General features: G+C 46.2%; 4 protein-coding genes and 1 long non-coding RNA gene across 8 annotated transcripts in view; 1 reads left to right on the top strand and 4 right to left on the bottom strand.

Moving 5' to 3' along the window:
* Window positions 1-19,455, bottom strand: part of LOC110515631 (multidrug resistance-associated protein 1) — a 66,345-nt gene extending 46,890 nt beyond the window's left edge. Inside the window, exons 1-12 of one of the 2 annotated variants that reach the window (XM_036942066.1) lie at window positions 19,282-19,455; window positions 14,471-14,647; window positions 12,333-12,476; window positions 10,705-10,842; window positions 8,272-8,397; window positions 5,487-5,548; window positions 4,935-5,066; window positions 4,516-4,743; window positions 1,694-1,871; window positions 1,268-1,483; window positions 842-913; window positions 187-348 (exon numbers count right to left, since the gene is read on the bottom strand). In XM_036942066.1, the coding sequence (XP_036797961.1) occupies window positions 187-348; window positions 842-913; window positions 1,268-1,483; window positions 1,694-1,871; window positions 4,516-4,743; window positions 4,935-5,066; window positions 5,487-5,548; window positions 8,272-8,397; window positions 10,705-10,842; window positions 12,333-12,476; window positions 14,471-14,647; window positions 19,282-19,329 (1,683 nt within the window). In that variant the 5' untranslated portion in view covers window positions 19,330-19,455. The remainder of the gene's footprint in view (window positions 1-186; window positions 349-841; window positions 914-1,267; window positions 1,484-1,693; window positions 1,872-4,515; window positions 4,744-4,934; window positions 5,067-5,486; window positions 5,549-8,271; window positions 8,398-10,704; window positions 10,843-12,332; window positions 12,477-14,470; window positions 14,648-19,281) is intronic. The other variant, XM_036942067.1, reaches the window with a different exon arrangement.
* An 8,007-nt stretch (window positions 19,456-27,462) lies between these two features.
* LOC110539049 (myosin-11-like) lies at window positions 27,463-103,920 on the top strand. The gene is made up of 45 exons (XM_036942064.1): window positions 27,463-27,590; window positions 30,131-30,374; window positions 30,675-30,845; window positions 31,795-31,951; window positions 39,962-39,989; window positions 42,164-42,266; window positions 42,769-42,789; window positions 45,397-45,489; window positions 48,377-48,440; window positions 48,731-48,829; window positions 50,051-50,194; window positions 51,162-51,257; window positions 56,414-56,532; window positions 59,483-59,635; window positions 62,130-62,303; window positions 63,050-63,223; window positions 64,595-64,709; window positions 66,498-66,691; window positions 66,827-66,948; window positions 67,083-67,152; window positions 69,137-69,297; window positions 69,623-69,731; window positions 70,788-70,919; window positions 71,192-71,398; window positions 73,616-73,753; window positions 74,104-74,227; window positions 74,465-74,636; window positions 74,838-74,905; window positions 76,489-76,633; window positions 78,875-79,019; window positions 79,524-79,730; window positions 82,059-82,163; window positions 84,350-84,502; window positions 84,705-84,808; window positions 85,601-85,745; window positions 87,477-87,689; window positions 87,974-88,186; window positions 89,988-90,149; window positions 93,587-93,715; window positions 94,018-94,103; window positions 97,605-97,728; window positions 98,810-99,018; window positions 100,917-101,025; window positions 101,250-101,422; window positions 102,825-103,920. The coding sequence occupies exons 2-45, from the start codon at window positions 30,207-30,209 to the stop codon at window positions 103,045-103,047; spliced, it is 6,021 nt and encodes a 2,006-aa protein (XP_036797959.1). The 5' UTR covers window positions 27,463-27,590; window positions 30,131-30,206; the 3' UTR covers window positions 103,048-103,920.
* A 349-nt stretch (window positions 103,921-104,269) lies between these two features.
* Window positions 104,270-109,467, bottom strand: LOC118938368. Of its 2 annotated transcripts, none has more exons than XR_005035670.1 (2): window positions 105,100-109,467; window positions 104,270-105,059 (listed from the first exon to the last, which is right to left on the bottom strand). It is a non-coding gene; the product is annotated as an uncharacterized LOC118938368 (long non-coding RNA). The 2 variants fall into 2 exon arrangements; XR_005035671.1 differs by having other exon boundaries at window positions 104,270-105,019.
* A 126-nt stretch (window positions 109,468-109,593) lies between these two features.
* On the bottom strand, window positions 109,594-129,212 carry LOC110539051 (nuclear distribution protein nudE homolog 1). 2 transcript variants are annotated; one of them, XM_036942063.1, is made up of 9 exons: window positions 128,971-129,212; window positions 127,699-127,839; window positions 127,439-127,592; window positions 117,229-117,377; window positions 116,823-116,959; window positions 115,544-115,795; window positions 115,357-115,442; window positions 112,675-112,826; window positions 109,594-111,159 (listed from the first exon to the last, which is right to left on the bottom strand). In XM_036942063.1, exons 2-9 carry the CDS (start codon window positions 127,782-127,784, stop codon window positions 111,111-111,113), a joined length of 1,065 nt encoding a protein of 354 aa, XP_036797958.1. In that variant the 5' UTR covers window positions 127,785-127,839; window positions 128,971-129,212; the 3' UTR covers window positions 109,594-111,110. The 2 variants fall into 2 exon arrangements, with proteins under 2 accessions (XP_036797958.1, XP_036797957.1); XM_036942062.1 differs by having other exon boundaries at window positions 128,975-129,212.
* Window positions 129,213-142,962: 13,750 nt separating this feature from the next.
* Window positions 142,963-144,179, bottom strand: part of LOC110538798 — an 11,938-nt gene continuing 10,721 nt past the window's right edge. Inside the window, exons 4-5 of the mRNA XM_021625773.2 lie at window positions 143,929-144,081; window positions 142,963-143,828 (exon numbers count right to left, since the gene is read on the bottom strand). Coding sequence (XP_021481448.2) covers window positions 143,196-143,828; window positions 143,929-144,081 — 786 coding nt within the window. The 3' untranslated portion in view covers window positions 142,963-143,195. The remainder of the gene's footprint in view (window positions 143,829-143,928; window positions 144,082-144,179) is intronic.

The raw sequence follows: 144,179 nt of genomic DNA, 5'->3' as shown, positions 1-144,179 counted from the left end.
CAGGAATTACAGGGCCCGTATGACCTCTTGGTTTATTTAAAAGATCTTTGGTGCGTACCTGCCACAGGAATTACAGGGCCCGTATGACCTCTTGGTTTATTTAAAAGATCTTTGGTGCGTACCTGCCACAGGAATTACAGGGCCCGTATGACCTCTTGGTTTATTTAAAAGATCTTTGGTGCGTACCTGCCACAGGAAGTACAGGGCCAGTATGACCTGTAGAGGAGCAGACCAGATCATGTTGATGTAGGTGATGAGGTCCATGAAGCGCTGGGCGTCGACCGACATCAGGTTGACGATCTCTCCCACTGTAGACGTACGCCGCGCCGCGTTACTGATCACCAGAGCCTGGGAGAGGTTAGAGGTTAAAGGTCAGACAGGGGGTAAGGGTCTATGAAGGGTCTACAAAAGTCAGATCAATCAATCATCGGCAAAATATTGATTGATTGATTAGTACACCTACGATCAGTAGACAGCCCCTACTATTGCGGTGTGGAGCATCATGCCAAATTAACTCTCAATCAATCACTAATCAAATCAATCAGTCACTAATCAAATCAATCAGTCACTAATCAAATCAATCAATCACTAATCAAAACAATCAGTCACTAATCAAATCAATCAGTCACTAATCAAATCAATCAGTCACTAATCAAATCAATCAGTCACTAATCAAATTAGTCGCTGATCAAATCAATCAGTCACTAATCAAATCAATCAGTCACTAATCAAATCAATCAGTCACTAATCAAATCAATCAATTGATCAGCAGAATATTATTTAAACAAAACCTTTATTTAAATTGTACCTTCATTTAACAAGGCAAGTCGATAGTGATTACCTTCCTGTAGACAGCTCCTACTATAGCAGTGCGTAGCCTCATCCCCGTGACGAAGCACACAATAGTGATTACCTTCCTGTAGACAGCTCCTACTATAATGATTACCTTCCTGTAGACAGCTCCTACTATAGTGATTACCTTCCTGTAGACAGCTCCTACTATAGCAGTGCGTAGCCTCATCCCCGTGACGAAGCACACAATAATGATTACCTTCCTGTAGACAGCTCCTACTATAGCAGTGCGTAGCCTCATCCCCGTGACGAAGCACACAATAGTGATTACCTTCCTGTAGACAGCTCCTAGTATAGCAGTGCGTAGCCTCATTCCCGTGACGAAGCACACAATAATGATTACCTTCCTGTAGACAGCTCCTACTATAGCAGTGCGTAGCCTCATTCCCGTGACGAAGCACACATTAGTGATTACCTTCCTGTAGACAGCTCCTACTATAGCAGTGCGTAGCCTCATTCCCGTGACGAAGCACACGATAGTGATTACCTTCCTGTAGACAGCTCCTACTATAGCCGTGCGTAGCCTCATCCCCGTGACGAAGCACACATTAGTGATTACCTTCCTGTAGACAGCTCCTACTATAGCAGTGCGTAGCCTCATCCCCGTGACGAAGCACACATTAGTGATTACCTTCCTGTAGACAGCTCCTACTATAATGATTACCTTCCTGTAGACAGCTCCTACTATAGTGATTACCTTCCTGTAGACAGCTCCTACTATAGCAGTGCGTAGCCTCATCCCCGTGACGAAGCACACATTAGTGATTACCTTCCTGTAGACAGCTCCCACTATAGCAGTGCGTAGCCTCATCCCAGTGACGAAGCACACATTAGTGATTACCTTCCTGTAGACAGCTCCTACTATAGCAGTGCGTAGCCTCATCCCCGTGACGAAGCACACATGGAAGTACTTCTGCAGGATGAGGGTCTGGAAGCAGGTACAAACGAAGAGCAGCGCGGTGTAGAAGTAGCCCTGCCACGAGGGGGCGCTAGAGTCGTTCACAAACTGGATCAGCAACCTGAAGGGGTTGGAGATCAAGGGGGGTTAGCAGGTCAGGGGGTAAAAAAAGGCAATGACACAGGCTGAGAGACGGTGATTAAAAAGAGGTCAAATGTCAGCGGGTAGGGACGGCAAGAGAGATGGACACAAAAGGCCGCATTCAAGGGTTCTTCTGACGGTCTGGAACAACAGGTCCGTTTGGCGACGTCAGAAAAAAAAAACTCTTGATTTCTAATAATTCCAAGTGCACATGAACACAGCAAGACAGGTCAAACATCTATACAGGCTGAAATGACAAGAGGACATGAACACAGCAACACAGGTCAAACAGGCTGAAATGACAAGAGGACATGGACACAGCAAGACAGGTCAAACATCTATACAGGCTGAAATGACAAGAGGACATGAACACAGCAACACAGGTCAAACATCTATACAGGCTGAAATTACAAGAGGACATGAACACAGCAACACAGGTCAAACATCTATACAGGCTGAAATGACAAGAGGACATGAACACAGCAAGACAGGTCAAACATCTATACAGGCTGAAATGACAAGAGGACATGAACACAGCAAGACAGGTCAAACAGGCTGAAATGACAAGAGGACATGAACACAGCAAGACAGGTCAAACATCTATACAGGCTGAAATGACAAGAGGACATGAACACAGCAACACAGGTCAAACATCCATACAGGCTGAAATGACAAGAGGACATGAACACAGCAAGACAGGTCAAACATCTATACAGGCTGAAATGACAAGAGGACATGAACACAGCAAGACAGGTCAAACATCTATACAGGCTGAAATGACAAGAGGACATGAACACAGCAAGACAGGTCAAACATCTATACAGGCTGAAATGACAAGAGGACATGAACACAGCAAGACAGGTCAAACAGGCTGAAATGACAAGAGGACATGAACACAGCAAGACAGGTCAAACAGGCTGAAATGACAAGAGGACATGAACACAGCAAGACAGGTCAAACAGGCTGAAATGACATGAGGACATGAACACAGCAAGACAGGTCAAACAGGCTGAAATGACAAGAGCACATGAACACAGCAAGACAGGTCAAACATCTATACAGGCTGAGCGAGAGAAAGAGAGGTCTAGTGTTGCACGTTGTACCCAAACTACAGTACTTTTTTGATATTTTATCTTGGAAAAACCGTCCTGTATTAGAATGACTTACTTTCGGTTCTTCTATCAAATATGTTTGGACGTTTGGAAATTAACTAAATGTTTTGAACTTATTAGAAAAAAAGTTTTTTGTAAGACATGAACAGAATGCATCAGTGGTTCGTATTCCCTGAAACTTCCTGCGGAGGCAACGGCACGGGAATGACCGTCTGTGTGTGTGTGTGTGTGTGTGTGTGTCTGTGTGTGTGTGTGTGTGTGTGTGTGTGTGTGTCTGTGTGTGTGTCTGTGTGTGTGTGTGTTCCGCGTATTGTCCACCACTTTGTGTAGCCGTTAGCGATGCTAACGATAACCGTCTTTAGGTAAACGGAAAGGCTTTACCAAAAAAAACCTCTCTCAATTAAAAAGTTAAGTACCGGGCAGAATCATGACGATTTGCATCAATCTATCGGGCATTTGTTTTGCAAACTCCATCACGTGTGCAACAGAAACAACGCTAACCTCACAACACCAGGTGCCTGAGCACCTCGTCCCCAGGCTTGGATTGCTGGCCTGTAGAGCCTGGTAACACCGTGCCACAAAGTGGAACTTGAAAAGGGTTCCGGAACATTTTTGAAAATCGCCAAACAAAATATATGTATATATCACATTGAACATATTAGTGGAAGCCCACTTGATTCTGAGTTCAGGGGGGGAAAGGGGGGAGGGGGGGGGGGATACAGTTTGAAAACTATTTCTAAGATGACTACATTTTCTTAGTTCACTTTTGAATTTTCTGACGCTCAACCAGTTAGCAAGTCGTAAATGTCAGAGTTTCCCAGTTCCGACTGGCAAGTGAACACAGCACCAATCACTTGAGCTGCTCGCGCTCTGAAGTCCACAATGTAGCGGGCGGATCTAAGGGCTCAGGATAGATGGTGATGGACAGAGATAGATGGTGATGGACAGAGATAGATGGTGATGGACAGAGATAGATGGTGATGGACAGAGATAGATGGTGATGGACAGCCAATTAAAACTACCCCCCCCCCCCCCACACTAGAACAGAAACACCTACAACTACCCCCCCCCCACTAGAACAGAAACACCTACAACTACCCCCCCCCACTAGAACAGAAACACCTACAACTACCCCCCCCCCACTAGAACAGAAACACCTACAACTACCTCCCCCCACTAGAAGAGAAACACCTACAACTACCCCCCCCCCCACTAGAACAGAAACACCTACAACTACCCCCCCCCCCACTAGAACAGAAACACCTACAACTACCCCTCCCCACACTAGAACAGAAACACCTACAACTACCCCTCCCCACACTAGAACAGAAACACCTACAACTACCCCCCCCCCCCCCCCCCACTAGAACAGAAACACCTGCAACTACCACACCCCCCCACTAGAACAGAAACACCTACAACTACCCCCCCCCCCCCTCACTAGAAGAGAAACACCTACAACGACCCCCCCCCCCACTAGAAGAGAAGACCAGACGAGAGTATCTCACCTACCTGAGTATATTCGGCCCCACGAACATGAGAATGTCCTGGATGATCTTGTAGAGAGAAGAGATGAGGAAGTAGGGTCCGAAGGTGAGACAGAGGGCCCAGAACAGAGAGGGTTCTCTCGTCTTCTGGGGTGTCTTCATAATCAGGATCTCTGACTCCTCTACGGGGACACCCTCCTTCCTCTCTCCCCGAGGAGCCTTCTTAGGAGAGTACAGAGTCTTCTCCTCCGGTCTGGGAGAAAGGGAGGGAGGGAGGGAGGGAGGGGGAGAGAAGGAGTTATTTAGCTTGTTTTCCTTCTTTGAACGTTTTGCTACGATGTGCCCTGATGAACATGACCTTTTGACCTTGCCTGAGTGCAAACGCGCCATGATGTGCAAGTACGCGTGTGTGGAGGTGTGTGGTTCCTGGTGGGTTCTGCTGACCTTTTGACCTTCAGGCACTCGTTGTTCCAGCGTCGTACGAGCTGAGGGACGACCCTCTGGGAGCGGTCCTCTGAGTTCAGACACCACAGATCCTTCTGTTCTAACGGACGCTTATAACCTGTTACTATCAGACTGGAGGAGAGGGGGAGATAGAAAAATGAGCGAGAGGGAGAGAGAGAAACACAGAGAGACACACACAGAGAGAGAGACAGAGAGAGAGAGACACAGAGAGAAAAAGAGAGAGAAACACACAGTGAAACACACACAGAGAGAAACACACAGAGAAACAGAAGGAAGGAAGAAAGGAAGGAAACAGTCAGCACTAACACTTCCTGTAGAAACAGAAACTCATGCCTGCTGTTTCCAGAGGGGTATCCTACAACCCAGGATCAATGAGTTCGCCAGCTAACTTCCATAAACAACCAGAAATTACTATTGATTTTCTCCGGTTCATTAAGAAAGCTAAACTTAGATGTCTTTTTGGTTGTTGAGTCAATTAGACCATGCCAAAGGTTATTTTAAAATATATATTTTTATTTTCTAACAGCTCACCCAGTGATCCACCAGAAGCTGATTCTGGACAGAAAGGAAGCTCCGATCTCAGGACAGGGATTCTGTAACCGGCAGGAGATGGAACACACAGTTAGAAAACACACACACACACGCACGAACGGACACACACACACACACGCAAGAACGGACGGACACACACACACACACACACGCAAGAACAGACACACACATGGGCGCACACCCACAACATGCACCCTTTCTAACTTTCTCTTAATTAGATACTTATTTTCCACCATAATTTGCAAATTAATTCATTAAAAATCCTACAATGTGATTTTCTGGATTTTTTTTCCTCATTTTGTCTGTCATAGTTGAAGTGTACCTATGATGAAAATTACAGGCCTCTCTCATCTTTTTAAGTGGGAGAACTTGCACAATTGGTGGCTGACTAAATACTTTTTTTGCCCCACTGTACTTGTTAGCATTGCTAACCTTTCAGATTACAGAGGATCACTGGGGGGATTTAACATGTACTTGTTAGCATTGCTAACCTTTCAGATTACAGAGGCTCAGTGGGGTTTAAAAAAATAGCGCCTCGTGTTCAGTGCCGGTATTACCGAATATCCCGGTGATGGCACACAGTCGGTATTAAAGACAATCTGGATACCGCACAAGTCTAATCAACCATCGAAATCAATTCATTAAAAAAATGTATCCTCTTTTGGCTTGATAGCACACAAATTATCCCAATTGATAATCCTTAATTACCGCAGCCATTTGCCAATGCATTGATCATGAAATTGAAAGCCTGTCTTTATATAATGCCTTATGATAATGTTTAATGATAATGTACAAACTATATGAATAGGCATTAAACAACATTAAAGAGAAGACAAGGCAATTTGATTAATCATTTCTTGATCATGGTTCATTTGGGACGGGGAGGGGGACGGGGGGGATGGGGACGGGGAAAGGAATGGGGGGAGGACGGGGACGGGGGACGGGGAAAGGAATGGGGGGAGGACGGGGACGGGGACGGTGGGACGGGGGGAGTAATTTCAGAGGGTCTGCTGTCTGAACAACTTTTATTTGTATTTCTTTTAAGTCTTTTTAATGAATTTATCTTATTAACACTTTGTTCTAGCTAGTTGTGTAGGTAGCCGTCAAGTAAACACAATGTGTTCCCTCCGGCTGAGAAAGACGCACTAACGAAAAACAAAGGTAGGAATAGATTGTTTTCTGTTAGTAAAACTCCCTTTAGTCTATACTGATGTGTCAGGCCTATTAAAAGGGATGTTATCTTGCACAGCTTAACATATAAACTAAACCTCTGTACAGATTTCTTGTTCGTTCAAAACATCTTTCTCTCCAGCTGCCAGTGCGACCACGGCATAGAGATGGCTAGCTAGACGGTGAAGCCCTCTATGGGGCTGTTCTATCACAGAAGCGATCAATAGCAGAGATCAGAGGTGAGCACTCTGTCCATTTCTATGGCCAGCTGTCTGGACTTTCTCCACTCGCTCAAGGATCATTGAGGCAACCGCCAGTGTGTCTCTAGAAAAAAGTAACGAACAATATTCCAATATTTGAATACAGCAACTCGTAATATTATTTAGTTACTCGTGAAAGTAATTAGACTGAAACACGTTACCCTCAACACACACGCACACACACACACACACGCACACACACACACACACACACACACACACACACACACACAATGCACACACACACACACACACTTTCCATTTTGTTACTGATCTCTGGAAGGTCTGACTGTTCCTTTGTGAGACTGTTAACAGGGAGACCTGTATCCATGTCGTTATTGATCTCTGGACTGTCTCTGTTGTGGGAGTGGAACAATAACACAAGAGAACCAATCCTGGGAACTGGTTAACCTGTTGCTACCACAATAACACAAGAGAACCAATCCTGGGAACTGGTTAACCTGTTGCTAGCACAATAACACAAGAGAACCAATCCTGGGAACTGGTTAACCTGTTGCTAGCACAATAACACAAGAGAACCAATCCTGGGAACTGGTAAACCTGTTGCTTCCACAATAACACAAGATAACCAATCCTGGGAACTGGTTAACCTGTTGCTACCACAATAACACAAGAGAACCAATCCTGGGAACTGGTTAACCTGTTGCTACCACAATAACACAAGAGAACCAATCCTGGGAACTGGTTAACCTGTTGCTACCCCAATAACACAAGAGAACCAATCCTGGGCACTGGTAAACCTGTTGCTAACACAATAACACACACAGCTGGCATTCACTTAACACACACAGCAATATCCACACACACTTCTCACAGTCACACAACATTTACTGTTTGACACAGCAAGCACTCATACAAGCACACACACAGCTAAACACACACACACAGCATGCACAAATTTATACAAACACAATGTGCCGACACGCAGAGACATAACAAAAACACCCAGAGAGACAGAGGGCAGTGTGTGTGTGTGTGTGTGTGTGTCTCTGTGTGTGTGTGTCTCTGTGTGTGTGTGTGTCTCTGTGTGTGTGTCTCTGTTTGTGTGTGTGTGTGTCTCTGTGTGTGTGTGTGTGTGTGTGTGTCTCTGTGTGTGTGTGTGTGTGTGTGTGTGTGTCTCTGTGTGTGTGTGTGTGTGTGTCTCTGTGTGTGTGTGTGTGTGTGTGTGTGTCTCTGTGTGTGTGTCTCTGTGTGTGTGTCTCTGTGTGTGTGTCTCTGTGTGTGTGTCTCTGTGTGTGTGTCTCTGTGTGTGTGTCTGTGTGTGTGTGTCTGTGTGTGTCTGTGTGTGTGTGTCTGTGTGTGTGTGTACTCACAGCGTCTTTGGATGCCTCTGAGAAGAGAGGAGGCTGGTCTGAGAGGGCTGACAGGAGCAGAGAGATGAGCAGCAGTGTGTAGTAGATGTAGAAGGTTGTGTATCTGAACACACACACAGTCAACGGCTGGGAGGAAACATGGAAACACTGTTAAAAAAAGACCTTTCTTTCATAGACCTCCAAGTCTGAGACAGTTTACTGGCAATAAAATAAGACTGGACTCTTCTTGTTACACATCGGCTGAACCACACACACACACACACACACGCACACACAGACACACACACAACTAGAACTGGGTGATGTGGACAGAAATCCATATTGCGATAAACGTAAACATTTTTAGCAATAATGATAAATCAGTGATCAATTACATTAAACCATTCATGGGGGAGGTGCTCGAGCTGGGCGATATGTAACAAAAAGTAACATCGCGAAAAAAATGTAATTATTTTTCTCAATAACAACAAAGTCCTCAACAACATTTGTTTTTTGTTTTCATGGACAGTTACAGTTACTCTAACTGTAAATATGATATTGTCGCTAGATAGCCATGGAGGCTAATCTAACTGTAAATATGATATTGTCGCTAGATAGCCATGTAGGCTAATCTAACTGTAAATATGATATTGTCGCTAGATAGCCATGTAGGCTAATCTAACTGTAAATATGATATTGTCGCTAGATAGCCATGTAGGCTAATCTAACTGTAAATATGATATTGTCGCTAGATAGCCATGTAGGCTAATCTAACTGTAAATATGATATTGTCGCTAGATAGCCATGTAGGCTAATCTAACTGTAAATATGATATTGTCGCTAGATAGCCATGTAGGCTAATCTAACTGTAAATATGATATTGTCGCTAGATAGCCATGTAGGCTAATCTAACTGTAAATATGTTGTTGCTAGATAGCCATGTAGGCTAATCTAACTGTAAATATGATATTGTTGCTAGATTGATTAATCAATTAGCCTACAAGGCTATCTAGCAACAAGATCATATTTACAGTTAGTAATCTAGCTAAGTGTACATAGCTATCTAGCAACAACATCATATTTACAGATAGATTAGCCTAATGTCCTACAGGAACTTCCCAGCTCTAGGCCTGACTTCCCAGCTCTAGGCCTGACTTCCCAGCTCTAGGCCTAACTTCCCAGCTCTAGGCCTAACTTCCCAGCTCTAGGCCTAACTTCCCAGCTCCAGGCCTGACTTCCCAGCTCCAGGCCTAACTTCCCAGCTCCAGGCCTAACTTCCCAGCTCCAGGCCTAACTTCCCAGCTCTAGGCCTGACTTCCCAGCTCCAGGCCTAACTTCCCAGCTCCAGGCCTAACTTCCCAGCTCCAGGCCTAACTTCCCAGCTCTAGGCCTAACTTCCCAGCTCCAGGCCTAACTTCCCAGCTCTAGGCCTAACTTCCCAGCTCCAGGCCTGACTTCCCAGCTCTAGGCCTAACTTCCCAGCTCTAGGCCTGGCGCTCTCCGCTCGGCTCCGCGGGTTCATCAGAACCATACTACCTGCAGCCTAGTCCGGTTGTAAAGTGGTGCCATGAACACAATACTAAGAGGTGAGAAATACTTGGAAAACTCCCAGAAAGCTGTGACTCTCTGTAACTACAACAACAGTAGTTGTTTTGAGAACAGTATTTTTCCCCCACAGTAGCATCTTGAGCAACGGTCATATGATTATGCTTCTCAGAATGCATCTCTACCTCCTCCGTGTCACAGCGGAGAGAAGAAGTGAGTCAGCAGCCGACAGCCAAACAAACAGAGACAGGCAGAGAGTTCCATAGCAGGAATCAACATAATGCATAGGCTATTACTGTTGACCACATTATGATTCTAGAACAATCCACAGGGACGTTGTGTAACAAAATCACACCAAATAATAGTTCTAGAACAATCCACAGGAACGTTGTGTAACAAAATCACCCCAAATAATGGTTCTAGAACAATCCACAGGAACATTGTGTAACAAAATCACATCAAATAATGGTTCTAGAACAATCCACAGGAACATTGTGTAACAAAATCACCCCAAATAATGGTTCTAGAACAATCCACAGGAACATTGTGCAGCAAAATCACTCCAAATTATAGTTCTAGAACAATCCACAGTAAGAGGTAGCCTATGTCTGTACCTGTACATGACCATCTGATCATTTATCACTCCAGTGTTAATCTGCAAAATTGTAATTATTCACCTACCTCCTCATGCCTTTTGCACACAATGTAATAGACTCCCCTTTTTTTTTCTACTGTGTTATTGACTTAATTGTTTACTCCATGTGTAACTCTGTGTTGTCTGTTCACACTGCTATGCTTTATCTTGGCCAGGTCGCAGTTGTAAATGAGACCTTGTTCTCAACTAGCCTACCTGGTTAAATAAAGGTGTTCTCAACTAGCCTACCTGGTTAAATAAAGGTGTTCTCTCACCTCGTTGATGGCTTGTATGATCTTGGATCTGAATGTGACGGTAGCACAGAGGACGGCCACCAGCCAGAAGTTGAGCATCACCCCTGAAGACTGGACTCCTTTTAACCTCTCATACTGAGTCAGGAGGGTGGCTAGCAGCTGGGGAGAGAACACACACACACATTAGAACAACACACACACACACACACATTAGAACAACATATACACACACACACACACATTAGAACAACATATACACACACACACACACTAGAACAACATACACACATACACACACACTAGAACAACATACACACACACACATTAGAACAACATATACACATTAGAACATATATACACACACACACATTAGAACAACATATACACACACACACACACACTAGAACAACATACACACATACACACACACTAGAACAACATACACACACACACACACACACACACACACACACACACACACACACACACACACACATCCCATTCAGATCTGACACCACTTGTGAGTACACACACGTTTAATATTATGCATTTGATCCTCGCGGGAATTGAACCCGCAACCTTGCCGTTGCAAGCGCCATGCTCTTACCAACATGTATTAATTATGCCCAGATGTTAATAACACTATAAAAACCACTCCTCCTACGGACCACATTCATACAGTATTTATACTGAATCACTACATACTGGGACTATGACAAGGCAGCAGAGTACTGGGTACTGGTAGACAGTATTATACTAAATCACTAGATACTGGTAGACAGTATTATACTGAATCACTAGATACTGGGTACTGGTAGACAGAGTATTATATTGAATCACTAGATACTGGGTACTGGTAGACAGAGTATTATATTGAATCACTAGATACTGGGTACTGGTAGACACAGTATTATATTGAATCACTAGATACTGGGTACTGGTAGACACAGTATTATATTGAATCACTAGATACTGGGTACTGGTAGACACAGTATTATATTGAATCACTAGATACTGGGTACTGGTAGACAGAGTATTATATTGAATCACTAGATACTGGGTACTGGTAGACACAGTATTATACTGAATCACTAGATACTGGGTACTGGTAGACAGAGTATTATATTGAATCACTAGATACTGGGTACTGGTAGACACAGTATTATACTGAATCACTAGATACTGGTAGACACAGTATTATATTGAATCACTAGATACTGGGTACTGGTAGGCAGTATTATACTGAATCACTAGATACTGGGTACTGGTAGACACAGTATAATATTGAATCACTAGATACTGGGTACTGGTAGACACAGTATTATATTGAATCACTAGATACTGGGTACTGGTAGATCCTTACAGGCCGACCACTCCCTCCCCAGCTAGGACCCTTACAGGCCGACCACTCCCCCCCAGCTAAGACCCTTACAGGCCGACCACTCCCCCCCAGCTAAGACCCTTACAGGCCGACCACCCCCCCCCCCCCCCCCCCCCCCAGCTAAGACCCTTTTGATCCAGCCCACAGTGTTGGTTTTTACTATAGTGATGCCGAGCATGGTGGGGCTAACCAGATAAACAGTGTTGGTTTTTACCATAGTGATGCCGAGCATGGTGGGGCTAACCAGATAAACAGTGTTGGTTGTTACCATAGTGATGCCGAGCATGGTGGGGCTAACCAGATTAACAGGTGCCTGGGTGGAGGAGGAGGCACCGCTGTCATGTTGGCTTCTTTCCCAGAAAGAGTAAAACACATCTGCCCAGCAGACGATCCACAGGAGAAAACCTACTGCCTGGAGGAGAGGATGAGAGGAGAGCAGGAAGAAGACTTTATTGTGCATTTTCAGATAATGGAAATTCATATTTTGCTTTAAACCCTATTCCCGGAGAAACACATGCACCCAAACACACACACACACGCAACCTCGCCGGCCGGCCGCAGGGCAGTGACCCTGGAGCAGCTGAGGGGTCAAGTTTAAGTGGCACAACAGCAGGAGGCATCTAGGATGTTATTGCTACTCTAGGATACTCATTCCTCACTACTTTTGCCCAGAGCCTTTCTGGCCAGGGCCCTAGGGGTAGTGCGTGAAAAGTAGTGCGTGAAATAGGGAACCATTTGGGATGCAGATGAAGGAGGAGGAAATGAGATATTTTAATGAGGTGTGTGTCAGGATATTGTCTTGTCAGACACTCTACCACACAGAGAAGCCTGTGTTCTGAAATGACTCTCCTGGTTGTTCAGAGAGACTGTTCTGAAATGACTCTCCTGGTTGTTCAGAGAAAGAGTGTTAGCTTGATATATATGTTTCTCTGGTTGTTCAGAGAGAGAGAGAGAGTGTTAGCTTGCTATATATGTTTATCTGGTTGTTCAGAGAGAGAGAGAGAGTGTTAGCTTGCTATATATGTTTCTCTGGTTGTTCAGAGAGAGAGAGAGAGTGTTAGCTTGCTATATATGTTTCTCTGGTTGTTCAGAGAGAGAGAGAGAGTGTTAGCTTGCTATATATGTTTATCTGGTTGTTCAGAGAGAGAGAGAGAGTGTTAGCTTGCTATATATGTTTCTCTGGTTGCTCAGAGAGAGAGAGAGAGAGAGAGTGTTAGCTTGCTATATATGTTTCTCTGGTTGTTCAGAGAGAGAGAGAGAGTGTTAGCTTGCTATATATGTTTCTCTGGTTGTTCAGAGAAAAAAGGTCTTGCTATATACACTACCGTTCAAAAGTTTGGGGTCACTTAAATATGTCCTTGTTTTTGAAAGAAAAAGCAAATTTTTTTGTCCGTTAAAACAACATCAAATTGATCAGAAATACAGTGTAGACATTGTTAATGTTGTAAATGACTATTGTAGCTGGAAACTGATGACTTTTTATGGAATACCTACCTATGTGTACAGAGACCCATTATCTGCAACCATCACTCCTGTGTTCCAATGGCACGTTGGGTTCGCTAATCCAAGATTATCATTTTAAAAGACTAACTGATCAATAGAAAACCCTTTTGCAATTATGTTAGCACATCTGAAAACTGTCGTCCTGATTAAAGAAGCAATAAAACTGGCCTTCTTTAGACTAGTTGAATATCTGGAGCATCAGCATTTGAGGGTTCGATTACAGGCTCAAAATGGCCAGAAACCAAGACCTTTCTTCTGAAACTTGTCAGTCTATTCTTGTTCTGAGAAATTAAGGCTATTTCCATGCGAGAAATTGCCAAGAAACTGAGGATCTCATACAACGCTGTGTACTACTCCCTTCGCAGAACAGCGCAAACTGGCCCTAACCAGAATAGAAAGAGGAGTGGGAGGCCCCGGTGCACAACTGAGTAAGAGGACAAGTACATTAGAGTGTCTAGTTTGAGAAACAGACGCCTCACTAGTCCTCAACTGGCAGCTTCAGTAAATAGTACCCGCAAAACACCCGTCTCAACGTCAACAGTGAAGAGGTGACTCCGGGATGCTGGTCTTATCTCATTGTAAGAACCGTGGAGACAGGTAGACACAGATAACACAGAAAACACAGATAACACAGAAAACACAGATCACACAGACACATGCAGAAAAACCTGGACACGTACACACACCACCACCCCAGACTCTCCCTATAAACACACACACACCACCACCCCAGACTCTCCCTATAAACACACACACACACACACACACACACACACACGTACACACACCACCACCCCAGACTCTCCCTATAAACACACACACACACACACACACACACACACACGTACACACACCACCACCCCAGACTCTCCCTATAAACACATCCCCCCCCCCCGGACTCACGGTTTTGGCTCTGTTGAGGTGGGTCATGCATATGTAGCCCCGGTCGTGGCTTTTGAGGTACAGGAAATAGATCGGGGCACAGACCCAGAGGTAGAGACAGGGGACCCATACCAGCACTGTGTTCTGAAAGCACTGGGTCAGATCTGGGTTACCCACGTGCCACGTACGGTTCCAATCCTGAGGGGGGGGGGGGATTAAATGACAGATGACTGAGAGACACAGCAGCTCATTCAACATAGTGTTGATAAGGACATGGTGACCTAAGAAGAGAGAGACTGGCAACCAGACAGGGCAGGCTAATAAATGACACCCTATAGGACCTGGGCAAATGTAGTGCACTATACAGGGAATAGGAAAGCATTTGGGGTCAAAAGTAGTGCACTATACAGGGAACAGGATGCCATTTGGGGTCAAAAGTAGTGCACTATATAGGGAATAGTGTGCCCTATGGGACAAAGCCTCAGACTGCTGTGTTCAGACTGTGAATTATGACAAGGCCTAATGTTAGTAGAGCTACAGAGACAAATACATTCATACACCAGGCTACATAACTACACTTTGTGTGGAAACAGACACTTTTAGTCACACTGTGTGTGTGTGTGTGGTGTGGTGTGGTGTGGTGTGGTGTGTGTGTGTTGTGTGTGTGTGTGTGTGGACGACCACAGCGTCTGTTCTTCATCTCAACTTCTAATAAAACCCACATAAACATTCCTGCCTTGGCACAAAGGAGGGAACCGGAGGCAGGGTGCCAGGCCACACAGACACACCTTCCTCTCTCGTTCCTTTCCTAAAGCCTATCGCTTTTGGCTGTATTGTTTGATAACACTTTACTAAAATCCTGAGTTCATAAGGCATTTATAACACTGATATAACACCGAGACAACACGAACACGATCACGAGACAACACTGAGACAATACAATCACGAGACAACACTGAGACAACACTGACACAACACGAACACGAGACAACACTGACACAACACGAACACGAGACAACACTGAGACAACACTGACACAACACAATCACGAGACAACACTGAGACAATACAGTCACGAGACAACACTGAGACAACACGATCACGAGACAACACTGAGACAATACAGTCACGTGACAACACTGTCACAATACAACACTGAGACAACACTGACATGAAACAACACTGACAACACGAGACAACACTGAGACAACACTGAGACAACACTGTCACAATACAACACTGAGACAACACTGACATGAAACAACACTGACAACACGAGACAACACGAGACAACACTGAGACAACACTGTCACAATACAACACTGAGACAACACTGACATGAAACAACACTGACAACACGAGACAACACTGAGACAACACTGTCACAATACAACACTGACACAACACAACACTGACACAACACAACACTGAGACAACACAAGACAACACTGTCACAATACAACACTGAGACAACACAACACTGAGACAACACGATCGCGAGACAACACTGAGACAACACTGCCACGTGACAACACAACACCGAGACAACACTAACATGAAACAACACTGTCACAACACTGACATGAAACAACACTGTCACAATACAACACTGAGACAACACTGACACGAGACAACACTAAGACAACACTGACACGAGACAACACTGAGAGAACACAACAATGAGACAACACGATCACGAGACAACACTGACACAACACTGTCACAACACTGAGACAACACTGAGACAACACAACACTGAGACAACACTGTCACAACACTGAGACAACACTGTCACAACACTGAGACAACACGAGACAACACAACACTGAGACAACAACACTGAGACAACACAACACTGAGACAACACTGACAGAACACTGAGACAACACTGACAGAACACTGAGACAACACTGACAGAACACTGAGACATGTTATGACAGCTGTTTTTTTTACCTGAATCCTGAGTCGTACTGTGTATGTATGTTGAATAACCCTACTGTTTAATCAGTCTGACCAGGGCTGCTAAAGAACAAGCAACTCCAAGGTACTCATGACCAGTGACCAGTTCAGTGATTTTGGAAAGCACTTGTCTCAATACCCTTCGGCTTCAAGACAAGCCCTCCTTACCCCTGTGGAATTTGTTTGGTTCAATAACTGAGCCAGTGAGTAGACAACAAAGCCCTGTAGAATATACAAGTGTACAATCACACTACCAGGTCTCTCATAACAGGTTCCAAAGGGCTGTGGGACTGGGTGATGAGATTGCATGTTATCATAACTCAGGAAGCCATAGACCTTATTGACAAAATGCGTGTTACTAGGCCTAACAGTGTCTGAAATCCCAAACCTAGAACAGCAGCTGGAACATTGTGGAAGGCGAGACTAGGCCTAACAGTGTCTGAAATCCCAAACCTAGAACAGCAGCTGGAACATTGTGGAAGGCGAGACTAGGCCTAACAGTGTCTGAAATCCCAAACCTAGAACAGCAGCTGGAACATTGTGGAAGGCGAGACTAGGCCTAACAGTGTCTGAAATCCCAAACCTAGAACAGCAGCTGGAACATTGTGGAAGGCGAGACTAGGCCTAACAGTGTCTGAAATCCCAAACCTAGAACAGCAGCTGGAACATTGTGGAAGGCGAGACTAGGCCTAACAGTGTCTGAAATCCCAAACCTAGAACAGCAGCTGGAACATTGTGGAAGGCAGGGCAACCCGTCTGCTTAGGGAGACTAGGCCTAACAGTGTCTGAAATCCCAAACCTAGAACAGCAGCTGGAACATTGTGGAAGGCAGGGCAACCCGTCTGCTTAGGGAGACTAGGCCTAACAGTCTCTGAAATCCCATACCTAGAACAGCAGCTGGAACATTGTGGAAGGCAGGGCAACCCGTCTGCTTAGCGAGACTAGGCCTAACAGTGTCTGAAATCCCAAACCTAGAACAGCAGCTGGAACATTGTGGAAGGCAGGGCAACCCGTCTGCTTAGGGAGACTAGGCCTAACAGTGTCTGAAATCCCAAACCTAGAACAGCAGCTGGAACATTGTGGAAGGCAGGGCAACCCGTCTGCTTAGCGAGACTAGGCCTAACAGTCTCTGAAATCCCAAACCTAGAACAGCAGCTGGAACATTGTGGAAGGCAGGGCAACCCGTCTGCTTAGCGAGACTAGGCCTAACAGTGTCTGAAATCCCAAACCTAGAACAGCAGCTGGAACATTGTGGAAGGCAGGGCAACCCGTCTGCTTAGCGAGACTAGGCCTAACAGTGTCTGAAATCCCAAACCTAGAACAGCAGCTGGAACATTGTGGAAGGCAGGGCAACCCGTCTGCTTAGCGAGACTAGGCCTAACAGTGTCTGAAATCCCAAACCTAGAACAGCAGCTGGAACATTGTGGAAGGCAGGGCAACCCGTCTGCTTAGCGAGACTAGGCCTAACAGTCTCTGAAATCCCAAACCTAGAACAGCAGCTGGAACATTGTGGAAGGCAGGGCAACCCATCTGCTTAGCGAGACTAGGCCTAACAGTCTCTGAAATCCCAAACCTAGAACAGCAGCTGGAACATTGTGGAAGGCAAGGCAACCCGTCTGCTTAGGGAGACTAGGCCTAACACTAATTGACCTACACCCTGTTATTAACATTTGGGCAAATGGACCTCTAACACTTGTAGCTAAATTCCTTAGGCCATGATGAGCAAAAGCCCTATCTGGCCAGGCCAGCTGACAGTTGACTTATGAGGCAATATCCTGCATGTTATGACCGCACATAGATAGATTCTATCTACATGACAGTATGTGTCACTTCAAACATGTGTAACTCTTTTGGGCTCCCGAGTGGGGCAGCGATCTAAGGCACTTCATCTCAGTGCTAGAGGCGTCACTACAGACCCTGGTTTGATCCCGGGTTGTATCATAACCCGGCCGTGATTGGGAGTCCCATAGGGAGGCGCACAATTGGTCCAGCATCCTTAGGGTTTGGCCCCGGGGGGGAGGCCGTCATCGTAAATAAGAGTTTGTTCTTTAACTGACTGGCCCAGTTAATCTTCTAGTTCAGTGCCATAACAAGTTTGGTTGGATTCCACAGGTTTAGGTTTCTAGTTCGTTTTTGGGGGGGTTCTATCTAGCTAATGTAATAATAATGTCCTCCCTATGTTGCTGCTACTCGCAGTGGATGGTGTGTACAGGTTTAAACAAACAATGTCATCTTGCAACAGCTGATAGACTTGCTGTACGTGTTCTTGTGTTGTGGACCTTGCTATCAAGACGGGCTTGCCATCATACCTGGGTGTTATGTCAGGAAAGTTACCTAGCGAACATTTCATCGAAACACTTTGCTCTATCATCAACAGAGCAGAGGTAGTGTGAGTCTCGAATTAAAGTTGTTAGACTAGAGTGAGTTTTAGCTAGCAGGTTAGCTAACATAATAGGAATCAATGGTGTTTTAAAAATCACTGAAAGCTGTTAAGCTAGCAAAGACACAACTTCACACTAAAAACGATTGTCGACTTTTATTGATAGCGATATACCTTTTTAAAAATGCGCTACCACGTTATTTCAACCTCTCTATTTCACACATTCTTAATGAAACGAAGCTTAGCTAGTTAGCTCAAGTCAACCGGCATAATGAACGACGGCCTTGCTAGCCTAGCTAGCTACTGTTAGCTAACACCAGTGTTACCAAAGACAGGACAGTAACGTTGTGTGATATTACCATGCTTAGTTCAGGCAGACACCGTCATTACAAGCAAAGCCGCTAACAACAAGCTGGGGAAACAACTGTAAGGCGTCAACATTGTAAAGACAGCAGGAGAGTTGACTAGCTTCGGTGGCAACAGTGGAACTTACCCAAAACGGGTCGGAACCGTCCGCACTGCAGAACTTGTCCAAACCCATTCGCGGTTGATCAAGTTCTCCTCTGATAATTTGGGGTTAACGGCGCTACCGCTTTGCTTTGGTTTCATAAGCGCACTTCTGTTGGCGCTCCTGTAAACAAGATAGAAGGTTACCGCTAGGGGGCGCTCTAACTACATCGGTAACAGTGCGTTTAGCTGGTGTGTGTGGGTGTGTGTGTGTGTGTGTGTGTCACATGTTATTTTACTCTGTGGGGGGCCACCGCTGGCGTGCATGAATAACACAACCTCTAGAATGACGTGCAAATAGCACACTTTTCCCTATGGGTCCTGGTCAAAAGTAGTGCACTATATAGGGAATGAGGTGTGTGTGTAACAACAGTGTAACAACAGGGGGCCTCAGAAAGTAGTCACACCCCTTGACTTGATCCATATTATTGTGTGTTACAGCCTGAATTCAAAATGGATTGTGTCACTGATCTACACTCAGTATCCCATAATGGAATTATGAATGAAGACATTTTTACAAAAAATAATAAAAAAATGAAAAGCTGAAATGTCTTGAATCAATAAGTATTCAACTCCTTTGTTATGGCGAGGAGCCAAAATAAGTTCAGGAGTAACAATGTCCTTAACAAGTCACATATTAAGTTGCATGGACTCACTCTGACTGCAATAATAGTGTTTAAGATCATTTTGAAATGACTACCCCACCTCTTTACTCTACACATATAATTAATTATCTGTAAGGTCCCTCAGTCGAGCAGTGAATTTCAAGCACAGATTCAACCACAAATAAGAGGGAGGTTTTCCAATGCCCCGCAAAGAACGGCAACTATTGGTAGATGGGAATGAAAAAAATTATATTCCTTTTCAGCATGGTGCAGTTATTACTTCCACTTTGGATGGTGTATCAATACACACAGTCACTACAAAGATACAGGCGCCCTTCCTAACTCAGTTGCCAGAGAGGAAGGAAACCGCTCAGAGAGGAAACCGCTCATGAGGCTAAAGGTAACTTAAAACAGTTACAGAGTTTAATGGCTGTGATCGGAGAAAACTGAGGATGGACAAACAATATTGTAGTTACTCCACAATACTAACATAAATGAGTGAAAAGGAAGGAATACAAATATTCCAAAATGTACATCCTGTTTGCAATAAGGCACTAAAGTAATTCTGCAAAAGATGTGGCAAAGAAAGGAACTGTTGGTCCTAAATACAAAGTGTTATGTTTGGGGCAAATCCAACACACATCACTGAGTACCACGCTTCATATTTTCAAGCATGGTGGTGGCTGCATCATGTTATGGGTCTGCTTGTCATCGGCAAGGACTCGTTTTTTTAGGATAAAAAGTAACAGAATAGAGCTAAACACAGGCAAAATCCTAGAGGAAAACCTGGTTCAATCTGCTTTCCACCAGACAGTCAGAGACAAATTCACCTTTCAGCAGGACAAATACCTTAAACACAAGGCCAAATATACAAGTCAACATTGAATGTTCCTTTGTGGCCTAGTTAGAGTTTTGACTTAAATCGTCTTGAAAATCTATGACAAGACTAGAAAATGGCTGTCTAGCAACGATCAACAACCAACTTGACAGAGCTTGAAGAATTGTAGAAAGAATAATGTGCAAATATTGTACAATCCAGGTGTGTAAAGCTCTGAGAGACTCACCCAGAAAGACTCACAGCTGTAATCGCTGCCAAAGGTGATTCTAACATGTATTGACTCAGGAGGTTGAATACTTATCTAATTAGGATATATTACCGTTTTATTTTCCATTAATAAAATACAAAAATATAAAAAATGTTCTTCCACTTTGAAATGACAGATTATTTTGGGTAAATCGTTGACAAACAAAAAGACAATTTAACCCATTTTAATATGACTTTATAACACAACAAATTGTGAAAAAAATCAAGGTGAGGGAATACTTTCTGAAGGCACTGTTGTTCACCCCCACATCCTGGCTGCTGTCTCATCCATACAAGGCCCAAATGTCCCAAATGGCACCCTATTCCTTACATAGTGCACTACTTTTGACCAGAGTAGTGCACTATGTAGGGAATAGAGTGCCATTTGGGATGCAGACATACCCACAGCTGTCTCATCCTTATATGGTCCTGTTCCCTTGGGTCAGTTTGATCATTTGAATAACCATACAGAGAGATAGCGTGTGGCACTAGGCCTGGAGAGCTACAGAGAGATACCATGTTGATATAGCTTAGTCCTTGGCCTGGAGAGCTACAGAGAGACACCATGTTGATATAGCTTAGTCCTTGGCCTGGAGAGCTACAGCGAGATACCATGTTGATGTAGCTTAGTCCTAAGCCTGGAGAGCTACAGAGACATACCATGTTGATATAGCTTAGTCCTAGGCCTGGAGAGCTACAGAGCGACACCATGTTGATATAGCTTAGTCCTAGGCCTGGAGAGCTACAGAGACATACAATGTTGATATAGCTTAGTCCTAGGCCTGGAGAGCTACAGAGAGACACCATGTTGATATAGCTTAGTCCTTGGCCTGGAGAGCTACAGAGACATACCATGTTGATATAGCTTAGTCCCAGGCCTGGAGAGCTACAGAGAGATACCATGTTGATATAGCTTAGTCCTAGGCCTGGAGAGCTACAGAGACATACCATGTTGATATAGCTTAGTCCTAGGCCTGGAGAGCTACAGAGAGACACCATGTTGATATAGCTTAGTCCTTGGCCTGGAGAGCTACAGAGAGATACCATGTTGATATAGCTTAGTCCCAGGCCTGGAGAGCTACAGAGAGATACCATGTTGATATAGCTTAGTCCCAGGCCTGGAGAGGTATAGAGACATACCATGTTGATATAGCTTAGTCCTAGGCCTGGAGAGGTATAGAGACATACCATGTTGATATAGCTTAGTCCTAGGCCTGGAGAGCTAGCCACAAGTGGTGATGGAAATAAATGGTGCTCCCCGCTGTCTCCTAGTGGGGGTATATGGTAATGATACCTCTCTCCTAGTGGGGGGTATAGGGTAATGATACCTGTCTCCTAGTGGGGGGTATAGGGTAATGATACCTCTCTCCTAGTGGGGGTATAAGGTAATGAATGATACCTGTCTCCTATTGGGGGTATATGGTAATGATACCTGTCTCATAGTGGGATTATAAGGTAATGATACCTGTCTCACTCTCTCATTATACTGTCTGTCACACAACCAGTTGAAGTCGGAAGTTTACATACACCTTAGCCAAATACATTTAAACTCAGTTTCTCACAGTTCCTGACATTTAATCCTAGTAACAATTCCCTATCTTAGGTCAGTTAGGATCACCACTTTATTTTAAGAATGTGAAATGTCAGAATAATAGTAGAGAGAATGATTTATTTCAGCTTTTATTTCTTTCATCTCATTCTCAGTGGTTCAGAAGTTTACATACACTCAATGAGTATTTGGTAGCATTGCCTTTAAATTGTTTAACTTTGGTCAAAAGTTTTGGGTAGCCTTCCCACAAGCCTCCCACAATAAATTGGGTGAATTTTGTCCCATTCCTCCTGACAGAGCCGGTGTAACTGAGTCAGGTTGGTAGGTGTCCTTACTCGCAAACACTTTTTCAGTTCTGCCCATAGATTTTCTATAGGATTGAGGTCAGGGCTTTGTGATGACAACTCCAATACCTGGACTTCGTTGTCCTTAAGCCGTTTTGCCACAACTTTGGAAGCATGCTTGGGGTCATTGTCCATTTGGAAGACCCATTTTCGATCAAGCTTCAACTTCCTGACTGATGTCTTGAGATGTTGCTTTAATATATCCACATAATTTCCATCTTCATAATGCCATATATTTAGTGAAGTGCACCAGTCCTTCCTGCAGCAATGCACCCCCACAACATGATGCTGCCACCCCCGTGCTTCACGGTTGGGATGGTGTTCTTCTTCCACAACATGATGCTGCCACCCCCGTGCTTCACGGTTGGGATGGTGTTCTTCTTCCACAACATGATGCTGCCACCCCCGTGCTTCACGGTTGGGATGGTGTTCTTCTTCCACAACATGATGCTGCCACCCCCGTGCTTCACGGTTGGGATGGTGTTCTTCTTCCACAACATGATGCTGCCACCCCCATGCTTCACGGTTGGGATGGTGTTCTTCGGCTTGCAAGTCTCTCTTTTTTCCTCCGAACATAACGATGGTCATTATGGCCAAACAGTTCTATTTATGTTTTATCAGACCAGAGGACATTTCTCCAAAAAGTACGATCTTTGTCCCAATGTGCAGTTGCAAACTGTATTCTGTCTTTTTTATGGCGGTTTTGAAGCAGTGGCTTCGTCCTTGCTGAGCGGCCTTTCAGGTTATGTCGATATATGACTCGTTTTACTGTGGATATAGATACTTTTGTACCTGTTTCCTCCAGCATCTTCACAAGGTCCTTTGCTGTTGTTCTGGGATTGATTTGTACTTTTCTCACCAAAGTACGTTCATCTCTAGGAGACAGAATGCGTCTCCTTCCTGAGTGGTATGACGGCTGCGTGGTCCCATGGTGTTAATACTTGTGTACTATTGTTTTTACAGATGAGCGTGGTACCTTCAGGTGTTTGGAAATTGCTGCCAAGGATGAATCAGACTTGTGAAGGTCTACAATTTTCTTTCTGAGGTCTTGGCTGATTTATTTTGATTTCCCCATGATGTCAAGCAAAGAGGCACTGAGTTTGAAGGTAGGCCTTGAAATACATCCACAGGTACACCTCCAATTGACTCAAATGATGTCAGTTAGCCTATCAGAAGCTTCTAAAGCCATGACATAAGTTTCTGGAATTTTCCAAGCTGTTTAAAGGCACAGTCAACTTAGTGTATGTAAACTTCTGACCCACTGGAATTGTGATACAGTGAATTATAAGTGAAATAATCTGTCTGTAAACAATTGTTGGAAAAATTACTTGTGTCATGCACAAAGTAGATGTCCTAACCGACTTGCCAAAACTATAGTTTGTTAACAGGAAATGTGTGGAGTGGTTGAAAAACGAGTTTTAATGACTCCAACCTAAGTGTATGTAAACTTCCGACATCAACTGTACCCTAACCACACATACATCAGTATCTCTCTCTTTATCTATCTTGCACTCACTCTCTGTCACGGTCTCTCTCTGCATGTGTAATAGTTTAACTTTCATCCGTCCCCTCGCCCCAACCCGGGCTCGAACCAGGGACCCTCTGCGCATATAGACAACTGACACCCTCAAAGCATCGTTACCCATCGCTCCACAAAAGCTGCGGCCCTTGCAGAGCGAAGGGAACAACTACTTCAAAGTCTCAGAGCGAGTGACGTCACCCGATTGAAACGCTATTAGCGCGCACCACCGCTAACTAGCTAGCCATTTCACATCGGTTACACATGCCTCTCCCCCTCTTTCTCTCTACCTTCTCTCTCTTTATCTCTCTCTCCCCTCTCTATCCCCCCTCTAACTCTCTCCCCCTCTTTCTCTCTACATCTCTCTCTCCCCTCTCTACCACCCCTCTAACTCTCTCTCTCTCTCTCTTTCTCTCTACCCGTCTCGCTCTTTCTCTCTCTCCCCCCTCTCTGCCCCCCCCCCTCTTTCTCTCTCCCCCTTCTTCTCTCTATACATGTGACTATATGGTAACACACAGCAGAGTTCCAGATCATAAGGCATTATGACACAGACGAGGTTCAGTCCACAGTTAGTGGTAACACACAGCTGAGTTCCAGATCACAAGGCATTATGACACAGACAAGGTTCAGTCCACAGTTAGTGGTAACACACAGCAGAGTTCCAGATCATAAGGCATTATGACACAGACAAGGTTCAGTCCACAGTTAGTGGTAACACACAGCAGAGTTCCAGATCACAAGGTATTATGACACAGACAAGGTTCAGTCCACAGTTAGTGGTAACACACAGCAGAGTTCCAGATCATAAGGCATTATGACACAGACAAGGTTCAGTCCACAGTTAGTGGTAACACACAGCTGAGTTCCAGATCACAAGGCATTATGACACAGACAAGGTTCAGTCCACAGTTAGTGGTAACACACAGCAGAGTTCCAGATCATAAGGCATTATGACACAGACAAGGTTCAGTCCACAGTTAGTGGTAACACACAGCAGAGTTCCAGATCACAAGGTATTATGACACAGACAAGGTTCAGTCCACAGTTAGTGGTAACACACAGCAGAGTTCCAGATCACAGGGCATTATGACACAGACAAGGTTCAGTCCACAGTTAGTGGTAACACACAGCAGAGTTCTAGATCATAAGGCATTATGACACAGACAAGGTTCAGTCCACAGTTAGTGGTAACACACAGCAGAGTTCCAGATCACAAGGCATTATGACACAGACAAGGTTCAGTCCACAGTTAGTGGTAACACACAGCAGAGTTCCAGATCATAAGGCATTATGACACAGACGAGGTTCAGTCCACAGTTAGTGGTAACACACAGCAGAGTTCCAGATCATAAGGCATTATGACACAGACAAGGTTCAGTCCACAGTTAGTTTCCACAATGTCCTTACATGCACTTGAGCCAAGTAGGCCATTGACTCTGAGTAAATAGAATGCAAAATATCTTCAAGATAGCATTGAAAGCATTAAAACACATAAGCTATGTCCCAAATTACACCGTATTCCCTATATATGGGCCCTGGCCATCCTGGTCGAAAGCAGTGCACTATATAGGGAATAGGGTGCCATTTGGGACTCAAAAGCTGGTTCATTTCCATGCATTTCCATGGGCTGTAATTTCTAATTATGCCACATATCTTGATCCTTTCTCATTGAGCACACAAACTCTGTCCAGAGAGAGAGAGACGGAGAGAGAGAGAGAGAGAGAGAGAGAGAGAGACAAGGAAGAAAGGAAGGAAGGAAGGAAGGAAGGAAGGAAGGAAGGAAGGAAGGAAAGAAGGAAGGAAGGAAGGAAGGAAGGAAGGAAGGAAGGAAGGAAGGAAGGAAGGAAGGAAGGAAGGAAGGAAGGAAGGAAGGAAGGAAGGAAGGAAGGAAGGAAGGAAGGAAGGAAGGAAGGAAGGAAGGAAGGAAGGAAAGAAAAAGAGAAAGAGAAAGACTAAGACTAAGACTAAGAGTAAGAGAGAGCACAATATTTAAGCTACAGATAAACACAAAAATTAGGTGAACAAATAAAACACATCCTTAGGCTCTATTGTAATCATTCTCCTTTCAAAATGTGTCATTTAGATAAAAGGTGAATGGGCCTGTACATGTTTAATTTGTTGTAACCATGGTTTGCTATTCCATAAAATACATCCACGTTTGATTTCATTCATTCCAAAGAAGTGCTCTGGCAGTAGGATTGAATCGGTCTGAGTCACCATCTGTGGAAGGCCAGCGTCCTAGCTAACCTTGTCATGCCAAGGAGTGGAATGACAGCTCAAACAAACTGGTACCAGGGTAATGACAGCACAAACAAACTGGTACCAAGGTAATGATAGCACAAACAAACTGGTACCAGGGTAATGATATCACAAACAAACTGGTACCGGGGTAATGATATCACAAACAAACTGGTACCGGGGTAATGATAGCACAAACAAACTGGTACCAGGGTAATGATAGCACAAACAAACTGGTACCAGGGTAATGATAGCACAAACAAACTGGTACCAGGGTAATGATAGCACAAACAAACTGGTACCAGGGTAATGATAGCACAAACAAACTGGTACCAGGGTAATGATATCACAAACAAACTGGTACCAGGGTAATGATAGCACAAACAAACTGGTACCAGGGTAATGATAGCACAAACAAACTGGTACCGGGGTAATGATATCACAAACAAACTGGTACCAGGGTAATGATATCACAAACAAACTGGTACCGGGGTAATGATATCACAAACAAACTGGTACCAGGGTAATGATAGCACAAACAAACTGGTACCAGGGTAATGATATCACAAACAAACTGGTACCGGGGTAATGATATCACAAACAAACTGGTACCAGGGTAATGATATCACAAACAAACTGGTACCGGGGTAATGATATCACAAACAAACTGGTACCAGGGTAATGATAGCACAAACAAACTGGTACCTCAAATCGTTGGCTGCTGTCAAATTTTGGTCACCATAGAGACGAGGAGGAACCGCGCGCGCTGCTCTCCTCCCACGGGCGGAGCGGGCCGGTTTAAATACCTTGGTAGGATGCTTCATCCGGTGGAAGGATAGTTCAACCCTCATCAGTTTACCTGTCCCGTCCCGCTATCTCGTGGAGTAACGTATACCCAGACAACTTTGTAGAATAGACTACATCCCGAGTCCATCATCTACCGGAGAAAGACTAAAGTGAGTATTGATTCTGCTTATTTTTAAATAAATGTGGCCGTATGCGAATAGTCTACCTGTAACAGCCTGCCGTTCTGTATAGACAGGTGCATATAGAGAGGTCTGTTACTGCGTGCAGGACAGCGTTGTTTGAACACGGAAATATATATATATATCTATTGTCAGTTCTGTTAGAAGAAAGACCGTTGGAAAATGAAATACGCTACAAGGTTTTAGGCGGGCTGCACCTGTCCAGGTGCTACGTGTTGCTTTGCAATGTGTCAATCAACAATGTGCACTTTATTGGACTTTCAGATAAGTTGTTGTCGCTAAATGTAGATGACGTTTCGACTTATCCATGTAGGACCCGATCCCCTGGGTCTCAGCTTGTGTTTTAGTGTTGTGGTGATATAAGGGTATAGTTGGGTTGGGTTTGAACAGGCAATAAGCACGACACTACCTACCTACTGTGCCATAAAGGTTTAGTTAGACCTCTTGACAGAGGCTGTGTTTACATACAGGCTAGGATAATAGAGTGATGTTTATGTCAGATGATAGACTTTTTCCAACTGCCATTTCATTTATTAGCATGTCACCTTGTGCAACAATTCATAGACCTAAAAAATACAACCATCATCACCAGACGTTGGTTTGACACCCGAGTTGGGATCAATCCCATTTCAACTCCCATCTATTCCAAATACAACGGCACCATTCAATAACGTGAATGTGAATTTCAATTCATCTCCTGCATTGAAATGGAATTGACCCAACCCCTGGTATCCCCGCTGGCCCAGCCGCCACACAGCCCAGCGTCTGGTAACCCGTCCTTAATGTGCAGCCAGAACACCATCAGCTAATGTCAATGTATCCTTTTACTGGGCACTTTCACCTCTTCATTCAAAGACTCCATCATGGACACTCTTACTGACGGTTGTGGCTGCTTTGTGTGATGTATTGTTGTCTCTACCTTCTTAGCCTTTGTTCTGTTGTCTGTGCCCAATAATGTTTGTGTTGCCACCATGCTGTGCTGCTACCATGTTGTGTTGCTGCCATGTTGTGCTGCTGCCATGTTGTGTTGCTACCATGTTGTGCTGCTACCATGCTGTGTTGTCATGTGTTGCTGCCTTGCTATGTTGTTGTCTCAGGTCTCTCTTTATGAAGTGTTGTGTTGTCTCTCGTCATGATGTGTGTTTTGTCCTATATTTTTTATTTAATTTATTTTTAATCTCAGGCCCCTGTCCTCGCAGGAGGCCTTTTGCCTTTTGGTAGACCGTCATTGTAAATAAGACTTTGTTCTTAACTGACTTGCCTCGTTAAATAAGTGTTTAATGAAAAAATAAATAGATGTCAATGCTGAGACCAGAGACTAAGCAGCCTAGTGACTGACTGATTGACAGGTCATCATGTTGGTGTCAACAGTAACGCTAGGCTGGAGCTGGCCACGGGAGAGGAGACACTGACTGGACACACAGTTCCCTTATAAGGAATGGAAGTGGTTAAGTCCCTGGCTGTGCCCTTAATCCTATGGGCCCTGGTCAAAAGTAGTGCACTACGTAGGGACTAGGAAGCCATTTGGGACTCAAACCCCTAGCATCTCTCTGTATAGGGCCAATCAGAGGCAGTGGGCTTTGAGGAGAGGCTTCAACCAAACATGGTCACCGTTATCGTCCTCCCAGCATGGCTTATCAACCGCTGTTTCAAGGTTTTATAGCTGCAGTTATCCTGCTGATATTTTACATATTCTATGGCGTCGTGGTCATGGGCAGGCGGAGCTGGGCTGCTGCAAAGCCTTGTGGGTCCTGTGACCCGCAGCAGGGAGAGAAGAAGAGCTGTCAGTGAGTAATGATGACGTGGACCATGCACCTATATTCACTATATGAAGAGGGGGTTACCTGAGAGGCAGATTGATAAGTGAGGCTGTACTGTACTGTTTATCTTTATTTATTTATGTGGTTGTAAGAGATTGGGAATGAGACCCTGAATAAATCAAAAATTAATCGAGATTGAAACTGAAGCTGTAGACCGATATAACGAGGCATTGGAGGATGAATTTAAAATGTGCTGTTAAACCACAGAGTGATACAGTTAGAGAGAGAGAGAGAGAGAGAGGGGGAAGAGAGAGGGGAAGAGAGAGACTGGACACAGACAGACAGACAGACAGACAGACAGACAGACAGACAGACAGACAGACTGCACAGACCGTTGGAATGTTTCTGAGGTCTAAAGTAGCATTTCCTATTAATCACTGGAATTGTTGTGATTGTTGTTGTTTGAGTTGATGTTTTGTGAATTCCCCATCATCATCAGAGGGATAGTTATAACATCATACTCTCTCCCTCTCTTCCTATATCTCTCCTTCTCCTCCTCTCTTCCTATATCTCTCCTTCTCCTCCTCTCTTCATCTCTCCCTCTCTTCCTATATCTCTCTTTCTCCTCCTCTCTTCCTATATCTCTCCTCCTCTCTTCATCTCTCCCTCTCTTCCTATATCTCTCTTTCTCCTCCTCATCTCTTTCTCCATCTCTCCCTTTTCCTCTCTCTTTCTCTCCCTCTCCCTCAGCTTTGAGACCGACTCTCCAATCACTGACCTTCCAATCACAGACGACCTTCCTGTCACCGACGACGACCTTCCCAAGATGGCTGCCGACTCCGCCTCTGACGACAGCAAGTTCCTGCGGCAGGACGACGACTTCAGGAACAGTGGTGTGGGACAGGCTGATTGGTCGGCCAAGAAGATGGTGTGGATCCCGTCAGAGAAGGAGGGGTTTGAGGCCGCCAGCATCAAGGAGGAGAAGGGAGACGATGTAAGGATGTTACACCCCAAATGGCACCCTATTCCCTATATAGTACACTACTTTTCACCAGGACCCTAGTAAATCTTCATCCTCCTCTTCCTCCTTCTCCTCATCTTCCTCCTCATCCTCTTCCTCCTTTTCCTCCTGCTCCTGATCTTCCTCCTCCTCATCTTCATCATCTTCCTCATCCTCTTCCTCCTCTTTTTCCTCCTCCTCCTGCTCCTCTTCCTGTTCTTCCTCCTCCTCCTCTTCCTCCTCTTCCTCCTTCTCCTTCTCCTGTTCTTCCTCCTCCTCTCTCCTCCTCTCCAGGTGCTGGTAGAGTTGGCTAACGGTAGGAAAGCGACAGTCAACAAGGATGACATCCAGAAGATGAACCCTCCTAAGTTCAGTAAGGTGGAGGACATGGCAGCTCTAACCTGTCTCAACGAGGCCTCTGTCCTCCACAACCTCAAAGAGAGGTACTTCTCCAGCCTCATCTACGTGAGTACACTCTTACAACACATGGGTTCCTAAAGGGTTCTTCAGTCCCCATAGGAGAAGCCTTTTGGGTTCCATGTAGAAACCTCTGTGGAAAGGGTCCTATATGGAACCCAAAAGGATTCTCCCTGGAACCCAAAAGGGTTCTACCTGGAACCCAAAAGGGTTCTACCTGGAACCCAAAAGGGTTCTCCCTGGAACCAAAAGGGTTCTCCCTGGAACCAAAAGGGTTCTACCTGGAACCCAAAAAGTGTTATTCAAAGGGTTCTCCTATGGGGACAGCCGAAGATCCATTTTAGGTTCTAGATAGCACTTATTTTTTCACCTTTTACTGCAGTGGGCTAAATCAGCGTCGCACAGAGTGTTTCTGGGTAGTCTTAAACAAATCTACTTTGAAACAAAAGTATACACCTCACACACATAGTTATGGGTTTAAACAAAAGAAGACTAATAATATAAATTATAAGATTAATAATATAAATAACATTCCACCCATGAGGCCACTGGAGGATTTGATCATTTGACTGCAGGAAACGCATACAAGTGTATAGACAATATCCGTATAGACACACACACACACACACACAATACACACACAAACATGATGTCAATGAGCAATTTGTGCTGAAGTTTTTATCATGTGTACAGAACAAAAATGATGATTTTGTTTTAACTGTATGTTGATCCTAACCTTTCCTCCTCCTCTTCATCATCTTCCTCTTCTTCCTCTTCCTCCTTTTTCTCCCCTGCTCTCTTCCTCCTCTTGCCCCTCTCCTCCCCTCTTTCTCCTCTCACCTCCTCCTCCTCTCTTCCTCCTCCCCTCCTCCTCTCCTCTTCCTCCATCCTCCCTCCTCCTCCTCTCCTCTTCCTCCATCCTCTTCCTTCACCTCCACTCCCCTCCTCTCCCCCTCCCCCTCCTCTCTTCTTCCCCTCTTCCCCCTCCCTTCTCCAGACGTATTCAGGTCTGTTCTGTGTGGTGGTGAACCCCTATAAGATGCTTCCTATCTACTCAGAGAAGATCATTCAGATTTATAAGGGGAAGAAACGCCACGAGGTTCCTCCTCATATCTACTCCATCACTGATAACGCTTACAGGAACATGATGCAAGGTAAAAGAAAGAAAGAGAGAGAGAGAGAGAGAGAGAGAGAGAGAGAGAGAGAGAGAGAGAGAGAGAGAGAGAGAGAGAGAGAGAGAGAGAGAGAGAGAGAGAGAGAGAGAGAGAGAGAGAGAGAGAGAGAGAGAGAGAGAGAGAGAGAGAGAGAGAGAGAGAGAGAGAGAGAGAGAGAGAGAGAGAGAGAGAGAGAGAGAGAGAGAGAGAGAGAGAGAGAGAGAGAGAGAGAGAGAGAGAGAGAGAGAGAGAGAGAGAGAGAGAGAGAGAGAGAGAGAGAGAGAGAGAGAGAGAGAGAGAGAGCGCGCGCGGGGGGAGAAAGAGAGAGAGAGAGAGAGAGAGAGAGAGAGAGAGAGAGAGAGTGATGTGTGTCATTTAATGAATGTTCTAGAAATGGGACAATGCAGTTTAATTGAGGACAGGCGATACAGCATTGAATGTCTAGAGATATCTGTCTGGTCTAGCAGTGTATTTAACCTTAAACTTGCCTTCCAAATGCCTTCCTTGCCTTCCTGGTATTCCCTGTTTAGTTCACTACTTTTCACCAGGGCCCTACTCCCTATATACAGTGCCTTGCGAAAGTATTCGGCCCCCTTGAACTTTGCGACCTTTTGCCACATTGCAGGCTTCAAACATAAAGATATAAAACTGTATTTTTTTGTGAAGAATCAACAACTAGTGGGACACAATCATGAAGTGGAACGACATTTATTGGATATTTCAAACTTTTTTAACAAATCAAAAACTGAAAAATTGGGCGTGCAAAAATATTCAGCCCCTTTACTTTCAGTGCAGCAAACTCTCTCCAGAAGTTCAGTGAGGATCTCTGAATGATCCAATGTTGACCTAAATGACTAATGATGATAAATACAATCCACCTGTGTGTAATCAAGTCTCCGTATAAATGCACCTGCACTGTGATAGTCTCAGAGGTCCGTTAAAAGCGCAGAGTGTTACGGTGAGTGAATGAGGACCCAAAAGCGAACTAACTTAAACAGAGCTTCTTTAATAACCAAACTGTGGTAGGCTCAGATAGACCGGCAGATTCCGACAGGACAGGACAAGGTTACAGCAAACATGACGATAGTCTGGCTCAGGCATGAAACACAACAAACAAGAATCCGACAAGGACAGGAACAAAAACAGAGAGAGATATAGGGGACTAATCAGAGGGAAAAGGGGAACAGGTGGGAGAAGGGGTGACGAGGTAGTCAAGAGGAGACAAGGAACAGCTGGGGGAAAGCGGGGGAGAAAAGGTAACCTAATACGACCAGCAGAGGGAGACAGGGTGAAAGGAAAGGACAGAAAGACACAACATGACAATACATGACAGTACCCCCCCACTCACCGAGCGCCTCCTGGCGCACTCGAGGAGGAAACCTGGCGGCAACGGAGGAAATCCTCGATCAGCGCACGGTCCAGCACGTCCCGAGAGGGAACCCAACTCCTCTCCTCAGGACCGTACCCCTCCCAATCAACGAGGTACTGGTGACCACGGCCCCGAGGACGCATGTCCAAAATCCTGCGGACCCTGTAGATGGGTGCGCCCTCGACAAGGATGGGGGGGGGGGGGGGGGAGACGAGCGGGGGCGCGAAGAACGGGCTTAATACAGGAGACATGGAAGACCGGGTGGACGCGACGAAGGTATCGCGGAAGAAGAAGTCGAACTGCGACAGGATTAATGACCCGAGAAATACGGAACGGACCAATGAACCGCGGGGTCAACTTGCGAGAAGCCGTCTTAAGGGGAAGGTTCTGAGTGGAGAGCCAAACTCTCTGACCGCGACAATATCTAGGACTCTTAGTTCTACGCTTATTAGCAGCCCTCACAGTCTGCGTCCTATAACGGCAAAGTGCAGACCTGACCCTCTTCCAGGTGCGCTCGCAACGTTGGACAAAAGCCTGAGCGGAGGGGACGCTGGACTCGGCGAACTGAGATGAGAACAGCGGAGGCTGGTACCCGAGGCTACTCTGAAAAGGAGATAGCCCGGTCGCAGACGAAGGAAGCGAGTTGTGGGCGTATTCTGCCCAGGGGAGCTGTTCTGACCAAGACGCAGGGTTGCGAAAAGAAAGACTGCGTAAGATGCGACCAATAGTCTGATTGGCCCGTTCTGCTTGACCGTTAGACTGGGGGTGAAAGCCGGAAGAGAGACTGACGGAAGCCCCAATCAAACGGCAAAACTCCCTCCAAAATTGAGACGTGAATTGCGGACCTCTGTCCGAAACGACGTCTGACGGAAGGCCATGAATTCTGAAAACATTCTCGATGATGATTTGTGCCGTCTCTTTAGCAGAAGGAAGCTTAGCAAGGGGAATGAAATGAGCCGCCTTAGAGAACCTATCGACAACCGTAAGAATAACAGTCTTCCCCGCTGACGAAGGCAGTCCGGTGACAAAATCTAAGGCGATGTGAGACCACGGTCGAGAGGGAATGGGAAGCGGCCTGAGACGGCCGGCAGGAGGGGAGTTACCGGACTTAGTCTGCGCGCAGACCGAACAAGCAGCCACGAAACGACGCGTGTCATGCTCCCGGGTGGGCCACCAAAAACGCTGGCGAATGGAAGCAAGCGTACCCCGAACGCCAGGGTGGCCGGCTAACTTGGCAGAGTGAGCCCACTGAAGAACGGCCAGACGAGTAGGAACGGGAACGAAAAGAAGGTTCCTAGGACAAGCGCGCGGCGACGGAGTGTGAGTGAGCGCTTGCTTTACCTGCCTCTCAATTCCCCAGACAGTCAACCCGACAACACGCCCCTCAGGGAGAATCCCCTCGGGGTCAGTGGAGACTACTGAAGAACTGAAGAGACGAGATAAAGCATCAGGCTTGGTGTTCTTAGAGCCCGGACGATAAGAAATCACGAACTCGAAACGAGCGAAAAACAGCGCCCAACGCGCATTAAGTCGTTTGGCAGAACGGATGTACTCAAGGTTCCTATGGTCAGTCCAAACGACAAAAGGAACGGTCGCCCCCTCCAACCACTGTCGCCATTCGCCTAGGGCTAACCGGATGGCGAGCAGTTCGCGGTTTCCCACATCATAGTTACGTTCCGACGGCGACAGGCGATGAGAAAAATACGCGCATGGGTGGACCTTGTCGTCAGAGAGGGAGCGCTGAGAAAGAATGGCTCCCACGCCCACCTCTGACGCGTCAACCTCGACAACGAACTGTCTAGAGACGTCAGGTGTAACAAGGATAGGAGCGGATGTAAAACGATTCTTGAGGAGATCAAAAGCTCCCTGGGCGGAAACGGACCACTTAAAGCACGTCTTGACAGAAGTAAGGGCTGTGAGAGGAGCTGCCACCTGACCGAAATTACGGATGAAACGACGATAGAAGTTCGCGAAGCCGAGAAAGCGCTGCAGCTCGACGCGTGACTTAGGGGCGGGCCAATCAATGACAGCTTGGACCTTAGCGGGATCCATCTTAATGCCTTCAGCGGAAATAACAGAACCGAGAAATGTGACGGAGGAGGCATGAAAAGTGCACTTCTCAGCCTTCACAAAAAGACAATTCTCTAAAAGGCGCTGGAGGACACGTCGAACGTGCTGAAGATGAATCTGGAGTGACGGTGAAAAAATCAGGATATCGTCAAGGTAAACGAAAACAAAGATGTTCAGCATGTCTCTCAGGACATCATTGACTAATGCCTGAAAGACCGCTGGAGCGTTAGCGAGGCCGAAAGGAAGAACCCGGTATTCAAAGTGCCCTAACGGAGTGTTAAACGCCGTCTTCCACTCGTCCCCCTCCCTGATGCGCACGAGATGGTAAGCGTTACGAAGGTCCAACTTAGTGAAAAACCTGGCTCCCTGCAGGATCTCGAAGGCTGAAGACATAAGAGGAAGCGGATAACGATTCTTAACTGTTATGTCATTCAGCCCTCGATAATCTATGCAGGGGCGCAGAGACCCGTCCTTCTTCTTGACAAAAAAAACCCCCGCTCCGGCGGGAGAGGAGGAGGGGACTATGGTACCGGCGTCAAGAGCTACAGACAAATAATCCTCGAGAGCCTTACGTTCGGGAGCCGACAGAGAGTATAGTCTACCCCGGGGGGGAGTGGTTCCCGGAAGGAGATCAATACTACAATCATACGACCGGTGTGGAGGAAGAGAGGTGGCCCTGGACCGACTGAACACCGTGCGCAGATCGTGATATTCCTCCGGCACCCCTGTCAAATCACCAGGCTCCTCCTGTGAAGAAGAGACAGAGGAAACAGGAGGGATAGCAGACATTAAACATTTCACATGACAAGAGACGTTCCAGGAGAGGATAGAATTACTAGACCAATTAATGGAAGGATTATGACAAACTAGCCAGGGATGGCCCAAAACAACAGGTGTAAAAGGTGAACGAAAAATCAAAAAAGAAATGGTTTCGCTATGATTACCAGAAACAGTGAGGGTTAAAGGTAGCGTCTCACGCTGAATCCTGGGGAGAGGACTACCATCCAGGGCGAACAAGGCCGTGGACTCCCTTAACTGTCTGAGAGGAATGTCATGTTCCCGAGCCCAGGTCTCGTCCATAAAACAGCCCTCCGCCCCAGAGTCTATTAAGGCACTGCAGGAAGCTGACGAACCGGTCCAGCGTAGATGGACCGACAAGGTAGTGCAGGATCTTGAAGGAGAGACAGGAGTAGTAGCGCTCACCAGTAGCCCTCCGCTTACTGATGAGCTCTGGCTTTTACTGGACATGAAGTGACAAAATGACCAGCAGAACCGCAATAGAGACAGAGGCGGTTGGTGATTCTCCGTTCCCTCTCCTTAGTCGAGATGCGGATACCTCCCAGCTGCATAGGCTCAGCTCCCGAGCCGGCAGAGGAAGATGGTAGTGATGCGGAGAGGGGGGCAACGGAGAACGCGAGCTCCTTTCCACGAGCTCGGTTACGAAGATCAACCCGTCGCTCAATGCGAATAGCGAGTTCAATCAGGGAATCCACGCTGGAAGGGACCTCCCGGGAGAGAATCTCATCCTTTACCTCTGCGCGGAGACCCTCCAGAAAACGAGCGAGCAAAGCCGGCTCGTTCCAGCCACTGGAGGCAGCAAGAGTGCGAAACTCAATAGAGTAGTCTGTTATGGATCGATTACCTTGACATAGGGAAGACAGGGCCCTGGAAGCCTCCTCCCCAAAAACAGATCGATCAAAAACCCGTATCATCTCCTCCTTAAAGTCCTGATACTGGTTAGTACACTCAGCCCTTGCCTCCCAGATTGCCGTGCCCCACTCACGAGCCCGTCCAATAAGGAGAGATATGACGTAGGCGACACGAGCAGTGCTCCTGGAGTAAGTGTTGGGCTGGAGAGAAAACACAATATCACACTGGGTGAGGAACGAGCGGCATTCAGTGGGCTCCCCAGAGTAACACGGCGGGTTATTGATTCTGGGCTCCGGAGATTCGAAAGCCCTGGAAGTGGCCGGTGGATCGAGGCGGAGATGGTGAACCTGTTCTGTGAGGTTGGAGACTTGGGTGGCCAGGGTCTCAACGGCATGTCGAGCAGCAGACAATTCCTGCTCGTGTCTGCCTAGCATCGCTCCCTGGATCTCGACGGCTGAGTGGAGAGGATCCGAAGTCGCTGGGTCCATTCTTGGTCGGATTCTTCTGTTACGGTGAGTGAATGAGGACCCAAAAGCGAACTAACTTAAACAGAGCTTCTTTAATAACCAAACTGTGGTAGGCTCAGATAGACCGGCAGATTCCGACAGGACAGGACAAGGTTACAGCAAACATGACGATAGTCTGGCTCAGGCATGAAACACAACAAACAAGAATCCGACAAGGACAGGAACAAAAACAGAGAGAGATATAGGGGACTAATCAGAGGGAAAAGGGGAACAGGTGGGAGAAGGGGTGACGAGGTAGTCAAGAGGAGACAAGGAACAGCTGGGGGAAAGCGGGGGAGAAAAGGTAACCTAATACGACCAGCAGAGGGAGACAGGGTGAAAGGAAAGGACAGAAAGACACAACATGACAATACATGACACAGAGAGCATCATGAAGAACAAGGAACACACCAGGCAGGTCCGAGATACTGTTGTGAAGAAGTTTAAAGCCGGATTTGGATACAAAAAGATTTCCCAAGCTTTAAACATCCCAAGGAGCACTGTGCAAGCGATAATATTGAAATGGAAGGAGTATCAGACCACTGCAAATCTACCAAGACCTGGCCGTCCCTCTAAACTTTCAGCTCATACAAGGAGAAGACTGATCAGAGATGCAGCCAAGAGGCCCATGATCACTCTGGATGAACTGCAGAGATCTACAGCTGAGGTGGGAGACTCTGTCCATAGGACAACAATCAGTCGTATATTGCACAAATCTGGCCTTTATGGAAGAGTGGCAAGAAGAAAGCCATTTCTTAAAGATATCCATAAAAAGTGTCGTTTAAAGTTTGCCACAAGCCACCTGGAGACACACCAAAAATGTGGAAGAAGGTGCTCTGGTCAGATGAAACCAAAATTGAACTTTTTGGCAACAATGCAAAACGTTATGTTTGGCGTAAAAGCAACACAGCTGAACACACCATCCCCACTGTCAAACATGGTGGTGGCAGCATCATGGTTTGGGCCTGCTTTCCTTCAGCAGGGACAGGGAAGATGGTTAAAATTGATGGGAAGATGGATGGAGCCAAATACAGGACCATTCTGGAAGAAAACCTGATGGAGTCTGCAAAAGACCTGAGACTGGGACGGAGATTTGTCTTCCAACAAGACAATGATCCAAAACTTAAAGCAAAATCTACAATGGAATGGTTCAAAAATAAACATATCCAGGTGTTAGAATGGTCAAGTCAAAGTCCAGACCTGAATCCAATCGAGAATCTGTGGAAAGAACTGAAAACTGCTGTTCACAAATGCTCTCCATCCAACCTCACTGAGCTCGAGCTGTTTTGCAAGGAGGAATGGGAAAAAATTTCAGTCTCTCGATGTGCAAAACTTATAGAGACATACCCCAAGCGACTTACAGCTGTAATCTCAGCAAAAGGTGGCGCTACAAAGTATTAACTTAAGGGGGCTGAATAATTTTGCACGCCCAATTTTTCAGTTTTTGATTTGTTAAAAAAGTTTGAAATATCCAATAAATGTCGTTCCACTTCATGATTGTGTCCCACTTGTTGTTGATTCTTCACAAAAAATACAGTTTTATATCTTTATGTTTGAAGCCTGAAATGTGGCAAAAGGTCGCAAAGTTCAAGGGGGCCGAATACTTTCGCAAGGCACTGTAAATGTTTTTGGCTAAGGTGTATGTAAACTTCCGACTTCAACTGTAGATCTGTACATATAGGTAGTGGTAAAGTGACTAGGAAACAGGATAGCGATTAAACAGAGTGTTTCCACAGAGTGTACTACATGGAACCCAAAAGTAGTGCATTATTTAGGGAATAGGATACAATTCCAGACAGAACCCAAATCCTACTGGTCCAGTTTCCTGCCATCAGAAGGGGGGTGATCTCCAAAATATCCAGACATGGAGTCTGTCTGTGTGTGTTAAGTTGTGTGTGTGTGATAAGGTGTGTGTATGTGTATGTGTGTGTGTGTGTGTTTCAAAATACCCATACATGGAGCAGGTTACCAAGGTTACCTTCCTCCGGTAGCCCTCTCCACCCCCCTGCTATTTTTAGCCAATATTGAGTGACAGCGAAGTTAATCTGGTGCAGAAATAGATTTAGGAAGATTTAGGAAGCTGTTCCTGGCCTCTAGTCTTTCCTCTGTGTGTGAGTGAACAGAGCACCTTGAGTTCATGTTTGGTGTGTTCAGCTTGGCTTCAACTGTCCTGCCTTAACCCATCTCTCTCCCTCTGTTTCCCTTCTCTGCTTCTATCTCTCTCCCCCTCCCTCCCTCTCTCTCCCCCTCCCTCCCTCTCTCCCCCTCCCTCCCTCCTCTCCCCTCTCTCCCTTTCTCCTCCCTCCTCTCCCTTTCTCCCTCCCTCCTCTCCTTTCTCTCCCTTTCTCCCTCCCTCCTCTCCCCTCTCTCCCTTTCTCCCTCCATACCTCCCTTTCTCTCTGTCTTTCTCCACAGAGCGTGAGGACCAGTCAATTCTGTGCACGTGAGTCCAAACCTCAAACACAAACATGTTTTTTCCAACACATGACCTTGTTGCCCCTTGTACCAGGGATGCGTCCCAAATGTCACCTTATCCCGTGACCTTGGGTCTATCAGGTTCAACCTGAGCTAAGCAATGTTCTGAGATTTGGAGCATCAACGTTTTCACATCTCAGAATTATTTTGTTCACTCTTAGAATAAAGGGTTCCAAAAGGGTTCTTCCCCTGTCTCCATATGAGAGCACTTTTTGGTTCCAGGTAGAACCCTTTTTGGTTCCAGGTAGAACCCTTTTGAGTTTCATTTAGAACCCTCTGTGGAAAGGGTTTCACATGGAACCCAAAAGGGTTCTATCTGGAACCAAAAAGGGTTCTTCAAAGAGTTCTCCTATTGGGGACAGCAGAATAACCCTTTTAGGTTCTAGATAGCACCTGTTTTCTAAGAGCGTAGTGAATTCTTCTTTCATAACGAATTAAGGTCGTCACCTTAAAGGTACCTAAAGTGCACAGTATCAAAATCTTGAGACATTTGTAAATAGTTCTTGTTTTTGGGGGGGGGGGGGTGCATCTGCAGATAGAACCCTATGGTTCTGAAATGTCAATCTGGGTTCAGCCATAAGTTTCTATCTGACACTTCTGAATTAGACAGAGGTGAGTCTGGACCCCTGTCCCTCTCCTCCCTAACACCCTATCCCTCTCTCTCTAACCCCCTGTCTCTCTCCTCTCTATCCCACCAGAGGTGAGTCTGGACCCCTATCCCTCTCTCTCTAACCCCCTGTCTCTCTCCTCTCTACCCCACCAGAGGTGAGTCTGGACCCCTATCCCTCTCTCTCTAACCCCCTGTCCCTCTCCTCTCTAACCCCCTGTCTCTCTCCTCTCTTTCCCACCAGAGGTGAGTCTGGACCCCTATCCCTTTCTCTCTAACCCCCTGTCTCTCTCCTCTCTACCCCACCAGAGGTGAGTCTGGACCCCTGTCCCTCTCTCTCTAACCCCCTGTCTCTCTCCTCTCTATCCCACCAGAGGTGAGTCTGGACCCCTGTACCTCTCTCTCTAACCCCCTGTCTCTCTCCTCTCTATCCCACCAGAGGTGAGTCTGGACCCCTATCCCTCTCTCTCTAACCCCCTGTCTCTCTCCTCTCTACCCCACCAGAGGTGAGTCTGGACCCCTATCCCTCTCTCTCTAACCCCCTGTCTCTCTCCTCTCTACCCCACCAGAGGTGAGTCTGGACCCCTATCCCTCTCCTCCCTAACACCCTATCCCTCTCTCTCTAACCCCCTTTCTCTCTCCTCTCTACCCCACCAGATGTGAGTCTGGACCCCTGTCCCTCTCTCTCTCTAACCCCCTGTCTCTCTCCTCTCTATCCCACCAGAGGTGAGTCTGTACCCCTATCCCTCTCCTCCCTAACACCCTATCCCTCTCTCTCTAACCCCCTGTCTCTCTCCTCTCTACCCCACCAGAGGTGAGTCTGGACCCCTATCCCTCTCTCTCTAACCCCCTGTCCCTCTCCTCTCTAACCCCCTGTCTCTCTCCTCTCTTTCCCACCAGAGGTGAGTCTGGACCCCTATCCCTTTCTCTCTAACCCCCTGTCTCTCTCCTCTCTACCCCACCAGAGGTGAGTCTGGACCCCTGTCCCTCTCTCTCTAACCCCCTGTCTCTCTCCTCTCTATCCCACCAGAGGTGAGTCTGGACCCCTGTACCTCTCTCTCTAACCCCCTGTCTCTCTCCTCTCTATCCCACCAGAGGTGAGTCTGGACCCCTATCCCTCTCTCTCTAACCCCCTGTCTCTCTCCTCTCTACCCCACCAGAGGTGAGTCTGGACCCCTATCCCTCTCTCTCTAACCCCCTGTCTCTCTCCTCTCTACCCCACCAGAGGTGAGTCTGGACCCCTATCCCTCTCCTCCCTAACACCCTATCCCTCTCTCTCTAACCCCCTTTCTCTCTCCTCTCTACCCCACCAGATGTGAGTCTGGACCCCTGTCCCTCTCTCTCTCTAACCCCCTGTCTCTCTCCTCTCTATCCCACCAGAGGTGAGTCTGTACCCCTATCCCTCTCCTCCCTAACACCCTATCCCTCTCTCTCTAACCCCCTGTCTCTCTCCTCTCTACCCCACCAGAGGTGAGTCTGGACCCCTGTCCCTCTCTCTCTCTAACCCCCTGTCTCTCTCCTCTCTACCCCACCAGAGGTGAGTCTGGAGCGGGGAAGACAGAGAACACGAAGAAGGTGATCCAGTATCTGGCGGTGGTGGCTTCCTCTCACAAGGGCAGCAAGAAGGACACTGGAGCTGTGAGTGTTCACTCTAGTGTACAATACAATTTGATACACTACAATACACTGGAGCTGTGTTACCTCTAGTGTACAATACAATATGATACACTACAATACACTGGAGCTGTGTTACCTCTAGGGTTGCAAAACCTTCCCAAATGTTCCAGAAATCCTGGATGGAAGTTTCCTGGAATCCTGGATGGAATAAGCAGGACATCTGGGAATCATCCAACTGGGATTTCTGGAAAACCTGGGAATTTTGGGAAGTTACAGGGAATTTTTACGACCCCTACCTGTACTGTACTCTGCTAAACACATTCACTGCGATGTGACCTGTTTAGACCCTCAGAGGATAGCTGCAGATATTGAGTTGAAGGAAATGGAACAGAAATGTCTAAACTGTGTAAACCCCTTTTTGTTTTTAAATTGAGAGAGAGTACTCGTAAGAGACTGTACTTTTATCCATGTTGATAACAAAGCATTTCTTTTAACCATGAAAGACATTTCTGTTGTGTGACAGGATGCACAGACGCTAGTCAAGGTATGACAACTCTTTCTGTGACGTGGGCGATGCAGACTACTGTAACCTTAACTGACTGTGTGGTAGAAACTACGGCTGCTCCGATTGGTGGACTGCTTCCTCTTCAGTTTGTGGTGTGCTGCTCTGATTGGTGGACTGCTTCCTCTACAGTTTGTGCTGCTTTGTGCCGCTGGTGGTTTAGGCTTTCTGTCTTCTGCTGAAGAGGCAAAATCTCTCACAACCAATACTGATAGACAATGAGCTGCTATGGACCCGCCCCCCTAGTTCTATATTCAATACTGATAGCCAATGAGCTGCTATGGACCCGCCCCCCTAGTTCTACATTCAATACTGATAACCAATGAGCTGCTATGGACCCGCCCCCCTAGTTCTACATTCAATACTGATAACCAATGAGCTGCTATGGACCCGCCCCCCTACTTCTATATTCAATACTGATAACCAATGAGCTGCTATGGACCCGCCCCCCCTAGTTCTACATTCAATACTGATAACCAATGAGCTGCTATGGACCCGCCCCCCTACTTCTATATTCAATACTGATAACCAATGAGCTGCTATGGACCCACCCCCCCTAGTTCTACATTCAATACTGATAACCAATGAGCTGCTATGGACCCGCCCCCCTACTTCTATATTCAATACTGATAGACAATGAGCCGTACTCTAAGTCCTGCTATGGACCCACCCCCCCTAGTTCTATATTCAATACTGATAGCCAATGAGCTGCTATGGACCCGCCCCCCTAGTTCTATATTCAATACTGATAGCCAATGAGCTGCTATGGACCCACCCCCCTAGTTCTATATTAAATACTGATAGCCTAGTTCTATATTCAATACTGATAGCCAATGAGCTGTTATGGACCCGCCCCCCTAGTTCTATATTCATATTCTATATATTCTATATTACCCTTACCCGGGGCGGCAGGGTAGCTTAGTAGTTAGAGCGTTGGACTAGTAACCAGAAGGTTGCAAGTTCAACCCCCGCGCTGACAAGGTACAAATCTGTCGTTCTGCCCCTGAACAGGCAGTTAATAATTTAATTTAAAAAAATAGCTAGTGACAGTGATGAAGAAGGAGAATAGAACAATACTTTATTGTGTATCATAAATAATATATTATGCCAGGTTATAGTACGTTATGCCAGGTTATAATGCATTATAATATATTATGCCAGGTTATAGTACGTTATGCCAGGTTATAATGCATTATAATATATTATGCCAGGTTATAATACGTTATGCCAGGTTATAATGCATTATAATATATTATGCCAGGTTATAATACGTTATGCCAGGTTATAATACGTTATGCCAGGTTATAATACGTTATGCCAGGTTATAATACGTTATGCCAGGTTATAATACGTTATGCCAGGTTATAATGCGTTATGCCAGGTTATGATATGTTATGCCAGGTTATGATACGTTATGCCAGGTTATAATACGTTATGCCAGGTTATAATACGTTATGCCAGGTTATGATACGTTATGCCAGGTTATAATACGTTATGCCAGGTTATAATACGTTATGCCATACATTATGCCAGGTTATGATACGTTATGCCAGGTTATAATACGTTATGCCAGGTTATAATATGTTATGCCAGGTTATGATATGTTATGCCAGGTTATGATACGTTATGCCAGGTTATAATACGTTATGCCAGGTTATAATACGTTATGCCAGGTTATAATACATTATGCCAGGTTATAATGCATTATAATACGTTATGCCAGGTTATAATGCATTATAATACGTTATGCCAGGTTATGCCAGGTTATAATACGTTATGCCAGGTTATAATACGTTATGCCAGGTTATAATACGTTATGCCAGGTTATAATACGTTATGCCAGGTAATAATACATTATGCCAGGTTATAATGCATTATAATACGTTATGCCAGGTTGTAATGCATTATAATACGTTATGCCAGGTTATAATAAATTATAACAGGTTATAATGATCACATCATCCTCTGCCTCCTCTGTAGGAGAAGCCAGAGAAGCCTGGGTCTCTGGCCTATGTGAGTATGAGAGTAGCACCCTATTCCCTATTTAGTGCACTACTTTTGACCACCGCCAATAGAGGTCTGGTAAAAGAAGTGCACTGCATATGTAATAGGGTGCCATTTGGGAGTTCATACCTGCATGCTAGCTAGCGTGTCACACCAACATTTGATTAACCAATATGATCAATCTCTCCTGTCCTATAGCATGTAAACACTATTAACTGTTGATGGACCTGTCTGTGTGTTAGAAAGTAGTGGCCTGTATGACATTTAAAAATAGTGTGTGAAACATCAAAGTCACCCCATAATAATCTTTTCACAAATCTCTCTGAGTGGTTGCTATGCTACATCTCACTGACTGTGTTTTGCTCTGTGTCTGTTGCACTGCTTGTTAGTGTGCTAAAAAAAAGTGTGTGTCTCTGTTGTCCATTTCTTTGTTGTTGTACAGTGGGACATAACTTGTGTTGTTCTGTCGTGTGACATCATTTTCTGGTAATATTCATGAAGTGACATCACAATATAATTGTGACATCACAGATATGTTGGACATATGTGATTGGTTTTCCTGCGTCCCCCCGTTTTGCCCTACAGGGGGAGCTAGAGAAGCAGCTGCTGCAGGCTAACCCCATACTGGAAGCCTTTGGGAACGCCAAGACCATCAAGAACGACAACTCCTCACGATTCGTAATTAACTCACAGTTTACACACGCTCAGACACTATTACACACTCTTTTCAAACAAAACGATATATATTTTTTTTTAAATGTCAAATTAAATTAATTCATTCATTCCATCGCGCTCTCTTACTACTAACTTAATTAAAGCTTTTAACTAGGACCCAGAGTCTTTCCCGGTTTGATTAAGTAGTCAGGAAAATCTCCTGGCACCAGTCCCTTGTAATTATAATACAGACTGTTAGTCCTTGTTATTATAATACAGACTGTTAGTCCTTGTTATTATAATACAGACTGTTAGTCCTTGTTATTATAATACAGACTGTTAGTCCATGTTATTATAATACAGACTGTTAGTCCTCGTCATGACATTTATCAAGAGCTCAGTGCTCATATATACAGTATCCTACATCTCTCTCCTCATATACAGTATCCTACATCTCTCTGCTCATATATACTGTATCCTACATCTCTCTCCTCATATACAGTATCCTACATCTCTATTCATATACAGTGCCTTGCGAAAGTATTCGGCCCCCTTGAACTTTGCGACCTTTTGCCACATTTCAGGCTTCAAACATAAAGATATAAAACTGTATTTTTTTGTGAAGAATCAACAACAAGTGGGACACAATCATGAAGTGGAACGACATTTATTGGCTATTTCAAACTTTTTTAACAAATCAAAAACTGAAAAATTGGGCGTGCAAAATTATTCAGCCCCTTTACTTTCAGTGCAGCAAACTCTCTCCAGAAGTTCAGTGAGGATCTCTGAATGATCCAATGTTGACCTAAATGACTAATGATGATAAATACAATCCACCTGTGTGTAATCAAGTCTCCGTATAAATGCACCTGCACTGTGATAGTCTCAGAGGTCCGTTAAAAGCGCAGAGAGCATCATGAAGAACAAGGAACACACCAGGCAGGTCCGAGATACTGTTGTGAAGAAGTTTAAAGCCGGATTTGGATACAAAAAGATTTCCCAAGCTTTAAACATCCCAAGGAGCACTGTGCAAGCGATAATATTGAAATGGAAGGAGTATCAGACCACTGCAAATCTACCAAGACCTGGCCGTCCCTCTAAACTTTCAGCTCATACAAGGAGAAGACTGATCAGAGATGCAGCCAAGAGGCCCATGATCACTCTGGATGAACTGCAGAGATCTACAGCTGAAGTGGGAGACTCTGTCCATAGGACAACAATCAGTCGTATATTGCACAAATCTGGCCTTTATGGAAGAGTGGCAAGAAGAAAGCAATTTCTTAAAGATATCCATAAAAAGTGTTGTTTAAAGTTTGCCACAAGCCACCTGGGAGACACACCAAACATGTGGAAGAAGGTGCTCTGGTCAGATGAAACCAAAATTGAACTTTTTGGCAACAATGCAAAACGTTATGTTTGGCGTAAAAGCAACACAGCTGAACACACCATCCCCACTGTCAAACATGGTGGTGGCAGCATCATGGTTTGGGCCTGCTTTTCTTCAGCAGGGACAGGGAAGATGGTTAAAATTGATGGGAAGATGGATGGAGCCAAATACAGGACCATTCTGGAAGAACCTGATGGAGTCTGCAAAAGACCTGAGACTGGGACGGAGATTTGTCTTCCAACAAGACAATGATCCAAAACATAAAGCAAAATCTACAATGGAATGGTTCAAAAATAAACATATCCAGGTGTTAGAATGGCCAAGTCAAAGTCCAGACCTGAATCCAATCGAGAATCTGTGGAAAGAACTGAAAACTGCTGTTCACAAATGCTCTCCATCCAACCTCACTGAGCTCGAGCTGTTTTGCAAGGAGGAATGGGAAAACATTTCAGTCTCTCGATGTGCAAAACTGATAGAGACATACCCCAAGCGACTTACAGCTGTAATCGCAGCAAAAGGTGGCGCTACAAAGTATTAACTTAAGGGGGCTGAATAATTTTGCACGCCCAATTTTTCAGTTTTTGATTTGTTAAAAAAGTTTGAAATATCCAATAAATGTCGTTCCACTTCATGATTGTGTCCCACTTGTTGTTGATTCTTCACAAAAAAATACAGTTTTATATCTTTATGTTTGAAGCCTGAAATGTGGCAAAAGGTCGCAAAGTTCAAGGGGGCCGAATACTTTCGCAAGGCACTGTATACAGTATCCTACATCTCTCTCCTCACATATACAGTATCCTACATCTCTCTTCATATATACAGTATCCTACATCTCTCTCCTCATATACAGTATCCTACATCTCTCTCCTCACATATACAGTATCCTACATCTCTCCTCACATATACAGTATCCTACATCTCTCTCCTCATATACAGTATCCTACATATCTCTCCTCATATACAGTATCCTACATATCTCTCCTCATATACAGTATCCTACATCTCTCTCCTCATATACAGTATCCTACATCTCTCTCCTCATATATACAGTATCCTACATCTCTCTCCTCATATACAGTATCCTACATCTCTCTCCCCATATGCAGTATCCTACATCTCTCCTCATATATACAGTATCCTACATCTCTCCTCATATATACAGTATCCTACATCTCTCTCCCCATATACAGTATCCTACATCTCTCCTCATATATACAGTATCCTACATCTCTCCTCATATATACAGTATCCTACATCTCTCCTCATATACAGTATCCTACATCTCTCTCCTCATATACAGTATCCTACATCTCTCTCCTCACATATACAGTATCCTACATCTCTCTCCTCATATACAGTGTCCTACATCTCTCTCCTCATATACAGTATCCCACATCTCTCTCCTCACATATACAGTATCCTACATCTCTCTCCTCACATATACAGTATCCTACATCTCTCTCCTCATATACAGTATCCTACATCTCTCCTCATATACAGTATCCTACATCTCTCTCCTCTCAGGGCAAGTTTATTAAGCTCAACTTTGACGTGACCGGATTCCTGGTTGGAGCCAACATCGATACCTGTATCCTAATGAAATATACAGACTCTAAATATACAGACTTTGGGCTCCTCATAGAGATGTATTATAGGTGTTTAATTCATTCTTTTAGAGATTCGGGAGATATTAAACACACAAAAGGGACAGTTTCCCGGACACAGGTTAAACCCTAGTTAAACCCTAAAAAAACATGTTCAATTAAGACTTCATATTTATATTTCATGTGTGTCGGGGGAAACTGTCCCGACGTGAAATGCAGTGACCTGTTCCTGCACCACAGAGGGTGTTGTCTTTGACCCTCCCCTGTCCACCAGACCTGCTGGAGAAGTCTCGCTGTATTCGCCAAGCCAAGATAGAGAGAGCCTTCCATATCTTTTACTACATGGTGGCCGGAGCGAAGGACCAACTAAAGGGTGAGGAGAGAGATAGATAGATAGATAGAGAGAGCCTTCCATATCTTTTACTACATGGTGGCCGGAGCGAAGGACCAACTAAAGGGTGAGAGATAGATAGAATGAGATAGATAGATAGAGAGAACCTTCCATATATTTTACTACATGGTGGCCGGAGCGAAGGACCAACTAAAGGGTGAGGAGAGAGATAGATAGATAGATAGATAGATAGAATGAGATAGATAGATAGATAGATAGATAGATAGATAGATAGATAGAATGAGATAGATAGATAGATAGATAGATAGATAGATAGATAGATAGATAGATAGATAGATAGATAGATAGATAGATAGATAGATAGATAGATAGATAGATAGAGAGAGCCTTCCATATCTTTTACTACATGGTGGCCGGAGCGAAGGACCAACTAAAGGGTGAGGAGAGAGATAGATAGATAGATAGAGAGAGCCTTCCATATCTTTTACTACATGGTGGCCGGAGCGAAGGACCAACTAAAGGGTGAGGAGAGAGATAGATAGATAGATAGAGAGAGCCTTCCATATCTTTTACTACATGGTGGCCGGAGCGAAGGACCAACTAAAGGGTGAGGAGAGAGATGGATAGATAGAATGAGAAGAGTCCCCTAAGCAAGCTGGTCCTGGGGCTCTGTTCACAAACACAAACACACACCACAGAGCCCCAGGACAGCAGCACAATTAGACCCAACCAAATCATGAGAAAACAAAAAGATAATTACTTGACACATTGGAAAGAATTAACAAAAAAACTGAGCAAACTAGAATGCTATTTGGCCCTAAACAGAGAGTACACAGTGGCAGAATACCTGACCACTGTGACTGACCCAAAATTAAGGAAAGCTTTGACTATGTACAGACTCAGTGAGCATAGCCTTGCTATTGAGAAAGGCTGCCGTAGGCAGACATGGCTCTCAAGAGAAGACATAGATATATAGAATGAGATAGATAGAATGAGATAGAATTAGATAGATAGATAGATATAATGAGAGATAGATAGATAGATAGATATAATTAGATAGATAGAATTAGATAGATAGATATAATGAGAGATAGATAGAATTAGATAGATAGATAGATAGATAGATAGATTGATTGATTGATTGATAGATAGATAGATAGATAGATAGACAGGCCTCAGGCCTTATTTAATTATATAGTGTGTAACCGTACAGCTCCTCCTCTCCTGTCTGTTCCTGTATAGAGGAGCTGTTACTGGAGGATTTCGGGGCCTACCGGTTCCTGGTGGCAGGTCATGTGGAGGTGCCTGGTCAGGAAGATGATCAGATGTTCATAGAAACACTGGAGGCCATGGAGATCATGGGTTTCTCTGAGGACGAGAGGACAGGTACTGGAGGGAGGGGAGATCATGGGTTTCTCTGAGGATCAGAGGACAGGTACTGGAGGGAGGGGAGATCATGGGTTTCTCTGAGGATGAGAGGACAGGTACTGGAGGGAGGGGAGATCATGGGTTTCTCTGAGGACCAGAGGACAGGTACTGGAGGGAGGGGAGATCATGGGTTTCTCTGAGGATGAGAGGACAGGTACTGGAGGGAGGGGAGATCATGGGTTTCTCTGAGGACCAGAGGACAGGTACTGGAGGGAGGGGAGATCATGGGTTTCTCTGAGGATGAGAGGACAGGTACTGGAGGGAGGGGAGATCATGGGTTTCTCTGAGGACCAGAGGACAGGTACTGGAGGGAGGGGAGATCATGGGTTTCTCTGAGGATGAGAGGACAGGTACTGGAGGGAAGGGGAGGGCTGTCTCTGAGGACGAGAGGACAGATACTGGAGGGAGGGGAGGGCTGTCTCTGAGGACGAGAGGACAGATACTGGAGGGAAGGGGAGGGCTGTCTCTGAGGACGAGAGGACAGGTACTGGAGGGAAGGGGAGGGCTGTCTCTGAGGACGAGAGGACAGGTACTGGAGGGAGGGGAGGGCTGTCTCTGAGGACGAGAGGACAGGTACTGGAGGGAAGGGGAGGGCTGTCTCTGAGGACGAGAGGACAGGTACTGGAGGGAGGGGAGGGCTGTCTCTGAGGACGAGAGGACAGGTACTGGAGGGAGGGGAGGGCTGTCTCTGAGGACGAGAGGACAGGTACTGGAGGGAAGGAAAGGGCTGTCTGGCTTTTAGTCTATCATTCTCTTTCTCCACCTCACTTTGTCTTTCTCTGTCCGTCCGTCGTTCTCTCGCTCTATCTCTCTTGAGGACGTGGGGATAGGTAGGGGTAGGGCTCTCTCTCTTTCTGTTGTCTCTCTCAGTGATGTCTGTCTCTCCTCCCACTCTCCTCATCCCTCGCTCTTCTCCTCTCTCTAGGCATGATGAAGGTGGTCTCCACTGTGCTCCAGCTGGGGAACATTAAGTTCAACAAGGAGAGGAACAATGAGCAGGCCACCATGCCTGACAACACAGGTGATACATGACATCACACAGGTAGTAACCCAGGTGAAACATGACATCACACAGGTAGTAACCCAGGTGAAACATGACATCACACAGGTAGTAACCCAGGTGAAACATGACATCACACAGGTAGTAACCCAGGTGAAACATGACATCACACAGGTAGTAACCCAGGTGAAACATGACATCACACAGGTAGTAACCCAGGTGAAACATGACATCACACAGGTAGTAACCCAGGTGATACATGACATCACACAGGTAGTAACCCAGGTGATACATAACATCACACAGCTAGTAACCCAGGTGAAACATGACATCACACAGGTAGTAACCCAGGTGAAACATGACATCACACAGGTAGTAACCCAGGTGAAACATGACATCACACAGGTAGTAACCCAGGTGAAACATGACATCACACAGGTAGTAACCCAGGTGAAACATGACATCACACAGGTAGTAACCCAGGTGATACATGACATCACACAGGTAGTAACCCAGGTGATACATAACATCACACAGGTAGTAACCCAGGTGAAACATGACATCACACAGATAGTATCCCAGGTGATACATGACATCACACAGGTAGTAACCCAGGTGAAACATGACATCACACAGGTAGTAACCCAGGTGAAACATGACATCACACAGGTAGTAACCCAGGTGATACATGACATCACACAGGTAGTAACCCAGGTGAAACACGACATCACACAGGTAGTAACCCAGGTGATACATGACATCACACAGGTAGTAACCCAGGTGATACATAACATCACACAGGTAGTAACCCAGGTGAAACATGACATCACACAGATAGTATCCCAGGTGATACATGACATCACACAGGTAGTAACCCAGGTGAAACATGACATCACACAGGTAGTAACCCAGGTGAAACATGACATCACACAGGTAGTAACCCAGGTGAAACATGACATCACACAGGTAGTAACCCAGGTGATACATGACATCACACAGGTAGTAACCCAGGTGATACATAACATCACACAGGTAGTAACCCAGGTGAAACATGACATCACACAGATAGTAACCCAGGTGAAACATGACATCACACAGGTAGTAACCCAGGTGAAACATGACATCACACAGGTAGTAACCCAGGTGAAACATGACATCACACAGGTAGTAACCCAGGTGATACATGACATCACACAGGTAGTAACCCAGGTGAAACATGACATCACACAGGTAGTAACCCAGGTGATACATGACATCACACAGGTAGTAACCCAGGTGATACATAACATCACACAGGTAGTAACCCAGGTGAAACATGACATCACACAGGTAGTAACCCAGGTGATACATAACATCACACAGGTAGTAACCCAGGTGAAACATGACATCACACAGGTAGTAGCAGCACAGGTGAGACATGACATCACACAGGTGAGACATGACATCACACAGGTAGTAGCAGCAAAGGTGAGACATGACATCACACAGGTAGTAGCAGCACATGTGAGACATGACATCACACAGGTAGTAGCAGCACATGTGAGACATGACATCATAGTAGCAACACAGGTGAGACATGACATCACACAGGTAGTAACCCAGGTGAAACATGACATCACACAGGTAGTAGCAGCACATGTGAGACATGACATCACACAGGTAGGAGCAACACAGGTGAAACATGACATCACACAGTTAGTAGCAGCACATGTGAGACATGACATCACACAGGTAGTAACCCAGGTGAAACATGACATCACACAGGTAGTAGCAGCACATGTGAGACATGACATCACACAGGTAGTAGCAGCACATGTGAGACATGACATCACACAGGTAGTAGCAGCACATGTGAGACATGACATCACACAGGTAGGAGCAACACAGGTGAAACATGACATCACACAGTTAGTAGCAGCACATGTGAGACATGACATCACACAGGTAGTAACCCAGGTGAAACATGACATCACACAGGTAGTAGCAGCACATGTGAGACATGACATCACACAGGTAGTAGCAGCACATGTGAGACATGACATCACACAGGTAGTAGCAGCACATGTGAGACATGACATCACACAGGTAGTAGCAGCACAGGTGAGACATGACATCACACAGGTAGGAGCAACACAGGTTAGACATTACAACATAAAGGTAGGGGCAACACAGGTGAGACATTACATCACACAGGTAGGGGCAACACAGGTTAGACATTACAACATAAAGGTAGGAGCAACACAGGTTAGACATTACAACATAAAGGTAGGGGCAACACAGGTTAGACATTACAACATAAAGGTAGGGGCAACACAGGTTAGACATTACAACATAAAGGTAGGAGCAACACAGGTTTGACATTACAACATAAAGGTAGGGGCAACACAGGTGAGACATTACAACATAAAGGTAGGGGCAACACAGGTTAGACATTACAACATAAAGGTAGGAGCAACACAGGTGAGACATTACAACATAAAGGTAGGAGCAACACAGGTGAGACATTACAACATAAAGGTAGGAGCAACACAGGTTAGACATTACAACATAAAGGTAGGGGCAACACAGGTTAGACATTACAACATAAAGGTAGGGGCAACACAGGTTAGACATTACAACTTAAAGGTAGGAGCAACACAGGTTTGACATTACAACATAAAGGTAGGAGCAACACAGGTTAGACATTACAACATAAAGGTAGGAGCAACACAGGTTAGACATTACAACATAAAGGTAGGAGCAACACAGGTTAGACATTACAACATAAAGGTAGGGGCAACACAGGTTAGACATTACAACATAAAGGTAGGGGCAACACAGGTGAGACATTACACCATAAAGGTAGGAGCAACACAGGTGAGACATGACATCACACAGGTAGGGGCAACACAGGTGAGACATTACAACATAAAGGTAGGAGCAACACAGGTTAGACATTACAACATAAAGGTAGGAGCAACACAGGTTAGACATTACAACATAAAGGTAGGGGCAACACAGGTTAGACATTACAACATAAAGGTAGGGGCAACACAGGTGAGACATGACATCACACAGGTAGGAGAAACACAGGTTAGACATTACAACATAAAGGTAGGGGCAACACAGGTTAGACATTACAACATAAAGGTAGGGGCAACACAGGTTAGACATTACAACATAAAGGTAGGGGCAACACAGGTTAGACATTACAACATAAAGGTAGGGGCAACACAGGTGAGACATGACATCACACAGGTAGGAGCAACACAGTTTAGACATTACAACATAAAGGTAGGAGCACCACAGGTTAGCCATTACAACATAAAGGTAGGAGCAACACAGGTTAGACATTACAACACACAGGTAGGAGCTACACAGGTGAGACATGACATCACACAGGTAGGAGCAACACAGGTTAGACATTACAACATAAAGGTAGGAGCAACACAGGTTAGACATTACAACATAAAGGTAGGAGCAACACAGGTTAGACATTACAACATAAAGGTAGGAGCAACACAGGTTAGACATTACAACATAAAGGTAGGAGCTACACAAGTGAGACATGACATCACACAGGTAGGAGCTACACAGGTGAGACATGACATCACACAGGTAGGAGAAACAAAGGTTAGACATTACAACATAAAAGTAGGGGCAACACAAGTTAGACATGCCATCACACAGGTAGGAGCTACACAGATAGCAACATAGTTTGTTCACAGATAACACAGAGAGGAAATCACAGGTAAGAAAGATAACAGGTAACATACCACTAACACAGGTAAGAAAGATAACAGGTAACATACCACTAACACAGGTAAGAAAGACAACAGGTAACATACCACTAACACAGGTAAGATAGACAACAGGTAACATACCACTAACACAGGTAAGAAATATAACAGGTAACATACCACTAACACAGGTAAGAAAGATAACAGGTAACATACCACTAACACCGGTAAGAAAGATAACAGGTAACATACCACTAACACAGGTAAGAAAGATAACAGGTAACATACCACTAACACAGGTAAGAAAGATAACAGGTAACATACCACTAACACAGGTAAGAAAGACAACAGGTAACATACCACTAACACAGGTAAGAAAGACAACAGGTAACATACCACTGACACAGGTAAGAAAGACAACAGGTAACATACCACTAACACAGGTAAGAAAGACAACAGGTAACATACCACTAACACAGGTAAGAAAGATAACAGGTAACATACCACTAACACAGGTAAGAAAGATAACCGGTAACATACCACTAACACAGGTAAGAAAGATAACAGGTAACATACCACTAACACAGGTAAGAAAGACAACAGGTAACATACCACTAACACAGGTAAGAAAGATAACAGGTAACATACCACTAACACAGGTAAGAAAGATAACAGGTAACATACCACTAACACAGGTAAGAAAGATAACAGGTAACATACCACTAACACAGGTAAGAAAGATAACAGGTAACATACCACTAACACAGGTAAGAAAGATAACAGGTAACATACCACTAACACAGGTAAGAAAGATAACCGGTAACATACCACTAACACAGGTAAGAAAGATAACAGGTAACATACCACTAACACAGGTAAGAAAGACAACAGGTAACATACCACTAACACAGGTAAGAAAGATAACAGGTAACATACCACTAACACAGGTAAGAAAGATAACAGGTAACATACCACTAACACAGGTAAGAAAGATAACAGGTAACATACCACTAACACAGGTAAGAAAGATAACAGGTAACATACCACTAACACAGGTAAGAAAGATAACAGGTAACATACCACTAACACAGGTAAGAAAGATAACGGGTAACATACCACTAACACAGGTAAGATAGACAACAGGTAACATACCACTAACACAGGTAAGAAAGATAACCGGTAACATACCACTAACACAGGTAAGAAAGATAACAGGTAACATACCACTAACACAGGTAAGAAAGATAACCGGTAACATACCACTAACACAGGTAAGAAAGATAACAGGTAACATACAGTACGACTAATCTTTCTCTCTCTCTCTCTTTCTCCCCCCTCCCCCTCTCTCTCTCTTGCCTCCCTTCCTCCCCCTCTCTTCTCTCTCTCTCTCTTTCTCCCCCCTCCCCCTCTCTCTCTCTTGCCTCCCTTCCTCCCCCTCTCTTCTCTTTCTCTCTTCAGCGGCTCAGAAAGTGTGCCACCTGCAGGGTATCAACGTGACAGACTTCACCCGTTCCGTCCTCACCCCCCGTATCAAGGTGGGCAGAGAGGTGGTGCAGAAGGCTCAGACCAAGGAGCAGGTACTCTTCTATTCTACTCTACTCTATTCTGTTCTTCAGTATTATATTATACGCCATTCTACTCTATTATATTCTACTCAATTCTACTCTACTCTATTCCACTCTACTTTATTCTAATCTATTCTATTATACTCTATTCTACTCTATTATGTTCTATTCTACTCTATTCTACTCTATTATGTTTTATTCTATTCTACTCTATTCTATTTGACTCAATTATATTCTGCTCTATTCTATTCTATTCTATTCTATTATCTTCTATTCTACTATTTGATATTATACTATCTTCTATTCTACTATCTTCTATTCTATTATCTTCTATTCTACTATCTTCTATTCTACTATCTTCTATTCTATTATCTTCTATTCTACTATCTTCTATTCTATTATCTTCTATTCTACTATCTTCTATTCTATTATCTTCTATTCTACTATCTTCTATTCTATTATCTTCTATTCTACTATCTTCTATTCTATTATCTTCTATTCTATTATCTTCTATTCTACTATCTTCTATTCTACTATCTTCTATTCTACTATCTTCTATTCTATTATCTTCTATTCTACTATCTTCTATTCTATTATCTTCTATTCTACTATCTTCTATTCTATTATCTTCTATTCTACTATCTTCTATTCTATTATCTTCTATTCTATTATCTTCTATTCTACTATCTTCTATTCTATTATCTTCTATTCTACTATCTTCTATTCTACTATCTTCTATTCTACTATCTTCTATTCTACTATCTTCTATTCTACTATCTTCTATTCTATTATCTTCTATTCTACTATTTTCTATTCTACTATCTTCTATTCTATTATATTCAATTCTACTTTATTCTATTCTACTCGGTTCTACTTTGTTATATTTTACTCTATTCTATTCAACTCTACTCTATTCTACTCTACTCGGTTGTACTCTAATCTATTCAACTCTACTCTATTCAATTCTATTCTGCTCTATTCTACTGTTTTCTACTGTATTCTACTCTATTCTATGCTACTATATTCTGTTACTTTATTCAATTCATCTCTACTCTATTATATTATATTCTACTCTGCTCTACTCTATTATATTAAATTCTACTTTATTCTATTCATCTCTACTCTATTATATTAAATTCTACTTTATTCTATTCATCTCTACTCTATTATATTAAATTCTACTTTATTCAATTCATCTCTACTCTATTATATTCTATTCTACTCTGCTCTACTCTATTATATTAAATTCTACTTTAGTCTATTCTACTCGGTTCTACTTTGTTATATTTTGCTCTATGTTAAACTCTACTCTATTCAACTCTACTCTGTTCTACTCTATTCTATTCTATTCAACTCTACTCTGTTCTACTCTATTCTATTCAACTTGACTCTATTCAACTCTACTCTATTCAACTCTACTCAATTTACTATATTCTATTCTGCTCTATTCTACTGTTTTCAACTCTACTCTGTATGTTACTCTATTCTATTCTACTATATTCTATTCGACTCTATTCTTTTCTGTTCTACTTTATTATGTTGTATTATGCTCTGTTCTATTCAACTATAGTATATTCTGCTCTATTCTATTCTCCTTTATTCTACTCTATCATATTCAACTCTAAACTACTGTAATCTACCCAATTATATTCAACTCTACTCTATTCTATTCAACTCTACTCAACTCAACTCTGTTTTACTCCATTCTATTATGTTCTCCTCTATTCTATTGAACTCTATTCTACTCTACTTTATTCTGTTATATTCTATTCTACTCTTTTCTGTTTCATTCAAATATACACTACTCTAATCTACTCTATTCTATTAAACTCCCTTCTTCTCTTTATTCTTCAACTCTATTATGTTCTACTCTAGTCTTCACTACTCTATTCTACTCTGTTCTACTCTATGTTCTACTACTCTATGTTCTATTATGTTCTACCCTATTCTACTCTGTTCTATTCAACTCTACACTATTCTAATCTACTCTATTCTAATCTACTCTATTTAACTCTAGTCTATTATATTATATTCTACTCTATTCTAATATATTATATTCTACCCTATTCTAATCTACTCTATTCTAATATACTCTATTATAATCTACTCTATTCTACTCTAATCTATTATATTCTACCCTATTCTAATCTACTCTATTCTAATATACTCTATTATAATCTACTCTATTCTACTCTAATCTATTATATTCTACTATATTATATTCTACCCTATTCTAATCTACTCTATTCTAATATACTCTATTATAATCTACTCTATTCTACTCTAATCTATTATATTCTACTATATTATATTCTACCCTATTCTAATCTACTCTATTCTAATATACTCTATTATAATCTACTCTATTCTACTCTAATCTATTATATTCTACTCTATTCTAATCTATTATATTCTACTGTATTCTAATCTATTATATTCTACTATATTATATTCTAATCTGTTATATTCTACTCTATTCTACCCTACTCTAGTCTAATCTACTCTATTTAACTCTACACTACTCAACTCAACTCTAATCTATTATATTCTACTCTATTATATTATTATCTAGTCTATTGTATTCTACTCTATTCTATTCTAGATTCAACTTAATTGTACAATACCTTCCTCTCACATGTTCAGTTAAAAGTTTAATCTTATTTTCAACGAAGACCTGGCAACATATAATGTATCTGAAGCCATAAGTAGTTATAGTACATAGCCCTTCTCTAGGAGAAGCTTTAGTCAGAGACAGGGCTGTACATGGAGGCAGACAAGATGACGGTTCACACACTCACTGTCTCTCTCTCTCTTTCTCCCCCTCCCTATCTCCTTTTCCCCCTCCCTCTCTCCTTCTCCCCCTCCCTCTCTCCTTCTCCCTCTCCCTCTCTCCCTCTCTCCTTCTCCCCCTCCCTCTCTCCTTCTCCCCCTCACTCTCTCCCTCCCTCTCCCTCTCCCACAGGCTGACTTTGCCATCGAGGCCCTAGCGAAGGCCATGTATGAGCGGTTGTTCAGGTGGATCCTGGCCAGGGTGAATAAGACTCTGGATAAGGCCAAACGTAAAGGAGCATCATTCCTGGGGATCCTAGACATCGCTGGCTTCGAAATCTTTGAGGTGAGATTGAGGAGCATCATTCCTGGGGATCCTAGACATCGCTGGCTTTGAAATCTTTGAGGTGAGATTGAGGAGCATCCTCTTTAAATTGACAGAGAAAGGAATTCCTGCAGGGGTCCCGTGAGGCGAGTTGGTAGCTCATGGAGCATCGCAACGCCAAGGTTGTGGGTTCGATTCCCATGGAGGACCGGTAAAATAAAATTATGCACCCCCAACTGTAATTCACTCGGGATTCGAGCATCTGCTATATTACTGAAATTTAAACCATTTAAAATGGGTAAACTTAGCGATTTGGGAGCCCCATCTACCTCCCAAAAGGGACATTTTCCCCAGAACATTTCCTACTATGATTATTATTATCCCACAATTAAAAACACCCCCTACGGAACCTAGTCAAAGTAGTGCACTAAATAGGGAATAGGATGTCATGTGGGATTCAGGCCTGATGTGCAGGACTATGAGGTGAGCAGTACCTCTCTGTTCACATCCATCTCTCCCATCTCCTTCTCCTCAGGAACTACCAGGGTACTGTAGCTCTGTGTCAACCACTATGTTCCTTCCCCTTCTCCTCAGGAACTACCACGGTACTGTAGCTCTGTGTAAACCACTATGTACCTTCTCCTCAGGGACTACCACGGTACTGTAGCTCTGTGTAAACCACTATGTACCTTCTCCTCAGGGACTACCACGGTACTGTAGCTCTGTGTAAACCACTATGTTCCTTCTCCTCAGGAACTACCAGGGTATTGTAGCTCTGTGTAAACCACTATGTTCCTTCTCCTCAGGAACTACCATGGTACTGTAGCTCTGTGTAAACCACTATGTACCTTCTCCTCAGGAACTACCAGGGTACTGTAGCTCTGTGTAAACCACTATGTTCCTTCTCCTCAGGAACTACCATGGTACTGTAGCTCTGTGTAAACCACTATGTACCTTCTCCTTCTCCTCAGGAACTACCAGGGTACTGTAGCTCTGTGTAAACCACTATGTACCTTCTCCTTCTCCTCAGGAACTACCACGGTACTGTAGCTCTGTGTAAACCACTATGTTCCTTCTCCTTCTCCTCAGGGACTACCACGGTACTGTAGCTCTGTGTAAACCACTATGTACCTTCTCCTTCTCCTCAGGAACTACCAGGGTACTGTAGCTCTGTGTAAACCACTATGTACCTTCTCCTCAGGAACTACCATGGTACTGTAGCTCTGTGTAAACCACTATGTTCCTTCTCCTTCTCCTCAGGAACTACCACGGTATTGTAGCTCTGTGTAAACCACTATGTTCCTTCTCCTTCTCCTCAGGGACTACCACGGTACTGTAGCTCTGTGTCAACCACTATGTACCTTCTCCTCAGGAACTACCAGGGTACTGTAGCTCTGTGTAAACCACTATATACCTTCTCCTCAGGAACTACCAGGGTACTGTAGCTCTGTGTAAACCACTATATACCTTCTCCTTCTCCTCAGGAACTACCACGGTACTGTAGCTCTGTGTAAACCACTATGTACCTTCTCCTCAGGAACTACCATGGTACTGTAGCTCTGTGTAAACCACTATGTTCATTCTCCTTCTCCTCAGGAACTACCAGGGTACTGTAGCTCTGTGTAAACCACTATGTACCTTCTCCTCAGGGACTACCACGGTACTGTAGCTCTGTGTAAACCACTATGTACCTTCTCCTCAGGAACTACCACGGTATTGTAGCTCTGTGTAAACCACTATGTACCTTCTCCTTCTCCTCAGGAACTACCAGGGTACTGTAGCTCTGTGTAAACCACTATGTACCTTCTCCTCAGGAACTACCACGGTATTGTAGCTCTGTGTAAACCACTATGTACCTTCTCCTCAGGAACTACCACGGTATTGTAGCTCTGTGTAAACCACTATGTACCTTCTCCTCAGGAACTACCAGGGTACTGTAGCTCTGTGTAAACCACTGTGTACCTTCTCCTCAGGAACTACCACGGTATTGTAGCTCTGTGTAAACCACTATGTACCTTCTCCTCAGGAACTACCAGGGTACTGTAGCTCTGTGTAAACCACTATGTACCTTCTCCTCAGGGACTACCACGGTACTGTAGCTCTGTGTAAACCACTGTGTACCTTCTCCTCAGGAACTACCACGGTATTGTAGCTCTGTGTAAACCACTATGTACCTTCTCCTCAGGAACTACCAGGGTACTGTAGCTCTGTGTAAACCACTATGTACCTTCTCCTCAGGAACTACCACGGTACTGTAGCTCTGTGTAAACCACTATGTACCTTCTCCTCAGGAACTACCAGGGTACTGTAGCTCTGTGTAAACCACTATGTTCCTTCTCCTTCTCCTCAGGGACTACCACGGTACTGTAGCTCTGTGTAAACCACTATGTACCTTCTCCTTCTCCTCAGGAACTACCAGGGTACTGTAGCTCTGTGTAAACCACTATGTACCTTCTCCTCAGGAACTACCACAGTACTGTAGCTCTGTGTAAACCACTATGTACCTTCTCCTCAGGACAACTCGTTTGAGCAGCTGTGCATCAACTACACCAACGAGCGTCTGCAGCAGCTGTTCAACCACACCATGTTCATCCTGGAGCAGGAGGAGTACAAGAGAGAGGGGATCGACTGGGCCTTCATAGACTTCGGCCTGGACCTGCAGCCCTGCATCGAGCTCATCGAGAGACCGGTAACACACACACACACACAGAGACACACACATACTGTACACATTGGACCTACAGCAATGCACACACGGATGGGTGCTGGTTCCCTAAAGCTGACCCTCCCCCCACCCTTCTAGAACAATCCTCCAGGTATCTTGGCTCTGTTGGATGAGGAGTGCTGGTTCCCTAAAGCTGACCCTCTCCCCACCCTTCTAGAACAATCCTCCAGGTATCTTGGCTCTGTTGGATGAGGAGTGCTGGTTCCCTAAAGCTGACCCTCCCCCCACCCTTCTAGAACAATCCTCCAGGTATCTTGGCTCTGTTGGATGAGGAGTGCTGGTTCCCTAAAGCTGACCCTCCCCCCACCCTTCTAGAACAATCCTCCAGGTATCTTGGCTCTGTTGGATGAGGAGTGCTGGTTCCCTAAAGCTAACCCTCCTCCCACCCTTCTAGAACAATCCTCCAGGTATCTTGGCTCTGTTGGATGAGGAGTGCTGGTTCCCTAAAGCTAACCCTCCCCCCACCCTTCTAGAACAATCCTCCAGGTATCTTGGCTCTGTTGGATGAGGAGTGCTGGTTCCCTAAAGCTGACCCTCCCCCCACCCTTCTAGAACAATCCTCCAGGTATCTTGGCTCTGTTGGATGAGGAGTGCTGGTTCCCTAAAGCTGACCCTCCCCCCACCCTTCTAGAACAATCCTCCAGGTATCTTGGCTCTGTTGGATGAGGAGTGCTGGTTCCCTAAAGCTAACCCTACCCCCACCCTTCTAGAACAATCCTCCAGGTATCTTGGCTCTGTTGGATGAGGAGTGCTGGTTCCCTAAAGCCACAGACTTGTCCTTCGTTGAGAAGCTGATGAACACACACACGTCCCACTGCAAGTTCTCCAAACCCAAATCACTCAAAGACAAGACTGCCTTCTCTGTTCTTCACTACGCTGGCAAGGTGAGATTATATATTTCTGTCTGAAGAGGTCTTCACTAGGCCGGCATGGTGAGATGAGATTATATATTTCTGTCTGAAGAGGTCTTCACTAGGCCGGCATGGTGAGATGAGATTATATATTTCTGTCTGAAGAGTTCTCCACTAAACCGGCAGGGTGAGATGAGATGATATATTTCTGTCTGAAGAGGTCTTCACTAGGCCGGCATGGTTGTGTTGTGGTTGTGGTTATGTTGTGTTGTGGTTGTGTTGTGGTTGTGGTTATATTATGTTGTGTTGTGTTGTGGTAATGTTGTGGTTGTGTTGTGGTTATGTTGTGTTGTGGTGTGGTAATGTTGTGGTTGTGTTGTGGTTATGTTGTGTTGTGGTTGTGTTATACAGTAGGTGGTCTACAACAGTGCCAGCTGGCTGACGGGAGAACATGGTTGTGTTGTGGTTATGTTGTGTTGTGGTTATGTTGTGTTGTGGTTGTGTGTATGTTGTGTTGTGGTTGTGTGTATGTTGTGTTGTGGTTGTGTTATACAGTAGGTGGTCTACAACAGTGCCAGCTGGCTGACGGAGAACATGGTTGTGTTGTGGTTATGTTGTGTTGTGGTTATGTTGTGTTGTGGTTATGTTGTGTTGTGGTTGTGTGTATGTTGTGTTGTGGTTGTGTGTATGTTGTGTTGTGGTTGTGTTATACAGTAGGTGGTCTACAACAGTGCCAGCTGGCTGACGGGAGAACATGGTTGTGTTGTGGTTGTGGTTATATTGTGTTATGATTGTGGTTGTGTTATGGTTGTATTGTGGTTGTGTTATGGTTGTATTGTGGTTGTGGTTGTGGTTGTGTTGTGGTTGTGTTGTGGTTATGTTGTGGTTGTGTTATGGTTGTATTGTGGTTGTGTTATGGTTGTATTGTGGTTGTGTTATGGTTGTATTGTGGTTGTGGTTGTGGTTGTGTTGTGGTTGTGTTGTGGTTATGTTGTGGTTGTGTTATGGTTGTATTGTGGTTGTGTTATGGTTGTATTGTGGTTGTGTTATGGTTGTGTTGTGGTTGTGTTGTGGTTATGTTGTGGTTGTGTTATGGTTGTATTGTGGTTGTGTTGTGGTTGTATTGTGGTTGTGTTATGGTTGTATTGTGGTTGTGTTGTGGTTATGTTGTGGTTGTGTTATGGTTGTATTGTGGTTGTGTTGTGGTTGTAGTGTGGTTGTGTTGTGGTTATGTTGTGGTTGTGTTGTGGTTGTGTTGTGGTTGTGTTGTGGTTGTATTGTGGTTGTGTTGTGGTTGTGTTGTGGTTGTGTTGTGGTTGTATTGTGGTTGTGTTGTGGTTGTGTTATGGTTGTATTGTGGTTGTGTTGTGGTTGTGTTATGGTTGTATTGTGGTTGTGTTATAGGTGGACTACAACGGGGCCAACTGGCTGACTAAGAACATGGACCCTCTGAATGACAACGTGACGGCTCTCCTCAACAACTCATCCAACCCCTTCATACAGGACCTCTGGAAGGATGGTGAGCCACAGGAAGCGTCCCAAAATGGCACCCTGTTCCCTATGTGGTGCACTACGTTAGACCAGGCCCCATAGCACTCTGGTCAAAAGTAGTGCACTGTATATAAGGAATGGGGTCCTATTTAGGATGCAAGCACAGTTGGTCTACTACCTATTCACGTTACTGTACTCCTATCAGTAGACATGTGTTGTTACTGTACTCCTATCAGTAGACATGTGTTGTTACTGTACTCCTATCAGTAGACATGTGTTGTTACTGTACTCCTATCAGTAGACATGTGTTGTTACTGTATTCCTATCAGTAGACATGTGTTGTTACTGTATTCCTATCAGTAGACATGTGTTGTTACTGTATTCCTATCAGTAGACATGTGTTGTTACTGTACTCCTATCAGTAGACATGTGTTGTTACTGTATTCCTATCAGTAGACATGTGTTGTTACTGTATTCCTATCAGTAGACATGTGTTGTTACTGTACTCCTATCAGTAGACATGTGTTGTTACTGTACTCCTATCAGTAGACATGTGTTGTTACTGTATTCCTATCAGTAGACATGTGTTGTTACTGTATTCCTATCAGTAGACATGTGTTGTTACTGTACTCCTATCAGTAGACATGTGTTGTTACTGTACTCCTATCAGTAGACATGTGTTGTTACTGTACTCCTATCAGTAGACATGTGTTGTTACTGTACTCCTATCAGTAGACATGTGTTGTTACTGTACTCCTATCAGTAAACATGTGTTGTTACTGTACTCCTATCAGTATTCATCAGTATTCTACTTCAGTATTCAGTCTCTCCTTCTTGTCTGTCACCTGTTCTTCTCCCTCCCTCTCTCTTTCATCTCCTCCTCTTTCTCCCTCCCTCTCTCTCTCTTTCATCTCCTCCTCTCCCTCCCTCCCTCTCTCTTTCATATCCTCCTCTTTCTCCCTCCCTCTCTCTTTCATCTCCTCCTCTTTCTCCCTCCCTCCCTCTCTCTTTCATCTCCTCCTCTTTCTCCCTCCCTCTCTCTTTCATCTCCTCCTCTTTCTCCCTCCCTCTCTCTTTCATCTCCTCCTCTTTCTCCCTTCCGCTCTCTTTCATCTCCTCCTCTTTCTCCCTTCCTCTCTCTTTCATCTCCTCCTCTTTCTCCCTCCCTCTCTCTTTCATCTCCTCCTCTTTCTCCCTCCCTCTCTCTTTCATCTCCTCCTCTTTCTCCCTTCCTCTCTCTTTCATCTCCTCCTCTTTCTCCCTTCCTCTCTCTTTCATCTCCTCCTCTTTCTCCCTTCCTCTCTCTTTCATCTCCTCCTCTTTCTCTCTTCCTCTCTCTTTCATCTCCTCCTCTTTCTCCCTTCCTCTCTCTTTCATCTCCTCCTCTTTCTCCCTCCCTCCCTCTCTCTTTCATCTCCTCCTCTTTCTCCCTTCCTCTCTCTTTCATCTCCTCCTCTTTCTCCCTCCCTCTCTCTTTCATCTCCTCCTCTTTCTCCCTTCCTCTCTCTTTCATCTCCTCCTCTTTCTCCCTCCCTCTCTCTTTCATCTCCTCCTCTTTCTCCCTCCCTCTCTCTTTCATCTCCTCCTCTTTCTCCCCCCCTCTCTCTTTCATCTCCTCCTCTTTCTCCCTGCCTCTCTCTTTCATCTCCTCCTCTTTCTCCCTCCCTCTCTCTTTCATCTCCTCCTCTTTCTCCCTTCCTCTCTCTTTCATCTCCTCCTCTTTCTCCCTGCCTCTCTCTTTCATCTCCTCCTCTCACCTTTTCCCCCCCTAGCCTTTCTTCTCAGAGATCATGAATAATCCCTGTTCTGTTTCCAGTGGACCATGTGGTGGGTCTGGAGACCATTACCAAGATGTCAGAGAGCTCGGCCCCCAGCGCCACCAAGTCTAAGAAGGGCATGTTCAGGACAGTGGGCCAGCTCTACAAGGAATCCCTGGGCAAACTGATGACCACGTTGAACAACACACAGCCCAACTTCATACGCTGTATCATCCCCAACCACGAGAAGAGGGTAGGACACTATCCCCCTTACCCAAAACACTTACAGCTATTTCTATACGTTTCGTCAATTCATCTCCTCTCTCTCTCTCTCGAGTCACCTCTGATCTCTCTCTCTCTCCCTCATTCTTCCTGTGTGTGTGTGTAGGCAGGGAAGCTGGATGCTAACCTGGTTCTGGAACAGTTGAGGTGTAACGGGGTTCTGGAAGGGATCCGTATCTGCAGACAGGGCTTCCCCAACCGCATCGTGTTCCAAGAGTTCCGACAACGGTGAGGAACGTTCTAACACCAACGTTAAGGAACCACGATCGTGTCTGTGTAGTTAACACATAACAACGTGTTCTCTTCCTTCTGTCTTCCTCTCTTTCTTCCTCTTCTTCCTCTTCCTGTTCCTCTTCTTGTAGCTATGAGATCCTAGCAGCCAACTGCATCCCAAAGGGTTTCATGGACGGGAAGCAGGCTTGTCAACTAATGGTGATTTCATCTAACTGAAACTGAGTGGATCTAACTGAAAACGTCTGAGTTGATCTAACTGAAAACGTCTGAGTGGATCTAACTGAAAACGTCTGAGTGGATCTAACTGAAACGTCTGAGTTGATCTAACTAAAACGTCTGAGTGGATCTAACTGAAAACGTCTGAGTGGATCTAACTGAAAACGTCTGAGTTGATCTAACTGAAAGGTCTGAGTGGATCTAACTGAAACGTCTGAGTGGATCTAACTGAAACGTCTGAGTGGATCTAACTGAAACGTCTGAGTGGATCTAACTGAAAACGTCTGAGTGGATCTAACTGAAACGTCTGAGTGGATCTAACTGAAACGTCTGAGTTGATCTAACTGAAAGGTCTGAGTGGATCTAACTGAAACGTCTGAGTGGATCTAACTGAAACGTCTGAGTGGATCTAACTGAAACGTCTGAGTGGATCTAACTGAAAACGTCTGAGTGGATCTAACTGAAAACGTCTGAGTTGATCTAACTGAAACGTCTGAGTGGATCTAACTGAAACGTCTGAGTTGATCTAACTGATACGTCTGAGTTGATCTAACTGATACGTCTGAGTGGATCTAACTGATACGTCTGAGTTGATCTAACTGATACGTCTGAGTTGATCAAACTGAAACGTCTGAGTTGATCTAACTGAAACGTCTGAGTTGATCTAACTGAAACGTCTGAGTTGATCAAACTGAAACGTCTGAGTTGATCTAACTGAAACGTCTGAGTTGATCTAACTGAAAGGTCTGAGTTGATCTAACTGAAAACGTCTGAGTTGATCTAACTGAAACGTCTGAGTTGATCTAACTGAAAACGTCTGAGTTGATCTAACTGAAACGTCTGAGTGGATCTAACTGAAACGTCTGAGTGGATCTAACTGAAACGTCTGAGTGGATCTAACTGAAACGTCTGAGTTGATCTAACTGAAAACGTCTGAGTGGATCTAACTGAAACGTCTGAGTGGATCTAACTGAAACGTCTGAGTTGATCTAACTGAAACGTCTGAGTTGATCTAACTGAAACGTCTGAGTTGATCTAACTGAAACGTCTGAGTTGATCTAACTGAAAACGTCTGAGTTGATCTAACTGAAACGTCTGAGTGGATCTAACTGAAACGTCTGAGTGGATCTAACTGAAACGTCTGAGTGGATCTAACTGAAAACGTCTGAGTTGATCTAACTGAAACGTCTGAGTTGATCTAACTGAAACGTCTGAGTTGATCTAACTGAAAACATCTGAGTTGATCTAACTGAAAACGTCTGAGTTGATCTAACTGAAACGTCTGAGTTGATCTAACTGAAAGGTCTGAGTGGATCTAACTGAAAGGTCTGAGTTGATCTAACTGATACAGTCACTGAGCCTAGAAACCTTTTGGCACATTTGAACCTGCACTTTTTAGAAAACCTAAAGTTGAGCAATGAACTAAATAGGACAAATGTTTCTACCTTAGTTCTGGATAAGTAAAGAGTTATTCTAAAGGGACCTTTGTGTTGAAAGGTGTCACGATAAAGGTGTCATGATAACGGTGTCATGATAACGGTGTCATGATAACGGTGTCACGATAAAGGTGTTATGATAAAGGTGTCATGATAACGGTGTCATGATAACGGTGTCATGATAACGGTGTCATGATAACGGTGTCACGATAAAGGTGTTATGATAAAGGTGTCACGATAAAGGTGTTATGATAAAGGTGTCACGATAAAGGTGTCACGATAAAGGTGTCACGATAAAGGTGTTATGATAAAGGTGTCACGATAAAGGTGTCACGATAAAGGTGTTATGATAAAGGTGTCACGATAAAGGTGTTATGATAAAGGTGTCACGATAAAGGTGTTATGATAAAGGTGTCACGATAAAGGTGTTATGATAAAAGTGCCATGATAAAGGTGCCATGATAAAGGTGTCATGATAACGGTGTCATGATAAAGGTGTCACGATAAAGGTGTTATGACTTCCTCTCCAGATGAAGCACCTGGACCTGGACCCTAATCTGTTCCGTATTGGTCAGAGTAAGATGTTCTTCAGAACAGGAGTGTTAGCCCAACTGGAGGAGGAGAGGGACCTTAAACTGACCGTGGTCATCATCGCCTTCCAGGCCCACGCTAGGAGCTTCCTGTCGCGCCGGTTAGTGTAACAGTGTTGTTTCCAGCCTGGGCTCCCCACACCGGGACCCTCACATTGACACATTACACCCGTGAGGTAGCGTTGCCAGTAGGTTAGTGTAACAGTGTTGTTTCCAGCCTGGGCTCCCCACACCGGGACCCTCACATCGACAAATTACACCCGTGAGGTAGCGTTGCCAGTAGGTTAGTGTAACAGTGTTGTTTCCAGCCTGGGCTCCCCACACTGGGACCCTCACATCGACACATTACACCCGTGAGGTAGCGTTGCCAGTCGCGCCCACAGCAGCATGATAGCAGACACACTCTGATGTGACTTCTGTCCACAGAGCGTTTAGTAAGCGTCAGGCCCAGCTGACTGCTATGAAGGTGATTCAGAGGAACTGTGCCGTCTACCTGGTCCTGAAGAACTGGCAGTGGTGGAGGCTGTTCACCAAGGTACACACACACACACACACACATCTATATATACACACACACACATCACACACACACACACATCACACACATCACACACACACACACATCACACACATATACACACACACACACATCTATATACACACATCACACACACACACACACACACACACTCACACACATACATCACACAACACACACACTCACACACATACATCACACAACACACACACACACACACATACACATCACACAACACACATACACATCACACATCACACTACACATCACACTACACATACACACACACACATCACACAACACACACACACATACACACATCACACTACACACACACACACACACACACACACATCACACTACACACATCACACTACACACACACACATCACATACACACACATACACACACATCACACATCACACTACACACACACCACACTACACATACACACACAGATCACACAACACACACACACACACAACACACATCACATACACACACACACACACACACTCACACACATACATCACACAACACACATACACACACATCACACACACACACATCACACACATCACACATCATACAACACACACACACATACACACATCACACTACACATCACACTACACACACACACACATCACATACACACACACACACATCACACATCACACTACACACACACACACACACATCACACATCAAACTACACATACACACACACACACATCACACAACACACACATACACACACATCACACTACACACACACACACATCACACTACACACACACACACACACATCACACATCACACTACACATACACACACACATCACATATACACACACACACACACACACACACACACACACACACACACACACACACACACACACAGGTGTTTGATTTCGGACTCGTTATCTGTCCTATCCAGTGTTGTTGATGTTCTGTCACATCCGTTACTTGTTGAGTATATCTTCGTTTTGATTGGTTGATTTGTTTTGATGGCAGCTCTTATGTAAACATTGATTGGTCGTCCCGCAGGTGAAGCCCCTCCTCCAGGTGACGCGACAGGAAGAAGAAATGGGTCAGAAGGAGGAGGAGCTGAAGTCTGCCAAGGATCTGGCTCAGAAGAGCCAGGTGGAACTGAAGGAGATCTCCCAGAAACACACACAGGTGAAGTGGAGACACACACACACACACACACACACACACACACACACACACACACACACACACACACGAAGTGGAGACACACACACACACACACAGGTGAAGTGGAGACACACACGCACACAGGTAAGGCAGAGACACACACACACACACACACACACACACACACACACAAGTGCGGTAGAGACACACACACACACATACAGGTGAGGTGGAAACACACACACACAGGTGAGGTGGAGACACACACACACACTCTCTCTCTCTCTCTCAAGGTATTAGAGGAGCGAGCTAAACTGGAGCAGAAGCTTCAGGCGGAGACAGAGTTGTATGCTGAGGCAGAGGAGATGAGGGTTCGTCTGGAGGTCAAGAAGCAGGAGCTGGAGGAGGTGCTCCATGAGATGGAGTCGCGGCTGGAGGAGGAGGAGGAGAGAGCCACACAGCTGCAGCAGGAGAGGAAGGACATGCAGCAGCAACTACAGGTGGGCAGATCCAAAATGGCTACCGAGCGATGACCTTTTCAACTCTGGTATATCAGTGATGAGTCAAAATGGACAAAATCAGAAACTTTGGCATGAAATGCTAATATGGATATTACCGGGTTCATTGACTTCCTTTGGTTTCTGGTTGGGAAATGCTGAAGTTAGGGGATGGTGGATTTACTGCACTCTGTCCTTATCCATAGACTGGTATAGATGTAAGGTCCTGTTGTGTATCATGTGACCCTGTTGTGGATCATGTGACCCTGTTGTGGATCATGTGGAGGTCTTGTTGTGGGTCAGGTGGAGGCCCTGTTGTGGGTCAGGTGGAGGCCCTGTTGTGGGTCAGGTTAAGGAGGCCCTGTTGTGGGTCAGGTTAAGGAGGCCCTGTTGTGGGTCAGGTTAAGGAGGCCCTGTTGTGGGTCAGGTGAAGGCCCTGTTGTGGGTCAGGTGGAGGTCTTGTTGTGGGTCAGGTTAAGGAGGCCCTGTTGTGGGTCAGATTAAGGAGGCCCTGTTGTGGGTCAGGTGGAGGTCTTGTTGTGGGTCAGGTTAAGGAGGCCCTGTTGTGGGTCAGGTTAAGGAGGCCCTGTTGTGGGTCAGGTGAAGGCCCTGTTGTGGGTCAGGTGAAGGCCCTGTTGTGGGTCAGGTGGAGGTCTTGTTGTGGGTCAGGTTAAGGAGGCCCTGTTGTGGGTCAGGTGGAGGCTCTGTTGTGGGTCAGGTGGAGGTCATGTTGTGGGTCAGGTGGAGGCCCTGTTGTGGGTCAGGTAGAGGTCTTGTTGTGGGTCAGGTGAAGGAGGCCCTGTTGTGGGTCAGGTGGAGGCCCTGTTGTGGGTCAGGTGAAGTAGGTCTTGTTGTGGGTCAGGTTAAGGAGGCCCTGTTGTGGGTCAGGTTAAGGAGGCCCTGTTGTGGGTCAGGTGAAGGCCCTGTTGTGGGTCAGGTGAAGGCCCTGTTGTGGGTCAGGTGGAGGTCTTGTTGTGGGTCAGGTTAAGGAGGCCCTGTTGTGGGTCAGGTGGAGGCTCTGTTGTGGGTCAGGTGGAGGTCATGTTGTGGGTCAGGTGGAGGCCCTGTTGTGGGTCAGGTAGAGGTCTTGTTGTGTGTCAGGTGAAGGAGGCCCTGTTGTGGGTCAGGTGGAGGCCCTGTTGTGGGTCAGGTGAAGTAGGCCCAGTTGTGCGTCAGGTGGAGGTCCTGTTGTGGGTCATATGGCCCTGTTGTGGGTCAGGTGGAGGTCCGGTTGTGGGTCAGGTGGAGGTCTTGTTGTGGGTCAGTTTAAGGAGGCCCTGTTGTGGGTCAGGTGGAGGCCCTGTTGTGGGTCAGGTGGAGGCTCTGTTGTGGGTCAGGTGGAGGTCATGTTGTGGGTCAGGTGAAGTAGGCCCAGTTGTGGGTCAGGTGGAGGTCTTGTTGTGGGTCAGGTTAAGGAGGCCCTGTTGTGGGTCAGGTGGAGGCCCTGTTGTGGGTCAGGTGAAGTAGGCCCAGTTGTGGGTCAGGTGGAGGTCTTGTTGTGGGTCAGGTTAAGGAGGCCCTGTTGTGGGTCAGGTTAAGGAGGCCCTGTTGTGGGTCAGGTGAAGGCCCTGTTGTGGGTCAGGTGAAGGCCCTGTTGTGGGTCAGGTGGAGGTCTTGTTGTGGGTCAGGTTAAGGAGGCCCTGTTGTGGGTCAGGTGGAGGCTCTGTTGTGGGTCAGGTGGAGGTCATGTTGTGGGTCAGGTGGAGGCCCTGTTGTGGGTCAGGTAGAGGTATTGTTGTGGGTCAGGTGGAGGCCCTGTTGTGGGTCAGGTGAAGTAGGCCCAGTTGTGCGTCAGGTGGAGGTCCTGTTGTGGGTCATATGGCCCTGTTGTGGGTCAGGTGGAGGTCCTGTTGTGGGTCAGGTGGAGGTCTTGTTGTGGGTCAGTTTAAGGAGGCCCTGTTGTGGGTCAGGTGGAGGCCCTGTTGTGGGTCAGGTGGAGGCTCTGTTGTGGGTCAGGTGGAGGTCATGTTGTGGGTCAGGTGGAGGCCCTGTTGTGGGTCAGGTGGAGGTCATGTTGTAGGTCAAGTGAAGGCCCTGTTGTGGGTCAGGTGGAGTGACAAAGACCATGTGGGTTGAAACACTGTGATTGTATCACCTAACCTTTATTAAAACATTATATTTGGGAACAGAAAACACACAAACTCTTATCCTATATATTATCGCCCCTCCCTGTCCCTCTCTCTCTCTCCTCTTCATCCCTTTCTCCTCTCTTTGTTTTAGGCCATGGAGGCCCACCTGTCAGAGGAGGAGGACTCTCGTCAGAAGCTGCAGCTGGAGAAGGTGACTGTTGAGGGGAAGGTCAAGAAACTGGAGGAAGACGTTGTCATCATGGAGGACCAGAATAACAAACTACTCAAGGTGTGTTGTTCTCCACCCCTGTCTCAATAAACACCATTCTCCCACCCACCAATCTTCCTCCCTGTTCTCCTGTTCCTCAGCAACTTGAGCTGTTGAAGGAACATGTAGCACTCAGTCCCTGACCCCTCACCTCTGACCTCTGATTAACCTTTCTCCCTGCTGTGTGTTGTTCTTCAGGAGCCTAAGCTGTTGGAGGAGAGAGTAGTACAGTCCCTGACCCCTCACCTCTGAACCCTGACCTTCCTCTCTTTTATCTGTAGAGCGTAAACTGTTGGAGGAGAGAATAGCACAGTCCCTGACCCCTCACCTCTGAACCCTGACCTTTCTCTCTTTTATCCGTTGTTCTTCAGGAGCGTAAACTGTTGGAGGAGAGAATAGCAGACTCCAGCTCTAACCTGGCTGAGGAAGAGGAGAAGTCTAAGAACCTGACCAAGCTGAAGAACAAACATGAGTCTATGATCTCAGACATGGAGGGTGAGTTACTCACCTCTGACCTCTAACCCCTGACCTCTCACCCCTGGCATCAATCAGTCAGTCAGTAATCAGCCAATTATTGTCTTTCATTTAGACCTTAATTGGTTGAATCTGGTGTGTTAGGACTGGGATAAAGCTGAACAAAGCTTACACACTCTCCAAGATTGCATCAGTCTACCTCTGCTATAGATGGTGATGATGACGATTCCTTTCCCTCTTCCTCCTCCTCTTCCTCAGTGCGTATGAAGAAGGAGGAGAAGGGCAGGCAGGATGTGGAAAAGGCCAAGAGGAAGCTGGAGACGGAGCTGGCTGATCTCCAGGAGCAGCTGGCCGACCTGCAGGCCCAGATAGCCGAGCTCAGAGCACAGCTCGCCGCCAAGGAGGAGGAGCTACTGGCCACACAGGCCAGGTAATCAATCCCAGATCATCAGTGATTAACTATCTTCAATCAGTAGCTTTATTATCCAGGAACATATAAACACACTTGACAAAGAGTTAAAGAGTTGAGAGAGACTGTACGTTGACAATCCTAACCGTTATTAGGCATATCTACACACATAAAATAACTATTATTTCTCATGCCCTAAATCTCTCTCTCTCTCTCTGTCAGGTTGGAAGAGGAGTCTGCTGGATGTGTTGCTGCAGTGCGTCGTGTCAGGGAGCTGGAGGGGCTGCTAGGTGAGATCCATGTCAAGGGAGGGTGTCCCAAAAGACACCCGCAAGGGTCAAAGGTAGCAGGTTGGCGTTGATTGGGACGAGTCTCGTCGTTGAGGTAGAACTGAGCGTTTCTGGGGATGAGTCTCGTCCTTGAGGTAGAACTGAGCGTTGATTGGGATGAGTCTCGTCCTTGAGGTAGAACTGAGCATTGATTGGGATGAGTCCTGTCCTTGAGGTAGAACTGAGCGTTGATTGGGACGAGTCTCGCCCTTGAGGTAGAACTGAGTGTTGATTGGGATGAGTCTCGTCCTTGAGGTAGAACTGAGCGTTGATTGGGATGAGTCCTGTCCTTGAGGTAGAACTGAGCGTTGATTGGGACGAGTCTCGTCCTTGAGGTAGAACTGAGCGTTGATTGGGATGAGTCTCGTCATTGAGGTAGAACTGAGCGTTGATTGGGATGAGTCTCGTCCTTGAGGTAGAACTGAGCGTTGATTGGGATGAGTCTCGTCCTTGAGGTAGAACTGAGCGTTGATTGGGATGAGTCTCGTCCTTGAGGTAGAACTGAGTGCTGATTGGGACGAGTCTCGTCCTTGAGGTAGAACTGAGCATTGATTGAGACGAGTCTCGTCCTTGAGGTAGAACTGAGCGTTGATTGGGATGAGTGTCGTCCTTGAGGTAGAACTGAGCGTTGATTGGGACGAGCCTCGTCCTTGAGGTAGAACTGAGCGTTTCTGGGGATGAGTCTCGTCCTTGAAGTAGAACTGAGCGTTGATTGGGACGAGTCTCGTCCTTGAGGTAGAACTGAGCGTTGATTGGGATGAGTCTCGTCATTGAGGTATAACTGAGCGTTGATTGGGACAAGTCTCGTCCTTGAGGTAGAACTGAGCGTTGATTGGGATGAGTCTCGTCCTTGAGGTAGAACTGAGCGTTGATTGGGATGAGTCTCGTCCTTGAGGTAGAACTGAGCGTTGATTGGGACGAGTCTCGTCCTTGAGGTAGAACTGAGCGTTGATTGGGATGAGTCTCGTCCTTGAGGTAGAACTGAGCGTTGATTGGGATGAGTCTCGTCCTTGAGGCAGAACTGAGCGTTGATTGGGACGAGTCTCGTCCTTGAGGTAGAACTGAGCGTTGATTGGGATGAGTCTCGTCCTTGAGGCAGAACTGAACGATTTCTATTAGATGGGCAAGCTGAAAAGTCTAAATGGTCTTTATTGTAAAAAATCTTGAAAACAAATGTAGCTTTTTGGTCTTAATTTAAGGTTATGCATTAAGGTTAGCAGTGTGGTTAAGGTTAGGGTTAGCAGTGTGGTTAAGGTTATGTTTAGCAGTGTGGCTAAGGTTGGGGTTAGCAGTGTGGTTAAGGTTAGGGTTAGCAGTGTGGTTAAGGTTAGGGTTAGCAGTGTGGTTAAGGTTAGGGTTTAAAGTCAGACGTTATGACTTTGTGGCTGTGCCAGCTAGTGACCACTCTGCAGAGCTGCTCCAGAACAACATCCATGATGGAAACCGCTAACCTGCTCAAAGGCAATGCCCTACATGAGGAATAGGGTCCCGTCTGGGTGTGTGTGTTCTCTGGTCATATGTGTGTGTGTGTGTGTGATCACTAGGTGAGATCCAGGAGGACCTGGAGTCAGAGGGGGCTGCCAGGAGGAGGGCTGATGCAGCCTGCAGAGACCTGGGAGAGGAGCTGAACGCTCTGAGGTCTGAGCTGGAAGACACTCTGGACACCACCGCCGCACAGCAGGAGCTACGGTACGGTCAAGTCACGGTCACCACCACGTCCTGACCATACGCTCTCAGTTTGACCTCTAGAGGACACCACATCCTGACCATACGGTCTCAGTTTGACCTCTAGTGACCGTCTAGAGGACTCCACATCCTTACCATACGCTCTCAGTTTGACCTCTAGAGGACACCACATCCTGACCATACGGTCTCAGTTTGACCGTCTAGAGGACACCACATCCTGACCATACGGTCTCAGTTTGACCGTCTAGAGGACACCACATCCTGACCATATGGTCTCAGTTTGACCTCTAGAGGACACCACATCCTGACCATATGGTCTCAGTTTGACCTCTAGAGGACACCACATCCTGACCATACGGTCTCAGTTTGACCTCTAGTGACCTCTAGAGGACACCACATCCTGACCATACTGTCTCAGTTTGACCTCTAGAGGACACCACATCCTGACCATACGGTCTCAGTTTGACCTCTAGAGGACACCACGTCCTGACCAAACGGTCTCAGTTTGACCTCTAGAGGACACCACATCCTGACCATACGGTCTCAGTTTGACCTCTAGAGGACACCACATCCTGACCATACGGTCTCAGTTTGACCTCTAGAGGACACCACATCCTGACCATACGGTCTCAGTTTGACCTCTAGAGGACACCACATCCTGACCATACGGTCTCAGTTTGACCTCTAGAGGACACCACATCCTGACCATACGGTCTCAGTTTGACCTCTAGAGAACACCACATCCTGACCATACGCTCTCAGTTTGACCTCTAGTGACCGTCTAGAGGACACCACATCCTGACCATACGGTCTCAGTTTGACCTCTAGTGACCGTCTAGAGGACACCACATCCTGACCATATGCTCTCAGTTTGACCTCTAGTGACCTCTAGAGGACACCACATCCTGACCATACGGTCTCAGTTTGACCTCTAGTGACCGTCTAGAGGACACCACATCCTGACCATACGCTCTCAGTTTGACCTCTAGAGGACACCACATCCTGACCATACGCTCTCAGTTTGACCTCTAGAGGACACCACATCCTGACCATACGGTCTCAGTTTGACCTCTAGAGGACACCACATCCTGACCATACGGTCTCAGTTTGAACTCTAGTGACCGTCTAGAAGACACCACATCCTGACCATACGGTCTCAGTTTGAACTCTAGTGACCGTCTAGAAGACTCCACATCCTGACCATACGGTCTCAGTTTGACCTCTAGAGGACACCACATCCTGACCATACGGTCTCAGTTTGAACTCTAGTGACCGTCTAGAAGACACCACATCCTGACCATACGGTCTCAGTTTGACCTCTAGTGACCTCTAGAGGACACCACATCCTGACCATACGGTCTCAGTTTGACCTCTAGTGACCGTCTAGAGGACACCACGTCCTGACCATACGGTCTCAGTTTGACCTCTAGTGACCGTCTAGAGGACACCACATCCTGACCATACGGTCTCAGTTTGACCTCTAGAGGACACCACATCCTGACCATACGGTCTCAGTTTGACCTCTAGTGACCTCTAGAGGACACCACATCCTGACCATACGGTCTCAGTTTGACCTCTAGAGGACACCACATCCTGACCATACGGTCTCAGTTTGAACTCTAGTGACCGTCTAGAAGACACCACATCCTGACCATACGGTCTCAGTTTGACCTCTAGTGACCTCTAGAGGACACCACATCCTGACCATACGGTCTCAGTTTGACCTCTAGTGACCTCTAGAGGACACCACGTCCTGACCATACGGTCTCAGTTTGACCTCTAGTGACCGTCTAGAGGACACCACATCCTGACCATACGGTCTCAGTTTGACCTCTAGAGGACACCACATCCTGACCATACGGTCTCAGTTTGACCTCTAGTGACCTCTAGAGGACACCACATCCTGACCATACGGTCTCAGTTTGACCTCTAGTGACCTCTAGAGGACACCACATCCTGACCATACGGTCTCAGTTTGACCTCTAGTGACCGTCTAGAGGACACCACATCCTGACCATACGGTCTCAGTTTGACCTCTAGAGGACACCACATCCTGACCATACGGTCTCAGTTTGACCTCTAGTGACCGTCTAGAGGACACCACATCCTGACCATACGGTCTCAGTTTGACCTCTAGTGACCTCTAGAGGACACCACTGGATTTCACTGCTGCACAACAGGAAGTACGGTACGGCTCCAATTGGGACACACACACTGATGGTTGCTGTGTGTTGTGTTCTCCAGGACGAAGCGAGAGCAGGAGGTTGCCATGTTGAAGAAGGTGATGGAGGAGGAAGGGAGGAACCATGAAGCTCAGGTCCAGGAGATGAGACAGAAACACACACAGACTGTTGAGGAACTGTCTGAACAACTGGAGCAGGCCAAGAGGGTAACACACACACCTGACGCCTGCATGGGAACACACACACACACACACACAAAGTAAACACACTCCCTCACACCCTCCCGTCTCTCCTCATTCCCTCCACCCTCCCGTCTCTCCCTCATTCCCTCCACCCTCCCTTCTCTCCCCACTCCCTCCACCCTCCCTTCTCTCCCCACTCCCTCATTCCCTCCACCCTCCCTTCTCTCCCCACTCCCTCATTCCCTCCACCCTCCCGTCTCTCCCTCATTCCCTCCACCCTCCCTTCTCTCCCCACTCCCTCATTCCCTCCACCCTCCCGTCTCTCCCTCATTCCCTCCACCCTCCCTTCTCTCCCTACTCCCTCATTCCCTCCCTTCTCTCCCACTCCCTCATTCCCTCACACCCTCCCTTCTCTCCCCACTCCTCACACCCTCCCGTCTCTCCCCACTCCCTCATTCCCTCCACCCTCCCGTCCCTCCCCACTCCTCACACCCTCCCGTCTCTCCCAACCCTCCCTTCTCTCCCCAGGTGCGAGCCAGTCTGGAGAAGGCTAAGCAGGGATTGGAGAAGGAGTCATCTGACCTCAGCGCAGACCTCCACTCATTGGCCAACGCCAAGCAGGAGGTGGAGCACAAGAGGAAGAAGGTCGAAGGTCAGCTGTCAGACTTGCAGTCGCGCTACAACGACAGCGAGAGACAGAGGGGGGAGCTGGGAGAACGAGTCTCTAAGTTGACCGTGAGTAGCGTACACTGGCTACAGATGTAGGATCTTAATTTGAACCAGTTTGCTACAGCAGGAAAATAATCCTGCAGCAACAGGAAATTTGAATTATTATGTGGATTGTAATTAATGGACATTTTAGTAGGGGTTGATACATTTTTTCGTAAGGGAAAATCAAGTCTGAAACTCCAAAGTGGAAATTATAGTTAAACTTTTTTAAACCTCAAATACACGACACGTTTGCAGAAAATGTATACTGCAACAGGGTGATCAAATTAATATCCTACATCTGTACCACATCACACGTCAGATGGAAATAATACAAGTGACAAGACCTGAAACACGAGCAGGGGGTTGTCCTTAGTACAACTGTCCTCTATGTATGGGTGTTGAGCAAGGGGTTGTCCTTAGTACAACTGTCCTCTATGTATGGGTGTTGAGCAGGGGGTTGTCCTTAGTACAACTGTCCTCTATGTATGGGTGTTGAGCAGGGGGTTGTCCTTAGTACAACTGTCCTCTATGTATGGGTGTTGAGCAGGGGGTTGTCCTTAGTACAACTGTCCTCTATGTATGGGTGTTGAGCAGGGGGTTGTCCTTAGTACAACTGTCCTCTATGTATGGGTGTCGAGCAGGGGGTTGTCCTTAGTACAACTGTCATCTATGTATGGGGGTTGTCCTTAGTACAACTGTCCTCTATGTATGGGTGTTGAGCAGGGGGTTGTCCTTAGTACAACTGTCCTCTATGTATGGGTGTTGAGCAGGGGGTTGTCCTTAGTACAACTGTCCTCTATGTATTGGTGTTGAGTAGGGGGTTGTCCTTAGTACAACTGTCCTCTATGTATGGGTGTCGAGCAGGGGGTTGTCCTTAGTACAACTGTCCTCTATGTATGGGTGTCGAGCAGGGGGTTGTCCTTAGTACAACTGTCCTCTATGTATGGGTGTTGAGCAGGGGGTTGTCCTTAGTACAACTGTCCTCTATGTATGGGTGTTGAGCAGGGGGTTGTCCTTAGTACAACTGTCCTCTATGTATGGGTGTCGAGCAGGGGGTTGTCCTTAGTACAACTGTCCTCTATGTATGGGTGTTGAGCAAGGGGTTGTCCTTAGTACAACTGTCCTCTATGTATGGGTGTCGAGCAGGGGGTTGTCCTTAGCACAACTGTCCTCTATGTATGGGGGTTGAGCAGGGGGTTGTCCTTAGTACAACTGTCCTCTATGTATGGGTGTCGAGCAGGGGGTTGTCCTTAGTACAACTGTCCTCTATGTATGGGGGTTGTCCTTAGTACAACTGTCCTCTATATATGGGTGTTGAGCAGGGAGTTGTCCTTAGTACAACTGTCCTCTATGTATGGGTGACCCATCTGAGAACGCTAAACAACAGCCCAGAAATACAACAGTCATTGAACACTATGGCGTCTGCTTACCCCTGATGTTTACCTGGTAAGTTGACTGAGAACGTATTGTGGGTTTTACAGCAAGGACCTGGGGATGAAGGAGCGGATTTGGTGTGTTTTTATTCACACGATGACAGACATCATCATTTATTATTTCATGTTTGTGACAACCTGCTGCTCTTTTATCCCATCCCCTTCTTCTCCCATCCCCTTCTTCTCTCATCCCCTTCTTCTCTCATCCCCTTCTTCTCTCATCCCCTTCTTCTTTCCCCTTCTCTCATCCCCTTCTTCTCTCATCCCCTTCTTCTCTTATCCCCTTCTCCTCTCATCCACTTCTTCTCTCATCCCCTTCTTCTTTCCCCTTCTCTCATCCCCTTCTTCTCTCATCCCCTTCTTCTCTCATCCACTTCTTCTCTCATCCCCTTCTTTCCCCTTCTTCTCTCATCCCCTTCTTCTCTCATCCCCTTCTTCTCTCATCCCCTTCTCCTCTCATCCACTTCTTCTCTCATCCCCTTCTTTTCTCATCCCCTTCTTTTCTCATCCCCTTCTTTTCTCATCCCCTTCTTCTCTCATCCCCTTCTTCTCTCATCCCCTTCTCCTCTCATCCCCTTCTCCTCTCATCCACTTCTTCTCTCATCCCCTTCTTCTTTCCCCTTCTCTCATCCCCTTCTTCTCTCATCCCCTTCTTCTCTCATCCCCTTCTCCTCTCATCCACTTCTTCTCTCATCCCCTTCTTCTTTCCCCTTCTCTCATCCTCTTCTTTTCTCATCCCCTTCTTCTCTCATCCCCTTCTTCTCTCATCCCCTTCTCCTCTCATCCACTTCTTCTCTCATCCCCTTCTTCTTTCCCCTTCTCTCATCCCCTTCTTTTCTCATCCCCTTCTTCTCTCATCCCCTTCTTCTCTCATCCCCTTCTCCTCTCATCCCCTTCTTCTCTCATCCCTCTGTTCCAGTCTGAGTTGGACAGTGTGAGCGGTCTGCTGAATGAGGTGGAGGGGAAGAACATTAAACTGAGTAAAGACCTGGTCAGTCTGGGGTCCCAGCTACAGGACACTCAGGTGAGACTCAGACCTACAGGACTCTCAGGTGAGACTCAGACCTACAGGACTCTCAGGTGAGACTCAGACCTACAGGACTCTCAGGTGAGACTCAGACCTACAGGACTCAGACCTACAGGACTCTCAGGTGAGACTCAGACCTACAGGACTCTCGGGTGAGACTCAGACCTACAGGACTCTCGGGTGAGACAGACCTACAGGACTCTCAGGTGAGACTCAGACCTACAGGACTCAGGTGAGACTCAGACCTACAGGACTCTCAGGTGAGACTCAGACCTACAGGACTCTCAGGTGAGACTCAGACCTACAGGACTCTCAGGTGAGACACAGACCTACAGGACTCAGACCCACAGGACTCTCGGGTGAGACTCAGACCTACAGGACTCTCAGGTGAGACTCAGACCTACAGGACTCTTGGGTGAGACTCAGACCTACAGGACTCTTGGGTGAGACTCAGACCTACAGGATTCTCGGGTGAGACTCAGACCTACAGGACTCTCGGGTGAGACAGACCTACAGGACTCTCAGGTGAGACTCAGACCTACAGGACTCAGACCTACAGGACTCTTGGGTGAGTCTCAGACCTACAGGACTCTCAGGTGAGACTCAGACCTACAGGACTCTCAGGTGAGACTCAGACCTACAGGACTCAGACCTACAGGACTCTCAGGTGAGACTCAGACCTACAGGACTCTCGGGTGAGACTCAGACCTACAGGACTCTCGGGTGAGACAGACCTACAGGACTCTCAGGTGAGACTCAGACCTACAGGACTCAGACCTACAGGACTCTCAGGTGAGACTCAGACCTACAGGACTCTCGGGTGAGACTCAGACCTACAGGACTCTCGGGTGAGACAGACCTACAGGACTCTCAGGTGAGACTCAGACCTACAGGACTCTCAGGTGAGACACAGACCTACAGGACTCAGACCCACAGGACTCTCGGGTGAGACTCAGACCTACAGGACTCTCAGGTGAGACTCAGACCTACAGGACTCTCGGGTGAGACTCAGACCTACAGGACTCTCGGGTGAGACTCAGACCTACAGGACTCTCAGGTGAGACTCAGACCTACAGGACTCTCAGGTGAGACACAGACCTACAGGACTCAGACCTACAGGACTCTCAGGTGAGACTCAGACCTACAGGACTCTCAGGTGAGACTCAGACCTACAGGACTCTCAGGTGAGACTCAGACCTACAGGACTCTCAGGTGAGACTCAGACCTACAGGACTCTCAGGTGAGACTCAGACCTACAGGACTCTCAGGTGAGACACAGACCTACAGGACTCAGACCTACAGGACTCTCAGGTGAGACTCAGACCTACAGGACTCTCAGGTGAGACTCAGACCTACAGGACTCTCAGGTGAGACTCAGACCTACAGGACTCTCGCGTGAGACTCAGACCTACAGGACTCTCGGGTGAGACTCAGACCTACAGGACTCTCGGGTGAGACTCAGACCTACAGGACTCTCGGGTGAGACTCAGACCTACAGGACTCTCGGGTGAGACTCAGACCTACAGGACTCTCAGGTGAGACTCAGACCTACAGGACTCTCAGGTGAGACTCAGACCTACAGGACTCTCAGGTGAGACTCAGACCTACAGGACTCTTGGGTGAGACTCAGACCTACAGGACTCTCGGGTGAGACTCAGACCTACAGGACTCTCGGGTGAGACTCAGACCTACAGGACTCAGACCTACAGGACTCAGACCTACAGGACTCTCAGGTGAGACTCAGACCTACAGGACTCTCGGGTGAGACTCAGACCTACAGGACTCTCGGGTGAGACTCAGACCTACAGGACTCAGACCTACAGGACTGTCTGACTTACTTCACAGAACAACTGGTAGGGGAAACACTGAATAGATATGGGATGTTCAGCTGCCAGGGAAACCTTCTCGGAGTGACAGACAGAGTTTATTTTACGGGTTGTCTAATACTTTGTTTTTTAAGTCATTTTAAGTTTGAGGCTAAAGTGAACGACAACACACTACCACAACCTGTTTCTGTTTATCTGTTTCCCCTCTCTCCCCTCCCCCTCTCCCCCTCTCTCCCCTCCCCCTCTCCCCTCCCCCTCTCTCCTCCCCCCTCCTCCTTTCTCCTCTCTCCTCCCCCCTCTCCCTCCCCCTCTCCCTCCCCCTCTCTCCTCCTCTCTCTCCTCCCCTGCACCCTCCAGGAGTTGTTGTCAGAGGAGACTCGTCAGAAGCTGAACCTGTCAGGTCGTCTTCGCCAGACAGAGGAAGACAGGAACAACCTTCTCGAACAGCTGGAGGAAGAGACAGAGGCCAAGAGAGGAGTGGAGAGACAGGCCTCCAGCCTCAACATACAGGTCAGTAGAGAGACAGGCCTCCAGCCTCAACATGCAGGTCAGTAGAGAGACAGGCCTCCAGCCTCAACATGCAGGTCAGTGGAGAGACAGGCCTCCAGCCTCAACATGCAGGTCAGTAGAGAGAGAGAGAGAGAGAGAGAGAGAGGTCAGTACTGTTACAGAAAGAGAATATAGAGTTTGACCTTTGACCCCCTCTCGTCAGCTGTCTGACTGTAAGAAGCATCTGGATGAGCAGCAGGGAACAGTGGAACTCCTGGAAGAGGGGAAGAAACGCCTGCAGAGAGACCTGGAGGCTGCCAACTCACAGTACGACAATTACACATAGAAGATAAATATACTGTATATAACAGTGATATATATATTTAGAATAAAACATATGTAGGATCTTAATTTGGATCACTCAATTTGTTGCTGAGAATTTTCCTGCACAGCAGGAATGAGCAGATGATCTTCGTGATTTAAATAAATTCACTGGAAAACCTGCACCAACACACGGTTATATTAACAGTATTGCACTTTTACGGGGGGACTCTCTCCCCTCCCCCTCTCCTCCTCTCTCCCCTCTCCCTCTCCTCCTCTCTCCCCTCTCCCTCCCCTCTCCCTCTCCTCTTTTACGGGGGGACTCTCTCCCCTCCCCCTCTCCTCCTCTCTCCCCTCTCCCTCTCCTCCTCTCTCCCCTTTTACGGGGGGACTCTCTCCCCTCCCCCTCTCCTCCTCTCTCCCCTCTCCCTCTCCTCCTCTCTCCCCTTTTACGGGGGGACTCTCTCCCCTCTCCCTCTCCTCCTCTCTCCCCTCTCCCTCTCCTCCTCTCTCCACTTTTACGGGGGGACTCTCTCCCCTCCCCCTCTCCTCCTCTCTCCCCTCTCCCTCTCCTCCTCTCTCCCCTCTCCCTCTCCTCCTCTCTCCTCTTTTATGGGGGGACTAGCTAGTAGCAACATTATGGACTTTAAAACGTTAAAATCCTGTTGCTGCAGGATTATTTTGCTGCGACATTACTGGTCAAATGAAGATCCTGCATCTGTATAGACATACTGTATATAATATATATATAACTAACCGTATGTAAGTATATGTTGCTCCTCCATGGTGTGTTTGTAGGTATGAGGAGAAGGTGTGTGCCTATGATAAACTGGAGAAGAACAGGATCCGACTACAGCAGGAACTGGAGGACATTCTGATGGACCTGGACAACCAGAGAGCCTTGGTCTCCAACCTGGAAAAGAAACAGAGGAAGTTTGACCAGGTTAGTAGTCCGTTCAACTCAATTCAACTCCATTCAACTCAAATCGATTCAACTCAGTTCAATTCATTTCAACTCAATTCAACTCAATTCAACTCCATTCAACTCAAATCGATTCAACTCCGTTCAATTCAACTCAATTCAACTTCATTAAACTCAAATCGATTCAACTCCGTTCAATTCAATTCAACTCATTTCAATTCATTTCAACTCAATTCAACTTCATTAAACTCAAATCGATTCAACTCAGTTCAATTCAATTCAACTCATTTCAATTCATTTCAACTCAATTCAACTTCATTAAACTCAAATCGATTCAACTCAGTTCAATTCAACTCATTTCAATTCATTTCAACTCAATTCAACTCAATTCAACTTCATTAAACTCAAATCGATTCAACTCCGTTCAATTCAATTCAACTCATTTCAATTCATTTCAACTCAATTCAACTTAATTCAACTTCATTAAACTCAAATCGATTCAACTCAGTTCAATTCAATTCAACTCATTTCAATTCATTTCAACTCAATTCAACTTCATTAAACTCAAATCGATTCAACTCAGTTCAATTCAATTCAACTCATTTCAATTCATTTCAACTCAATTCAACTTAATTCAACTTCATTAAACTCAAAACGATTCAACTCAGTTCAATTCAATCCAATTCAATTCAACTTAATTTATCCCCTCAGGGGCAATTAAGAAAGGGAAGTCAGTAACAACAAGTATCATAATCAACACAACACCCTCCACACAACAGATATCATTTCTGTTTGTGCTGTCTTGCCAACCTTTAACAGCTATTATCTTTGCCTCCACCTGTGAAAATCTGTTATTTTCTCATCTCCTCTCTCTCCCTCCCTCCTCTCCTCCACCTCTCCCCCCCTCCCTCCCTCCCTCCCTCCCTCCCTCCCTCCCTCCCTCCCTCCCTCCCTCCCTCCCTCCCCCTCCCTCCCTCCCTCCCTCCCTCCCTCACTCCACTCCTCCCCTCTCCCTCCCTCCCACCTCCCTCCCTCCTCTCCTCCCCTCTCCCTCCCTCCTCTCCTCCCTCTCTCCCACCTCTCCTCCCCTCTCCCTCCCACCACTCCTCCCCTCTCCCTCCCTCCCTCCCACCTCCCTCCCTCCCTCCCTCCCACCTCTCCTCCCCTCTCCCTCCCACCACTCCACTCCTCCCCTCTCTCTCCCTCCCTCCCTCCCACCTCCCTCCCTCCTCTCCTCCCCTCTCCTCTCCCTTCCTCCTCTCCTCCCTCCCTACCTCTCTCCCACCTCTCATCCCCTCTCCCTCCCTCCTCTCCTCCCCTCCCCTCCCCTCTCCCTCCCACCTCCCTCCCTCCCTCCCTCCCACCTCTCCTCCCCTCTCCCTCCCACCACTCCACTCCTCCCCTCTCTCTCCCTCCCTCCCTCCCACCTCCCTCCCTCCTCTCCTCCCCTCTCCTCTCCCTTCCTCCTCTCCTCCCTCCCTACCTCTCTCCCACCTCTCATCCCCTCTCCCTCCCTCCCACCTCTCCTCCCCTCTCATCCCTCCCTCCCTCCTCTCCTCCCCTCTCCCTCCCTCCCTCCCTCCCTCCCACCACTCCACTCCTCCCCTCTCCCTCCCTCCCTCCCACCTCCCACCTCTCCTCCCCTCTCCCTCCCTCCCTCCCTCCTCTCCTCTCCTCCCCTCTCCCTCCCTCCTCTCCCTCCCTCCTCTCCTCCCACCCTCCCTCTCTCCCACCTCTCCTCCCCTCTCTCAGATGCTAGCAGAGGAGCGTTCCATCTCCGGTAAGTATGCTGAGGAGCGTGACCGAGCGGAGGCGGAGGCCAGAGAGAAGGAGACGCGGGCGCTGGCTCTGGGCAGGGCCTTGGAGGAGATGCAGGGCTCCCTGGAGGAGCAGGAGAGAAGCAACAAGGCCCTCAGGGCAGAGATGGAGGACCTGGTCAGCTCCAAGGACGATGTCGGGAAGAACGTGAGTGTGTTTGTATCTCTCTCGCTCTCTTCATCTTTCACTCTCTCCCTTTCTCTCCCTCTCTTTCTCTCCCTCTCTTTTTCTCTCCCTTTCACTATCTCCCTTTCTCTCCCTCTCTTTCACTCTCTCCCTTTCTCTCCCTCTCTTTCTCTTCCTCTCTTTCTCCATTAAGCTTTCTCTTTCTCTCCCTCTCTCTCTCCATCAAGCTCTCTCTTTCTTTGTCTCTCTCTCTCGTGCCCCTGTTGTCAGGTTCATTGTGACTGATTGTGTTGTGGGTTGGCCAGGTCCATGAGTTGGAGAAAACGAAGCGAGGTCTGGAGGCGGTGCTGGATGAGATGCGGACCCAGATGGAGGAGCTGGAGGACGAGCTACAGGTCGCGGAGGATGCTAAGCTACGTCTGGAGGTCAACACGCAGGCCATGAAGACACAGCATGACAGAGACCTGCAGGGACGAGACGAACAGGGGGAGGAGAGGAGGAAACAACTACTGAAACAGGTAGGAGACGGGGAGGGGACGAGGAGACAGGGGGAGGGGAGGAGGAAACAACTACTGAAACAGGTAGGAGACGGGGGGAGAGGAGGAGACAGAGGGAGGGGAGGAGGAGACAGGGGAGGAGAGGAGGAGACAACTACTGAAACAGGTAGGAGACGGGGGGAGAGGAGGAGACAGGGGAGGGGAGGAGGAGACAGGGGGAGGGGAGGAGGAGACAACTACTGAAACAGGTAGGAGACGGGGAGGGGACGAGGAGACAAGGGGAGGAGAGGAGGAAACAACTACTGAAACAGGTAGGAGACGGGGAGGGGACGAGGAGACAGGGGAGGGGAGGAGGAGACAGGGGAGGGGAGGAGGAGACAGGGGAGGGGAGGAGGAGACAGGGGGAGGAGAGGAGGAAACAACTACTGAAACAGGTAGGAGACGGGGAGGGGACGAGGAGACAGGGGGAGGGGAGGAGGAGACTGGGGAGGAGAGGAGGAAACAACTACTGAAACAGGTAGGAGACGGGGGAGAGGAGAAGACAGGGGAGGGGAGGAGGAGACAACTACTGAAACAGGTAGGAGACGGGGAGGGGACGAGGAGACAGGGGGAGGGGAGGAGGAAACAACTACTGAAACAGGTAGGAGACGGGGAGGGGACGAGGAGACAGGGGAGGGGAGGAGGAGACAACTACTGAAACAAGTAGGAGACAAGGGGAGGAGAGGAGGAAACAACTACTGAAACAGGTAGGAGACGGGGGGAGAGGAGAAGACAGGGGAGGGGAGGAGGAGATAGGGGAGAATGAGACAGGGAGGGAGGAGACGGGAGGGGTGGAGGAGACGGGAGGAGAGGAGGAGACAGGGGAGGAGGAGACGGGAGGGGAGGAGGAGACGGGAGAAGAGGAGGAGACAGGGAAGGAGGAGACGGGAGGGGAGGAGGAGACAGGGGAGGGGAGGAGGAAACAACTACTGAAACAGGTAGGAGACGGGGGGAGAGGAGAAGACAGGGGAGGGGAGGAGGAGATAGGGGAGAATGAGACAGGGAGGGAGGAGACGGGAGGGGTGGAGGAGACGGGAGGAGAGGAGGAGACAGGGGAGGAGGAGACGGGAGGGGAGGAGGAGACGGGAGAAGAGGAGGAGACAGGGAAGGAGGAGACGGGAGGGGAGGAGGAGACAGGGGAGGGGAGGAGGAGACAACTACTGAAACAGGTAGGAGACGGGGAGGGGAGGAGGAGACAGGGGAGGGGAGGAGGAGACAGGGGTGAATGAGACAGGGAAGGAGGAGACGGGAGGAGAGGAGGAGAAAGGGGGAGGAGAGGAGGAGACAGAAGGAGGAGAGGTAGAAACAACTATGGAAACAGGTAGGACCAGGGGAAGGAGAGGAGGACAGGGGGTGTCTAATCTCCCTCATTCTATCCCGGGGCGTGAGCTGGAAGAGGAGTGGAGGCAGCATGTGGGGGTGACAGCCCTCTAACCTCTCTGCCTCTTCCTCCCTCCTCTCCCCCTCCTCCCTCCCTCCGTCCCTCCTTCCCCTCCTCTCTCCCCTCTCCCTTCCCTCCCTTCCCTTCCTCTCCTCCAGGTGTGTGAACTGGAGGAGGAGAGGAAGCAGTATGTGGGGGCGACAGCCGTCTAACCGCTCTCTCTTTCTCCTCCTCTCTCTCTTTCTCCTCCTCCCTCCCTCCTCTCTCCCTCCCTCCCTCCTCTCTCCCTTCCCTTCCTCTCCTCCAGGTGTGTGAACTGGAGGAGGAGAGGAAGCAGTGTGTGGGGGCGACAGCCGTCTAACCGCTCTCTCTCTCTCTCCCTCCTCCCTCCCTCTCCTCCAGGTGCGTGAGCTGGAGGGTGAGCTGGAGGAGGAGAGGAGGCAGCGTGCGGGAGCGACAGCAGGGAGGAAGAAGCTGGAAGGAGAGGTGAATGATCTGGAGGACCAGGTGGAAGCCACCAGTAGGGGGCGTGACGAGGCCGTCAAACAGCTGCGCAAGATACAGGTCAGTCACACACCACAGAGGAACAACACTGAGATCCTGGATGTAGGGGGAAGTTGTCTGTAGACTCTGATCCTGGATGTAGGGGGAAGTTGTCTGTAGACTCTGATCCTGGCTGTAGGGGGAAGTTGTCTGTAGACTCTGGTCCTGGATGTAGGGGGAAGTTGTCTGTGGACTCTGGTCCTGGATGTAGGGGGAAGTTGTCTGTAGACTCTGATCCTGGGTGTAGGGGGAAGTTGTCTGTAGACTCTGATCCTGGATGTAGGGGGAAGTTGTCTGTAGACTCTGATCCTGGGTGTAGGGGGAAGTTGTCTGTAGACTGATCCTGGGTGTAGGGGGAAGTTGTCTGTAGACTCTGATCCTGGATGTAGGGGGAAGTTGTCTGTAGACTCTGATCCTGGGTGTAGGGGGAAGTTGTCTGTAGACTGATCCTGGATGTAGGGGGAAGTTGTCCCTAGACTCTGATCCTGGCTGTAGGGGGAAGTTGTCTGTAGACTCTGATCTTGGCTGTAGGGGGAAGTTGTCTGTAGACTCTGATCCTGGATGTAGGGGGAAGTTGTCTGTAGACTCTGATCCTGGCTGTAGGGGGAAGTTGTCTGTAGACTCTGATCCTGGCTGTAGGGGGAAGTTGTCTGTAGACTCTGATCCTGGATGTAGGGGGAAGTTGTCTGTAGACTCTGATCCTGGCTGTAGGGGGAAGTTGTCTGTAGACTCTGATCCTGGATGTAGTGGGAAGTTGTCTGTGGACTCTGATCCTGGATGTAGGGGGAAGTTGTCTGTGGACTCTGATCCTGGATGTAGGGGGAAGTTGTCTGTAGACTGATCCTGGATGTAGGGGGGAGTTGTCTGTAGACTCTGATCCTGGATGTAGGGGGAAGTTGTCTGTAGACTCTGATCCTGGATGTAGGGGGAAGTTGTCTGTGGACTCTGATCCTGGATGTAGGGGGAAGTTGTCTGTAGACTCTGATCCTGGGTGTAGGGGGAAGTTGTCTGTAGACTGATCCTGGATGTAGGGGGAAGTTGTCCCTAGACTCTGATCCTGGCTGTAGGGGGAAGTTGTCTGTAGACTCTGATCTTGGCTGTAGGGGGAAGTTGTCTGTAGACTCTGATCCTGGATGTAGGGGGAAGTTGTCTGTAGACTCTGATCCTGGCTGTAGGGGGAAGTTGTCTGTAGACTCTGATCCTGGATGTAGTGGGAAGTTGTCTGTGGACTCTGATCCTGGATGTAGGGGGAAGTTGTCTGTGGACTCTGATCCTGGATGTAGGGGGAAGTTGTCTGTAGACTGATCCTGGATGTAGGGGGGAGTTGTCTGTAGACTCTGATCCTGGATGTAGGGGGAAGTTGTCTGTAGACTCTGATCCTGGATGTAGGGGGAAGTTGTCTGTGGACTCTGATCCTGGATGTAGGGGGAAGTTGTCTGTAGACTCTGATCCTGGGTGTAGGGGGAAGTTGTCTGTAGACTGATCCTGGATGTAGGGGGAAGTTGTCCCTAGACTCTGATCCTGGCTGTAGGGGGAAGTTGTCTGTAGACTCTGATCTTGGCTGTAGGGGGAAGTTGTCTGTAGACTCTGATCCTGGATGTAGGGGGAAGTTGTCTGTAGACTCTGATCCTGGCTGTAGGGGGAAGTTGTCTGTAGACTCTGATCCTGGCTGTAGGGGGAAGTTGTCTGTAGACTCTGATCCTGGATGTAGGGGGAAGTTGTCTGTAGACTCTGATCCTGGCTGTAGGGGGAAGTTGTCTGTAGACTCTGATCCTGGGTGTAGGGGGAAGTTGTCTGTAGACTGATCCTGGATGTAGGGGGAAGTTGTCCCTAGACTCTGATCCTGGCTGTAGGGGGAAGTTGTCTGTAGACTCTGATCTTGGCTGTAGGGGGAAGTTGTCTGTAGACTCTGATCCTGGATGTAGGGGGAAGTTGTCTGTAGACTCTGATCCTGGCTGTAGGGGGAAGTTGTCTGTAGACTCTGATCCTGGATGTAGTGGGAAGTTGTCTGTGGACTCTGATCCTGGATGTAGGGGGAAGTTGTCTGTGGACTCTGATCCTGGATGTAGGGGGAAGTTGTCTGTAGACTGATCCTGGATGTAGGGGGGAGTTGTCTGTAGACTCTGATCCTGGATGTAGGGGGAAGTTGTCTGTAGACTCTGATCCTGGATGTAGGGGGAAGTTGTCTGTGGACTCTGATCCTGGATGTAGGGGGAAGTTGTCTGTAGACTCTGATCCTGGGTGTAGGGGGAAGTTGTCTGTAGACTGATCCTGGATGTAGGGGGAAGTTGTCCCTAGACTCTGATCCTGGCTGTAGGGGGAAGTTGTCTGTAGACTCTGATCTTGGCTGTAGGGGGAAGTTGTCTGTAGACTCTGATCCTGGATGTAGGGGGAAGTTGTCTGTAGACTCTGATCCTGGCTGTAGGGGGAAGTTGTCTGTAGACTCTGATCCTGGCTGTAGGGGGAAGTTGTCTGTAGACTCTGATCCTGGATGTAGGGGGAAGTTGTCTGTAGACTCTGATCCTGGCTGTAGGGGGAAGTTGTCTGTAGACTCTGATCCTGGATGTAGGGGGAAGTTGTCTGTGGACTCTGATCCTGGATGTAGGGGGAAGTTGTCTGTGGACTCTGATCCTGGATGTAGGGGGAAGTTGTCTGTAGACTCTGATCCTGGATGTAGGGGAAGTTATCTGTAGACTCTGATCCTGGGTGTAGGGGGAAGTTGTCTGTAGACTCTGATCCTGGGTGTAGGGGGAAGTTGTCTGTAGACTGATCCTGGATGTAGGGGAAGTTGTCTGTAGACTGATCCTGGATGTAGGGGAAGTTATCTGTAGACTCTGATCCTGGATGTAGGGTGAAGTTGTCTGTAGACTCTGATCCTGGCTGTAGGGGGAAGTTGTCTGTAGACTCTGATCCTGGGTGTAGGGGGAAGTTGTCTGTAGACTGATCCTGGATGTAGGGGAAGTTATCTGTAGACTGATCCTGGATGTAGGGGAAGTTATCTGTAGACCCTGATCCTGGATGTAGGGTGAAGTTGTCTGTAGACTCTGATCCTGGCTGTAGGGGGAAGTTGTCTATAGACTCTGATCCTGGATGTAGGGGGAAGTTGTCTGTAGACTCTGATCCTGGATGTAGGGGGAAGTTGTCTGTAGACTCTGATCCTGGCTGTAGGGGGAAGTTGTCTGTAGACTCTGGTCCTGGCTGTAGGGGGAAGTTGTCTGTAGACTCTGATCCTGGCTGTATGGGGAAGTTGTCTGTAGACTCTGATCCTGGCTGTAGGGGGAAGTTGTCCCTAGACGGTGTAGACTCTGATCCTGGGTCCGTTTAGCATTTCTCCACTAATGACTTCCATTTCCTCCCTCTCCGGCTTCTATTCCTTCTCCTCTCCTTCCCCTCTCCTCCTCCCGCTCCTCCTCCTACCCGCTCCTCCTCTTCTCTCCTCTCCTCCTCCCCCTCCTCAGGCCCAGATGAAGGAGCTCCAGAGGGAGGTGGAGGATTCCCGTGCAGCCCAGAAGGAGGTACTGTCCTCAGCCAGGGAGTCCGAGAGGAGAGCCAAGACCCTGGAGGCCAGCTTCATGCAGCTACAGGAGGTACAGTCTTCCCTACCTCCCCCCTCTCTCCCTCCCCCCTCTTTCCCTCTGTCTCTCTCCCCCCTCTCTCCCTCTGTCTCTCCCTCCCCCTCCTTCTCTCTGTCTGTCTCCCCCCTCTTTCTCCCCCCCCCCCTCTTTCTCCCCCCCCCTCTCCCTCTGTCTCTCTCTTTGTCCTCCCATGTTAACATGGGAGAATCTTGCCACATCACTAGAAACTTCACTCTGTCTCTCTCCTGTTCTTGTCTCCTAAAATGCCCCCCATCTCTCCTCCTACATCTCTTCACTCTTTGTCCCCCCTGTAGGACTTGGCTGCGGCAGAGAGGGCTCGTAAGCAGGCCGAGACAGAGAGAGATGAGATGTCTGAGGATCTGGCCAGCAACTCTGGGAAGTGAGTGTGTAGGCTACTTTTAAAAGGTCCCCTAGACTGTGTCCCAAATGCCACCCTATAGGCCATTGGTCCGTGGTCTAAAGTAGTGCACTATAAAGGGATTAGGATGTAATATGGGACACAGGCCTCATCTCTTTTCCTTCATCTGTATTGATGTAGAACGTCTGGACATGTGACAACATCCTCAGTACTGTTAACACCTAACCCTTAACCCAAACCTAACCCTACCCTAAAACTAACCTAACCCTTAACCCAAACCTAACCCTACCCTAAAACTAACCTAACCCTTAACCCAAACCTAACCCTACACTAAAACTAACCTAACCCTTAACCCAAACCTAACCCTTAACCCAAACCTAACCCTTAACCCAAACCTAACCCTACCCTAAAACTAACCTAACCCTTAACCCAAACCTAACCCTACCCTAAAACTAACCTAACCCTTAACCCAAACCTAACCCTACCCTAAAACTAACCTAACCCTTAACCCAAACCTAACCCTACCCTAAAACTAACCTTAACCCTTAACCCAAACCTAACCCTACCCTAAAACTAACCTAACCCTTAACCCAAACCTAACCATACCCTAAAACTAACCTAACCCTTAACCCAAACCTAACCCTACCCTAAAACTAACCTAACCCTTAACCCAAACCTAACCCTACCCTAAAACTAACCCTTAACCCAAAACTAACCCTACCCTAAAACTAACCTTAACCCTTAACCCAAACCTAACTATACCCTAAAACTAATCTTAACCCTTAACCCAAACCTAACCCTACCCTAAAACTAACCTTAACCCTTAACCCAAACCTAACCATACCCTAAAACTAATCCTTAACCCAAAACTAACCCTACCCTAAAACTAACCTTAACCCTTAACCCAAACCTAACTATACCCTAAAACTAATCTTAACCCTTAACCCAAACCTAACCCTACACTAAAACTAACCTAACCCTTAACCCAAACCTAACCCTTAACCCAAACCTAACCCTTAACCCAAACCTAACCCTACCCTAAAACTAACCTAACCCTTAACCCAAACCTAACCCTACCCTAAAACTAACCTAACCCTTAACCCAAACCTAACCCTACCCTAAAACTAACCTAACCCTTAACCCAAACCTAACCCTACCCTAAAACTAACCTTAACCCTTAACCCAAACCTAACCCTACCCTAAAACTAACCTAACCCTTAACCCAAACCTAACCATACCCTAAAACTAACCTAACCCTTAACCCAAACCTAACCCTACCCTAAAACTAACCTAACCCTTAACCCAAACCTAACCCTACCCTAAAACTAACCCTTAACCCAAAACTAACCCTACCCTAAAACTAACCTTAACCCTTAACCCAAACCTAACTATACCCTAAAACTAATCTTAACCCTTAACCCAAACCTAACCCTACCCTAAAACTAACCTTAACCCTTAACCCAAACCTAACCATACCCTAAAACTAATCTTAACCCAAACCTAACCCTACCCTAAAACTAACCTAACCCTTAACCCAAACCTAACCATACCCTAAAACTAATCTTAACCCTTAACCCAAACCTAACCCTACCCTAAAACTAACCTAACCCTTAACCCAAACCTAACCCTACCCTAAAACTAACCTTAAACCTAACCCTTAACCCAAACCTAACCCTACCCTAAAACTAACCTAACCCTTAACCCAAACCTAACCATACCCTAAAACTAACCTTAACCCTTAAACCTTAACCCAAACCTACCCATACCCTAAAACTAACCTTAACCCTTAAACCTAACCCTTAACCCAAACTTAACCCTTAAACCTAACCCTTAACCCAAATCTAACCCTACCCTAAAACTAACCTTAACCCTTAACCCAAACCTAACCATACCCTAAAACTAATCTTAACCCTTAACCCAAACCTAACCCTACCCTAAAACTAACCTTAACCCTTAACCCAAACCTAACCATACCCTAAAACTAATCTTAACCCTTAACCCAAACCTAACCCTACCCTAAAACTAACCTAACCCTTAACCCAAAACTAACCCTACCCTAAAACTAACCTTAACCCTTAACCCAAACCTAACCATACCCTAAAACTAATCTTAACCCTTAACCCAAACCTAACCCTACCCTAAAACGAACCTAACCCTTAACCCAAACCTAACCCTACCCTAAAACTAACCTTAACCCTTAAACCTAACCCTTAACCCAAACCTAACCATACCCTAAAACTAACCTAACCCTTAACCCAAACCTAACCATACCCTAAAACTAACCTTAACCCTTAAACCTTAACCCAAACCTAACCATACCCTAAAACTAACCTTAACCCTTAAACCTAACCCTTAACCCAAACTTAACCCTTAAACCTAACCCTTAACCCAAACCTAACCATACCCTAAAACTAACCTTAACCCTTAACCCAAACCTAACCATACCCTAAAACTAACCTTAACCCTTAACCCAAACTTAACCATACCCTAAAACTAACCTTAACCCTTATGCCTAACCCTTAACCCAAACTAAACCATCCCCTAAAACTAACCTTAACCCTAACCCAAACTTAACCCTTAAACCTAACCCTTATCCCAAACTTAACCCTACCCTAAAACTAACCTTAACCCTTAAGCCTAAACTTAACCCTTAAGCCAAACTTAACCCTTAAACCTAACCCTTAACCCAAACTTAACCCTACCCTAAAATTAACCTTAACCCTTATGCCTAAACTTAACCCTTAACCCAAACTTAACCATACCCTAAAACTAACCTTAACCCTTATGCCTAAACTTAACTCTTAACCAAAACTTAACCCTTAAACCTAACCCTTAACCCAACTTAACCCTTAACCCTTAACCCAACTTAACCCTTAACCCTAACCCTTAACCCTTAAACCTAAACCTAAACTTAACCCTTGACCCAAGCTTAACCCTTAAACCTAACCCTTAACCCAACTTAACCCTTAACCCTAACCCTTAACCCAAACTTAACCCTTAAACATTAACCTAACCCTTAACCCAAACTTAACCCTTAAACCTAACCCTTAACCCTTAAACCTTTAAACCAAACTTAACCCTTAAACCTAAACCTAACCCTTAACTCAAACTTAACCCTTAAACCTAACCCTTAACCCAAACTTAACCCTTAAACCTAAACCTAACCCTTAACCCAAACTTAACCATACCCTAAAACTAACCTTAACCCTAATGCCTAGACCTAACCCTTAACCCAAACTTAACCCTTAAACCTAACCCTTAACCAAAAACTTAACCCTTAAACTTAACCCTTAACCCAAACTTAAGCCTTAAACCTAAACTTAACCCTTAACCCAAACTTAACACTTAAACCTAAACCTAAGCCTTACCTTTAACTCATTAGTTTCTCCCATTCAATTCAGTGCAGACTATTGACATTTATACTGTAAGTCTCTGCTCATCTGCTCCTCCTCCTCTTCCTCTCCTCCTCCTATCCTCCCTCCTCCTCCTCTTACCCTCCTCTCCTCTTCCTCCACTTCTCAGATCTATGATGTCTGATGAGAAGCGTCGTCTGGAGGCTAAGATCAGCCAGCTAGAGGAAGAGCTGGAGGAGGAGCAGGCCAACATGGAGAACCTCCACGACCGCCTCCGGAAGACACAGCAACAGGTAGGAGAGGAGGGGAGTTTACACTAGGTAGTGTGTAGGTGGGAGGGGAGTGTGCTTTAGGTAGGGTTTACGGGGAGGGGAGTATGCACTAGGTAGTGTGAAGGGAGGAGGCGCAGACCAAGAGACACTCAGTGACTTCCCTACCTCTTCCCTTTACTGTCTCCCTACCTCTTCCCTTTACTGTCTCCCTACCTCTTCCCTTTACTGTCTCCCTACCTCTTCCCTTTACTGTCTCCCTACCTCTTCCATTTACTGTCTCCCTACCTCTTCCCCTTACTGTCTCCCGACCTCTTCCCTTTACTGTCTCCCGACCTCTTTCCTTTACTGTCTCCCTACCTCTTCCCTTTACTGTCTCCCTACCTCTTCCCTTTACTGTCTCCCTACCTCTTCCCTTTACTGTCTCCATACCTCTTCCCTTTACTGTCTCCCTACCTCTTCCCTTTACTGTCTCCCTACCTCTTCCCCTTACTGTCTCCCTACCTCTTCCCTTTACTGTCTCCATACCTCTTCCCTTTACTGTCTCCCTTTACTGTCTCTCTACCTCTTCCCTTTACTGTCTCCCTTTACTGTCTCCATACCTCTTCCCTTTACTGTCTCCCGACCTCTTCCCTTTACTGCCTCCCTTTACTGTCTCCCTACCTCTTCCCTTTACTGTCTCCCTACCTCTTCCCTTTACTGTCTCCCTACCTCCTCTTCCCTTTACTGTCTCCCTACCTCTTCCCTTTACTGTCTCCCTACCTCTTCCCTTCACTGTCTCCCTACCTCTTCCCTTTACTGTCTCCCTACCTCTTCCCTTTACTGTCTCCCTACCTCTTCCCTTTACTGTCTCCCTACCTCTTCCCCTTTACTGTCTCCATACCTCTTCCCCTTACTGTCTCCCTACCTCTTCCCTTTACTGTCTCCCTACCTCCTCTTCCCTTTACTGTCTCCATACCTCTTCCCCTTACTGTCTCTATACCTCTTCCCTTTACTGTCAGACCAGAGGGCATCTTTTGTCTCTTCCTCCTGGTCCTAACCTCTTCCTCCCATGACCCCCTCTCTAAAGTGATGACGTGTGCGTCTCTCTATCCCTTCCCCCTAGGTGGACCAGTTGAGCAGTGAGCTGCAGGCTGAGCGTAGTTCCTCCCAGAGCAGTGAGGGCGCCAGACAGCAGCTCGAGAGGCAGAACAAGGATCTGAAGGTCAAGCTACAGGAGATGGAGGGTCAGGGGAGGTCAAAGTTCAAATCCTCCATCGCCGCCCTGGAGGCCAAACTACACCAGCTGGAGGAGCAGCTGGAGCTGGAGAACAGGTAAGGACAGGAGAGGGGGAGGAGAGGAGGGAGAGGGCTGGAGAACAGGAGAGGGGGAGGCGAGGAGAGGAGAGGAGGAGACAGGAACAGCTCTGGCTGGAGAACAGGTGGGGGCAGGAGAGGGTGATGGGAAATGTAGTTCTTGCTCACATGGTCATGATGAACTACATAAAGAACTTGATCTCAATGCAAAAGGCAAGGTAGGTAAATATACACTGGACAGTTTATTAGGTACACCACGGCAAGACTCGTGCAATCCAACAGACGGGACACAAACAGACAAATAACGGCATCTCACGAATGCACATCTCATCGATCTCTGTCACGGATGGGCTGTTGCAGCAGACGACCACACCGGGTTCCCCTCCCATCAGCTACAAACAGGAAGAAGCGGCTCCAGTGGACACGTGATCCACTACAATAGAGAAGTGGGAAAACATCGCCTGGAAAATGACAGCGAGTTCAGTTTACTTGAGTGGCCAGATCAGTCCCCAGATCAGTCCCCAGATCAGTCCCCAGACCAGTCCCCAGACCAGTCCCCAGGTCAGTCCCCACATCAGTCCCCAGACCAGTCCCCAGGTCAGTCCCCAGGTCAGTCCCCAGACCAGTCCCCAGGTCAGTCCCCAGACCAGTCCCCAGATCAGTCCCCAGGTCAGTCCCCAGATCAGTCCCCAGGTCAGTCCCCAGATCAGTCCCCAGGTCAGTCCCCAGATCAGTCCCCAGGTCAGTCCCCAGATCAGTCCCCAGGTCAGTCCCCAGAACAGTCCCCAGGTCAGTCCCCAGACCTCAACCCAATAGAATATCTTTGCGATGAGATGGAACTGACTGTTCCCATACACCTTGTAGAATGCCCCGAAGAATTCAAGCTGTTCTGGAGGCAAAGGAAGGTCCGACCATGTACTTGTGTGATGTCAACATCCCTGTGAAACGTTTTTCGACACATTGTAGAATTCCCCGAAGAATTCAAGCTGTTCTGGAGGCAAAGGACGGTCCGACCCTGTACTAGATGGGTGTACCTAATAAACTGAAGGTGTACCTAATAAACTGATGACTGTACCTAATAAACTGGACCTGGTACTAGATGGGTGTACCTAATAAACTGGACCTGGTACTAGATGGGTGTACCTAATAAACTGGACCTGGTACTAGATGGGTGTACCTAATAAACTGGACCTGGTACTAGATGGGTGTACCTAATAAACTGGACCTGGTACTAGATGGGTGTACCTAATAAACTGGACCTGGTACTAGATAAGTGTACCTAATAAACTGTCCGGGTACTCGATGGGTGTACCTAATAAACTGGACCTGGTACTAGATGGGTGTACCTAATAAACTGGACCTGGTACTAGATGGGTGTACCTAATAAACTGGACCTGGTACTAGATGGGTGTACCTAATAAACTGGACCTGGTACTAGATGGGTGTACCTAATAAACTGGACCTGGTACTAGATGCGTGTACCTAATAAACTGTCTGGGTACTAGATGGGTGTACCTAATAAACTGTCCGGTGAGTGTATAAGCCCAATAGTAATACTATAGTGATGGAATGGATAGTGCAGTCATCATTACAGTTGGACACATTGGTACCTTTCTGGCAATTCAGATTGTTGGTAGAGGACATCAATGGGACTCCCTGCCTAAAGAAAGGCTCAATAAAATATATATCAGCTGGAAAGTTCTGGCTTGGTGTGTGTCCAGAAAGAGAGAGCTGTAAGGTTATTTTGTGTGTGTGTGTGTGTGTGTGTGTGTGTGTGTGTGTGTGTGTGTGTGTGTGTGTGTGTGTGTGTGTGTGTGTCTCTGTGTGTGTGTGTGTGTGTGTGTGTGTGTGTCTCTGTGTGTGTGTGTGTGTGTGTGTGTGTGTCTCTGTGTGTGTGTGTGTGTGTGTGTGTCCAGAGAGAGACAGACCAACGCTAAAGCAACGCGTCAGAAAGAGAAGAAACTGAAGGATCTGACCATCCAGATGGAGGAAGACAGGAAACAGGCAGAGCAGTACAAGGACCAGGTAACACACACACACACACACATATATATATATACACACACATTCCAACACATATCCTTCAATTTTAAAATGTATTTTTGAGTTTGCTTTTTGGCTTCCTTCCCTTATGTATGTGTGTGTGTGTGTGCCCATTCCATTGCTTGTGTGTCTGTGTGTGTGTGTGCGCACGCATTCCGGTGCACGTGTGTGTGTGTGTGTGTGCGTGCGTGTGTGTGTGTGACTAGGCGGAAAAGGCTAACGTGCGTGTGAAGCAGCTCAAGCGTCAGCTGGAGGAGGCGGAGGAGGAGTCTCAACGGGTTGCCGCGGGACGCAGGAAGTTACAGAGAGAACTGGACGAGGCCTCCGAGGCCAGCGACGCCCTCAGTAGGGAGGTGTCGGCCCTAAAGAGCAAACTCAGGTACACACAGGTTATTCCGCCTGGCTAAATACAACACTAAGCAGACATCACACTGATGTACACTGATGTACACCTCGAGATGATATTTTTACACCAGATATTTTTACACTGATGTACACCAGGTGCTGTGAAGTTGTTTTACAGGGTTACAGTCATAGTAGAAATGCAGCTCATACACTACACCTGACCTGTATATAGTAGACAATATAACACTACACCTGACCTGTATATAGTAGACAATATAACACTACACCTGACCTGTATATAGTAGACAATATAACACTACACCTGACCTGTATATAGTAGACAATATAACACTACACCTGGCCTGTATATAGTAGACAATATAACACTACACCTGGCCTGTATATAGTAGACAATATAACACTACACCTGGACTATATATAGTAGACAATATAACACTACACCTGGACTGTATATAGTAGACAATACAACACTACACCTGGACTGTATATAGTAGACAATATAACACTACACCTGACCTGTATATAGTAGACAATATAACACTACACCTGACCTGTATATAGTAGACAATATAACACTACACCTGGACTGTATATAGTAGACAATATAACACTACACCTGGCCGAAGACCAGCCAAAACAAGACTGTTTATGATGTTGATGTTCTTTCTCTTCCTCTTCTGTCTCTGACTCTGACACCTCTTCAAACCTGTCCTTTAGATATTAACTTGCCCTCAAACGCTTCTCTGTCTGCCTCTTGCTGAGTCATCTTTACTTCAGCAATCAACTTAATACTCACATCATTACTTGACTTGGGAATCTACAGCAACTCTGCAGCTAATTCAACTAAGTTTTTCTGATGACACTTTCTCAAACACTTCCTCAAACACTTCCTCAAAATCTTCCTCAAATTCTTCCTTAAACTCTTCCTCAGACTCTTCCTCAAATTCTTCCTTAAAGCCTTCCTCAAACTCTTCCTCAAATTCTTCCTTAAACTCTTCCTCAGACTCTTCCTCAAATTCTTCCTTAAAGCCTTCCTCAAAATCTACCTTAAATTCTTCCTCAAACTCTTCCTCAATCTCTTCCTCAAACTTAAACTCCTCAGCCTTTAGCTAACCCTTGGTCTCTCATCCATCCTCTGTCTTCACCTCTAAACCCTCCTCTTCTATAGCAGACTTTTCTTCCAGTTCTTCGTCCAACCGTGTTTAAGGTCTAACCATCCAGACACATATGTTTCTTACATGGCTCTGGAAACCAACTATACCTCTAACTTAACTCATTTCCTCTCTGTCTGATTCTGGCATCTCTTCTTCTTCCCTTCTCCAAATTCTACTCTTTTTCTTCTCTTCCTCCAATACGGCCTTCTATCCTGCCTCTTCCCTCTGCCTCTAATTCCCCGACATTCCCGTCCTTCCCAGGCGAGGAGGAGGGGAGTCATCTTTCAGCAGCAGTCCTCGTCGCGTGGGGAGCATTGGGAATGTCAGCCTCAGTAGGACCGGGAGCCGGAGGAGCAGAGCTGGGGATAATGAAGGGAATGGTGGGAATTCTGAGAACACAAACAACGTTCCAGAAGAGGAGGAGCCTCTGTTCTCGTCCACCCCGCCTCCAGAGGACATCAGCGGAACCCTGCCGGAAGAGTAGAGGGACAAAGTCTCACCCCTCCTTTTAAACACTGTCCTTCCTTCTTCTTGTCCTTCCCTCAATACATCTTTCTATTGCCTGTCCTTTTTCCCTCCCTCGTTCCCTCTCCTTCCATTCCTCCTTTTAATCTTTCCCTCCTTCCACTTCTCCCTTCTTCCCTCCCTCCTTTTTCTCCTACCTTCTTCCCTCCCCTTCCCTTCTTCCCTCCCCCTCCCTTATACCCCGCCCCCTTTTTATGCCTCACCTGTCTGTGACAATAGCTTTTATTGTGTCACCAAAATGTCACAAAGTACAGTGTGAGCTGTTTTAAACTGAAGTTATAGCTTATTGCAGATGTCATAATATATATCTGAAGTTATAGCTTATTGCAATGTCATAATATATATCTGAAGTTATAATATATATCTGAAGTTATAGCTTAAAGATTGTTTTTCTCTCTACTTTTATTTATTTGATTATATTTTTAAGCAGTGGCTATATGTTAAAATAAACTAATTCTTTAATCTGGGTATTTAATGTGAATTGAGTTGATATAGAGTAAACCCAGGGACAATACTGTCTAAAGATAGATTTAATCAGATATCAGGCTGTGTGCTGGGTCATTGTTTTTCATTCATAATGAGTTCCTTACTGACGCACACACACTACAGTCCTACTGCTACGATCTACGTTGATTTTAGGTTCACATAAAATTGTTGTTTATTCTACAATCATACTAGCCTCATCCCAGATCTGTTTGTGCCATCATGTCAACTCATGACAGACAGACTGGTACCCAGGCTACAATCCTACAGGACACAGACAGACTGGTGCCCAGGCTACAATCCTACAGGACACAGACAGACTGGTGCCCAGGCTACAATCCTACAGGACACAGACAGACTGGTACCCAGGCTACAATCCTACAGGACACAGACAGACTGGTACCCAGGCTACAATCCTACAGGACACAGACAGACTGGTACCCAGGCTACAATGGTCTACAGGACACAGACAGACTGGTACCCAGGCTACAATGGTCTACAGGACACAAGACAGACTGGTGCCCAGGCTACAAAAGTCTACATGGCTTTTAGTACCATTCAGTGTCAAGGGTTATTAGGCTGAATTGTTTGTGAAAACACCTAAATATATATTTTTAAATGCTATAAACTATTTTCAAATCACCACAATCGTGTGTTCTTGTCTGTGGATTTTGTTCAACCGCAAAAAAAAAACCATCTCTTTCACCAAGTCAGTTTTATTGAGGACAGTTGGGTCAGACACATTTAACCCAACATGACTTATTAGATACAGGAAGAGGCATCCCAAGATGAAACACATATTTAAATGGGAAAAAACGAAATGTGTATATTTTAGTACAGAAGCTTGTGAGTGGGCTACACAAAGCAACAACATGACATCTCATTGGGTGTCCATCTCTGTGACTTCCTGATTCACAGAAACAAGACACACCCCTATCCACACTGAGTTTAAGAGAAATGTTTCAAATGATATTGCTTCATACATTCTACCCCCTGAGCAACAAGCAGTAACAGTCACACGTAGGTATCCACTCCCATTATAAACACACTCAACATTCTATTTTATTACATCCTATATTATTACTAGTACCATATAGGGAAAAAGTAAGAACCCAGAGCAAGTGAATCAACCCTTACATGTATTTTGTAACATAAAACACGTTTCCTTGAAGTAATCATATGTCATCCCTCATCACAGAACAAGGTTACTTTCAGGGTTGGGCTCAGTTCCATTTCAATTCAGTCATTCTTTCATGGTTGGGCTCAGTTCCATTTCAATTCAGTCATTCTTTCATGGTTGGGCTCGGTTCCATTTCAATTCAGTCATTCTTTCATGGTTGGGCTCGGTTCCATTTCAATTCAGTCAATCTTTCAGGGTTGGGCTCGGTTCCATTTCAATTCAGTCATTCTTTCATGGTTGGGCTCGGTTCCATTTCAATTCAGTCAATCTTTCAGGGTTGGGCTCGGTTCCATTTCAATTCAGTCAATCTTTCAGGGTTGGGCTCAGTTCCATTTCAATTCAGTCAACCCTGGAAATAAACGGACGTTCCAATTGTCTCTTGAAACAGAATTGGTAACTTTTTATACTCCTGGATGGCAAAAGTACTGAGCTGAACTGAGCAGCCAACTGATATTATTCCTCTCTTCCACTTAGCACCTAGCTCTGGGCACTTGGTAAATCTGTAAGGATTGGATAGGTATAAACATGGTGAATATTTCACCTAGCCTCATCAGAGGACAAGGTGGAGGTGCTATTTACCATATTGTGTTGCTACTCGCGTCCATCCAACTCTTTCAGATCTACTAACTTTGCCTAGGACCTAGGGAGGAGGGTAGTTGGGGCTAAATATTAGTTTGTTTGGCGTTGACGCTATATCATTGGCTAGAACTGAATGGGCTGAGGTGTATTACCGGTACCTGAGCAGTAGAAAGAGACATCTTTAATAAGATCAGACCACACTGAGGTCCCAGCTACACAGAGACATCTTTAATAAGGTCAGACCACACTGAGGTCCCAGCTACACAGAGACATCTTTAATAAGGTCAGACCACACTGAGGTCCCAGCTACACAGAGACATCTTTAATAAGGTCAGACCACACTGAGGTCCCAGCTACACAGAGACATCTTTAATAAGATCAGACCACACTGAGGTCCCAGCTACACAGAGACATCTTTAATAAGATCAGACCACACTGAGGTCCCAGCTACACAGAGACATCTTTAATAAGATCAGACCACACGGAGGTCCCAGCTACAGAGACATCTTTAATAAGATCAGACCACACTGAGGTCCCAGCTACACAGAGACATCTTTAATAAGATCAGACCACACTGAGGTCCCAGCTACACAGAGACATCTTTAATAAGATCAGACCACACTGAGGTCCCAGCTACACAGAGACATCTTTAATAAGATCAGACCACACTGAGGTCCCAGCTACACAGAGACATCTTTAATAAGATCAGACCACACTGAGGTCCCAGCTACACAGAGACATCTTTAATAAGATCAGACCACACTGAGGTCCCAGCTACACAGAGACATCTTTAATAAGATCAGACCACACTGAGGTCCCAGCTACACAGAGACATATTTAATAAGGTCAGACCACACTGAGGTCCCAGCTACACAGAGACATCTTTAATAAGATCAGACCACACTGAGGTCCCAGCTACACAGAGACATCTTTAATAAGGTCAGACCACACTGAGGTCCCAGCTACACAGAGACATCTTTAATAAGGTCAGACCACACTGAGGTCCCAGCTACACAGAGACATCTTTAATAAGATCAGACCACACTGAGGTCCCAGCTACACAGAGACATCTTTAATAAGATCAGACCACACTGAGGTCCCAGCTACACAGAGACATCTTTAATAAGATCAGACCACACTGAGGTCCCAGCTACACAGAGACATCTTTAATAAGATCAGACCACACGGAGGTCCCAGCTACAGAGACATCTTTAATAAGATCAGACCACACTGAGGTCCCAGCTACACAGAGACATCTTTAATAAGATCAGACCACACTGAGGTCCCAGCTACACAGAGACATCTTTAATAAGATCAGACCACACTGAGGTCCCAGCTACACAGAGACATCTTTAATAAGATCAGACCACACTGAGGTCCCAGCTACACAGAGACATATTTAATAAGGTCAGACCACACTGAGGTCCCAGCTACACAGAGACATCTTTAATAAGATCAGACCACACTGAGGTCCCAGCTACACAGAGACATATTTAATAAGGTCAGACCACACTGAGGTCCCAGCTACACAGAGACATCTTTAATAAGATCAGACCACACTGAGGTCCCAGCTACACAGAGACATCTTTAATAAGATCAGACCACACTGAGGTCCCAGCTACACAGAGACATCTTTAATAAGATCAGACCACACTGAGGTCCCAGCTACACAGAGACATCTTTAATAAGGTCAGACCACACTGAGGTCCCAGCTACACAGAGACATCTTTAATAAGATCAGACCACACTGAGGTCCCAGCTACACAGAGACATATTTAATAAGGTCAGACCACACTGAGGTCCCAGCTACACAGAGACATCTTTAATAAGATCAGACCACACTGAGGTCCCAGCTACACAGAGACATCTTTAATAAGGTCAGACCACACTGTGGTCTCAGAGTAAGGCACAAAGCTTCACCCAACAGGATATAAGCGACAATATCATCAATATAGGTGTGACAGTATTGGAGTGCGTCCATAAATGGCACTCTATTCCCTATATAGTATCCTACTTTTGACTGGCTCCTACGACTAAGTAGTATGCCCTTACTTTTAACTGGGGGAAAAAAGTAGGGCCCTATATAGGGAATGTGTTGATATTTAAGCCCCAAGCCTGTCATCACAGAACGAACCAACAAACACCCAAAACATAGGGGTGAGAATGATCAACCAGGTATTCAAACCCACAATACCCAGGCCATTGAGCGCCTTCAGAGACTGTTAGCCCGCTGAGTTAAAGCCAAGGCATTACCCTAGGGTGCTAACGCGAGTCTTCAGATCTCAGGCAAAGTTATTCACCATGCAAGTATAGTAAGCCCAGTGGTTCACAACCAGTGGTACTAGAACCCTTGGGGGTAATTGGCCAATCCACAGGGGCTACTTGAGGAGACTCATGAGGGGGTAGAGGGCAGAGCATGGAGTACATCACTTGGTGGTGAACCACTGGTTTATCCGAGCCAAATAACCTCTGTTACACTTGTGCCACCATATACAATATGTTAAACACTCATCTTGTAGGGGTTAAAAACCCTGAGATTCTAAACCACATTCACAGGTTTGAAAAACTCCGGTAACTTAAAAATGTTTTTTTAATCATTGGATTTCCAGAATTCCTATTTGGAATGTTGGATTTCCAGAATTCCCATTTGGAATGTTGGATTTCTTGCTTATTCCCGTTTGATTCCGTGAACCTTCTAACACTGATTTATGGAATATGTGGGAAATTAGAGAAAGTTGGCTGAATTTTGCAGCCCTAGTCAGTCATTCACAGGTAAGGCTGTCGCATAACAAACATAAATCTGGACTACCCTCTGAGCAACCTACGTGGCTGTCTGAGTTCATATCCACTACCCTCTGAGCAACCTACTCAGCTGTCTGAGTTCATATCCACTACCTTCTGAGCAACATACTCAGTTGTCTGAGTTCATATCCACTACCCTCTGAGCAACCTACTCAGCTGTCTGAGTTCATATCCACTACCCTCTGAGCAACCTACTCAGCTGTCTGAGTTCATATCCACTACCCTCTGAGCAACCTACGTGGCTGTCTGAGTTCATATCCACTACCCTCTGAGCAACCTACTCAGCCGTCTGAGTTCATATCCACTACCCTCTGAGCAACATACTCAGCTGTCTGAGTTCATATCCACTACCCTCTGAGCAACATACTCAGTTGTCTGAGTTCATATCCACTACCCTCTGAGCAACCTACGTGGCTGTCTGAGTTCGTATCCACTACCCTCTGAGCAACATACTCAGCTGTCTGAGTTCATATCCACTACCCTCTGAGCAACATACTCAGCCATCTGAGTTCATATCCACTACCCTCTGAGCAACATACTCAGCCGTCTGAGTTCATATCCAAATATCAACCTTTCCACTTACAACTATAAAACACGGCTTCAATCTCCGCGTGGATTACTCATGGATTGTTCATTCATCATTCAAGACTTCTACTAGTAAGAAAATCCTACTGTATTGCTATAGTTTAAACACATTATAGTTCAAGAAGGCATCATTAACTTTGGTAATCTAACTCTGTTATATCAGCCTAGCCATGTTGAAGATCTCTATCAGCGCCTAGCCATGTTGATCTCTATCAGCGCCTAGCCATGTTGAAGATCTCTATCAGCGCCTAGCCATGTTGAAGATCTCTATCAGCCTAGCCATGTTGAAGATCTCTATCAGCCTAGCCATGTTGAAGATCTCTATCAGCCTAGCCATGTTGAAGATCTCTATCAGCCTAGCCATGTTGAAGATCTCTATCAGCCTAGCATAGTTAAAGGTGCTCTCATGTTGAAGCTCTAAAGGTGAGCGCAGTAGCACCCTCAACACCATAGACTAGGATAGACGGCTCTTGTGCCACAAAGCCGGTTTAAGCATGGGCAGAGCGAGCCATTGAGGACTTCCACCATTTTGAAGTAGTCAAGAAGTGGCTGGTACTTGCCATCGGTCAGGAAAAGATTGCAGAATTCCATCCAGGTCAGTAGGACTGATCAGCTAATGAATTATACTATACTAACATTACATAACTGCAAGTGCCAGTAAATCACCAACCTTGTTATTATACCTGTTCAGACAACACCCTCCAGGGGGCAGTAAATCACCAACATTGTCTTTATACCCATTCAGACAACACCCTCCAGGGGGCAGTAAATCACCAACCTTGTCTTTATACCTGTTCAGACAACACCCTCCAGGGGGCAGTAAATCACCAACCTTGTCTTTATACCTGTTCAGACAACACCCTCCAAGGGGCAGTAAATCACCAACATTGTCTTTATACCCGTTCAGACAACACCCTCCAGGGGGCAGTATATCACCAACCTTGTCTTTATACCAGTTCAGACAACACCCTCCAGGGGGCAGTAAATCACCAACCTTCGCTTTACCGTTGAAGAAGAAATGGACTACTTTAAAATTGAGAAATCCCTCAATGGCGCCGCCCATGCTGTCACAGAAGCCCTCTCTATGCCGAACACATTCCTCAACCTAACCAATCACCCACAGATCTAGGATCAGATTATCCTAACCCCAATCCCCACCCTTAACCATTAGAGGGACAACATCTGATCCTGAACCTGCAGTAAAAAAGTGCAAAGTATATCTATTCCTCACCAAAACCTTCTACGCCAACTTTCCTTCTGACTAGTCCCAAGATGTCCTATTTTTTTCCCAAAAATCCTGGCTGAAGGATTCCAGATTCCCTGCTTACTACACCCTGGTTCTGGGAATCTTTACAACCAGGATTTCTGGAAAACCAGAGTATTTTTGGGGACAGTTACCAGAATTTAGCAACCCTACTCCTTACCCTCTTAACACTCCTTCCACTTCCTGTCCTTAACCAGTAGGTGTCACTGTTCAGTCACCGCATTATTATTCAAACATTGGTAGACAAAACAATGGGGTGTAATTCAAGTGAAGTAAAATATATACTTTTTTAAATATTAATCATTATTGTGTGGATAAGCGTTCGTTCCAGTAAGACTTCTTCCTCCATAAAACAACAAAAGGAACAAAAACAGAACACATCAAATGTAACAATACACATGCCGTCTCAAATGGCACCCTATTCCCTACATAGTACACTAGTTTTGACCAGAGACCTATAGACACTGGTCGCACCCTGTTCCCTAGATAGTACACTACTTTTGACCACATATGGGTCTGCTACAGGTTGGTCCCAACAGAAAAGTGCCAGAGCCATAAGCCCCACTCCTAGAAGCCTCACTCAGTCCTCGATAAGAGACCCCCCAGGGCAAAGCATCCTGGGTAAAGCGCAGAGGAAGGAGTACCGTTGATCCGTGACGTCATCAAAAGCTCCTCAACGGCGCTCTAGAACAGTTGATGTCAACACTGACGTTCCATGACGTTCCATTGCATTAGAGGGTGAGGTTCTGTCTCATTGACATTCTAGAACTCTAGACTCACTTCCGTGATGTCCCGTGATCCTGGTCCATTCCATTCCAGAGTGAGAGCTGTACACTAGCACATTAAGCCCCATTGAAAGCTGAAAGCTGGGATACAAGCCTGGTGACCTAGGGAGACTGTGCTGGGCAGGGACACATTCATTAGTGCACGCTGTAGCTAACTGCAGCAAAACGTTTTGCAACAGAACAGGTTTTGCACAACAACAAAAAAACAACAGTTTATTGGACAAGTTCAGTTAGTCCTTCCCCGTTTCAGCCAGTTTAGCACCATTCGGTGTCTAGTGAATACAACCCTGATAGATATGGAGGGAGGGGTTGATGAGGTGTGGGGCTAGGGTGGAGGGGGAGGTTCACAGAATAATTTTGGGTCCTGGTCCGAAGTCTAACATCTTCACCATTCTGTAACACACAACAGAAACAGATTACTTTAACAGCACACTACGACTAACATAATGTTTCAGACTTCAACTCAGGCTATTTTCAGCCATTTTGTTAGGACTCCATCCCAGGCTATTTTCAGACTGTCCTTCCCCCAATAGGCCTTGTAGAATAAGGATCATCATCGGTCATTAATATCATGTAGACTACTGAATCAGCTTTATATTTGTTCATTAGGTTGTAGGCTACGACATTACGATTAATGGGATTTTTTTTATTCGTATGTTTTGGTCTTCAGTGTCCATTTTATTCTCTGATGGGCCGTCGTGTGCTGGGCTGTCAGGCTCCAGTTTAATGTAATACAAACTACACAGATCAGCATGTAGATCCCTGACAGAGGACATGTCTGTTACAAACTACACAGATCAGCATGTAGATCCCTGACAGAGGACATGTCTGTTACAAACTACACAGATCAGCATGTAGATCCCTGACAGAGGAAATGTCTGTTACAAACTACACAGATCAGCATGTAGATCCCTGACAGAGGAAATGTCTGTTACAAACTACACAGATCAGCATGTAGATCCCTGACAGAGGAAATGTCTGTTACAAACTACACAGATCAGCATGTAGATCCCTGACAGAGGAAATGTCTGTTACAAACTACACAGATCAGCATGTAGATCCCTGACAGAGGAAATGTCTGTTACAAACTACACAGATCAGCATGTAGATCCCTGACAGAGGACATGTCTGTTACAAACTACACAGATCAGCATGTAGATCCCTGACAGAGGAAATGTCTGTTACAAACTACACAGATCAGCATGTAGATCCCTGACAGAGGAAATGTCTGTTACAAACTACACAGATCAGCATGTAGATCCCTGACAGAGGAAATGTCTGTTACAAACTACACAGATCAGCATGTAGATCCCTGACAGAGGAAATGTCTGTTACAAACTACACAGATCAGCATGTAGATCCCTGACAGAGGACATGTCTGTTTACATTACTTGATTCAATTGTAGATAGCCTATGAAATTGTCAAGTCATTGGTTGAGTAACAAATGGCACCCTATTCCCTAGTGCACTACTATTAACCAGGACCTATAGGGATTAGGGTGCCATATGGGACCCTATTCCCTAGTGCACTACTATTAACCAGGGCCTATAGGGATTAGGGTGCCATATGGGACCCTATTCCCTAGTGCACTACTATTAACCAGGACCTATAGGGATTAGGGTGCCATATGGGACCCTATTCCCTAGTGCACTACTATTAACCAGGGCCTATAGGGATTAGGGTGCCATATGGGACCCTATTCTCTAGTGCACTACTATTAACCAGGGCATATAGGGATTAGGGTGCCATATGGGACCCTATTCCACCACTATTAACCAGGGCCTATAGGGAATAGGGTGCCATATGGGACCCTATTCCCTAGTGCACCACTATTAACCAGGGCCTATATGGATTTCAGATGCAGTCATTGAGCTAGTCGTAGAGCTAGCTATAGTTGAACCCCTCACCCTTTCTCGTAGAGTCCGTTGGTGGTGGACGGTGTGTCAGAAGAAGTGCCTCTCTGGATGGGTGGCGCCCCCTGTCCCCCAGAGAGGGTACTGCGACCAGGAGACTGTTCATAGACAAACTCCCTACAGGACGCTAGTTTAGACTCCAGGTTCTGAAACCACAGGCACGGATGGATGCAGGCCGCAGGGCACACACACAGTTATGTTATGTGTTTGTGATGTCGTGATCAGAGGGGGGGGGGGACAGAACAGTGTTGTGATCAGAGGGGGGGAAGACAGAACAGTGTTGTGATATACATGAATGTGTTGTGATCAGAGAGGAAGACAGAACAGTGTTGTGGTCAGAGAGGAAGATGGAGAGAACAGAACAGTCAGCAGACTTCCTGTTACAGCTGTACGACTTACAGGAAACAGATGTTAAATCACGCAGACAGAACCCCTGCCCTACCTGTATGAGGGAGGCAGGAGAGCAGGGGTTCTCAACCTTTATTCCCCAAGACCCCCTTTTGTAATGTCACTTGAATTGAATATAGGCTATTCAATAAACACCAGCTTGATGTTGGTTTAATTTGAACATGTTGTTTTGAAGCTCATTTCAACTCATTCTACATAGTTTAACAAAACTATGGGATATTTAATGATAATAATAGATTTAGAAAATATAGTCTAGACCTGATATCCCCAAACTATGTAGAATGACTTGAAATGAGCTTCAAAACAACAACAATGTTGAATTAGAACAATTATGTTTTATTAGAATTATTTATATTAACCCTCAATTTAATTATGCATACTCTTTTACAGAAAGTGATTTAGATCAATTGATAGCGACAGTCACATTGTATCAGATGACTTTCCGAACCAAAGTCCAATTTCTCTGACTTCTCCACTTTAGAAGGTCGTAGGTCAGCTTCTGAATGTCATAGCGACAAATCAATATATGCCCATGTACATCAGGGCCACGTCATCCTCTGCCATTTTACTGCGTGTTGCTAGCCTAAAGTATTTTACAGCTTGCTGCTAGCCTAAAGCATTTTACCGCTTGTTGCTAGCCTAAAGCATTTTACCGCTTGTTGCTAGCCTAAAGCATTTTACAGCTTGCTGCTAGCCTAAAGTATTTTACAGCTTGCTGCTAGCCTAAAGCGTTTTACAGCTTGCTGCTAGCCTAAAGCATTTTACCGCTTGTTGCTAGCCTAAAGCATTTTACCGCTTGCTGCTAGCCTAAAGCATTTTACTGCTTGTTGCTAGCCTAAAGCATTTTACTGCTTGCTGCTAGTGTAACGGATGTGAAATGGCTAGCTCGTTAGCGGGGTGCGCACTAATAGCGTTTCAATCGGTGACACCACTCGCTCTGAGACTTTGAAGTAGTTGTTCTGCAAGGGTGGCTTTTGTGGAGCGATGGGTAACGATGCTTCGAGGGTGACTGTTGTCTGTGTGCAGAGGGTCCCTGGTTCGAGCCCAGGTAGGGGCGAGGAGAGGGACGGAAGCTATACTGTTACACTAGCCTAAAGCATTGTACTGCATTGTTGCTAGCCTAAAGCATTGTACTGCATTGTTGCTAGCCTAAAGCATTGTACTGCATTGTTGCTAGCCTAAAGCATTGTACTGCATTGTTGCTAGCCTAAAGCATTTTACTGCGTGTTGCTAGCCTAAAGCATTGTTGCTAGCCTAAAGCATTTTACTACATTGTTGCTAGCCTAAAGCATTTTACTACATTGTTGCTAGCCTAAAGCATTTTACTACATTGTTGCTAGCCTAAAGCATTGTACTGCATTGTTGCTAGCCTAAAGCATTTTACTACATTGTTGCTAGCCTAAAGCATTGTACTGCATTGTTGCTAGCCTAAAGCATTTTACTACATTGTTGCTAGCCTAAAGCATTTTACTACATTGTTGCTAGCCTAAAGCATTTTACTACATTGTTGCTAGCCTAAAGCATTTTACTACATTGTTGCTAGCCTAAAGCATTTTACTACATTGTTGCTAGCCTAAAGCATTTTACTACATTGTTGCTAGCCTAAAGCATTTTACTACATTGTTGCTAGCCTAAAGCATTTTACTACATTGTTGCTAGCCTAAAGCATTTTACTACATTGTTGCTAGCCTAAAGCATTTTACTACATTGTTGCTAGCCTAAAGCATTGTACTACATTGTTGCTAGCCTAAAGCATTTTACTACATTGTTGCTAGCCTAAAGCATTGTACTACATTGTTGCTAGCCTAAAGCATTGTACTACATTGTTGCTAGCCTAAAGCATTGTACTACATTGTTGCTAGCCTAAAGCATTGTACTACATTGTTGCTAGCCTAAAGCATTGTACTACATTGTTGCTAGCCTAAAGCATTGTACTACATTGTTGCTAGCCTAAAGCATTTTACTACATTGTTGCTAGCCTAAAGCATTGTACTACATTGTTGCTAGCCTAAAGCGTTGCGGATTTATGCATCATTTTAGATCTGTATAAGCAAATCACAAACTGTAAAAATAATTACCCCTCAAATAAAGGAAAGTCCCGCGCCCCCCCACCAAACGTTGACGACCCATATGGTGGGCACGCCCCCTAGGTTGAGAACCCCTGGTGTAGTGTGTAGGTGGGGGGGTAGTTGTGTAGTGTGTGTGTGTGTGTATGTGTATTAGAATTAGAAGACAATCACCGCAGACATTTAATGAACGTCATCTCACCCCGACTTTCCTCAGCAGTTCTCCTACGATGTTGAGAGCTGAGATACGTGTCGACGTGGTGAGAGGAGCACCTGATAGGCCATCGCCTGAACACACAATAATAAAGAGTTTTACATCTCCTGGTGTGATCCGGGAATTTAATGAGTACACACATTTTACACATGAACACACACACGGGGGCACTCACCTCTGCTGTAAGAGGGTGGGGGGGTGGTGAATGGGCTTGCTGAGGGGTGGGGGGGTCTGGAGGGTGTGGAGAGGAGGGATGGAGGGAGAGCAGGAGGAGGGGCGGTATGGAGGGATGAGGGCGGTCGTGTTGATGAATGGGAGGTATGGAGGGATGTTTTGTCCTCAGTCTTGTCTGAGGAAGAGTCTTTGGTGACAGCGAAGGACGGTCGTCTTTCCTGCTTCTGTTGGACAGCCAACTCCTGTCTTAGATCTAAGACACACACATAGAGACAGTAAGAAAGCCAGTCCCTTTAAAAGTGACTGATGATGTCATAGCTAGCACAGCTCTGAGGGATCATTCCATTCCTGGTTTAGCCCCCTGTGCCTGTGGAGAGGAACCTTTGGCCAACAGTTAAACCAGGCCAACGGGACCGCCAGTTAACCAGGCCAACAGTTAACCAGGCCAACAGTTAACCAGGCTAATGGGACCGCCATTTAACCAGACCGCCATTTAACCAGACCAACAGTTAACCAGGCCAACGGGACCACCAGTTAACCAGACCAACAGTTAACCAGACCAACGGGACCGCCAGTTAACCAGACCAACAGTTAACCAGACCAACGGGACCGCCAGTTAACCAGGCCAACGGGACAGCCAGTTAGCCTGGTTAAACGGGACCGCCAGTTAACCAGACCAACGGGATGCCAGTTAACCAGGCCAACGGGACCACCAGTTAACCAGACCAACAGTTAACCAGGCCAACGGGACCACCAGTTAACCAGACCAACAGGACCGCCAGTTAACCAGGACAGGACCATTAATTCATAACACAGAGACACATGAACACTGTCCCAGCCTGATGTCCCAGCCTGATGTCCCAGCCTGATGTCCCAGCCTGCAGCACAAGACTCACACCGCCTTAAATCCTCTAACACCTACAGTTTTATATAGAGCCCTAGCTGAATGGAACTCTTTACCAATCCATATATCTCATGAAAAAAGTAAAGACCATGTGACTGGACAGGAAATAGTAAAGACCATGTGACTGGACAGGAAATAGTAAAGACCATGTGACCCGACAGGAAATAGTAAAGACCATGTGACCCGACAGGAAATAGAAAGCATCAACTGACTGTTAAATGTGTTTCCTGTCAGGTATTTTAATTGTCTGTATTGTCTACTAGTTAAATGTTTGTAAAGTCTTAATTTGTAATGTCTTATTAAATTGGTGTTGGACCCCAGGAAGATTAGCTAACATGACGGCGTCGGCTCATGGGGATCCTGATCCTAGACACACCTCTGGCTTCATCCTTCAGTCTCTGAACGGACTCCAGTAGGTTCTCCTTCTCATCCAGCTCACTCTCCAGGAAGGCATTCCTCTCTATCACGTGGTTCATCCTCTGTTCAAAGTCCTCCAGAGACATGATGGTCGCCCTGATGGAGGAGTGACAGAGAGGAGGAAAAGGTTTAGGTAGAGTTAGTGTACATCATTAAGAACCATTCTCTATGTAAGAATCCTGCCAGTGAGATGGTGCAGGAAGCACAGAGAGAATAAGAGAGGAGCTTATGATATAGGGGGTCTCTCCAGGTCATCGTTAGCCTGCTCCAGTTATACACCACCCCCCTCCCTCTCCCTCCCTCCTCTTACCTCTTGGATCTCTCCGGGTCATCATTAGCCTGCTCCAGTTACACCCCCCTCTTACCTCTTGGATCTCTCCAGGTCATCGTTAGCCTGCTCCAGCTCTCTGATGTATTTATGGAGCTGGTCTCTGATGGCCGTGGTCTCAGCCAGGTCTTCTTCCAGAGTAGAGATCTGACGGTACGCCTCCGAGTGCTGGCTTTCATACTTCTCCTGGAGGGGGAGGGAGGAAGTGGTCAACAGTAGTACACTGTTGTGTTTCTCAACTCCCCCAGTACCCCCAACACTGGTCCCCCACTACCCCCAACCCTGGTCCCCCACTACCCCCAACCCTGGTCCTCCACTACCCCCAACCCTGGTCCTCCACTACCCCCAACCCTGGTCCTCCACTACCCCCAACCCTGGTCCTCCACTACCCCCAACCCTGGTCCTCCACTACCCCAACAGAGTTTCTCAACTCCTCCAGTACCCCCAACCCTGGTCCTCCAGTACCCCAACAGAGTTTCTCAACTCCTCCAGTACCCCCAACCCTGGTCCTCCAGTACCCCCAACCCTGGTCCTCCAGTACCCCACAGAGTTTCTCAACTCCTCCAGTACCCCCAACCCTGGTCCTCCAGTACCCCCAACCCTGGTCCTCCAGTACCCCCAACCCTGGTCCTCCAGTACCCCCAACCCTGGTCCTCCAGTACCCCATAGAGTTTCTCAACTCCTCCAGTACCCCCAACCCTGGTCCTCCAGTACCCCCAACCCTGGTCCTCCAGTACCCCCAACCCTGGTCCTCCAGTACCCCACAGAGTTTCTCAACTCCTCCAGTACCCCCAACCCTGGTCCTCCAGTACCCCCAACCCTGGTCCTCCAGTACCCCCAACCCTGATCCTCCAGTACCCCCAACCCTGATCCTCCAGTACCCCCAACCCTGATCCTCCAGTACCCCCAACCCTGATCCTCCAGTATCCCCAACCCTGATCCTCCAGTATCCCCAACCCTGGTCCTCCAGTACCCCCAACCCTGGTCCTCCAGTACCCCCAACCCTGGTCCTCCAGTACCCCCAACGCTGGTCCTCCAGTACCCCCAACCCTGGTCCTCCAGTACCCCCAACGCTGGTCCTCCAGTACCCCAACAACACATTTTTTATGTAGCCCTGGACAAACTCACCTGATTTAACTTGTCAACTAATCATCAAGCCCTCAATGAGTTTAAATCAGGTGAGTTTGTCTGAGGCCAATCTATGTGTTCCAAATGTGGAACCAAGGAGTATGGGCCCTGTTCCATAGCAGTACACTATATGGGGAAAAGGGGACGCATATATAGTATCTTTATAAATCGAGTCGTGTTGTTCTGGCCTCCACAGTCGAGTCCTGTGGTGTAGAACAACAACAGAGAGCGATGGTGATGTAGAACAACAGGGCGATGTAGAACAACAACAGGGCGATGGTGGTGTAGAACAACAACAGGGCGATGTAGAACAACAACAGGGTGTGGTGGTGTAGAACAACAACAGGGTGTGGTGGTGTAGAACAACAACAGGGCGATGTAGAACAACAACAGGGCGATGGTGGTGTAGAACAACAACAGGGCGATGTAGAACAACAACAGGGTGTGGTGGTGTAGAACAACAACAGGGCGATGTAGAACAACAACAGGGCGATGGTGGTGTAGAACAACAACAACAGGGAGATGGTGGTGTAGAACAACAACAGGGCGTGGTGGTGTAGAACAACAACAACAGGGCGATGTAGAACAACAACAGGGTGTGGTGATGTAGAACAACAACAGGGTGTGGTGGTGTAGAACAACAACAGGGCGGTGTAGAACAACGGGGCGGTATAGAACAACAGGGCGGTATAGAACAACAGGGCGGTATAGAACAACAGGGCGATGTAGAACAGGGCGATGTAGAACAACAGGGCGATGTAGAACAACAACAACAGGGCGATGTAGAAGAACAACAACAGGACGGGGGCGATGTAGAACAACAACAGGGCGGTGGTGGTGTTGAACAACAACAGGGCGATGGTGGTGTAGAACAACAACAACAGGGCGGTGTAGAACAACAACAACAGGGCGGTGTAGAACAACAACAGGGCGATGTAGAACAACAACAGGGCAATGTAGAACAACAACAGGGCAATGTAGAACAACAACAGGGCAATGTAGAACAACAACAGGGCGGTGGTGGTGTAGAACAACAGGGCGATGTAGAACAACAACAACAGGGCGATGGTGGTGTAGAACAACAACAACAGGGCGGTGTAGAACAACAGGGCGGTGGTGGTGTAGAACAACAACAACAGGGCGGTGGTGGTGTAGAACAAAAACAGGGCGGTGGTGGTGTAGAACAACAACAGGGCGGTGTAGAACAACAACAAGGCGATGTAGAACAACAACAGGGCGATGGTGGTGTAGAACAACAGGGCGATGGTGGTGTAGAACAACAACAGGGCGATGTAGAACAACAACAGGGCGATGTAGAACAACAACAGGGCGGTGGTGGTGTAGAACAACAACAGGGCGATGTAGAACAACAGGGCGATGTAGAACAACAACAACAGGGCGATGTAGAACAACAACAACAGGGCGGTGTAGAACAACAACAACAGGGCGGTGTAGAACAACAACAACAGGGCGGTGCAGAACAACAACAACAGGGCGGTGGTGGTGTAGAACAACAACAACAACAACAGGGCGGTGTAGAACAACAACAACAGGGCGGTGTAGAACAACAACACCGCACAACAACAGGGCGGTGTAGAACAACAACAACAGGGCGGTGTAGAACAACAACAGGGCGGTGGTGGTGTAGAACAACAACAGGGCGGTGGTGGTGTAGAACAACAACAGGGCGGTGTAGAACAACAACAGGGCGGTGGTGGTGTAGAACAACAACAGGGCGATGTAGAACAACAACAGGGCGATGGTGGTGTAGAACAACAACAGGGCGATGGTGGTGTAGAACAACAACAGGGCGATGTAGAACAACAGGGCGGTGGTGGTGTAGAACAACAGCAGGGCGATGGTGGTGTAGAACAACAACAGGGCGGTGTAGAACAACAACAGGGCGGTGTAGAACAACAACAGGGCGGTGTAGAACAACAACAGGGCGATGCAGAACAACAACAGGGCGGTGTAGAACAACAACAACAAGGCGGTGTAGAACAACAACAACAGGGCGGTGTAGAACAACAACAGGGCGATGTAGAACAACAACAACAGGGCGGTGTAGAACAACAGGGCGGTGTAGAACAACAACAGGGCGGTGTAGAACAACAACAGGGCGGTGTAGAACAACAACAGGGCGATGTAGAACAACAACAACAGGGCGATGTAGAACAACAACAACAGTGCGGTGTAGAACAACAGGGCGATGTAGAACAACAACAGGGCGATGTAGAACAACAACAGGGCGATGTAGAACAACAACAGGGCGGTGGTGGTGTAGAACAACAACAGGGCGGTGGTGGTGTAGAACAACAGGGCGATGTAGAACAACAACAACAGGGCGATGTAGAACAACAACAACAGGGCGGTGTAGAACAACAACAACAGGGCGGTGTAGAACAACAACAACAGGGCGGTGTAGAACAACAACAGGTCGATGTAGAACAACAACAGTGTATGTAGTGGTGTAGAACAACAACAGGGCGGTGTAGAACAACAGGGCGATGTAGAACAACAACAACAGGGCGGTGTAGAACAACAACAACAGGGCGGTGTAGAACAACAACAGGGCGGTGTAGAACAACAGGGCGGTGTAGAACAACAGGGCGGTGTAGAACAACAGGGCGGTGTAGAACAACAGGGCGGTGTAGAACAACAGGGCGGTGTAGAACAACAACAGGGCGGTGTAGAACAACAACAACAGGGCGATGTAGAACAACAACAACAGGGAGATGTAGAACAACAACAACAGTGTATGTAGTGGTGTAGAACAACAACAGGGCGGTGTAGAACAACAGGGCGATGTAGAACAACAACAGGGCGAGGGCGATGTAGAACAACAACAGGGCGAGGGCGGTGTAGAACAACAACAGGGCGAGGGCGATGTAGAACAACAACAGGGCGAGGGCGGTGTAGAACAACAACAACAGGGCGGTGTAGAACAACAACAGGGCGGTGGTGGTGTAGAACAACAGGGCGGTGGTGGTGTAGAACAACAACAGGGCGATGTAGAACAACAACAGGGTGATGGTGGTGTAGAACAACAACAGGGCGATGTAGAACAACAACAGGGCGATGTAGAACAACAACAGGGCGATGTAGAACAACAACAACAGGGCGATGGTGGTGTAGAACAACAGGGCGATGTAGAACAACAACAGGGCGGTGTAGAACAACAACAGGGCGGTGTAGAACAACAACAACAGGGCGGTGTAGAACAACAACAACAGGGCGGTGTAGAACAACAACAACAGGGCGATGTAGAACAACAACAGTGTATGTAGTGGTGTAGAACAACAACAGGGCGGTGTAGAACAACAGGGCGGTGTAGAACAACAGGGCGGTGTAGAACAACAACAGGGCGGTGTAGAACAACAACAACAGGGCGGTGTAGAACAACAACAACAGGGCGGTGTAGAACAACAACAACAGGTCGATGTAGAACAACAACAGTGTATGTAGTGGTGTAGAACAACAACAGGGCGGTGTAGAACAACAGGGCGATGTAGAACAACAACAGGGCGATGGTGGTGTAGAACAACAACAACAGGGCGGTGGAGGTGTAGAACAACAACAGGGCGGTGTAGAACAACAACAGGGCGGTGTAGAACAACAAGGCGGTGTAGAACAACAACAGGGCGGTGTAGAACAACAAGGCGGTGTAGAACAACAGGGCGGTGTAGAACAACAACAACAGGGCGGTGTAGAACAACAACAACAGGGCGGTGTAGAACAACAACAACAGGGCGGTGTAGAACAACAACAACAGGGCGGTGTAGAACAACAACAACAGGGCGGTGTAGAACAACAACAGGGCGGTGTAGAACAACAACAGGGCGATGTAGAACAACAGGGCGATGTAGAACAACAGGGCGATGTAGAACAACAACAACAGTGTATGTAGTGGTGTAGAACAACAACAGGGCGGTGTAGAACAACAGGGCGATGTAGAACAACAACAGGGCGATGTAGAACAACAACAGGGAGATGGTGGTGTAGAACAACAACAGGGCGATGTAGAACAACAACAGGGCGATGGTGGTGTAGAACAACAACAGGGCGATGGTGGTGTAGAACAACAACAGGGCGAGGGCGGTGTAGAACAACAACAGGGCGAGGGCGGTGTAGAACAACAACAGGGTGTGGTAGTGTATGAATCCAGCAGACTGTTAGTTAGGCCATATTCATCAAGACAACACAGAATATCTTCCATTACACAGGGTATATGAAATAAACAGTCAAGTGTTCCCAGGAAAGATGGATAACAGCCAGCAGTTCCGCCTGACCTGACAGTTTGTTAGGGAAATGACCGGATGACAAGACTAGCCGACTTAAATTTCTGCACCATCTCAATTATCTCTGCATGCAAAATACTCACGTTAACCAGTAGCCATGTCAGTCTAATGGGCCTGCAGTCTAATCTTTGCTTCCTCAATTTCTCTCAAAGCTCATTGGAGGAGGGGATCCAAAGTCCCTCCCTCCTTCTAATGAGCTTTGAGAGGAAACAAGATTTTTGACAGCTAGTACCTTTTCACACACAGCCCAAGTTTGGTAACAGATATAGACAGGATGCTATAGCTTTTGTAACTTCCTGTCTGACTCAACCGCTGGCAGCGTGTCACAGGAAGTACATCCATCAGGAAGTGAGAGCCAGACATCGTCAGCGGTTCCAAAGTGACGTCACCTCAAGCACAGCCAGGCGTGCACCAACGCCCCGTACCTCTGAATCAGAGGGTTGCATGAAGAAGACATTTCAGTTGAACTACTGACTAGGTATCCCCCTTTTCCTTCCCCGAACCACCTTTCAATCCACGGTTATGAAACATACTGAAGACAAAAAAAAATAAAAAAATAAAAAACATCCTGACAGCTGTGATGGAAAGAGGAAGTTTCAGTAATATTTGTTTTAAATACAGACAGGTTTCCTCCAATTGGTGACAGATTCTACCTACTGAGTCACTTAATTAGCCTGTGTCAGGAATATATTTAGTTTTATTGTAACTTAGTTGGCTGCTAGATGTCTAACTACTGATTTTGTTAGTAACTCACTCAGATATCATATTAAAAACTGCCAACGTTTCTCTCCACCCTACGGCAAAATGTGTACAATAGCAATAAATTAGCGGTAATCTGCTAACTGTTCTCTGCCTCATGGCAAAATGAGTCAAATAACTGCTGAATCTTTTCTCTGCCTCGGGAGGTCTGGAGTGCTCACCTCTTGTGATGAATATAGTCCCTCATACACACACACACACACACACACACACACCTGTCCCATGGAGAGTTCTTTAGACCAGCAGCCTCCCTATCATCCTCAGAGATAGCAGGCTCATTAACACTGGCCCAAACTGTCAACTGACTGATAGGAAAATACCTATTCAAATACACCTGGGACGGCAGGCGTTGCATCAGACAGACCCGGGCCACGTTCAGTAGCAAAACGTTGTGGAACATTGAAAACAGTCCCTCCTGCCCTTGCCTGAACTGTGCTCTTTGGAATGTCTTGGCCGTAAAAGCCAAACTCAATATCCACGTCGACTCTCCCTCATGTCACTCTGCTGCTGAGAGATTGACTGTCTTGACCTGAAGCAACTTGTTGATGTCGTCGTCGTCGTCGTCGTCTCCCCCCCCCCCCCCTCCGTGGGCACATACTTGACCTGGTCATCACTGACCCCATCAACAACATGCAGGTCTATGACCTCAGTGTGCCTGACCACAAGGTTGTCTCCCTGGACTTGACATCCCCCCCCCCCCCCCCAACCAAGTCCAAGCATCGCAGACGTTTCCAGAACTAGAGAAAAAACCATCGACCCAGCCAGCCTGTCAGTGGATGAAATTGTGGAGTTCTACAACCAACCCCTGAGCATTGTGCTTGACCTCCACGCCTCCATAAAAACACAGGACATCACGTTCGCTCACTCAGCTCCCTGGTTAACTCCATGTCACAAACCGGCTCATAGCCCATAACAAAGAGGGAAACAACGTGGAGATAAGGAATAACACAAATATATTTATTAACTAAAAGTAAACTATATACACAATTAACAATGGTGTGTGTAGTCAGTTATCAGTAGTGTAAGTGAGTGGTTGCATGCAGAGATGGTGATAATGAGGGGTGTTGAGAGGTGCCAAAAACAAAACCACAAAATGCCACAACCAAAACATAACAGTGTGTCTGCATGGAGAGAGTCTCCTCAATGAATGGGATGTGTATTTATCCCCTGGACACACCGGGCCCAGGTGTGTCCCATTTCACTGATGACCCTCACAGCTCCACCCACCAACATCCTATTAAGGATAACAAGAACAAAGAGAAAGAATTCGGCAGACAGAGGTGGGAGGGATGTCACATCCAAGAACAGAAAAATATTAAATCCATTGGCTGCATCCTGGAACGTCTCAGAAACTTGGGCCTCACCATCCTTTTAAGACCACTGTCAACAGCCCCCTTCTGAAGCCCGGCCCCGGACCCAGAAGTACTGGCCAATTACAGGCCAATATCCAACTTCTCCTTTCTTTCTAAAGTGTTGGGGGAAAAAAAGTGGTTTATGTACAGCTTCAAGGCCATCTATATCAGAAGAACCATTTTGAGAAGTTCCAGTCAAGTTTCTGGCCCACAGCACTGAAGAACAGCCCTACTCAGGGTCACCAATGACCTGCTGATGGCGGCTGATGCAGGCAGTCTCCAGATCCTCCTGGACTTGCGTGCAGCTCTTGACACGGTCGACCACCCCACCCTATGCTGTTGACACCCAGCTGTAGGTATAAACGGCCACCCAAGTCCCTCTGATGCATGTGCTCGTCTGAACACCTGCCTTGAGGAGGAGAGATGAGGGCATGGATGAAGCAAAACGTCCTTCAACTGAACAGCAGCAAAACCAAAGCCCTACTAGTTGGCAGCCCCCACCAGGTCCAGCATGCACCAATAACACACCTCACCATTGCAGGACAGAACATCCTTCTGTCCCCCTCAGGTTCCAGTCTGCTCCATTCCTCCCTGACCTTTGACAGCCGCATCAAACAAAAGTGTGGAACGTCATTCTATCACCTCAAGAACATTGACCAAACTCAGTCCCACCCCTCACTCAGTCTGATGCAGAGAAGCTGGTCCAGGCCTTTATCTCCTCAAGGCTGGACTACTACAACACAGTGTTCACCGGGATCCCTGGCAGGAGTCTCCAGGACTACTACAACACAGTGTTCACCCAGGATCCCTGGCAGGAGTCTCCAGGACTACTACAACACAGTGTTCACCGGGATCCCTGGCAGGAGTCTCCAGGACTACTACAACACAGTGTTCACCCAGGATCCCTGGCAGGAGTCTCCAGGACTACTACAACACAGTGTTCACCTGGATCCCTGGCAGGAGTCTCCTGGCTCCCCATCTCAACACCACCACATCACCTCCATCCTGGCTCCCCATCTCAACACCACCACATCACCTCCATCCTTGCTCCCCATCTCAACACCACCACATCACCTCCATCCTGGCTCCCCATCTCAACACCACCACATCACCTCAATCCTGGCTCCCCATCTCAACACCACCACATCATCTCAATCTTGGCTCCCCATCTCAACACCACCACATCACCTCCATCCTGGCTCCCCATCTCAACACCACCACATCACCTCCATCCTGGCTCTCCGTCTCAACACCATCACATCACCTCCAACCTGGCTCCCCATCTCAACACCACCACATCACCTCCATCCTGGCTCCCCATCTCAACACCTCCATCCTGGCATCTCTGTACTGGCTCTCAGTCTCATTCCAGATTGAATTCAAAACCCTCTTGCTGACTCATCACTAAGCTAAGGATACTGGGACTAAACACCTCCCTCTGCAACTGGATCCTGGACTTCCTGACGGGCCGCCCCAAGGTGGTGAGGGTAGGTAGCAACACATCTGCCACGCTGATCCTCAACACTGGAGCGCCCCAGGGGTGCATGCTCAGTCCCCTCTTGTACTCCCTGTTCACCCACGACTGCATGGCCAGGCATGACTCCAACACCATCATTAGGTTTGCAGATGACACAACAAGTGGTAGGCCTGATCACCGACAACGACGAGACAGCCTATAGGGAGGAAGTCAGAGAACTGGCTGGGTGGTGCCAGAATAACAACCTATCCCTCAACATAACCAAGACTAAGGAGATTATTGTGGACTATAGGAAAAGGAGGACCGAGCACGCCCCCATTCTCATCGACGAGGCTGTAGTGGAGCAGGTTGAGAGCTTCAAGTTCCTTGGTGTCCACATCAACAACAAACTAGAATGGTCCAAACACCAAGACAGTCGTGAAGAGGGCACAACAAAGCCTATTCCCCCTCAGGAAACTAAAAAGATTTGGCATGGGTCCTGAGATCCTCAAAAGGTTCTACAGCTGCAACATCGAGAGCATCCTGACTGGTTGCATCACTGCCTGGTACAGCAATTGCTCGGCCTCTGACCGCAAGGCACTACAGAGGGTAGTGCGTACGGCCCAGTACGTCACTGGGGCTACGCTGCCTGCCATCCAGGACCTCTACACCAGGCAGTGTCAAAGGAAGGCCCTAAAAATTGTCAAAGACCCCAGCCACCTCAGTCATAGACTGTTCTCTCTACTACCGCATTGCAAGCGGTACCAGAGTGCCAAGTCTAGGACAAAAAGGCTTCTCAACAGTGTTTACCCCCAAGCCATAAGACCCCTGAACAGGTAATCAAATGGCTACCCAGACTATTTGCATTGAGTGCCCCCCCCCCACCCCTCTTTTTACGCTGCTGCTGTTCTCTGTTTATCATATATGCATAGTCACTATAAATATACATTCATGTACATACTACCTCAATTGGCCCGACCAACCAGTGCTCCTGCACATTGGCTAACCGGGCTATCTGCATTGTGTCCAACCACCCCTCTTTTACGCTGCTGCTACTCTCTGTTTATCATATATGCAGTCACTTTAACCAGATCTACATACTACCTCAATCAGCCTGACTAACCGGTGTCTGTATGTAGCCTCACTACTGTATATAGCCTGATGAAGACCGCTTGGCTGTCGAATCGTTGGTAATTACATTTTTGCATCTGAACTCCTAGAGTGTTTCGGCTCTCTTTTATTTTCCAAGCATACCTTGTAGTTCTCTAGTTCCGTGTGTAGCCTGTTGTTCTGTGTGACGAGTTCTCGGTTCTGTGTTTCACACTGCTTGAGTTCAGTCTCCAGCTCCACCTCGTAGTCACGACTCATCTGCTGGAACTCCTGCAGCTCCTCCTGCGCCTCCTCGGCCCTGGGAGAGGTTAGGGGTCAAGACGGTGGTCGTGGAGTAACAGAGGAGCAGACTGCTCCTTTCTCTCTGTGTGTGTTTGTTTGTTTGTTTGTTTGTCTGTGTGTACCTCTGTTGGTGCTTGGCCGTCTGTTCCTTCCAGTAGTCCACCTCCTCCTCCAGAGAGACAAACTTAAGGGACTCTGGTTCTCCCATCTCTGCCCACGCCACTGGTCACTCTTCTCTCTCCGATCTTCTCCCTCTCCTCTCACTGAGTCAGTAAATGGAAGGCGAGAGTCAGTAAATGGAAGGAAGGAAGGCGAGAGTCAGTAAATGGAAGGAGAGAGTCAGTAAATGGAAGGTGAGAGTCAGTAAATGGAAGGAGAGTCAGTAAACAGGTGCGAGTCAGTAGGCTAAACTTAGATGATCAACAATTATTGATACTTTTTCAACCAAAAGAGATAAAGAGTCCTCTATTCAGCATTTCCAAGTCAACAATGTGCTCAGGCAAGAAAGGACAGCAGAAAAGGGTTAAAGGGAGTTTAGTGCAAACTACAACGACATAAGTCATCACCGTCGTCAACTAGCTAGCTAACGAGTGCGCTGTCTGTGTCAACTGATGACAATAGGCTGGCTGTCAAACTATAGGAACGCAAAGAAAGGCACAACGGCAAGGCTTAATGAACATCAATTTTTATTTAAAAAGCCATTTTTACATCAGCCGATGTCAAAAGTGCTGTACAGAAACCCAGCCTGAAACCCCAAACAATGCAGAACTCCCTAGAAAAGCCAAAACCTAGGAAGAAACCTAGAGAGGAACCAGGCTATGAGGGGTGGCCTGTCCTCTTCTGGCTGTGCCGGGGTGGAGATTTTAACAGAACATGAAAATATCATGTTTATTCAAACAAAGCAAATAGACCAATTTGGAATATGACTTGTTTTTTTTCTAGCCATTGCCATTCTACTCATAATCAAAGTCTTAAAAGCAGTGTTTGTAAGATGTAAACAATATCTAAACTTGTACATTCAAGTACTTGCTAACTGATGTTTGGCAACAAGCAAACAAGGCAGCAAACAAAAGAGACTGCACTTTGGTCAGAATACAAAAGGGGAAGTGTATTCTCCCCTTCACACCAGTGACAAGCAGTGTCAACTGGATAACGTTAGATTGCTAATGCTTGCAATATGTAGTCTCTGGTCAAAATAAGTGGCTACGCTCTGGCATTTATTTCCTGACAATTTTACAATAATGCAAGCAGAGTCAGAATTGACAAAATGCAGTTACAAATGTATATGTGCAGACGGCATCATTTGCCTGTACATCGAACTATCGGACGAGTCTGTCATAAATTCACGTTACCATCGCGATTTAAATCCCAGTAAATTGACAGTTAATACTAACCTACCTAGGATTGCTTGCGGTGGCTAGCAGCCGGTGCTCCAACAGTGCCGAAAGATGACGGTACCTTTATAACGGAGCTACAAAACGGAACAGAAGTATCCAGCAAATGTTGTTACATAGATCATTCCTAGGCTGAAAGTAGTGACAAAGTTTCCACCTAGAACAATGCGAAGGCTGCATATATATATCTCTCTTTTGTCCAAAGTAGACTCATCACTAATCCTCCAACCACCGCGATAGTTTAACCGCTCACCATTGGTCGGTTATACTGTCAATCAAGTGTGTAGGGCGATGAATGGCCAATCGCGTTCATGATTTGCCTACGAGGTCGGTTAAATCAAATGCGCTTTTAAGCAGAGAGGAAGAGGCGAAGCGAGAGGTTTTACTCCGCACAAAATCTGTCCAAGAAAATGTTTGTATTGGAGGTCAATGAGTGTTGAATTTGGTAAACAAAATATGTAATTGCTCATTTGCTACGTAAGGCTTATATGATCTAATAAAGTTTTGTAATGGTTAGGTTGTTACAAATGCACCGATAGGACGCACGTGGCAACTTCGAGAAAAACCCAAATTTATATCTAGTGCTATTTTTTTATGTGAGGGAGCCCCCCCCCCAAAAAAGATGTAAAGACGTCATAATTTCCTTAATCAAAGTTTGTACCGACAGATGTAACCTATCATTACAGGGCTCTCCAACCCTGGTGCTCCACCGTGCTGTAAGGATTCACTGCTACCCCAGTTGTAACTAGCCTGGTGCTCCCGAGTGGCGCAGTGCTACAGGGGTCATTACAGACCTTGGTTCGATTCCAGGCTTTATCACATCCGGACATGATTGGGAGTCCCATAGGGCAGCGCGCAATTGGCCCAGCGTCGTCCTGGTTAGGGTTTGAATGAATTTGTTCTCAACTGACTCGCCTCGTGAAATAAAGGTTAAATAAAAATAAATAAAATAACCTGATTAATCTTATAAACCAGCAAATTATTAGAATCAGGTGCGCTAGATTAGGGTTGTAGTGAAAACCTACAGGAAGATAGCTCTCCAGAAGCAGGGATGGTGAGCCCTGTTATAGAATACGCATAAAATGCATCCTCCATTAGCAACGTCTGACCAGGCCCACACATATTGTATCAATAACATGTTTTTATTGTTACTACCCTTAAAACACCAAGTTAGACATACCTAATTAAAACGAATAGGCCGTCATCACTGTCAATCGTGAATCGTAATTCTTCAAGTTTTTACCGGTGAAACGGCATCTGCATGCCAATCGTTTGATTGATCTCAATCAGTTTTCATGGGAATATGGATTTCTACCTTCTTGAATGACAGTTTCGTGAGCGAACTACAGCAGACGGTGTTAACTAAGTGTTAGCCTTTCGTGTATTCTAGTTTCAATCGAAGCATATATATCCGGCCTAGTGGCTCTTTTGAGTTTGGGCAATATTTTTTATATTTTTCCACTTTTCAGCTTCACCATCCTAAAATCTCGATAGAAATGTGGTGTGTTTGGTGTAACAGTAACGGGCCTACTATGCTACGCTATTATATTTGGTTTTGTCAAGTAAAATCGGCTACCAATGAATCATTGTGATTTTACAAGACATTGATTCCCGCTTTGATCTAACTTTACTAAACGAGCACCTTTGTGAGAAGTGATCATCTTCTTGTTTGTATCAATAAGTGATGAGCAGGACTATTAAGCCGTAAAGCAACAGATGTTGAGGGTTATTTTTTTTAAAGGTTTGGAGCGCCCTTCGTGGTTCTAAAAGGTCAGCGCGAAATCAATTTTTATTTGATTAGCTTGAACACATGGTTACAATATACCCTATTACAGAATAAAATAAAAACACAGAGGTTAACTATCATCTAATTTATGTGCATAGACGTAATCATCAAATCAATTGATTAAGTAGTGAAATTAAATCATTACTACGTAGAATTAGAGGAAATTCGTTTTAAAAACAGCCATAAAATCCATATTTTGGTGTGGTGTATTCACGCATCTCAATAAACTAGAACCTAAATGCATTATTACCCTCAAACTTGGCCCAATTCACATTTCCCACCCTGACATACCAAGGTAGAAATGCAGGCTACATGTGTGCAATGCAAAGGCCCATTTCGCTACACTCGCAATAACATCTGCTAACTATGTGTATTTGACCAATAACATCTGCTAACTATGTGTATTTGACTAATAACATCTGCTAACCATGTGTATTTGACCAATAACATCTGCTAACCATGTGTATTTGACCAATAACATCTGCTAACTATGTGTATTTGACTAATAACATCTGCTGACCATGTGCATTTGACCAATAACATCTGCTAACCATGTGTATTTGACCAATAACATCTGCTAACCATGTGTATTTGACCAATAACATCTGCTAACCATGTGTATTTGACCAATAACATCTGCTGACCATGTGTATTTGACCAATAACATCTGCTAACCATGTGTATTTGACCAATAACATCTGCTAACCATGTGTATTTGACCAATAACATCTGCTGACCATGTGTATGTAACCAATAACATCTGCTAACCATGTGTATTTGACCAATAACATCTGCTAACCATGTGTATTTGACCAATAACATCTGCTGACCATGTGTATGTAACCAATAACATCTGCTGACCATGTGTATGTAACCAATAACATCTGCTAACCATGTGTATGTGACCAATAACATCTGCTGACCATGTGTATTTGACCAATAACATCTGCTAACCATGTGTATGTGACCAATAACATCTGCTAACCATGTGTATTTGACCAATAACATTTTATCCCCTTACACTGTGTATAAGACAGTAGTTTTGGAATTGTTTTGGAATTGTTAGTTAGATTACTTGTTGGTTATTACTGCATTGTCGGAACTAGAAGCACAAGCATTTCGCTACACTCGCATTAACATCTGCTAACCATGTGTATGTGACAAATAACATTTGATTTGATTTGATTTTAGAGAATTGAGAACTTTGGCCAATCAGAACGTTTAAAAAAAAACTAGATTCACCGTGTGTCTGCTTTGATGTCCATAAAACTCCATCGACCCCCCTCTCTTGCACAGTGGAACCCAAAACGATATGTCACCACTTGGTTACAGTTATGCCGTTTTTCCCGAGGACACCCAACCCAGAGTGGCCGCAGCAAAGCCCAAGGAGGCTCTCTGGAAGTTTCTGTAGCCCTGCTTGGGATATTTAGCCAACACTGGCTATTGGTTGAGACGCAGAGCCGTTCCTCGTCTTTCTCCCCGCCACCAGAGAGAAGACCTGTAGGCTGCTGTAGGCTGCTGTAGGCTGCAGGCTGCTGTAGGCTGCTGTAGGCTGCTTGCTGTAGGCTGCTGTAGGCTGCCTGCTGTAGGCTGCTGTAGGCTGCTGTAGGCTGCTTGCTGTAGGCTGATGTAGGCTGCTGTAGGCTGCTGTAGGCTGCTGTAGGCTGCTGTAGGCTGCTTGCTGTAGGCTGCTTGCTGTAGGCTGCTGTAGGCTGCTGTAGGCTGCTGTAGGCTGCTGTAGGCTGATGTAGGCTACGTATTTATTTGGTTGGTCATTCAATCGTTGTTCATGGAATATTTGTGATAATTAAATATAATATATTTCGGATCTGAATACATTTTCGGTGTATTATCAAACTGAAAAAGGTGAGGAAGTGCACCTACCTCCTCCAGCACTACACACCTGTTATATCTGAGTTGGGCCTGTTGTCATAGAGATAAGAGAACTCATGAGAATAAACCGTTTTATTATAAGGGCATCCAGTTTCACCATTTTAAAGTAGGGTGGGGATTCATATGAGTTGGGAGCAATTAATCCAATGAAGAAAAAAAATGTACTACTTTAAAATGGAGATAAGAGCTAAAAAATGGCAGATACAAGAATGAGTCTTGTATCTATCTCAATGGCCTGTTGTTCACAGTGTACCTGCCCTCTCTTTGGCTAGACCGGTCCCACCTGATCTCACCTCCAGCCTGCCTTCCATCATGGAGGATTCCATCATGGATTTCCATTGTTAAAGCAGTCACTCAATATCTTGTCAATTTAATAAACAATTGTTGTTTCAGGACAACTGGGAATTCAGAAAAAACTGAGGTCAAATCCTGATTTCAAATGACCTTCAGGTCAGAGGGATTCTGACCTGAGCTGGATGACTGTTAAAAACACATTTTCCCTGTCAGAGATAAAAATTAAAAGTATAGTTGGAAAAAAGTATAGTTGGAGGTTGGCGATTTCCAAGTTCCCAGATGTCTTGAACGCAGCATGATGGTAAATTGGGACTGATGGTCTGTTTACGTAGCAGGTTAGGATAATTAACTTTGCAGGTTAAAATAATCTGGTTTCCCATTGACGTAGATATGCAGTTCTGAGACAACCATCCGTGGGTGGGGGGGGGGACACAGACTGACGCCTTGATCACACCGACAGTGTAATATAGATATAGGTATAGGGCAACAGAAGTTCAACATTCACCTAGTGCTATTTCTGTCAAGCCATCTACACATAGTTTGACGCATATGTTTGATAAATCCAATGTATGCACCACACAGAACGCACTGCAAGGCAAACACAGCATTCCATTGGAAAATAATGTCCTTCTGGTGTACCAAAATGCAATGACACTGACGGTGTGATCGAGGCGTGAACGTGTCACCTCCCCACAATTCCCAACCAAACGCAGCTCCATTAGGACCAACTCAAGAAACTGCTTGAGCTACGGCTGAGAATTCGAAAAGTATGAAAGACAACGGTCCGATATTCTAGAACATTGCTGTGCTCTAAAAAGGAATACACCTTTTTGGATTATGATACCCCAACTACTTGATCCCAGCGACAGCGTCGTTGCGTTTTGGTACACCAGTAGTGCATTCCTTTCCAATGGGAACGCTGTGTTTGCCTTGCAGCATCGCGTTGCAGAGGCAGTTGCAGTGCGTTCTGTGTGGTGCACACGGTGGTTTTATCTACCAGCTTGACAGAAATGGTAGCAGAAGTTGAATGTTAAACTTTTGTTGCACACGTATCTAGGGGCTCCCGAGCGGCGCAGCGGTCTAAGGCTCTGCATCTCAGTGTTAGAGGTCTTACTACAGACCCTGGTTCGATTCCAGGCTGTATCACAACCGGCCGTGATTGGGATTCCCATAGGGCGGCGCACAATTAGCCCAGCATTGTCCGGGTTAGGGTTAGGCCGTGATTGTAAATAAGAATTTGTTCTTAACTGACTTGCCCAGTTAAATAAAAGGTTAAACAAAATATATCCAGATGATACTGCGTACCATTGAGCTGTAGGCCTACACCATCAGTAGCAGGCCTACCACCACAGTAGAAATGTAAACAGACCATCAGTCCCGACCCTTTTAATGTCCGTGGTCCCGACATAACGCAACACGTATTTATATACCTACCGCAACACGTATTTGTCCTCTAGTGATCCATCTAGTGATCCATTAATGATTTATTATCTAGAATAAAACCAACTGTTCTAAATACAGAGAGTTTTATTTATTTAACCAGGTGGGCCTAAAGACCCATTGATGTTAGAAACCGCTTTTGCAAAGGACGACCAAAGAAGGCAAAACAGGGAAATAGTAATAATAATAATAATAATAATAATAATAATAATAATAATAATGATAATAATAATAATAATGATAATAATAATAATAATGATAATAATAATGATAATAATAATGATAATAATAATGATAATAATAATGATAATAATAATAATGATAATAATAATAATGATAATAATAATAATAATAATAATAATAATGATAATAATAATGATAATAATAATGATAATAATAATGATAATAATAATGATAATAATGATAATAATAATAATAATAATAATGATAATAATAATGATAATAATGATAATAATGATAATAATAATAATAATGATAATAATAATGATAATAATAATGATAATAATGATAATAATAATGATAATAATAATGATAATAATGATAATAATAATAATAATAATAATAATAATAATGATAATAATAATAATAATAATAATAATAATAATGTCCATAAAATGTAAAAAACAATACACACAAAAGACAAAGTATCACAAGTTACAGATACAGATTAAACACAGAGGCCATCAAAAACACTGGCTTCGATCAGAGTGTTAAAAATAAATAGGCTCTGACTTTAATATATTTTTGAAGAATGTTCCAGGATGAAGGGGAATTATGGGAAAAATATTGTTTTTCCCCCATCTCAGTTCTAGCCTGAGGAACAGACAAGGACAGGTCAGTTCTAGCCTGAGGAACAGACAAGGACAGGTCAGTTCTAGCCTGAGGAACAGACAAGGACAGGTCAGTTCTAGCCTGAGGAACAGACAAGGACAGCTCAGTTCTAGCCTGAGGAACAGACAAGGCCAGCTCAGTTCTAGCCTGAGGAACAGACAAGGCCAGCTCAGTTCTAGCCTGAGGAACAGACAAGGCCAGATCAGTTCTAGCCTGAGGAACAGACAAGGACAGGTCAGTTCTAGCCTGAGGAACAGACAAGGACAGGTCAGTTCTAGCCTGAGGAACAGACAAGGACAGGTCAGTTCTAGCCTGAGGAACAGACAAGGCCAGCTCAGTTCTAGCCTGAGGAACAGACAAGGACTGGTCAGTTCTAGCCTGAGGAACACACAAGGACAGGTCAGTTCTAGCCTGAGGAACAGACAAGGACAGGTCAGTTCTAGCCTGAGGAACAGACAAGGACAGGTCAGTTCTAGCCTGAGGAACAGACAAGGACAGGTCAGTTCTAGCCTGAGGAACAGACAAGGACAGGTCAGTTCTAGCCTGAGGAACAGACAAGGCCAGCTCAGTTCTAGCCTGAGGAACAGACAAGGACAGGTCAGTTCTATCCTGAGGAACAGACAAGGACAGGTCAGTTCTATCCTGAGGAACAGACAAGGACAGGTCAGTTCTAGCCTGAGGAACAGACAAGGACAGGTCAGTTCTAGCCTGAGGAACAGACAAGGCCAGCTCAGTTCTAGCCTGAGGAACAGACAAGGCCAGCTCAGTTCTAGCCTGAGGAACAGACAAGGACAGGTCAGTTCTAGCCTGAGGAACAGACAAGGACAGGTCAGTTCTAGCCTGAGGAACAGACAAGGCCAGGTCAGTTCTAGCCTGAGGAACAGACAAGGACAGGTCACTTCTAGCCTGAGGAACAGGCAAGGACAGGTCAGTTCTAGCCTGAGGAACAGGCAAGGACAGCTCAGTTCTAGCCTGAGGAACAGACAAGGACAGCAGAGACTGTGAACCAAGATTGTATTGATGCCGTGTTCATGTAGTAGTCGGAAATAGGAAACTCTGAATTTCAGACATGCTAACTGGTTGTAGTTATGCCGCATTCAACGAATCACTAAGTCATAAATAAATCAGTTTCCTAGTTCCGACCAGCAAGTCAACGGGGCACGAGTGACTGATCTGGTCAGTAAGAAACAAAGAGAGACACAGGGATTTGTCCTATCAGTGCTACCAGTGCTTTAGCCTCCTGGTGGATGGAACAGTCCATTACACCAAGGCATTCAACTCCAGTTGAGATGGAACAGTCCATTACACCAAGGCATTCAACTCCAGGTGAGATGGAACAGTCCATTACACCAAGGCATACAACTCCAGGTGAGATGGAACAGTCCATTACACCAAGACATTCAACTCCAGGTGAGATGGAACAGTCCATTACACCAAGGCATACAACTCCAGGTGAGATGGAACAGTCCATTACACCAAGGCATTCAACTCCAGGTGAGATGGAACAGTCCATTACACCAAGGCATACAACTCCAGGTGAGATGGAACAGTCCATTACACCAAGGCATTCAACTCCAGGTGAGATGGAACAGTCCATTACACCAAGGCATTCAACTCCAGGTGAGATGGAACAGTCCATTACACCAAGGCATACAACTCCAGGTGAGATGGAACAGTCCATTACACCAAGGCATTCAACTCCAGGTGAGATGGAACAGTCCATTACACCAAGGCATTCAACTCCAGGTGAGATGGGTGAGTGATCTTGCATTGGTGATACATCTTAATAAAGCAGGGGAGGCAGGATCGACTTTGTGAAACCCAGTCTTAAAACCACCATAATCAAGGCCAGATTAAGAAATCGTAGGCGCCAGCACATAATATAGACTGGATTTTGTTTTGCTGCCTCTTGGGGCCCCCACCTTGGGCCCCCCCACCATGGCCCCCCCCCCCCCCACCCCTGCGTTAATCCGTCCCTGACCATAATGCACTGTATTCAGAGTTAATGTAGGCCTACTTGGTGAGGCCTGCACGAAGACAATATCACCGTAATCCAGCACAGAGTTTTAAAAAAGTGCTTTGAATAAGATCCTTTCTGACTGACATTGAAAAACAAGATTTGTTCCTAAAATAAAAACCCAATTTCAAATTCAGTTTCTTGGTCAAGTTATTACATGTGCCGTTTAAAATTCAGCTTTTCATCTAACCAAATCCCAAGTTACTTACAGGTAACACTATCAATTTGCTGGCCTCACATCTGAACGTGACTCCACCTGTCTACTTTCAGAGAAGAGAAAACCATACATTTACTCTTGCTTGCATTAAAAGCACAAGTTTCAATTGGAAAAAGTTGATTTTGAACAGCATCATGGTGTCATCAGCATACAGATGAAGATTTGCAGTCAACAGTCTTCCCTATATCATTTATATACAGTGTAAAAAGGATCGGACCTAACATTGAGCCCAGGGGAACTCCTTTTGTAAAACCTTCAAAACTCAGCTTTCAGACCGTCCTGTGCTACACACTGTTCTGTCAGAAGGATTTCAAATTCAAACAGCTTGCAAGCTGATGTTCAAATCAAATATAACTTTATTAGTCACATGTGTAAGCTGCTGTTCAAATCAAATATAACTTTATTAGTCACACGAGCTGGATGAAACAGGTGTAGACCTCACAGTGAAATGCTTACTTACAAGCCCCTTAATAACCAACAATGCAGTTTTAAGAAAAACAAATAATTAAAGAGCAGCAGTAAATAACAATAGCGGGGCTCTATACAGGGGGTACCGGTACAGAGTCAATGTGGAGGTTATATACAGGGGGTACCGGTACAGAGTCAATGTGGAGGTTATATACAGGGGGTACCGGTACAGAGTCAATGTGGAGGTTATATACAGGGGGTACCGGTACAGAGTCAATGTGGAGGCTATATACAGGGGGTACCGGTACAGAGTCAATGTGGAGGTTATATACAGGGGGTACCGGTACAGAGTCAATGTGGAGGTTATATACAGGGGGTACCGGTACAGAGTCAATGTGGAGGCTATATACAGGGGGTACCGGTACAGAGTCAATGTGGAGGCTATATACAGGGAGGTACCGGTACAGAGTCAATGTGGAGGTTATATACAGGGGGTACCGGTTCAGAGTCAATGTGGAGGTTATATACAGGGGGTACCGGTACAGAGTCAGTGTGGAGGCTATATACAGGGGGTACCGGTTCAGAGTCAATGTGGAGGTTATATACAGGGGGTACCAGTACAGAGTCAATGTGGAGGTTATATACAGGGGGTACCGGTACAGAGTCAATGTGTCAATGAGTCAATGTGTCAATGTGCAGGGGCCACGGGAGAGAGGTAATTGAGGTAATTGTGTACATGCAGATAGGGATATTGAAGTGGCTATGCATAAATGATAACAGAGAGTAGCAGCAGCGGGGGGGGGGGGAGGGGGGGGGGGGGGGTACAAATAGTCTGGGTAGCCATTTGATTAGCTATTCAGGAGTCTTGTGGCTTGAGGGTAGAAGCTGTTTTGAAGCCTCTTGGACAAACGGTACCGGTTGCCGGTGCTGTAGCAGAGAGAACAGAGAAAAGTCTATGACTTGGGTGGCTGGAGTCTTTGACAATTTTTATGGCCTTCCTCTGACACCGCCTGGTATTGAGGTCCTGGATGGCACGAAGCTTGGCCGTACGCACTACCAACTGTAGTGCCTAGCAGTCGGAGGCTGAGCAGTTGCCATACAAGGCAGCGATGCAACCCGTCAGGATGCTCTCGATGGTGCAGCTGTAAAACCTTTTGAGGATCTGAGAACCCATGCCAAATCTTTTCAGTCTCCTGAGGAGAAATAGGTTTCGGATGTTGGCCCTAACTCATAGGATTACTCCAATATCTACATAGTTTTTTTACATTGCATGTAGACAAACAATTGACAACTTGATTTTAGATTTTTACTTTAAAAATCTACAAGTGATACTGTTTCACAGAACTTTTTGAAATTGGCAGATTTCTTTGGCTGATTTAAGATAAAACTTCAACCCGTTACGGTCCACACAGAGACACTGTACTTCTGGAAACACCTACAGCTAAGGCACACGCTATGCCCTGGGGTCTGGACCACCCATTTCATCAGATATCCCTGGAGCCTGGACCACCCGTTTCATCTGATATCCCTGGAGCCTGGACCACCCATTTCATCTGATATCCCTGCAGCCCAGACCACCCGTTTCATCAGATATCCCTGGGGTCTGGACCACCCATTTCATCAGATATCCCTGGGGTCTGGACCACCCGTTTCATCAGATATCCCTGGAGCCTGGACCACCCATTTCATCAGATATCCCTGGGGTCTGGACCACCCCTTTCATCAGATATCCCTGGGGCCTGGACCACCCATTTCATCTGATATCCCTGGGGCCTGGACCACCCATTTCATCAGATATCCCTGGGGTCTGGACCACCCGTTTCATCAGATATCCCTGGAGCCTGGACCACCCGTGTCATCAGATATCCCTGGGGTCTGGACCACCCATTTCATTAGATATCCCTGGGGTCTGGACCACCCGTTTCATCAGATATCCCTATGAAGATCATTGAACACTATGGGGAAGAGAGACAAGGTCTCATATTATAATATACTCTACTCAACCTTAAGTCTCCAATCAGATTGCATGGGAAAATACTGTATTGAACCTTTATTTAACAAGGCAAGTCAGTTAAGAACAAATTCTTATTTACAATGACGGCCTACCAGGGAATACCACCGGCCAAACCCAGACGACACTGGGTCAATTGTGCGCCGCCCTATGGGACTCCCAACCACGGCCAGTTGTGATACAGCCTGGAATCGAACCAGGGTGTCTGTAGTGACTCGTCTAGAACTGAGATGCAGGGTCTTAGACCGCTGTGCCACTCGGGACCCATATGGACATATCCTTCACAGATGAGGAATGGCAAAACATACTGAGGTCCAATAAGACACTAAGACCGTTGCAAGAGAGATGCGGTCAAGGCTATCTCCGTTGACAACCATCCACAGGTTCTACTGGACTCTCCTGGACTCTCCTGACTGCTGGGGATGCAACCAGGACAGAGGCACCTTGGTTCACGTGTTATGGACATGCCCACATGTACAACAGTTCTGGATGATTCCCTTTGGCCCTAGACTGTTCCTACTGTCAAATCCCTCTGAACTGAAACACAGAACACCACCCTCGCTGCCTTGTTTTCGTCCTAACCAGCTCACTTTTCAGTCTCAGTCAGGCCTCAGTCAGGCCCTCACAACCTCAGATAGCAGGTTGACGCTTGTCATGATTCTTGTCCTGGAGGCAAAACAGAGCCGTTTCCCCTTCGATAGATCAGCTGCAAAGTCCGAATTGGCTACAGTGAATTCAGAAAGTATTCAGACCCCTTCCATTTTTTGTTGTTGTTACATTACAGCCTTATTCTAAAATTGACAAAATAAATTGTTCCTCTTCAATCTACACACAATAACACAAAATGACAAAGCGAAAACAGGTTTTTAGAAATGTTTGCAAAAAAAAGAAATATTCTAACCCTTTGCTATGAGACTCAAAATGGATCTCAGGTGCATCCTGTTTCCATTGATCATCCGTGAGATGTTTCTACTACTTTATTGGGAGTCCAGCTGTGGTAAATTCAGTTGATTGGACATGATTTGGAAAGGCACACACCTGTCTATATAAAGGTCCCACAGCTGACAGTGCATATCATAGCAAAAACCAAGCCGTGAGGTTGAAGGAATTGTCTGTAGAGCTCCGAGACAGGATTTTGTCGAGGGAAGGGTCACAGATCTGGGGAAGGGTACCAAAAAATGTCTGCAGCATTGAAAGTCCCCAAGAACACAGTGGCCTCCATTATTCTTAAAAATGGGAGAAGTTTGGAACCACCAAGATTCTTCCTAGAGCTGGCCGCCCGGCCAAACTCAGCAATCGGGAGAGAAGGGCCTTGGTCAGGGAGGTGATCAAGAACCTGATGGTCACTCTGACAGAGCTCCAGAGTTTCTCTGTGGAGATGGTTGTCCTTCTGCAAGGTTCTCCCATCTCTGCAGCACTCCATCAATCAGGCCTTTATGGTAGTGGCCAGATGGAAGCCATTCCTCAATAACACGCTCATGACAGCCCGCTTGGAGTTTGCCAAAGTGCACCTAAAGGACTCTCAGACCATGAGAAACAAGATGCTCTGGTCTGATGAAACCAAGATTGAACTCTTTGGCCTGAATGCCAAGCACGACACCTGGAAGAAACCTGGCACCATCCCTACGGTGAAGCATGGTGGTGGCACCGTCCCTACAGTGAAGCATGATGGTGGCACCATTCCTACAGTGAAGCATGGTGGTGGCACCATCCCTACAGTGAAGCATGGTGGTGGCACCATCCCTACAGTGAAGCATGGTGGTGGCACCATCCCTACAGTGAAGCATGGTGGTGGCACCATCCCTACAGTGAAGCATGGTGGTGGCACCATCCCTACAGTGAAGCATGGTGGTGGCACCATCCCTACAGTGAAGCATGGTGGTTGCACCATCCCTACAGTGAAGCATGGTGGTGGTAGCATCCCTACAGTGAAGCAGGGTGGTGGTAGCATCATGCTGTGGGGATGTTTTTCAGCGGCAGGGACTAGGAGACTAGTCAGGATCAAGGGAAAGATGAACTGAGCGAAGTACAGAGAGATCCTTTCTAGGGAGTTTTTCCTAGCCAACGTGCTTCAACACCTGCATTGCTTGCTGTTTGGGGTTTTAGGCTGGGTTTCTGTACAGCACTTTGAGATATCAGCTGATGTACGAAGGGCTATATAAATACATTTGATTTGATCCTTTATGAAAACCTGCTCTAGAGCGCTCAGGACCTCAGACTGGAGCGAAGTTTCACCTTCCAACAGGAGAACGACCCGAAGCACACAGCCAAGACAACATAGGAGTGGCTTCGGGACAAGTCTCTGAATGTTCTTGAGTGGTCCAGCCAGAGCCCGGACTTGAATCCGATCGAACATCTCTGGAGAGACCTGAAAATAGCTGTGCAGCGACGCTCCCCATCCAACCTGACAGAGCTTGACAGGATCTGCAGAGCAGAATGGGAGAAACTGCCAAAATACAGGTGTGCCAAGCTTGTAACGTCATACCCAAGAAGTCTGCTGTAATCGCTGCCAAAGGTGCTTCAACAAAGTACTGAGTAAAGGGTCTGAATACTTATGTAAATGTAATATTTCATTTTTATTAACAAAATTAAAATAATTGCTAACATTTCTAGACCTGTTTTTGCTTAGTCGTCATGGGGTATTGTGATGTCGTCATGGGGTATTGTGATGTCGTCATGGGGTATTGTGACGTCGTCATGGGGTATTGTGACGTCGTCATGGGGTATTGTGACGTCGTCATGGGGTATTGTGATGTCGTCATGGGGTATTGTGATGTCGTCATGGGGTATTGTGACGTCGTCATGGGGTATTGTGACGTCGTCATGGGGTATTGTGACGTCGTCATGGGGTATTGTGATGTCGTCATGGGGTATTCTGATGTCGTCATGGGGTATTGTGATGTCGTCATGGGGTATTGTGATGTCGTCATGGGGTATTGTGTGTAGATTAATGAGGAAAATAACAAATTAATCCATTTTAGAATTAGGTTGTAACGTAACAAAATGTGGATAAAAGGGGGAAGGTGTCTGAAAACTTTCCGAACCAATGTCGTCAGAAATCATTCAAACACAAATTAAGATCAAAAAGCAAATTTAAGGTTAGAAATGAGGGTTAGCAGTGTGGTTAACAATTAGGTTTAAAATCTGATTTTATGAATGTGCCAGCTAGTGAGCACTCCGCAGCGCTGCCTCCAGAATAACATTCAAAACTAAGAATGCTCTTCCCTCTTGACCCCCCCCCTTATCAAGTTGTGTTGACAGAATGCTAATATTAGTTGAAATAAAAGTTACACTACCCAAAATATACTCAATTTGTGGAAGGACCCACACACTCGGTCCTCAGCCCGAGGCTCAATGCCAACAAGGTATCCACACTCACTATGTCCTCTGTATGCTGTTCTAACCCATCTATGAAAGGGTGTGATGCACTCTTGGTTGGAATGAGGTCCATGTCCATCTCAGCTTTTCTCTTCCTTGGAGAAAAGGTCAGTGGAAGGTCTTTATCCTGTGGAACATGGGCCTTCATATCCAGCAGCACGCTTCTGAGCTGTGAAGACAGGTCAGTCACGTACTGTTCCTCTTGGAGATGATAAGTGAGTTCTGTGATCTCTTTAAGATATCCTGCACATTGCCTCCGTAACCGCAACAGCTTCCTAGAGGACCTATTCTTTCCTCTTCCAGATGGACCTTCGTATGGACGGTCAATGTTGGAGTCTCCAGTGGCCCGCTTGGTCTTAAACATGACATTTCTTATGTCACTGTCAGTGGGGTAATAGCGCCTGCGAGTAGGTGGAGGGGGCTGCTCTCCATGGAAAAGCTCTTCCACCACAAAGGTGTTCAGATGACACTTCATTTCAGTCATCTTTCTCACACCAGACAGAGTCAGCTGCTCAATCTTCTCTCTCAGCCTGGCATCCACAGCTTCCCTAACATGAGCTGCCTGTTGGAGAAAGAACACATGGGTTTATCATAAAGGGGTCAGTGGGTAAGGGGGTAACTTAACCAACACTCTATTATAAGGGTTCTATAGTTATATTTACCTCGCCATCAACTGCATGTGAGCTGTGTTCAGAGAGGGAGGGGAACCTGACGCAGTAGACAACCTCTGCCTTCACGGAGCTGGGTGTTTCACTTAGTGCTGCCTTCAGAGTTTGGGAGGCCTCCTTTTTAGAGCACACTGTACTTTCCTCAATCTAGACATAAAAACAAGTGGTATTTGTTACATATGTACTGGTACTATGTACGGTGTTAGGCTGATTCACACAGACAGTCCAATTCTGATCTTTTTTTC

The sequence above is a fragment of the Oncorhynchus mykiss genome, chromosome 13 (genome assembly GCF_013265735.2).
Source record: "Oncorhynchus mykiss isolate Arlee chromosome 13, USDA_OmykA_1.1, whole genome shotgun sequence".
Classification (NCBI taxonomy): Eukaryota; Metazoa; Chordata; class Actinopteri; order Salmoniformes; family Salmonidae; genus Oncorhynchus; species Oncorhynchus mykiss.
This window is presented reverse-complemented; position numbering and strand designations above follow the sequence as displayed.

Excerpts from the sequence above, each read along its gene's own strand:
- LOC110539049 (XM_036942064.1), top strand. The coding sequence starts at position 30,207 with ATGGCTGCCGACTCCGCCTCTGACGACAGCAAGTTCCTGCGGCAGGAC. Across the intron at positions 42,267-42,768 it reads GCAAGAAGGACACTGGAGCT|GATGCACAGACGCTAGTCAA; the intron begins GTGAGTGTTCAC and ends GTTGTGTGACAG. Across the intron at positions 42,790-45,396 it reads ATGCACAGACGCTAGTCAAG|GGGGAGCTAGAGAAGCAGCT; the intron begins GTATGACAACTC and ends TTTGCCCTACAG.
- LOC110539051 (XM_036942063.1), bottom strand. The coding sequence starts at position 127,784 with ATGGGAGAACCAGAGTCCCTTAAGTTTGTCTCTCTGGAGGAGGAGGTG. Across the intron at positions 115,796-116,822 it reads ACTGAAGGATGAAGCCAGAG|ATCTAAGACAGGAGTTGGCT; the intron begins GTGTGTCTAGGA and ends TGTGTGTCTTAG. Across the intron at positions 111,160-112,674 it reads AACGGACTCTACGAGAAAGG|AATGGTGAAGATGTTAGACT; the intron begins GTGAGGGGTTCA and ends TGTGTGTTACAG.